General features: G+C 41.2%; 1 protein-coding gene across 1 annotated transcript; it reads left to right on the forward strand.

Annotated features, from left to right (window-relative positions):
* The first annotated feature begins 45,126 nt into the window (after positions 1-45,126).
* On the forward strand, positions 45,127-116,963 carry SMAD1 (SMAD family member 1). Its single transcript, XM_036423704.2, has 7 exons — positions 45,127-45,383; positions 75,125-75,710; positions 99,196-99,453; positions 102,369-102,485; positions 105,881-106,102; positions 111,948-112,204; positions 115,527-116,963. The coding sequence occupies exons 2-7, from the start codon at positions 75,311-75,313 to the stop codon at positions 115,668-115,670; spliced, it is 1,398 nt and encodes a 465-aa protein (XP_036279597.1). The 5' UTR covers positions 45,127-45,383; positions 75,125-75,310; the 3' UTR covers positions 115,671-116,963.
* The last annotated feature ends 27,216 nt before the right edge of the window (positions 116,964-144,179 follow it).

The following is a 144,179-nucleotide window of genomic DNA, read 5'->3' on the forward strand; positions in this document are numbered from 1 at the left end:
ATATATATAAAGCATTTAGAATAGACACTTAGTAAAAATTCAATAAATATTGGCTCACTATTACAACATGAGACACATCTAAAACCAGATAATTTAGAAAGGTTGAAAATAACAAGATGGTTAAAGTCATATCAATGAAGTACCAACACAAAGAAAGCAGTGTTTGGAATTTAGCACCGGAAAAAAATTGAAGGCAAACAAAAGTACATTGCAATGACAATGAGTGCAGCATTAATATTCCTAAAGTAAAAAGAACAGGAAATACAAGGAGAAATTGAGTGAACCAACAGGGGTAGAAACACCAACCAGGTCATGATGGTTTCAATGCCATTTCAACTGTTCCAGAGCAAGGGAAAGAAAGGTTTTAAAACCAAAATAAGTTCCAGATGAATCAAAGATCACAGTGTTCTAAAAGAAAAAAATGTAAGAAATAAAGGGGGGGAAGTAGGACTAAATCCAGAATCCCTTAAAACAAGATTGATCATTTCAACTTCATAAATATATTTTTAAAATGTTTACATAACAAAAGTCAATAAAACATGTGAAAAGATCAATGATTTATTGGGGGAAATACTTCCAATACTTATTATAGATAAAGGAACTAATTTCTTGCTAAGTAAAGTACTTCTACCAGTCATAAAGAAGATGAAATACATTTGTAAAAAGCTGACAGTTGTACAAAGAATATGGAAAGATAATTCCAGGGAAGAAAACACAAATGGCTGTTTGTTAATATATGAAATGGTGCCTGCCAACAGCTGTCTTTGACCCTAAACTTTCATATGCAAAAATGATATATTTATAACAATATACTTGTTCTATCACTGTTTTTAAAAATTAAAAAATAGAAATAATGTGTCAATCAATAGGGCCTATAATTGGCCAAATAATGCCCCTCACCTCCTGCCAAGATGTCCAGAGATCCTAATCCCCAGAGACTTTGAATATGTTACATGGCAAAAGGGAATTCAGGTTGTAGATGGAATTCAAGTTGTTAATTAGCTGATTTGAGATGGAGAGAGTATCCTGACTTATCCAGGTGGCCCCATGTCATACAAGGGCCCTTAAAAGTGGAGAAGGGCTGTAGGAGAGTCAGGGTTAGAATGAGAGCAGGAGAAAGACTCTATTGCTGGCTTTGCAGATGGCAGGGGGTATGATCCAAGGGATACCGGCAGCTCCTAGGAGGTGAAAGAGACAAGAAAACTGATTTCCTTGTAGAGCCTCAAGAAAAGAACAAGGTGTCCCATGACACCTCGATTTTAGCTTAGTGAGGCCCATGTCAGACTTCTGACCTCCAAAACTGTACTACTTCTGACCTCCAAAACGGTAATATTATAAATCTGTTGTTTTCAGCCACTAAATGTGTGGAAACTTGTTCCAGCACCAATAGGAAACGAATACCCAAGCTAATTAAAAATTGTAGTAATCCATACACTGGGATACCATGCAGCCTTTACAGGAGAGTGAGAAAATTATCATAGAACAGTCTCTGGAATATAATAGCAAAGAATGAAACAATACACACAAGGAATTAGGAAGACTAGTTACTTTTAGGCAGAGAGTGTAGGAGGCAGGGACAAAGGTGACAGGCAGGAAAACATTTTTCCACTACATATCCTTTTATAACTCTTCAATATATAATGTTTTATTTAAAAACTAGAGGCCCGGTGCACAGATTCATGGACCAGTGGGGTCTCTCGGCCTGGCCTGCAAGATTAGGCCGAAAATGGCTTTCCAACATCCCCCAAGGGATCCTAGATTGCAAGAGTGTGCAGGCCAGTCTAAGGGACCCCATCGGTGCACAATCTAGTGGGTGAAGGATGCAAAAGGTTGGCCAGCTGGGGAGCGATTGTGGGAGGGCTCTAGGGCATGTCTAGCCCATCTCGCTTAGACTCCAGCAGCAAACTAATCTACCGGTTGGAGTGTCTATCCCCTGGTGGTCAATGGACACCATAGAAAGCGGTTGAGTGGCTTTAGCATATCATTAGCATATTACTCTTTGATTGGTTGAATGGGTGACCGAACAACCAAGCACTTGAAAAAGCAAAAGCTACAATAAAAAATATTAATATGATTCAGAGATATAGAGATGTCTAGCTGTATAGATAACTATTCTCATATTAAATGCTATGAAATCACAGCTACATCTAGTCTTCTAGCTTTCTTTATCTAGAGAAAAAAGTTTCAACTATTTTTCAGCTCATGGTGTTAAGATCCCTGGACAGTGTTCACAGATTGAAGCCATTTAACACAGGGTTTGCCTTTTTACAGCTGTCTGCAGTTTCAGCTGTCAGTGGAGAGGCTGTAATTCACAGGCATTCCCCTTTTGCTCTCTGCCTCACTGTGTCTCTTACAACTTCTGCTTGTTGCTGCAACACTCGGCTTCTTTCCTTTCCTTTTTTTTTTTTTTTTTTTTTTTCATGTCCAGAACATAGAAGCTGAGAGAGGAAAAGGGAGAGATTACTGTCCTGTAGGCCTGGTAACCTCGTGACTGCCTACAGTCAGGAAAATTGTACCACATTAACCATTGTTTAGAGAGAATGCTGTTTGTTCATCATTTTTGTTTTCCTCCCGGGGCATCCAGCTAGGCTATCTTTCCTATTCTGCTTTGCTGTTAGGTGGAGCCAAGAACTGAGTTCTGGCCAATGAGACATGGGTCAGTCGTGTCTAGTGGCTGGATGCAGAGACCTTGTGAACTCCAGGCCCTTGGAGGATGGCAAAGCCACTAAATTGGAAGCACGCCTGGGTTCCCATTGGGGCTGCCATGTGCAAGAAGGCTCCCTGGGAGATCCATCCAACCATAGACACTGGAGTTCTTTTAGTTGTTTTTGTCTTTGTTACTCCTCACCTAAGGATATTTTTCTCACTGATTTTTAGAGAGTGAAAGGGAGAGAGAGAGAGAGATAAAGAAAGAGAAGAGAGAGAGACAGAGAGAGAGAGGTAGAGAGAGAGCGTGGGAGAGAGAGAGAGAGAGAGAGAGAGAGAGAGAGAGAGAGAGAGAAAGAGAGAGACAGAGAAGGGGAGAGAGAAGAATCAATGTGAGAGAGACATATCAATTGGTGGCCTCCCCCTTGTGCTCCCCCTGAGGCCCCAGGATTGAACCTACAACCCAGGTACAATGTGCTCTTGCCCAGGAATCAAACTTGGGACCCCCCCTAGGGCCAACATGCTAACCACTGAGCAGTGCCGGCCAGGGCTAACCAGGGATACTTGTGTTGGACAATTTCATGTCAAAACTATTTTTTAAAGTATCATTTTGAACTATCTAAAAGTTGGTTCAGAAACTGGCTCCTTGAAGTGGGGTGCTGCCAGAGAAGACACCTAAAATAAGATACAGTATTCCATTGTATGGATATACCATGATTTAACTAATCCTCTACTGTTGGACATTAGGGTTAATTTTATGGGTCAACTTGATTGAGCCATGGGATTCCCAGGTTAAACAGTATTTCTAGGTGTTGTCTCTGAGTGTTTCCAGATGAAATTAGCATTTGAATTGGTAACTCAGTAATGTACTAGTAGATTGCCCTTCCTCATGTGGATGGGAGGCATTCAATCTGCTGATGGCATGAAGAGAACAAAAGGTAGAGGAAGGAGAAATTTGTCCCCCCCCTTTTTTTTTGTCTGTCTGTCTGCTTGGACTGGGATTTATCTACTGCCCTTGGACTAGGATTTATACCATCGGCTCTCTGGTTCTCAGACCTTTGGACTAAATTGTATCACCAGCTTTCCTGGTCTCTCTCTCTCTCTCTCTCTCTCTCTCTCTCTCTCTATTCTCTCTCTCTCTCTCTCTCTCTCTCTCTATATATATATATATATATATATATATATATATATATATATTAGTATATATGTGGCAGAATATAATAATTTTTATATATTCTATTGTCCTACTGGTTCTGTTTCTATGGAGAAACCCTGGCTACTAGAGTTTTTGTTGCTCTTGCTGTTGATGCTGCTATTTTAGACAAATTGTCTAGTACATATATTTCTTCCCACCTTATCTGATTGTCTCCTTTAGATGATTTCTTAACTCAAGGGGCAGGAATGTTTGTGAGTTTTTGCTTAATATTGTTTAATCAACTTCGAGACATAAAAAAAAAATAAAAGAACTCTTAAGAAAAGATATATCAAAGTGACATCTACATTTTTGGCCAATGTTTCTCAGCCTGTCACATTCAATTGTTTGGTTTACTTGAAAATGTGATTTCTTAGGATTGGCATCTTGCCCAGCCAGGTGGAAAGCTAGGGGTTCATTAGGGAAAAGTTCTCCTGTCATTCCTCCAGCTTTCTGACAGGAGCAGCCCCTACATAAATAGTGCCCAGCTTCTCACTAATATCCCCAGGGCACTCAGTATTCCCAGCTCTGTTTTGATTAGTCAGCTATTTCCTTGAAATGGTATGAAGTCAAAGCAGGGCTACCAGGCTGCCAGCAGAGTGACAATAAGTGAAATCACCAAAGCTTAGACTGTAGAGCTGAAAGAGAATCCAAGAAACCATTTGGCCCAATGCTCTGGTTTCAGGCAGATAAGAGATTCCATTAGCAGAATCTAGTCTGCTTTTGGCAGGCAATGGTGTCTCTCTAGTCCTTGTGTTAAGATAAAACAGAAAAAAACACAACAAGGAAAACAAATGGCACTAAAATTAAAGTGTTATGCGTGTGAAGGAATAACGTAGAGTAATAACCACATCCATACAAAACTTTGCCCTGTTTTTAGTTTGCACCATAGCCCCCCCCCCCCCCCCCCCCCCCCCCCCCCCCCCCCGCCCCCAACTGGAATAGTGATTGCCATCAATTCACTTAGCATAGAGCATCCTGTCAATTACCAGGGTGTTAAAACTGTTGTTTTTAATTTAATTTTCTCTACAAAGAATGTTTAAAAACAAGAGAAAACTACCATTGTAACAAATATCCTATCATTTTGAAACAACCACTTTTATCATCTTGGTGCATTTTGTTTTTGTTTTTTTTAGAGTATATTACAAAAAAAAATTGGGTTTTAATCATTATATACCTATACAGTAGTTTAGGTTGTTTTCCCCATTAATATTGTTTCATAACAATTTTCAAGTGATTAGTAATCTATAAAATTGTTCTTTTTAATGACTGTAGAATACCATTATTTGCCCAACCATACCATAATTTGTCCAACTTTTCTCAATTTTTAATTATAAATAATGTAGTGGTAAAGATTCTCATGCATGGAACATTTGCCATATTTTGGATTGTTTTTACAAAGAAAAATAAGAGCTCGACCAGTGTGACTAAGTGGTTGAACATTGACCTATGAACCAGGAGGTCATGGTTAGATTTCTGTTTAGGACACATGCCCCAGTTGAGGCTTGATCCCCAATGTGAGGTGTGCAGGAGGCAGCCAATCAATGATTCTCTCTCATTATTGATGTTTCTATTTCTCTCCCCCTCTCCCTTCCACTCTGAAAATCAATAAAAATATATTTTCAAAAGATAAATTACTAGAAATTAAAAGTCTTGTTCAGTGTACATGAATGGTTAAATAGTATACAATGAGGATACCATTTCACCCCAAAATTGGGATTTTTTCCAAATGATTTTGTTTTAGAACATCAAAGAGTAGAAGTGGACTGGATTGTGAAATTGTAAAAACAGAGAAATGGACAAACTTTCTGAATGGTATCTCTTATTTTTAAGTAGGTGTAGTCATAAATTCTTCTTAATTTATTGTAGCCTCAGGAGCTGACTTAGTCCCTCTCCAACACTTTCAGTTGGTGGGAGGTAGATTTGGGCAGGAAGCACCACTATTCCTTCTTAATAATTTTCCCCTCAAGATTATGTGACATACAATACCATGCTGGTACTTAGTGAGTGACCAATAAGGCTCTGTTAAATGGATGAATGAAAAAATGTGTATGGGCTTTGAACTTGAGGAAAGAAAGGTTCAAATCCTATTTTTGCCACTTACTAGCTGTTGTGCTTGTTAAACAAATAAATTGCTGTAGGACACAATAAAAGTTCTGGGTAAATTCTGCAAGCCGGGGCCAAGCCCTTTTGTAGTTTTCGTCTGTGAAACCTTACATTAAATTCTTAAGTAGGAAGAGCAATGCCCCAAACATAAAATCAAGGCAAAGTTTTGTACGGATGTGGTTATTACTCAACATGAAATCTAAAGGCTATGATGTGATACAATGAGAGATTCTTTACGGTAGGAAACCACTGCTTGCTAGGACAATTTTTGAGAATCAGCTTTTATTTCCTTTAATTGTTGGCAACTCTTGCAACTGCTTAACCTTTAAATGCCAAATCACTTAATGACCTCATCTACCGAGAAAGGCAGTAGGGAGTGTGGAATGGACACCATGCTTGGTTTTTGATAAGATGAATTGCCTTGGCTGGGCAAATAACTGCTGACCTGTGGCATTTCTTTCTTTCTAAAATTTCTATAGTGTCAGCACTTTCAGGCACCTAACAGGTGTAGCAAACAAAGGCAACGGCTTTGATCCAACTCCATTTCAATAAGGTGAGTCTTTAATAGGGTGTGTTGTAGTGAGCAAGCATAGGAAACCACAAATGACACGTTATTTCTGGGTTCTAAGGTTATTATTAATGGCCCAGTGAAATGGAGCTCTGAGGACTAGTTCACCTGCTACAAGGAAGATTTTCAAAAGGAAGAAACTTTATAGACTTTTCTTGGCCTTCAACCAGGAAAACTTCAGCTTTGTTTTAAAAAATTAGTGTTAGAAACAAATAGGGGAGTGGTGTTAGATGGAGAATAAAGCAGAAAGACTGTACACCTGAGGGTTTCAAACAGTGAAGTGCAGCCTAATGGTCCGCTAGTGGACTGCTCACCCCTTCCTACCTCGCATGGTTCTGTGGGCAGAGGATGCAGGGAAGGGGGCTTTAGAAGTCTGGGCAGAGTATGGGAACAGCACAGAAGTCAGGATCACATGGCATCTCTAGAGCCTGATGGAAGTGAAAGGAGTCTATTTACCATCCAACCTAAGAATCCCTGTTGCTTTATGGGAGCAGGAATCTTGCATCCCTGCTTTCTTCCTCTAAGGCAGAAGCATATGTCCATGGATCTGCCATTCTCCCTCATGAGCATCATGCTCTTCTTTCCCCACCCCCCCTTCTCCCACTTCCCTGCTATTAAGACCGGAAGAGAGAAGTTTATAAGATGCTGTAACAGTCTGGGTTCTCCAGAGAAACAGAACCAGATATGAGAAATATATATATATATATATATATATATATATATATATATATATATTCAATGAATGCATTAAATATATATACATGTAAATATCTATCTATCTACAAATAAAGGTTTATTTAAAGGAATTGGCAAGTCTGAAATTTGCAGGGCAGGCAAGCAGGAATGAATTGATGCTGCAGTCTTACAGCAGAAATTCTATTTTTTTTTTTTTTTTTTCCCCCCAGGAAAACCTGTTTTGCTCTTTAGGTCTTTCAACTGATTGGATATGGCCCACCCTGATTATCAAAGATAATCTCCTTAAAGTCAACTGAGTTAGCCATATCTATAAAACATCCTCACAACAGCACCTAGATTAGTCATTACTAAGTAACCAGGTACTGTGACTTTGCCAGAGTGACATATAAAACTGGCCATCATGGACAGTTTCAGGAATATACATTTTTAATTGAGCTATGAGAGACATACTAAATGGCCTAATAATACTCTTTTTTTTATTCCATTATATTATCTAAAGAAGATAAAGTTAATAAGATTAATTCCTACCAAAACGCAGTTGACTGATACCTCCTCCTGGAATCTACCAGGGAAAATTACAAATTAAAAGAGTTAAGCTTATTTAATCACATGAATATTTGATTATTGAAGAATTTTTAAGAGGTGTGACTAACTGGAGGATTTCATCCGTGTCACCCACTGGCTCTTCCTATATAACGGGACGTTGGGAATCTTCAAAGCATCTTAATTCTATAAATATTGAATGCATTCATTTAATTTCTTGAACCCAAATCAGTTTCTTCAGGGTACTTCTTAGTGGACTTTCCCCCAGACTTCAGAATGCCAAAAAATGCCCTTGAAAAATGTTAAACTTGTTGATTTCAGCCCCTGCCCTCACCCCCATTCCTTTCTAGCAATTCAGCGTTGGCAAACTTGAGTATGTCTAAGAATATATTTTTTAACAGAAATCCACCCTAGTTGACTCATCCTTTGAGAAACACTGTTCTAGGGCAAGATACAGATACTCCCTAGAGGCCCAACTAAAGGAAAGATATCCCCAGTCCCAGCTCCACTGTGAACCTCCCTGAGGAGCTACGGTGAGATCAAAGAAGCAGCTACCAATTACCCCTCCCTCCAGGTATGTCAGGTATGAAGTTGATAGACAATAGGTAAAAACTACATGCATAGTCTAATATTAAAAAAAATGTTTTCTTTATTGATTAAGAAATTACATATGTGTCCGTATCCACCCATTGCCCCCCTTCCCATAGCTCCCCACTCATGCCCTCAACCCCCTGGTGTCCCTGTCAGTCTATGGTATGTATGGTTTATCACTTCTCGGCCTTTTGGCTAAGGTCAAGTGTACGGTATGTATGGTTTAAGCAGCAGTGCTGTCTAAAATGTAGCCAGAGGTTATTGGGCCTTCCTAATAGGAAACAGGGATGTATGTATCTCATTTCTGCATGCCGTTCCGGCACTACCATTGATTCCAACCTTCCCTGTGGATTACATTAGGGAACTTTTTCATTCAAATATCTGACTTGTTAGACACTTGACTTCTCTGTTTGGGGGATAGAAACCTTTTTAAGAATATGAACTGTCTCTTCTTTACTCTTTTATCCCCAGTGCCCAACACAGTGCCAGGCATAGAATAGGAGCTCAAAAATACCAATATCTTCACAGTTAGAAGAGGAAGATAACGAAGGAGCATTTGCTTGCTGCCAAGGTAACATCTGGAGAGACCTCTGATGCAAACGGCAGATGTTGATGGGAACCAGTCATGACCTCACACTTCATGGTATAAATCAGGAGAAAGAAATTGGCTGCCTTTTTGCTCTTCCCAGAAATACAAGAATTGGGTTTAATTATTCTTGATTAATCCTAATATGTTGAAAAGCAGCGTTTATTCAAACTTTAAAATGCCCGAGGAGACTGACCTTGGAAAAAAATATACAGGCATTATTTTCAATTCTATCCATGAAGAATGATACCGCAGACTTGTGCCTTCCTATTTGCTTTTAATGATGCCAGTGCCTCAACTTTAAGTCACAAAGGTAAAATTTTCACACGGAGGACTCTGGGTATAAAGACATTTATTTTGCCAGCATTTCCCCATGTTGGTATTTGAAGGAAGAGAACAAATTCTGTAGCTGTGAGAAATGGGGCACTTTTGTATGTAGGAAGGCATTGCCTAAGCAAGTTCTACAATCCCCAACATGTCCATTTTTAGCTGGGAAGGATAATCAGATGGAATATTTGAATTCTTTGATGACAAGGTGACAGGCCACATTTAGCGAGTTTCCTCGGTAACAAAAGGGGCTCCCAGGACACACAGCTGCTCAAGACAGCGTATGTTTAGCAAACAGTGAGGACATTATTCTTAATAATAAAAAGTTTCTTCCTTTCTCAGGTGCCAAGAAATAGTCAAATGTTTTGGGCCAATTCCAACTCTTTTTGGTCAGCCCTCTCTCACCCTGGTGGATGTTTAGCAGCAATGCAAAACAAAACAAAAAAAAAGCATGTGGGCTGGGAGATGCGCCCTCCAAGGAGAAGAGGGAGTGAACATACCAACAGTTCCTCGGTTAGGTGTGGAGGCAGCTGCTGAGCCTCAGATACATAAATAAAGGCAAATTTCAAGATCAAGAACACAGATAGCAATGTATCATGTTCCCCCAACTGCCTTCAGTGTCTCTTGTCTTATTCAACATCATTTCACTGTTGTTTCTTAGAATAAATGTAAAATGGCCTTGAACTTCACATGACTGTTCTAGAGTAGGTCCCAGTTGCTGTCTTTAGGATTAATAGAGGAAATCCTTTTATTTTCCTTCCAATCTTCAAGCATAAAACTTGGGTCTCTAAAATCCCCAGGAGTGAAAGCTTTGATCACCAAAACAAAGTTAGGCAAAGTTTATTTTATGAAGTGATACATCATCATTATTTTACACATGTATTTTTGCGTATTGACAATTACATAATGCCGAAAAATGTCTTAATAATAAAGTATATTTTGAGATAAAGAAAAGAATTATGAATTTTTCACAAATAGTGTGATGTCTTCTGGAAATGTGGACAGGAGAGAGCACTACTCCCATTTTTAAAATGGGAGCGGGGGGAGCTTTTGTAATAGAAGGAGATCCAAACCAATCCCTGAGGGATATCACAGGTGAAATTCCATGCTTAGCCATGTTGTCAAGGGACTCAGGACCCCTGGTGGAGACAGGACCAGACCATACAGAAAGAGAACTAGTGGCCACATACCTGATGTAGTGATCTGAGGGGCCCTGAAGGACTGTCTCATTGACGGTTAACAAAATTCTTGTAGTTCCACTTTCAAAGTCAAACCATGGCCTCCAGAAAGATAATGTGCAAGTTTTTACTTGGGAGAGGTGTTACGTGACTTATTAATTCCACACTTGGCACGAATAAGAGGAGCAAATTGTACTGTACCTTGAGAAATGGCTCAATGTAAAAGGAGTTTTTGAAGATTAGCAGGGGCTCCTGCTTGAGTTGGGGTAGGGGCAAGAGAGTGGCAAGTCCAGGGCCAAGTGTGAAGCGCCTGAACCATAGCGGGTAGAAGTTAAGAGACAGGAAGGGATCCTGGCACAGTACCCTCTAGGTCATTTGATGCTAAGTTCTACCTAGTGAGGATAGAGGGTTTTAGAATTTGGAAACTAGGAAGACATCTCACCATCTGGTTGGGGGAGGCTGAGACAAAAAATTCACCTTAGGGTGCAGTAATGGTGTTCTTTATGAGAAGGGCAAGGGGCAGTTCGAGGGGGGTGCATTTCAATTCTCTCTGTTTACAAGTCAAGAACAATGTTTCCCAGATGGTGAATTATTATGCATTCTGGAATAGGATGGACATTTTGTTTTTAATAATTATATTTGTTTAATAACTATTAGGAAAATGTAAACATATCAAATGTATGACTTCATGAATTTTGCAACTTAGGAAGAACCTGAAATAAAAAGAAACAGCAAATTTAAAGGAAAACATTAGCAGGTAAGAAAAAAAAATCACAAAGACATATGAACAAAGTGTGTAAAACACTGTTTTAGAAATATTTAGAAATATGGTCTCCTTAAGAATTATGCAACTGAGGGAGCCATTTATCTCTAATGTAAGTGACTGGGAGGAAATGAAAATGGATCTTTAAATGATAGCATCCTGATTTCCACACCATTTTTTTGGAAATAATCAGTAGGCAGCACTTCAGAGGCAGTATGTAGTCAGGGTCCAATTTGGACTTAACTAATTACTAGAAGTGTGACCTTGGATAAGACACTGCATCTCTCTGATTCTCAGTTTGCTGACCTTAAAATGGAAATAATATCTCCTCAGGATTATTGTAAGGGTTAAATGAGATGATGAATGTGAAGTATTTTGCATACTTGAAAAACAGTAAGATCTCAAAAATGTCTAACATGGTTGTTTGATAGTCTTATCTCTTTCTTGCTTGCCCTTCCCTTTTTTCATTTTTCTTTTTTAAGTACCTTTAACTGTCCTCTATCACATCTTTATAGACATGTTATCTCCTACTGCATACTTTGGTTTTAAATGTTATCATATTACTGAAAAGCAGAGGTTACTTCTAAAGGAACTCCTGATTATCCCCCTGGGTAATGTAAGCTTGACTATTCTTGCTTTTTTGCATCTTTAACTGGTTTGTTCTACTTGCAGAGGATCCCACATAATCTACCTCCTTCTACTGCCAAAATTCCAGGAAGGCTTCATGGGGATCCTTTCCCCACTTGATACTTCCATAACAGCGAATCGACCTTGTAACTATGTGACACATTCTTTAATTTGTGGCTCATCCACCTCTTTTGGAAAGACATGTGAAACAGAGTCCTCTGTTTCTTTATCTAGATAAAGTGTGCCGATGGCTGGGGCCACCTAATACCAGGAGACAGTCAAAGGAGACATTCCTAAAACAATTCTTTCTAGTGCCAGATTGCCTGGCCTTAGCTTTCTAAGCAGAATCATAGCACTCATTGTTTAATGTATTAGTCTAACCAAACAGTAGCCTGGATTACTAGATAACGAAGGCAAGGCTGTAATATGATATTTTGAAACAGCCTTAAAAAACCACTTTACAATATACAGGTATTTTCAATACCAAAGACATACATCATCATCATCATCATCATCATCATCATCATCACCATCATGCTGACCACCACTGTAATGGTTTGGTCTGCAGAGTGCTGTTTTTGTTGACAGCATGCTCATTGTGTGACCTTACCCTGTTTCTCAGTTTCCCCAGCTATAAAACGGAAGCACACTTACCCTGTTTCACTTACCCTGTTTCTCCGTTTCCCTAGCTGTAAAACAAAAAGCGCATGTGAAATGCTTGGTTGGGTGTCTGGGTGGTGGCCATCCCACAGAAATGGCATGGACTCCCAGGCAAAATTGAATACAAGCTCTGAGACTGATGATGCTACACACATACCCAGAAGGGATGAAAAGCCTTGCTATAAGGAGGTTTTTGGGGGAGAGCATGGCAGGCCTCCCAAGCTGGTCCAAAAATGTCTTGAGAGAACTGAAGAGTAGTGGGGCAGGCTGAAATCTTCCACTGGTACTAAAGTAGGGAGCACCAGCTTTCTTATCACCTTGCTCAAAAGGAGGACTAAGGCTTAAATGCTGTCAGCAGTAAAACATCAAGAAATGTCGTCAGAACCTGTGGCAGAGCAGGTGGTCAATGATGTCCATGAATCCCTAAAGGTTTCCTAAGCATAAAGGAGTTTCGTGGCAATTTTGATCTAATAACGAGACAAACCATTTAGACTTAGCTGCTAAGTCTTAGCATATAGATTTGCTCTATAATGAACATTTCTTTCACTTAACCTCACACGGCTACACGACAGATTTTGTGGTCCCTGGGCACTGTTTATTGTCGTATAGAGCATAACACTACATGTATTCATGTTGCCCCCAAAAGACCAATTCAGTATGCCTGTATGAGCACTTCATTAACAACAGAAAAAACCAATGAGCACCCAGGGCCACTAAAGCTGGAAGAGATGAGGAAGGATTCTTTCTAGAGACTTCAGAGGGAGCACAGACCTATGGGCACCTGGGGTTTGGATGTCTGGCCTCCAGAACTGTGAGATAATATATTTCTCTGTGTGTGTTTTTTAAAGCCACCTAATTAGAGGTAACTTTTATGGCAGTCCTAAGAAATGAATATAGTACTATTATTCTTATTTTGTAGATAGTAAAACTGGGTGACAGAATGGTCAAGTAACTTTCAAGGTTCCAGAGTCTTCCATCAGACTCTATTGAAAACACACACACACCTAAACCTGTTGTGGTTAATCATTATTCCATATCCCAACTGATACATGCTATGAATTATGGGAATCTCAGAAGAAGACACTAGTCTCCTTCCTCATGACTCTTAGAATCTTTTAAACATCATTTCTAAAAATATAGAATTGGGTGGATTCCTTCATGTGGTTTCCTTCATGTTTTCTGCTAGGGTTTGTTGAGCTTCTTAGATCATTAAATTTAGAAAATTGTGACTATTTTTTTTCAAACAACATTTCTACTCTCTTCCTTGACCTACTTTTTCTGGGAAAGCCAATTACAAATACAGAAGACTGCTTGACCTTGTTCTTCAGCTTATTGATGCCTCTTACTGGTATTCATATTTTTTTTTAGTCCATTCCCCCTTCTGTTTTATTTATTTTTATTATTTTTATTTATTTAAAAAATATATATTTTATTGATTTTTTACAGAGAGGAGGAGAAAGGGATAGAGAACTAGAAACGTCAATGAGAGAGAACTACCAGGGATGTGCCCGCAACCGATGTACATGCCCTTGACCAGAATCGAACCTGGGACCTTTCAGTCTGCAGACCAACGCTCTATCCACTGAGCCAAACAGGTTTTGACCTTCTGTTTTATTTTAATAGTTTCTATTGCTAGATCTTCAAGTTCACCATTTATTTCTTCTGCAGTATTTAATCTGCTATTAATTTCATACAATATGGTGTTTTTGTTGTTGTTGCCTCAGCTATTATGTATTTCATCTCTAAAAATTATACTTTGGTTTTTTTTTCTCTTCCATTTCTCTCCTCTTCACATTTATGCTTTTGCCTACCTTTTTGAATATATGTAGTATTGTCATAGACGATTAAATGTCCTTTTCTACAAACTCTGTCATCTATATAATTATATTTTACTAGAGGCCCATTGCATGATATTCATACATGAATAGGCCTTTCTTCCTCTTGCTTTACTTCCAGCTGCCTGGGAGCCAGCAAGTCCTTGCTCCCCAGCCACCTGGGAGCTGGCAAGTCCTTGCTTCGGTCTGGAATACTACTCCAGTAGCTCCCTCTGCCACCCCACTTCCCCTCAGAGCAAGCTTCACTCCGCTCCAAGCCTGCATATGCAAATTAACTTCCATCTTTGTTGGGATAATTTGCATATTTGTTCTGATTGGCTGTGGATGTAGCAGAGTGATGGTTAATTTGCATGCTTCTCTTTTATTAGGTAAGATAATTATATTTTATCTAGTTTTGTATTTGTTTATGGTGGGAAAGTAAATCTGATTCTTGTTATTCTATTATGCTTACAAGCTGAAGTCCAACATTGTTGGGACAACTGTTGAAGAGAGCTATTTGCCTTATATCACTAGAGTTTAGGCACTAATTAACCAACTATGGAAATATTAAAACTTATCATTGAGTTTATTCCAATTTGGTAAAAACTGATGTTGCATGTAATTGGGCAAAAGCTATGATTACAGCCCTACCTGGTTTGGGACAGTGGATAAAGCATTGGCTTGAGGACAGAAGGGTCCCAAGTTTGATTCCCAGTCAAGGGCACATCCTAGGTTGTAGGCTCGATCGGCAGTAATAGGTGTGCAGGAGACAGCCAATCAGTGATTCCCTCTCATAATTAATGTTTTTTTTTTCTCTCTTTCTCCTGCTCCCTTCTTTCCTGAACTCAATAAATATATTTTAAAAATAAATAAAAGTGTTCTTAAAAAAAAAAAAGCAATGATTATACCATTAGAACACAGACATTGATTATGTTGTGACGGTAATAAATTTTTGTTTTAAATACTATAAAACATCTAATATCACTTTATTTTCTCACTTTACATACCATGATAGTTACTAAATTCTCGTAAGGTTGATGGCATTTCCTATACTTTAATTCCTGAATGCCTCAGAGATATGCCTCTACTATTGGAAGAAGTTTTAGTATTAGCTCCTAGGTGTTCACATTTTCATTTGCAAATGCCTAGCATAGTTCCCTACTAAATCCCACAGATTGAGTTTCCTAACTCTGGTTAGTATCTAGCAAATGCTCATACACCTCTAGGCATATTCCTAAATTGATAAATGAGAAAGGAGCTGAGAAATCTTCCCCTTTTGCATAAAGCTCTATTACTTGTCTATTTGAGATGAAAGTACTTGCTTATTGTTTGCTGTATGGTGACTTCTTTGGGGAAAGGAGTGTGTCTTGTGCATAATGTATCCACAGAGACTATGCTGGGTACATAGTAAGTGCTGCAAATATTAGTATAAATAAGCGAATAGATGGCTGTTTATGCTTAAAAAAATGTCAAGAAGTTCTTTGGTTAATTTGCCAATATCTCTCAGAATATGCAAACCTGGTAATACATTTTCAGCTGAGTAGCCAAAAATTTGAAAGGCAATAAAAGTGATAAAGTACAATCTCAGATGTTAAAGGTTAGATAGTTAAAATGTGTGCATTGGGGCCCATCTGCAGTAGCCTGTTAAAGTCTAGATGCAAAATCTAAAAAGTCTCAGTTGCTAGCATCAGACTGAATTCCCAGAAGTGAATTCTTATCTTTAAAGATAAAACATGATTCTAGTAACATCTATTTTCACAGTAGCATACAAATTTAGCATATCTTAATTAAGATTATATTTTGCAACAAAGACTCTTTCTGATATTTTGTGTGATATATATATATATATATATGTATATATATATATATATATATCACCATTAAATGTTACTGAGGAAGAGGAAGTACACATTTTGGCAGACTTAAAATATTTGCTGAACTTTGCTTGTCAGCAGCTGGTTGTTGCTGTGTACTTTGTGTCCTGTTAACCAAGCCCAAACTTGAAAGAAAATAACAGATGTTCAGTTAATTATTTTTCCGTGTGTGTGTGTGTGTGTGTGTGTGTGTGTGTGTGGTCTGGCTACCTTCCGAAGACGTCAAACATAGGCATTGCTAATTGAGGGTCATTTTGTTTGCTTCCAGATTAATCAACTGGCAAAAATGGAATGAATCTTACTTACATGGGACATTTGGAAAATAGTTTACTGGAAAAAATTTGAATAGCAATGATGATCAGGAACTAGACCATGTTTTGTTTGTGTTAAAGGTTGGGTATAAGCAATGAAGCTATGTAGCTATGTGAATCTTAAGTGATTAACATTAACAGGAAGTTGGCCAATTGGTCATTCACTTTTGAAAGTTTGGTCCCAGTAGGTATTCTAGGTAAGAGGTGTAAATGAACAGAATGATTTTTGTATTCAATTTATTACAAATTGTCTGTTATGAGTATGACTAAGTTCTACATAGAAAACTTTATTTTTTACAAAGTTGTATGTTTTACTTAAGATATATAGCTTCTTGGCAAATGTTGGAGCTATCCATGCAAATCTTCTAATTATATCCTTTTTGACACCATGCACTTGATTAATGCCAGAATAACCCCCTCCCCCCACCCCACACACACACATACACATACTTATTTCAAATACTGGGTAATGAAGAGCCCTTGCCATAAAAAATTTAATTGCTATTTCATAGCTCATTGAAAATTAAGTTTAAAACAAACAAACAAAAAAGCTGTTTTAAAAAGCACTGAAGTGCTGCCATCAACAAGAAATGTTATATATCACTTTTTAAAATGGGAGACAGATCAGAGGGAAATGCTACTTGTCTATAGTCACACAGCAGCTCTAGCTGGAACTAAAACCAGGCTTCTTGACACAGCCTCTTTCTTGTCTCATAGCAATAGATCTGGGAAATGCTCTAATAATTAACTTTATTTATGAACTCAGCTAAATTTTAATTAGTTAGAACAACTATATAATAGTTATTTCTTCTGTTTCAACGCTAGAGAGTTGCATTAGTGAAAAATCTATAATAGTCAAACAAGCATAGAGAGTACATTAACTACGTCACAAAATTTTATTTCAAATTAGTATTCAGAGACAACTAACCAGCTAATCCTCAACAACACACTCAACTATAATATTTATACAAGCAAACCTACTTGAAAAGAAGCTTAAATGTTTTGCCACCCTCGAATCACAGCTTAATACAGAGCAAATTGAGGTTAAATAAGCTAAAGACTGGTATAATGAGATCTTATTAAATTAGTGTTTGTCACTTTAAAGTAGGCACCATAAAATATTACGCACTTATTTCAATTGATTCCACCATTGTTTGGTGAATTTTGGGCCCTTCTCTTTGGAAGTTGTCTTTGAAAATTACAAAACAAACAAAACAGGATCAATATTACATCTCACTTTTACCCCAAATATATAATTATTACCTAGATTAGTCACTCACACTCGTGTATATAATGTATTTGTCTTAATCATATTCATCTTAAAATCTTGCCATCATTGAGCACATTAAAAAAGACTGAATTTTAGACACAAAAAAAGAATGAGCTACATATTCAAAATAAATTTTTATTTTAAAAATTTGAGCATTGACAGCATAACTGTCTTCTATAGAGAACACCCCCCCCCCCAACACACACACACTTTGGATATTTATGTTATAGTATTTTTAAAGACATATATTTTATACCAAGCAATTAGCAAATATTTATTAACTAGGCTAGAAAAATAATATGACTTAGCGAAAAGATGTTGGTCTTTTGACACAGATTAATCTGCTTTGCTACCAATTACATTATCTTGAGAAATTATTTAACCTTTGAGTTTCAGTTTCTTTTTTTTCACATATGCTAGCATCCTGGTATAGTTAACAACCGAGTTGGCATGAACCAGCCCCAGAATGCCAACCAGCTATGGGCTGCTGTTCTTCCAGCAGTGTAACACTTGCCTAGGTATAAGGCAACCTAGGCAGCTGCCTACAGCTGGGGTGAGTTTCAGTTTCTTAATTTGCAAACTGGGGATGATAATAATGCCTAATTTACAAGGCATATAAAGATTAATAGAGATGAGTTATCCCCAAACATCTAGAACTCAAAATGTATCATAGCGCAGTTGCTTTAAGAAGACCTTTCAATTTTGGCTGGAAAACAACCTTTCTAGCTCAGAACTATCAACTCCATTTTGCAGACAAAGAACATGGATGTCAGAAAGATTAAGTAGCTTGTTCCAGTTCCCACAGCCACTGACCAAACAATCTGTTGTATTTAATCACTGCACTATACTCCACCTGATGTCTGCTAGGTCTGTGGGCAGCCCAGAAAAGTAAAAGACAATGGTTTTCCTTATGATGCTTTAAGTCTATGCCCAGCCAGCCCACTTGATTCAGTTGTTGATCGCTGACCCATGAACTAAGAGGTCACTGGTTTGATTCCTGGTAAGAGCACATGCCCAGGTTGCAGGCTTGGTCCCCGTAAAGGGTATGCAGGAGGCAGCCAATTGATGTTTCTCTCTCATCCATATTTCTTTCTCTCTATCCCTCTCCCTTCCTCTCTCTCTAAAATCAATAAAAACATATTTTTAAAAAATTAGCATGTTATTCAGTTTCGATTTGTGAATGCTGGATTTCAGTCTTTCTGGGAAAGGTTAGATGGAATCAGAATCCAATTATGTCATTTAATTTGCCTGTAAACATGATACGTCTATGTTTTATCTGAGTCCTAAGAAATAAGGAGGGAGAAGAAGGATTCTACCTCTTTGCCTGTAAATACTATCTCTTTAAGAAACCCAGAAACTATTTTGCTCCCTTCATCAGGCCTGACTCACCTGTGTTGAGAAACACCTGTATGCCTTCAGGGTAGTCTCTTTTGAACACTTGTATAAATTAAAATTTGCCTTTAGGGATTCCAAAGTCGCTTTAAAGCAGAGAGTCTCCACAAATCAGCTCTAGTTGTTCCCAAATGGCAGAGGCCTACGAAAGGGTTTTTAAAACAGCCCTCCTATTTTATCTGGGTGAGCCGTTCACCAATGTTTATTGATTACCCACTTTGGGCATAACACCATCCGTGTGTCTTTGGGGATCATCAAGGAAGTGGACACACGATCCCTATTCTCGAAAAGCCAGCTATCGATCTAGCTGGGGTGGCAGGTAAGATGGATTTATCAGTTTTATATTGAGCATGCTCTTGGAGATGGACACCAGGATGTTAAAGCCACAAATTCCAGTTTGACATTCAGTTCAGCAAACTTGTATTTTATGGTTTATCACCATATCATTCATTGCACCTGTCAGTGAGGGTTAAAATATGAATGCCATGGTGTTCCTCCTCATGGGGCTGTTGCCAGTACATAGAGTGACTTTTTTTTTTCTTTCCTATTTTGTTATAGTTTATTTTATTTTAATTTTCTAAAATTTTATTTTATTGTTTAAAGTTTTACAAATAGTAGAACATATGTTTCCTTTTTCCCTCTGTTGACCTTCCCCCAGCCTCCTCTACTCTGGCATATGCCCTCATCCTCTTCCGCACCACTCCTCCCCTCTCCCCCTCCCCATGTCTGTGTCCATTCGTTGTGCTTATCTGCATGCATACAAGTCCTTCGGTTGATCTCTTTCCCCACCTCCTCAACACTCCCCAGCCTTCCCACTGTAATTTGACAGTCTGTTTAAATGCTTCATAGAGTGTCTTTTAACAGAGGATACAGAATCCCATCCAAATCCCTTAGAGTGGGGTTTACAAAAGTGTGTCCCCGTTTGGCCAATTAGAAAAAGCAGTTCTAATTCTTTGATTTAGGTAAATAGGATTGCTCTCATGCATTGGAACTGTGCTGTCTCAGGTTGTTGATGTGACTTTTGTTAACCTCTTGGACTTCCTTCAGATTCCCCAGTCCCAGTGCTATGCTTATTATTTCAAGGGAAAAAGGTATCTCTGTGTTTTCCACATCTTGTGAGATATGATGGCAGAAGATCTGAAGGATTTGTCATAAGAAGCTCTGGGCAGTTGGAGGAGTTTTTGCCAATTTGTGCATTTCAGTGCTATGACTTATGGGCAAAGACAAGAGGGTTAGAGTACCTTAGAGCAAACACACAATTCTCCAGTGACCCCTCTGGCAATACATCAAAGGTTCAGCAATATAGCCCCGGGCAACAGATTGAGGCCAGCCAGAGCTGATGGGGGAGCCTCTGCTATGCTCAGCTTTTAAAAATACCTGCTCTCCAGTGTGTGGCGACTGGCTTCTGCTGAAGTGCATATGCTGACTCTAAACTGGGCCCCATTGGTATTCAGCCCGGACCTGTCCTGAGGAGTGCCTTTGGGGAGATCGCTATGATTGGCAAAGCTTTCTTTTGAGTCAGGGTGTAACACTGACCTCAAATAAATGGAAGCTTAGTGCTAAGAATCTTCAGCCTTTTTACAAACCTTGTTACAAATGTTTGTTGCGACTACCAATTTCACTAAATTTGTATCTTGAAAATAATCTTTGTTTTGTAGTGTTATCACGTTTGGTTAGAAAAATAATTGGATTTCTAGCCCTCTTTTAAAACTAGGATCCAATAGCTATGTGGAGCGCATGAGATTTGACCCTTTTTTGTGTGCACAGTCATGCGGCGCCATGAATGACAGGGATATGTTCTGGAAAATGTGATATTAGGCGATTACATCATTGTGTGAACATCACAGAATGCACTTACTAGTATACAACTTATATGGCATAGCCTACTACACACCTAGGCTCTTATTGTCTAGCCTACAAGCCTATATAGCATGTTATTATACTAAATACTGTAGGCAATTATAACACAATAGTATTTAATATGTATCTAGATATATCTAACTATAGAAAAGGTAGAGTAAAAGATAATTTATGGTATAGCTATGTAGGACATTTACCAGGAATGGAGCTTTCAGGACTGGAAGTTTCTCTGGGTGAGTGAGTCAGTGAGTGAGTGGTGACTGAATGTGAAGGCCTAGGTCATCACTGTACACTACTGTAGACTTTATAAACACTACACTTAGGTTACTCTAAATTTATAAGACAACATGAGATTAAATCAAGTACAGAAAATGATGCAAATAAGAGTTATGATAAACATGAGATGGATGAGGCTGCTGCTGAGGTAACAGTGTACTATTGTGCAAGAAACATTTTTTTTTATATAAGTAGAAAGAACATGCTCTAAAATAATGATCAAAAGTATAGTATAATAGATACATAAACCTGAAGCATAGCATTTTATTATCATTACCAAGTGTTATGTACTGTACGTGCTGCACTTTTATAGAACCGGCCCAGTAGGTTTGTTAACACCAGCATCACAACAAACATGTGAGTGAAGTGTTCTGCTGTGACGTTAGGATGGCTATGATGTCACTCAGCGAAAGGAATTGTTCAGCTTTGTTATAATCCTATGGGACCACTGTTAGAAATGCAGCTTGTCGTTGACTGAAATGCCGTTACGCAACACATGATTATACTTGTTTATTTGAACCATCCTTCACTAAGTAAATAATAATCTCATCAAGTGAGAAGGATAATTTAGGCTCTCAAAAGAGAATAAGGTTGTTTGTTGTAGCAGTGTTTGTAGTAGTGGGGAAATGGGAGGAAACCTGAGGATCTACTGCCAGGGAGTGAATTCACACTGAGGAACACTGTGCCTAGGAGAGAAATAACGACGTAAATGTACACTTAACAACACAGATGGACCTAAAATTTGCAGTGCTTCATGGGAAAAGTGAGAAGCTATATATGTATTAAAACATTAAAATGGTCGCCTATGAGGGAAGGAGAAGTAAGGGAATGGAGTATGAAAATGAGAGAGGATAGCCGAAACTGGTTTGGCTCAGTGGATAGAGCGTCGGCCTGCGGAATGAAAGGTTCCAGGTTCGATTCTGGTCAAGGGCATGCACATTGGTTGTGGGCACATCCCCTGTAGGTGGTGTTTAGGAGGCAGCTGATTGATGTTTCTCTCTCATCGATGTTTCTAGCTCTCTATCGCTCTCCCTTCCTCTCTGTAAAAAATCAATAAAATATATTAAAAAAAAGAGAAGAAAATGAGAGAGGATAAATAGCATAAGAGCAGGACTTGCATAAATCAGAGATTAGATGCACCTTCTATTCCTAAGGATCTACAGCAACCATGAAAACACAATGAGATGTCTTCTTTTCTCCTCTGGAAAGTTTCAGAGGATATGAAGAAAGCACTGGGAAGCTGTATTGAACAAGCACTGTCATTAAAGTCTTCTGATCAGCAAAGCTGGAGAAGCATTGCTTTAAGGTCTAGAGCAATTATTAGAGCATCTGATGACAACCTCTTTTGAAAGTGAAAATGCTGTGGGGGACAGGGACACAAATGAGGTAATATCTGGTTGCTGCCTTCGATGAGCTAAGATCAGCACACGAAGAATAGAATGTAGAATGAGTGTGTAGAAAGAAGCTCATTCTCACTGGAGGGGCGATTTGGAGATGGGAAATATTGGAGCACATGGAACATTTGGGGAAAGCCTCAACCAGTTCCTGGGAAGTCTAATATTCTTTGTAGGATGGGTAATATGAATAGTCAAAAGGAGGGCATTTTGATATTCCAGGAAAAAGAATGTTGAACCAAGTTTCAGCCGTGGGAGCCAGCACAGTGGAGGCAGGATGCAATCAGATACTCAACATGCAACACGAAGGATGTGTTTTGGGTTGGCATGAGAAATGCAAAGAGAAAGGCTGAGGAAAGATTGTGAAGGATTTTAAAGCCCAGGTGTGGGGGATGGTTTAGACTGGGCCCAGAAGAACAATACTTAGAGATCATGTAGAAGAAAGAAAACCAAGGAGGGAATTTGAGGAAGTGTAGCCAGAGAGAAATGAAACTTATTCAGAATAGACTTCAGGTGATTTCATTTCAAATCACTGATGATTTTAGAACTGGAACAACTCACAGAGGTCATCTTATCTATTTCCTTTGTTTATAAACACAAGAGGAGGGAATTTAGAGGAGGGAATTTCCAGAAGGTGGGTCGACTCTTTGGAGTGCTGCTGAAATGTCAAGTAGGAATAAAGAGTTCACCTGGATTACACAGAAATCAATCAAGATTGATGGATGAGCAATCTCCAGTTTTACTTTAAAGTAAAAAGATTAGTTGTGGTTATTTAATTTTAAGTAAAAAAAATTTGTCTTTCAGAGGTCACAATGCAGTGTAGCGTACTTTGAACAACAAAAATTTCACGGACTGCTGAAACCGGTTTGGCTCAGTGGTAGAGTGTCAGTCGGCGGACTGAAAGGTCCCGGGTTCGATTCTGGTCAAGGGCATGTACCTTGGTTGCGGGCACATCCCCAGCAAGAGGCAGCTGGTCGATATTTCTCTCTCATCGACGTTTCTGGCTCTCTATCTCTCTCCCTTTCTCTCTGGAAAATATCAATAAAATATATTTTTTTAAAAATTTCACGGACAACATCAAACCAGTTGCTGAATTTGATCCCCCCCTCCCACCTCCTTGGGCACATGGAAGTGTGTCAAAATAAAACACATGCAATGTGACTTATTTATTCAAAATATTTTATGAGAAGTCAATTTTTTAAATGTGGGGAAATGTACAAAATGAAACAGTGAATTCAACAAATTTACCAGACAACAGATATTATTCCATTCTGTGGATGCCACACCAGATGTGACAAATATTAATCAGATGGTAATTATTGTGTGACACAGTTATGATGGGAAACCCGAAGAGCTATTTTAACTTCTTTGCTAACTGAAAACCATCTTCCTGTTATTTAATTCAGCACAGTGAAGTTCTGGACAATTATAATCTGTTGCTGAACTACAGCCATTGTCATCCTCAGGACAACACTCCTGCTGTGAAACTGAAGACAAAGGAGTACAAGCCCAACTTAAAACATTAATATACATGCATATGTGTATGGCTCATTCCTTTCTTCTCATTTGTTTTGCACAGTTATACGTATGTCTTTCCAGTATGCCTCAAAGATGGGCCATTTTATTTTATTTTATTTTTTTAATTTATTTAAATATATTTTATTGATTTTTCACAGAGAGGAAGAGAGAGGGATAGAGAGCTAGAAACATCTATGAGAGAGAAACATCAACCAGCTGCCTCTTGTACACCCCCTACTGGGGATGTGCCCGAAACCAGGGTACATGCCCTTGACCGGAATCAAACCTGGGACCTTTCAGTCCGCAGGCCGACGCTCTATCCACTGAGCCAAACCAGTTTTGGCAAAGATGGGCCATTTTAAATATGTAGAATGTCATGGGCCCCCTAAAAGTCATACATTGAAGGTCCTAACCCTCACTACCTCAGAATGGGCTGTATTTACAGATAGGGCCTTTTTGGGAGTGATTAAGTTAAAATGAGGCTGTTAGGGTAGGTCCTAATCCAATTTGACTAGTGTCCTTATAATAAAAGGAGACAGACACAGAGGGAGGGTCTTGTGAAGACACAGGGAAGAGACATCCATCTACAAACCAAGTAGAGAGTTCTCCTCAGAAATCAACCCTGCCCATACATTGATCTTGGATTCCAGAATGGTGAGAAAATAAATTTCTGTTGTTTAAGCTACTTAGTTTATAGTACAAGGTGGGGCGAAAATAGGTTTACAATTGTGAGTATGTGAAAAAGTTTATTCTTGTATTATCATTCATTAATTATTGTATTATTTTCCATATGAACAACTGTAAGCATACTTTTGCTCCACCCTGTATTTTGCTATGGTAACCCTAGCAAACTAAGGTAGATGTGAACTTAGATTTTTCCTTAAAGAAGCTAAATGTATCCAGATGGTCTTCCTCCTCTATGCCTGTTCAAGTCTTTCACTTTAAGAATAATCTATGTTTTCAAATATTTGGAAGAGAAATTCAAATTCATTTTCCTTTTTGAAAACTGTTTATCCAAAAACTTGATACAGCCAATTATGTCATTTTATCTGAAATTTTGTACAGGCATTTGAAGTATTAAAGATGCCTATAAACAAAGTTAGATCCCTCCTGTATTTGTCTGTAAGGGTTGTCATTAAAAGTACCACAGAATGGGTGGCTTAAGCAACAGAATTAATTTTCCCACAGCTCTGGAGGCTGAAGTCCAAGGTCAAGGTGTCAGCAGGGTTGGCTTCTGATGAGACCTCCTCCTCAGCTTGCATTCGGTGCTTTCCCTCTGCGCCCTCACATGGCGGTTTCTTGGTGTGTGCATGCTCCGCTTGCATCTCTTCATCTCCTAAGGACATCAGTCCTATGGGATTGGGGCCCCACCCTTATGTCCTCATTTAACCTTAATTCCTCTTGAAAGGCCCCATGTACAAATACAGGTCAGCGCCCTTAATATATTCATCTGGAAGGGGACACAATTCAGTGTTACTTTTCTTTTAAACATAAAATCTATTCCAGAGCGATGGAGGACTTTAATGTGAAAGACAAAACTTTAAAACTCACTGAAAGTGAACATAGATACAAAGCAACAGTTTTCAGACGTTGGGCAGCACAGGTCAGCAATCCCTGAGAGAATGGAAACTAACGAAGTAAGCCCTGGAATTACCCCAATGTAGTGCTTTAAGAAAGTTTCCAGGCTGCAGCGCAGGGAGGAGGAACGCAAACAGAGTCTGGTGGCTCCCACAGTTAAGGAGACAGAGTTAGGAAGTCGGGGGCTTGGTGCGGGGGTACGGGGGGTGGGGGTGGGGGGCGAGGCAGCTGAGATTGCAGGGCAGAGGACCAGAAACATTGCTGCAAACAGCAGAGCCCTGGAGGTGCGCAGAGGTTTCCCCTCCAATCTTCAGCTGGTGCTGCAGCTTGATCAGCCCAGGCCCGTGCTGAGAGCCAGGGAAAGGCGCATCAGAAAGGAGCAGTTGGAATAACCTCCAGAGATCACCCAGGGCTAGTGCAGCCAGCATGGAAAAACCTCGTCCTGCACAGGGCAACAGAACTCACTCAGAAAGGCATTGCTTCAGAACGGGGCCAAATCAACCTTAGGCGAAAGGCTGCTCTGGTCCCACCTAAACAAGCCTGAAAGCAAGCTTTGAGGAGATCAAACTGTTTCCAAGTAGCTTAACTGCATCCCAGAGCAAAGTTCAAGAATCCTTAAAGAAATAAAGAGATAGCCAGTGTGCACAGTGTGAAAACTCATAATGTCTGGCATCCAATCAAAACTTCCAGGCATGCAAAGAAGAAGGAAAATATGACCTACAATGAGGAGAAAAATCAATCAATAAAAACAGACCCCAGTGAAAAAAATTACAGAATTAGTGGATAAGGATGTTAAAACAGCTATCATAAATATACTCCAGATGTCTCAGAAAGTAGAGGAAAGCATGCACATGTTAAGAGTCTTGAAAGAGAAAAATAAAAATAAATAAATAAATAAATAAATTAAAAAGACCCAGGTAAAACTACTAGAGATAAAAAAATATATATATTTGAAATGATGGGATTAACAGAGAGTCGAGACAGTTTTAAGAAAAAATTAGTAATTTTGAAGACATCAATAGGAACTATCCAAAATGAAACAGAGAAAGGGGAGGAGGATAGAGAACAGAGACTTGTGATCATTTTGCAATGTATATAAATATTGAATCATGTTGTACATCTGAAATGTATACAATGTTACATGTCAATTTTAAAAAAATCAACAAAAGTTCCAGTGGGTTCTTTTTTGAAACCCTTCAAGTCAATCACTAGAAACTGCAAATACAGAGGATCTGATTTTATGAAAAGACAGCGATTTGTATTTAAGAGAGAGAGAGAGAGACAGAGAGAGAGATAGAGAGAGAGAGAGTGAGGAAAACAAAAGATTAGAAGTGGCACATGTTTCCTACTTATTTAGAATAGACTCCAGATGATTTAATTTCAAATCCCTGATGATTTTAGAACTGGAACAACTCACAGAGGTCATCTTATCTATTTCCTTTGTTTATAAATATAAGAACTGAGAACCAAAAAGTTAACCAAGTTAACCAACTTGTGGAGGATGGGCTAAAATGCTCGTTACAAATTGTCACTAGCACCTAAGTTCCTTGATTTCTAGACTAGAGAGCTTTCCAACAAATCAGAGGAGGGGAAAAAAATCTCTTTTCTTCCCCATACATCCCTGTACCTGAGGGCAGTGGTCGGCAAACTGCGGTTTGTGAGCCACACGCGGCTCTTTGGCCCCTTGAGTGTGGTTTTTCCACAAAATACCATGGCCTGGGCGAGTCTGTTTTGAAGAAATGGCACTAGAAGAAGTTTAAGTTTAAAAAATTTGGCTCCCCAAAGAAATTTCAATTGTTGTACTGTTGATATTTGGCTCTCTTGGCTAATGAGTTTGCCGACCATTGCCCCAAAAAACAAAATTATTTACCAAAATACTTATCTCAGAGAAGAGCCATGAAAATGTAAATGGGCTGAGGGGGATAAAGAAGTGTCTGGGTTAACTGGTGTGTGAGGTTTGGTTGAGGAACTGAGAGAGCAGGGTCTTAATGCATGATCTGGGGACCTGGGGCCCTTTCAAAGAGTATGGGCCTAGCTCTTGACTCTTGATCCTCATTCATATGGAGACGTCATTTGCCTTTTCACACTCCTTTTCTCCAAGTACATGATGGAACTTTCAAGAGGCTACAAGACCTGTGAAATCACAACAGATTGAATGCAGTGCAGATAGGCGAATACTGCTATCTTCCATTTAAGCCAGATATTCAAGAGATTTAAAAAATGAAACAATGCCATTCTCCTCACTAATTTTCAGTTTTAGAAAATAGGTGAGCTTCCCCTCCCCATAAAATGTGTTGTTTATGCCAACATCTAATGGGTTTGTTATTTTTAAATATATGAATAAATATTTTAAAAAATTATTCTGTTATAACCTCTAATATAGTAAATAGTAATAGATACATGAAAAAGTCTTTGGGGGTGAATAACTTTTAAGAGGGAAAAGGAAAATGCAAATGTCTGAGAGTCGCTGTTATAGAGGGTTTCTGAAACCATGTTGAAGAATGTGGCACTCACAGGCAGCGGCTTGTCACTGCAGAGTTTTGAGCGAGGAGGTGCGAGATTAGAGGCAGGTTTTTGGGAGAGTTATCTGGCAATTTGTGGGTCTATAGACAATGAAGGGGGTGTGAAGATACAAGAGTCAGGCTGTAAGAGTACAGGAAGAGCAGTGAGATGTTGCGGCCAGATAGGAGAAGCAAGCAAAGGGTAGAGCAGTAGAAGTCATGAGGCAGACAGTGGGACTCCCAGGCACTGGAGAGAAACATGACCAGTGTGTTCCCTACTTGACCAAAAGAGTGGTCAGGCCATTAACAGAAATAAGGAAGATGTCAGGACAAGGGCATGTTATTTATTTATTTTTATTTTTAAAAATATATTTTATTGATTTTTCACAGAGAGAAAGGTAGAGGGATAGAGAGCTAGAAACAATGATGAGAGAGAGTCATCGACCAGCTGCCTCCTGCACACTCCCCACTGGGGATGTGCCCGCAACCAATGCATATGCCCTTGACCAGAATTGAACCTGGGACCCTTCAGTCCGCAGGCCGACGCTCCACTGAGCCAAACCGATTTCGGCAAGGGCATGTTCTTAGGTGCTGTGACTTTAAGCTTTGACATGTTCACCTCGAGATGAAATAGTGAATTTGACCAGCAGACAGTTGGAAAAGTGAGCTTGGCATTTGCGAGAGGCCTGTTCTTGCTGGGCTCATGGAGGTGAGTGAAGTTTTGAGATTGTGGGAGGCGTAGACATTCCCCAAGGAGGTGCTGGGAGAGACAGAGAGTGGGAAGGCACAGTAGGGAAGGAGGCGCCAGTCGTAAAGATGAGGGAGAACTCAGAGTTGGCAGTGTCTCAGAAGCCAGAAGGGCTGCATCTGAAGGAAAGGAGAGTGGGTGGCACCCAGAGCTCTTGTGCTTGGAGGCTGAGGGAATCTCAGTGATTTAGGGATGAATCAGGAACCTTCCGTGCAAGTGGTGACTGTGAGTCAGGTCACAAGGGGCTGAGGAATGAGTATGGGCTGAAAAGGTATAAAGAGAAGTTTGGCAGCAAGAGAATAGATAGAGTAAGAGAAGGTGGAGACCTGCCTGGAGAATGGGTCAACTCTCCCGGGATGAAGACATTTCAGAGAAAGGACAGACATCCCAGATAAACTCGCTGTTTGAAGTCAAAAGAAAGAAGCTTGGAAAAGAAGAAAGGATTGTTTAGTGTCTAGAAAATGGAAGTGGCTAGAATGTAAGAAAATAAAAGAATGTGTAACTGTCAAGGACAGCAGAAGTGAGGGACACTTGGACGAGGGAGATCAGATCACAGTGTACGCCAGGATTCTATTCCTGTCCCTGCCCCCCAAAACACACACACACACACACACACACACACACACACACACAGCTTATATGTATAAAAAGCTTTTACAACAGTAAACAGATTCTAAGAGCAATTTCCTCTGAAAAGTAGAACTTATGGAGAGTTTATTGTTGCATATTTCTCTATATTATTGGAAAGTTTTTTATTTTTAATCATGAGGCTCTAATTTTTATAGTTAAAAATATTCATCCTTCACCAGCAGGTGAGGGGATCCTAAGGTAGGAGCTGGACATGGAGGCCATGGGGGCATAGGATACCAAGAAGACAGAACTGAACCTCACATCACCTGCTTGGCCCCATAGGATGGTGGGTTAGCCAGTGATGGGTAAGATTCCTCAGGGAAGGAACAACCCAAGACAGACACAGCCCAAGAGACAACTGAGGTGGGGCACAGAACCTCACCCCCTCAACTTTGCAGGGGCCTGAAACCTCACCCTTCCTGAAGGAGTTATGGAAAGTGGTTAGGGCTTGGCTAGTGTTGCACAGTGGTTGAGTATAGACCTATGAACCAGGAGGTCATGGTTCAACTCCATGGTTCAACTCCATGGTTCAACTCCATGGTTCACCTTCCTCTCTGAAACCAATAAATATATATATATATATTTAAAAATATATATTTCATTGATTTTTTTACAGAGAGGAAGGGAGAGGGATAGAGAGCTAGAAAGATCGATGAGAGAGGAACATCGACCAGCTGCTTCCTGCACACCTCATACTGGGGATGTGCCCACAACCAATGTACATGCCCTTGACCGGAATCGAACCTGGGACCTCTCAGTCCGCAGGCCGATGCTCTATCCACTGATCCAAACCAGTTTCAGCAATAAAAATATATTACTTAACCTTAAATGAGGGTAACCATGGTATTTCCACTCATGGTCTCATGAGAATTATAAACATTTACTAGTATGCCTGGCATATGGTCTGCACTTCATAAATATTAGTGTGTATATTACTCATCAGATTACATTTATATCTATTCTATTTTAAAATATAAATGTAGTAACCTACTCTGTATTGTGTATGCTAATGGTATAATAACATATCATGAATATATAAGTTCATTACCACTAAACACTTACTGAGAACACAGTGCTTGCACATGTGCCAGAAAATGAATATTATCCTTCCCTTAAATGCTAGTTGGCAAACAAAATATAGAAAGATACATGACAATGCAGGTCAGACTATGCCACATTCCAAAAACATGATCTGGACCAAAATGGTTCTGGAATTTGAAGGTTAGGGAAGTCACTGAGGACAGAAACAATTAGGAAAGACATTGCAGAGATAAGACTTGAATGGACTTGAAGAATAGGTAAGACTTACATTATTAAGTGGTTAGGAGAGGAAGAGGCATCCTGGGGAGGAAGGTGCATGGTTTAAATGTAGCCTGATGTCTGGTGTGTCTCCTGGACCAGCCAAAGGACATTAGGAGTTAAAACTGGTGTTTAGTTAACAGTAGTATGTTGTTCTTGTTTCTTCTTAAGTTTGACCATGTGCCATGATAATGAAAGAGGTTAACATTAGGAGAAACTAGGTGAGGGGTCTATAGGAACTCTGTACTATGCTTCCCAGATTTTCTGTGAATCTAGAATGATTCCAAATCAAAGTTTACCTTAAAAAATCTAAACAAATATAACCGATGCTCAGAATGTGGTTAGGAAGATAGTGGTAACTTAAGGGGAACAGGGGGTAAGGCCTAGGCTGAAGAAGACTTGGAGTGCCTGCATACGAGTGCTCTGTCCCCAGAGCGTCTCCGATGTTACCATCAGCCTTGGTTTGTCTTTGCTCAACACCACACTGCCTGGAAAGCATCACAAACAACACACTAACATTTCCCCTCTGACACTCTCCTCAGTTCTTAAAATACGAATGCTCGGGAAAGCGACAACTATTAGGAGAGGAGACACAAATGAACTAATGAACCCTCTCTTCCTCTCCCCAGCCAAAGAGCATTCAGGTCCTGAATAATGATTATCACTTGGCCTCGCTCAAAAGAATAGCCTCGGAAGCAGACCTTTCTTTTTGAAAAGTTTGTGCTGGAACGGGGCGCCACTGCCACTGTGCAGCCAGGAACAGTCCCTTGGAGGATGTTTCTTGTTGGCAGCGAAGCATTTAAAACGCCCTCCACGTTAGGAACATTTCAAGGCCTTCGGGCAATCCTTGCCTGTGAAAGTTCGTGTGCAGATTTAGGCGACGTTGCACGAAATAGGTGGGTGTGTGTTTGTTGCTTAGCAACATCTGCCGTATCCCCTTTTGTGCAACAGGAAGAGCCCTTGTTGGGATGCCGATGGGATCCGAAGGCAGGGAGGATGCCAGGTGCATGGAACCAGGCTTCCTGGGGGAGACTTCCTCCAGTGTGGTGGGAGGCTGGGTTCTTCCTTAACTGCAGCCTGCGGGGCACTGCTCTAAGCATTAGGACAGATGGCTGAGCTTGGGAGTGTGAGCTAAAAGAGTTGTGGCCTCACAGCTGGGGGGGGGGGGGCGCGGGGGAGGGCTCTGCTGGGCTGATGGGAAGAAAAGAGCTGAAGCAATAGGAGTATCGTGGCAACCACAAACAAAAGTCCTGACATCAGAATGCGTAGGACCCACCTGTAAGCTCCCGTGGCAGAGATCCAAGCCACAGCGTTAGCGCCCTGGTCACACTTCCTGGCTTTCTCTCGTGCGCTCTCTCTGGCTTTTTGCAGCAGGACCAGTCTCTTGAATGGAATAAGTCCCCGGCGTTCCTGTCCGAGTAGGGGGTCTAGGGGAGGCCTGGGGAAGTAAGTTGTATAAGTAAAAGTGAGGTGATTGTGTTTGTGCTCCAAGCTGGTCAAATAGGTCATTCCAAATACACTATTGACCTGAATGTCTACAACGTGAGTCATTTCCCTTACGGCATTTCTTAAATTTTCTTAAATGTTTTCCCCACAACACCTGCAGTCAGCCCCATGTTTCTGGGACGATGAGAAGCCAAGCACACCACCTATCTATGAGAAAAATGGACTGTCTTTGCCTGTCATACAATCAGAGCTGTGAGAACAGGAAATCCGCGTGCGCTAATCTGATTCTTGATACTTCTTGTTCCTGACGAACGGGCAGGCCACTGTCCGAAGTCATCCTGCAGGACGTTTGCAGGGGTGACTGGGTTGGCCTTGCCATGAAAGCAAGAGTCTTACTTTGCTTCCTGACTTGTCAGGGGGCCTGGTAGGAGCTCAGCAAATATTTATTGAATAAACACATGAATCTAGTGCGAGAAGGGACATGACGGTATCCAAACACTCCGGTGTGGGAGTGAAGATTGATGAGGGCTCATTTCTGTCCATTGAAAACACAATTAGGGCGGGAGGCGTTTCCGGGGAGAGGCCTGCGGAGAGGAAGGAACACATTAATACCAATGCACTGGGGAGACACTGGTGTGATGGAGAGCTTCGCTCAAAGGCCCTGCAAGCTACACTGAGCCAAAGACCATTTGCTGACTGAGGGGGATCCCTGCCTAGAGGAAACAGAGCACTTGAAAGAAAGGAAAGGAAGTCTCGATTTTCTGGGCCTGGTGCTAGGTATTCCAGCATATTGACAGTGACAGGCATAGGGGACAATGTTTTTTCCCCTTTTTATTGAATTTCTTGGGGTGACGTTGGTTAATAAAATGGCATAGGTTTCAGGCGCACAATTCTATGCTACATCATCTGTCTGTTGTGTTGTGTGTTCACCACCCCAAGTCAAGCCTCTTTCCAAGGGAGCCATCATCATAAGACCTATTGCAGATGGTACCTTTTCCTCCCTGGTGGGTCAGTTGACTTTGTGTAGTGCATGTCCAGGAAGTACAGCAGGTCCTCAAATAACATATTTTTGTCTGTGAGGAGTGTGCACACCCTCCCCAGTCGGCGTGGGTTTTCTCTGGGGACTCTGGTTTCCTCCCGCATCCCAGAGGTGTGCAGCTCAGGGGAACTGGTGTGTCGGCATCATTCCAGTCCATGTGAGCGTGGGTGTGGGTGCGCCTGTCCAGATTGAAGGCTGCCTGCCTTGCTCCCGCCACCTAGACCCTGAACTGGAAGAAATAGCCTGCAAAAGAATTATCTCACTTGTTTCTAGGCATCTTTCTTAAATGTATGGATAGGTCACACATTTTTCAATGTTTAATATTAGAAGTGTTTGGTGGTCTTTATTTAGAAGTTCGCCGATGTTTTTGTGAACAGAAGTATGCTGTGGAAACTTAATTCTTCATATCAATTACCCGTAGCCTGAGGTAAAATTGGTTTTGTTATGTGTCACTTAAAGTCACAGTTTCCAAGAACCTTTCGAAGACTTTAAGGAAAGGAGTTTTCTGCTTTTCTCTCTATAATTTTAGAGGCTACACAGTCAGGAAGGCTTGAGGTCTCTGGACTAAGTGAGCAGAGACTACAGAAAACCTGCAAAGATGGTACAGATACCCCTCACCTAGTTCCTCCTTATGTTAATCTCTTTCATTGTCATGGCACCTTTGTCATCAGTAAATTGGTTCCTGAGTTTTCTGAAATATTCCAGTAGCATGTGCATTGATCTTTCTCATCAACATTATAACAAAATGACAAGTTGATCCACAGTAATCCTAGGCATTGGTTGCTCCAGATCAGGCTTCTGTTATTTCTCCAAAAGGCCTGGTTTCTTTTCACGGGAAATGGTATTTACAGACCACAATCTGGATGCTGAAGGTGTTCCTTAGTAATTGTTTCTGGCCACCCTAAAACAGAACCTTGCCAGTTCCCCAGGGTCATGGTCTACCACAGGGCCATTTTATTGCCCTCACAGCTTAAATGATCACATCTAAATGTGTTGTGCGTTCCTTTGTTTATTGCTTGTCTCCCCAGTTAAAATATATGCCCATTGAAAGTGAAAGTAGTACCCCCAGTGCCTTCAACTATATGCAGCATCCAGTATACATTTGCTGACAGGATTAATATTATTTTTTGACTTTTGCCAGGATCTTCTGTAGTAATTGCACTATGTGTGTGTGTGTATGTATGTATGTATATATATATATATATATATATATATATATATATTTTTTATTTTTTTTCCTTCTTTGATTTTACATGAAGCATGGCTTTGGGGGTTAATACAATGGCAGAAACTTTGAAATGGGCAACATTTGAGTTTGAGCTCCTTAAAAACAGAATGCAAACTTTAGGGAGCTTTATTTAGGCAAAGTGGGGTATGCCTGGGTTAACTGGAAAAAAAACCTGATCACCTTGTCTCAAGTGGAAAAGTGCAACCTTAGCCTTTCTTCTGAAAGATGAGCTAACGCGAGGTATGTGCTGGTGTGGAGAGGAGAATCCTTTGGGAAGCCAGAAGAAGGGCATTCTCTGAGAGGGAATGACCCACGAAAAAGGAAATTGCAGCCGGTGGCTGTCCCACTGTGCTGGTGCCTGAGAATTTCTAATTCGGAGGTAAAATATCGACAAGCCAATTTGGTCACAGGTCTGAAGGCTAAATATCCCAACCCACTTTATATTATCATAAAGATCATATTTTTGAGTTCCATCTCTCTGATTTCTGGGTTTGGTTCTTTCTCTCCATACTCAGGAGAGGCAGCAGATGTCAATTATGGACCACCCTCCAAAAACTCCTGAACAGAGGCAGTGCTCAAATGGGGTGGCTTCTGTAGGATACCCAAACCTTATATTATAGATTGATCGCTATTTGATCATTGTTGGTTTTCAAATAAAATTGCTCATCACAGCTGCTACATAGGCTAATGTATGTCATACAAAGAAAGATTCTTAAAAAATCTTATAGACAAAAAGATAGATTTACTATTTTTATTTATACAATGGGCTTCAAAGGTGACAAAAAAAACAACAACAACAACAACATCCTGTCATGCAAGATATCATCAAAAGAAATAAAAGGAAAGTTTAATGCAAAATTTCAAAGCTTCATTTTGTCAGTCTTGTCTGTTAACCACAAAAGAAAAAGAAAAACCCAAATTTACATGAGACTTTGTTTCTGGTGCTCAGTTCTAAGCGCCCTAAGCTCTATTTTAGAGGCAAAACTTCTTAGGTGGGGTCATATTCACAAGCCCTTGAGATTTACTTCTTGGTTTCTGGATCAGCTCCTGAAATCATTCTTCTTCTTTTTAGAGGGGTGAGGGTAGAAGAAATCAAACCGTGTTTATTGAATGTGCACTGTGACAGATGTCCCCTTTGCCTACCTTCTTATTGCCTCCCTTCAAACCAAAGGAAAGCCATTCTTTGTCCCCATCAGTACTGTGTTTTTAAGTACCTGTTTGTGTTCAAAATAAAACCTAAAAATACTTACCTAAGGCGTGTCCTCCTTATGAATGAAAACCTATTGATTCTTCCTTTATAACTAGGAAGGGGGGTGGGGGGGGGGAGGAATGTTCTACTTTCCTCTTTTTCCGGGAATAAATGTTGGAAGAAGAACTTATTGTACAGGATTTTTTGTACCTCAGGAAAGTTCTACCGTAACTTAGAAGAGCTGTTCTGTCTTGGCAGCAGCTTAGTGTCACAGTTAAGATGACAGCCTCAGACAAAATTCGGAGGCTGTCTCTGCATGCCAGAATCGCACCAGGACAGAAATATTTTCACGTGGAACTTTTTTCCTGAACAAAACTTTACAGTAGTTTTGTGACATTCCTAACTGAATGCCCCCAAAACAGTTTGTAATGAGAAAGAACTCATGGGCATGAATGACTTATGTTGATTGCGGGGGGGGGGGGCAGGGGAGACAGTGGAGGTAGAAGGGGCATAGGGGGAGTAAATGGTGATGGGAAAAATAAAATAAAGAAGAACAAAATAAAAAAAAAATGACTTTTATATTCTCTGGGGAAATACTAAAACCTAATATTCATACTAAGACCTAACATCTTTATGGAATAAAGAGAGGGGGATTATTAATATGCCAAGTACTTCAAAAGATTACTTCCCTCAGTTCCTAAGTCTTAAGCATTCCAGTCAAAGATAAATGACAGATATAAGGAGGAAAACAAAAACCTTCTGTGGCAGGGACTCAGTAACCTATCCAGTACTCAGCGGTGTGCTGGTGCTTAACTGGCAAAAAAAAAAAAAAAAAAAAGAAAAAAAGAAAGAAAGAAAGAAAGAAAGAAAGAAAGAAAGAAAGAAAGAAAAGCCTTAACTTGTGGTGTTTGCCATTTTTTTGTGGTGTATACACTCCCACTGTGACCAATTTCAGACTATCGATATGTTTAACAACCACCTTGTAAAAAACCTAAAAAATGTAACTGTCAGCTCTCACAAACCAGAGCGAGCCATTTGGAGCACATCGCTGCATTCATCCTCCCCTTCTCATCATTAGCAGGAATCCCACTCTGTTGCATTGGCAATCTTCTAAGATTAATAACAAAAACCATGACAGTTCCCATCTACTCTTGCAAACAGAACAGGCCATAAGACAGTGTTTAATGCTGTGCTGGCAGAAGGCATAGATGTCATGGTGATGGTGATGGCCTGCCACACGTGGTGGTGGAAGTGGTGTGTTCCTGAAAGGGGCTTCAGACTCGATTCATGCCTTAGTCCTTATCCCTCCCACCCCCTGCCTTTTTTCCTTTTTTCCTTTCTTCCTTTCTTCCTTCCTTCCTTCCTTCCTTCCTTCCTTCCTTCCTTCCTTCCTTCCTTCCTTTCTTTCTTTCTTTCTTTCTTTCTTTCTTCCTTCCTTCTTCCTTCTTCCTCTTCTTCTTCCTTCTTCTTCCTTTCTTTCTTTCTTTCTTTCTTTTTTCTTTCTTTCTTTTTTTTCTGGCCTTGAAAGGCAGATGTGATGACTGGAGCTACAGCAACCATTTTGTAATCAACTACGAGGGAGAGACCAAGGAAATCACAGAGATCCTGGCCTTGACATCTTTGAGTTGCCTCACCATTCCTGGAATTCCTGTTTTTTATCTCTTTTTTTTTCCAAGAGATGAAATAAATTCCTATTTTGCTTAAGCCACGTTCATTTAGGTTTGGTGTTAAAAGCAGACAAAGCCAGTCTTTCAACTTGGGCAAGCTTACCCATGGGTGCAGGTCTAGTGAAGAGGAATTGCTACCACAAGCAAAATTGTTTAAGAATATTTTTAAAAATTGATTTTAGAGAGAGGAAGAGAGAGAGAGAGAGAGAGAGAGAGAGAGAGAGAGAGAGAGAGAGAGAGAAGAGGAGAGAGAGAGAGAGAGAGAGAGAGAGAGAGAGAGAGAGAGAGAGAAGAGGAGAGAGAGAGAAGAGGAGAGAGACTTGCTATTCCACATGTATATTTGTTGGTTAATTCTTGTATGTGTCCTGAGTAGGGATCAAACCCGCAACTTTGGCCTATCTGGACTATGTTACCGGGCAAGACTAATAATTTTTTCCTGGAACTTATATATAGTCATTAAAACTTTTAATGACTGAACAATCCGCTAAATATTTTGTCAGTGTGAGTCTACCTAAATACTTGACTCTGGAGGCAGAAATTATATGCTCAGCACAGCACTATGAGCTTTCAATGAAAAGAATTTTGGGGCAAATTTATTGAACATATGCAATGTACCAGAGGCCATGATAAGCTCTTTAGAGGAATCAGCCTACTCGCTGTGTGATCTCGGGAAAGCTACTACACATCTTGGTGCTTCCGTTTCCTCATTTATAAAATGGAGATAACACAACTATTTTAGAGGGCTGTTTGGAAGGATAAAGTAGTACTCAACACAATGCCTGGCAAATAGTACTCACTGAATACATGTTAGCTAGTATCCTCCTCATCATTATTCTCATTATTATGCCCCACAAACCCTGTTCGATAGGCAGTGACATTACTAGCAGGTGAGGGCAATGGCACCGATCTCATAGGGAGACTCTGAGGCCAGAAGGAGAAGTTGCCTCTCAAGTGTTTGGCATTGCACCAGGTAAATGTGCAGTGAACCCCAGCTCTTGTGAGCTTGATATGTATTATTGTGAGCTTCATCAATGCAGCACTCCAATGAGGTTTTTTTAGAGGCATTTGTGTCAAAATATTGCATGGGTGAAGAGAAAAAAACCCCAGCTTTTTGTGGGAAGAAAGGCTAGTCATTATTCATCCATCTTTGTAAATTAGCTTATAGGGTTTGATAATATAGGGTGTACCCCCAAAATGTATACACACACTTTGAATGATTATAAAGGCAGTGTTTATTAAAATACATTTCATTTTCAAAATGGGGCTGTCAGCTGTTAAAGTTTGTACACATTTTGGGGGACACCCTGTGCATAATCAATGGGTCAAGCGGTGAGTGCTATGTGACATGTCATAGGTACAAACGCGGTGTACAGGGCACAGCAAGGGAAAGGGAGCTGAGAGGGCCTCAGGGTGAAGCTTTAGGATAGAGAAGAGATAACTCTGGATTCGGAGATTTGGAATTGGAGCTGATTCCGCCACTTAGCAGTTTTTTGACCTTGGGCAAATTAAGTAACTTTTCTAGACCTTATCTCCCTCATTTTTTAAAAAGAGAATTTTGAGCTTGACAAACCCATACATCCCAGCTTTAAAACATATTTTTGTTTGTTTGTTTTCTATCTGGAAGATGATGCTGGTTGGGCCATAAAGAACAGATAGGACTTTGAAAACTGGAGATGGCAGGATCCTATACCAATGTGAACAAAGGCTACAATATTGAAATGCTTTGGAGGGATATTATTGCAATTTTGCCAGTATTTGTGTGAAAGTATGAAGGAGACCAGGAGAAGATGTGGGTCGCATTTTACTTGAGGGACCTTGGGTACCAGGAACTTGTCTTCTCCCCATCTTAGCCATCCAGCTTTCTCTGGTCACACCACTAGATCTTGGCATGATCCCAAACTGTCCCAGCTCCATAATTTCAATTTCAAGCATGCTATTCTCAGTCTGTTCCCCAGCTTTTGGGAGTGGTTCCCAACTCCAGCAATTATATATATATATAAAATTGTTGGTGTGTATATATATATAAATTGTTGATATATATATGTTGTTGGTTTATATATATATATATATAAATAAATTGTTGATATATATATAAATTGTTGATATATATATGTTGTTGATATATATATATATAAATTGTATGTGCTCTGATTTCAGAGAGGAAGGGAGAAGGAGAGAGAGATGGAAACATCAATGATGAGAGAGAATCATTGTTCGACTGCCTCCTATACAACCCCTACTGGGGATTGAGCCTACAATCTGGGCATGTGCCTTTGACCGTAATCAAACCCAGGCCCCTTCAATCTACAGGCTGACACCCTATCCACTGGCCAACCCAGCTAGGGTTTTGGACCTTCAGCCCATTGATCCCATCACCTTTCCATCGTCCTCCATTCCTTTCTGTTCTCACCTCCTTTTTTTATCACAGTCCCCCACAAACACTCCCTTGATTACATCCTCTGCTTTGTACCACTCTTTCTTGATGATGCCCTCCTGCCAAAACCCAGTCCTGGTTAAACCCAGCCTTACCCCCTCTGGCTGAGGAGTCTGGAGAAAAATCCACAACTAGGCTGGCTGGTCTTGCTTTACATTCATGACCACTAACCTCAAATAGACATTTAAAAGCATTGCCTGGCAGGCTGACCATGCTTCCAAGGTTCATATGCTCTCAAACTCTCCCAGAAGAAGACTGTTTAATATCTGCTCCTCTCTTCCAGCTTCCAATATCTCTCCCACCCTCACCATTCTCAGGGGGTCTATGGCTAAGTCACCAAGACAAGAGAAGCAGAGAGAGGGGAACGGCCCTGTGTTTCCAGCTCTGCAGCCACCAATCTGTGTGCACCCGGGCCCACATACTCTTGGGGGAGCGGGGGCTGGATCCTCCTGGCTCTCCTGTGAAGGGATGAAGGAGAGCCAGCTCCAGGGTCTTCACCTTTGCTCTCCCTCTGCTCCAGAGATTGGCAAACCCCCTCCCAGGTCACGTGGCACTCTCCCTGTCTTTCTTCGGGATCTCTGGCCAGGGAGGCTTCCCCTGCCCCTATAGAAATATCAACCTACCCCATCCAGGCCCCTCTCACCCTGCCACTTCGATCATGTGTACCACCACATAGCATATTTGTGTATAGTCACGTATCCCTTAAGGATGGGGATACTTTCTGGGAAATGCATCCGTAGGCGATTTTGTCATTGTGCAAACACCACAGAGCACAGGTACACACACCTAGTTGGTGTAACCTTCTGCACAACTAGGCTATATGATCTAGACTATTGCCCTAAGGCTCCAAGCCTGTACAGCACGTTACTATACAGCATGAGGTTAAATCAAGCACAAGAGAAAATGGTGCAATCAAGAGACACAATAAACATGAGATGCTTTACAGCAAACTTTTTATTTATTATTTTTAAGAAAGAGTACACTCTAAAATAATGACAGAAAGTATATCATAGTAAATACATACCTCAGTAATAGAGTTTATTATTATCAAGTATTATGGACTGTAGACGATTGTAAGTGCTATCTATAATAATAAAAGCATAATATGCTAATGAGACCGGACAGCTTAATGACCTTCTGGACATCATTCTGCACGTCCTTCTGGACAAAGCCACAGTGGCGAGACCAAGGTAGGTTAGGAGCGATCTGGCAGGCAGGCAAGCAGTTAGGCAGGCAGTGTGGTTAGGGGCATCAGGCAGGCAGAGGGGTTAGGGGTGATCAGGCAGGCAGGCAGGTGAGCAGTTAGGAATCAGTGGTCCTGAATTGTGAGAGGGATGTACGACTGCATGACTGCCAGAAGTCGTATATCCCCAGTGGGGTTCCAGATTTCAAGAGGTGCAGGCTGGGCTGAGCCCCTCCCCCTTCTATCCCTCTGCCATGCATGAATTTCATGCACCAGATCTCTAGTACTTTTATCTGACCAAAGTGTAGCAGATTTGTTTACACCAACGTCACACATTGTGCTAAGACATTATTAGGCAATTAAAGGCCCGATGCAGGACATTTGTGCAAGTGTAGGCCTTCGTGGCCTCGGCTGCCTCGTGGTCCTGTGGCCCAGCCCCCACTCACTAGTCTTTCTGGAAGGTCTTTCTGGAAGGTCATTCTATCATCTAGTCTAACTAGCATATTAGCTCTTTATTATATAGGATAGGAATTTTTTGGTTCCATTATAATCTTTATTTTAATTTAATACTTATCTTCACTCAAGGATATGTGAATTTTAGAGAGTGAGGAAGGTAAAAGAGAGAAACATCAATGTGAGAGAAACATTGATTGGTTGCTTCCCATACGTGCTCTAATTAAGGATCAAACCGGAAACCGAGGTATGTACCCTGAATGGGTATTGAACCTGCAACCTCTTGGTGTATAGGTTGATGCTTCAACCAACTGAGCCACACAGCCAGGACTCGGTTCCATTATAATCTTATGGGACCACCTGTTGTATATACAGTTTCTTGTTGACAGAAATGTCCTTATGTGGTTCATGGCTGTATTTATTCATTATTTGTCTTCCTTGATGAAAGCAGGGATTTTTATCTGTTTTGATGGCCACCATATCCCGTATGTCTTAAACAGTGCTTGATTCATTCAGCCAGCAGGTGTTTGATCAGCTCTTATTGGTGGCAGATACTGCTCTAGGCACTGAGATATGATAATGAATAGGACAGATCCAGAATTCTGTTCTTTTGGCTAAGTAGTTGGGTAGTGATACGTGAAACATCCATGCTGAGCAGGGAAAAAGGATATGAAGTATAAATGTTTTTGAGGGGTATGTGGTGTGTGTGTGTGTGTGTGTGTGTGTGTTAAATTTTAGATACAGTGACTAGCAAAGTGCTCATAGAGAGAGGAGCGTATGAGTGAAAACCTGAGAGAGGAAAGGCACAGAGGTCGTGTGAGCATCCGTGGGAAAGGCTTGCAGGGGGAAAGCAGTGTGCACAGGCTGTGAAGAGGCCAGGGTGACGTGTGGAAGTGAGCAAGGGAGACAGTTGGAGGCCAGGGCAGAGTGGGAAAGAATGAAAGGTCATGTAGGGCCCTAATGCATTATAAGAACTTATATTTTGAGTGAAATGGGGAGCTGGGGGAAGATTTTATTGTTTTGATATGTAATATACAACCCACTTTCCAGTTTTCACAATTGTCCCAATAATGTCCTTTTTTTTTTTTTTTTTTTAAGTTTTCTATTACTATTTAGCCCCTCCAGCATGGCAGTGGTGGAGCGTCAGCCTATGAACCAGGAGGTCACGGTTCAATTCCCATTCAGGGCACATGCCCAGGTTGTGGACTCGATTCCCAGTGTGGGGAGTGCAGGAAGCATATGATCAATAATTCTCTATCATCATTGATGTTTCTATCTCTCTCTCCCTCTCCTTTCCTCTCTGAAATCAGTAAAAATATACTTATTTTAAAAAAGAAATAAGTTGCACAAGGGGCAAGATCAAATTTCATAGCATTTGGAATGTTACTAGGATTGCACTGAAAAAGATCATCTATTGGTTTAAAAATTAACAGTTTTATAATGTCATTTTATAGTTTCCCCCCTCAATTCATGATCCACTCAAGGATCATACAGTGCATTTAGATGTCACGCCTTATTTATTTGTTTGTTTTTTTAAATATATATTTTATTGATTTTGTACAGAGAGGAAGGGAGAGAGATAGAGAGTTAGAAACATCGATGAGAGAGTCATCGATCAGCTGCCTCCTGCACTCCCCCTACTGGGGATATGCCTGCAACCAACGTACATGCCCTTGACCAGAATTGAACCCGGGACCCTTCAGTCCCCAAGCCGACGCTCTATCCATTGAGCCAAACCAGTCTCGGCTGTTTTTAAATATTTTTATTGATTTCAGAAAGGAAAGGAGAGGGAGAGATAGAAACATCAATGATGAGAAAGAATCATTGATCATCTGCCTCCTGCACACTGGGGATCCAACACGCAGCTTGTGCTTATGCCCTGACTGGGAATTGAACCGTCACCTTTTGGTTCATAGGTAGACGCTCAACCACTGAGCCATGCTGGCCAAGCTGGCATGCCTTTTTAAAAAAATATCTTTATTGAACTAAAATTCACATATCATATAATTCACCCATATAAAGTGTATAACTCAATGGTTTTCAGTATATCCACAGGATGATGCAACCATCATCACAAACTAATTTTAGGACATTTTTGTTACCCCCAAAAGAAACCTTATAGCCGTTAGCTATCTTCTCCCATTCTCCCAAACACAGGCAACCACCGTTCTTTTTGTCTCTATAGACTTGCCTGTTCTAGATTTTGTATACGTAGCAAGTGAAAGCATACAATTTCTGGCATCTTTCAAGTCGCATAATCTTTTTAAGGTACCATGTGTCAGTACCTCATTCTTTTTTATGACTGAATAGCGTTCCACTGCATGGAGATAGCACCTTCTGTTTATCAAGGGAGTGTTTTGAGCAGAGGCGTGACCTGATCCAAGTGGCATTTAACAAGGTTCACTCCAGCTGTTGTGGGAGGAGCAGCGTGAACTGTGTTAAATGTTGCTTTTAGGAAAAATAAGAGGAGGCCTCAGAGTTGACTAGTAAGCGCTCATGCCACTTAACAAAGGAATTAGCAGAAATATTCTGATCTATAATTTATAAGCAGTATTTGTGTTTTATGGGGTTTGTTGCATTTTCTTTCGATAATTAAACACGGAAAAAAGAAATAACAAAGTAGAAAATAAATAAGAATTTCAAATGTAATGTGGATATGGAAACATATATGAACAACTGGAGAGTACCATTCATTTGCAGATGTCTGATATTTTCTTTGTTTGCGTGGTAATGATTCCTGTGGTTCATGTAAAATTTATTTCTCAGAATAATACTTCGTCTCTAAACATAACTCAACATTATGGTAACTATCCAAGATTTCATGCCAGCTTCCAGAGAGCTGGCCAAGAGAGAAATCAAGTCTTAACAAAAAGGTATTTTCAGTGTCTATGCTCATCAGGTAGATGAGAGTTTGTTTTTAACCAGAAGGAGGAAGGTATCATCCAAAAGTCTGTAGAAATCGGATCAAAAATTTAGAGTGCTCTTATGGCATCTGTCATTCATTGAAGCAACGAGGTTACCTACTGGAATCATTAGATCCCCCCCCCCCCCCCCCCCCGAAATGGCACAGAACAAATGTATGGACTCAGGGCTCGGTATAAGCACATGCAATCATTACTAGGATTATGTGCAACTTCTGGGACTTGCAAGTCATCGGGGAATAGGCGAGGGCAATGACAACGAGACAGAAAAAGGCGACCCTGGAAAGATCATTGCCATGCTTGCGCCTCCCGTTTACAGGAGGTTCCGCTGGGCGCGGTGGACCTGTGGATGCGCATTTCAGAAAATAAACACTGACAAAGAACTTGGCTGGCAGATAATGCGCCAGAGCCCGCTCGCGGGGACTGAAGGAGGCAGCGGGAGGGAAGTCAGGACGCACCCAACAGCGTTTAATCCCCGGGCTCCGCGGGGCGGGGGCCGCTCCCCCCGCGCCGGGTCCGCGCTCGGGCCGGCGCGGCCGGGAATTTGGAGAGGATCCCTGGTGGCGGCGGCGCGCGGGTGCGCGTGTGAGCGGCGGGCGGGCGGGTGCGCAGGGTATTGGCAGCCGCGGAGTGGAGGCTGGGCGGCTCCGACTCCCTGACGCCAGCGCGACCAGATCAATCCAGGCTCCGGGAGCGAGCGGGCGGGCCGGCGGGAGGAGGAAGGAGCAGCCGCGCGGCTCAGCCCGGGCCGCGGCGCGGGGACGGACCCTGCGAGCTCCGCGCGGGGCAGCTCCCGGCCGCCCGGACCGGGGGCCCCGGGACCCCGCTCGCTCGGCCTCCTGTGCGCCCGCGAGGACGGGCGCGCCGCCAACCCGGTAAAACGAAACAGACCCGAACCCAACTTTCTCCTCGGTCGCGTCTCCGCCCTCTCCCTGCAGCGCCCCGGACTTCCAGCGCCGCCGCCGGGCCGCGGGGCTCCCGCTGTCCCCGGGGCCGGGCGCGGGCCGCGGCCGGCGGGGAGGGGGCTTTTCCCCGCGTGGGGCCGGATCGGGATCCCCCCCTCCCTCTCCCTCTTCCCTCTCCTTCCGTGATGGCGCCTCCGGGCCGCTCCGAGGAGCGAACCTGCCACCTTCTCTCCCCTTTTCGCCCCAACCAGCCGGCGGGGCTCCGCTGGGGCTCCCCTCGCGTCTTTGTTGGGTCGGTTGGTGGGGAAGCCGCCGCGATCCACGGCCACAGCCTCGCCCCTGGCCCTGCTCGCGGCGGGACCTCCCGGCCAGCCTTCCCGTCCGCCCGATCCCCGTTTCTCTTTCCCTTTCTGCAGCCCGGCGGAGGCCGGCCCGTCCGCGCGGCCCGCTGGCCCATTGTGTCCGCGCCGGCCCGCGCCCCCCTTTTGGGGAACTGGGGGGCGGCCGCCGGCGCTGCCCTTTGCGCGCTCGGAGCCGGTCTCGCCCGGGGGCAAGAGGGGGGGGGAGCGGGAAGACCCCGGTGCCCTGGGTCCCTCGGCGTCCCAGATCGGTCCCCTTCTCTGCCCCAGCGAGCCTTTTTTTGGGGGGAGGGTGGGGGTGGAGGTCGAGGTCAAGGAAAGTTCGTTCCGAAATTCCCTCTTAATGTATTCCAAGGTTTGGCGTCGGCGGCGCGTAATTTCCCCCCCCCCCCCCCCCTCTCTTCCGCCTACACCCCGTGCGCCTCCAAGTGTCGTCTCATTCCTTTCCCTTGACCGGATCCGATGGCCTCGCTGCCAGTGTGTGTGTGTGAGTTCGCCGTGGAACCACCACTCCTCTGCTCCGCGCCCCGGCTTTGGGGGGCTCCTCGGGGTTGTTTCTGTAGAAGGAGGGGGTGTTGGTGGGGACAGACCAGGGGAGATGGATGTGGGCTTGTGTTTCTAGTTGCTGAATAAGTAGGAAGGCTGAAGGGAGAGAGCGTTTCCTGGAGGTCCTTGGGCAGGGAGGAGGGACAGATGCCGGCCGGATCTCCCCACTGCAGTAGCTGCGGCTTTTGTTTATTTGGAGGCGCAGACGGATTTTTTTTTTTTTTTTTTTTAATATACTGCGCGAGGCTGGCGGCCGGGAAGGCGCTTCCCTTCTTGCTGGAAACGTCTCCCGAAAAAGGGCATCGCTCTCGCTGCGTGCTGTGGCCACCAGCCTTCCCAGCGTATGGGAACTTGCAGAGTAGGTGGAATGATTCAGAGGTTGCACGGTGTCTGTGTGTGTCTTTCCTGCTGCGGACGAAGGGCAGCAATGCCTTGATGTCAGAACCACTGCTCGCTCTAGCTGCCTGCTTGTCGTGTGCATAACATGCCTGCCTACTACGTTCGGGAACACAAGGAGGGAGAACTGTTCTCTGCCCAGGTTGATTTTTCCCCCCACCTCGCTGCTAATTACTATGGGAGGTAGGTGAGCTGTGGTGCAGCCGCCGCCACTGGGAAAGCATCGAGGCGGAAGCAGCGTTCCCTGCCCCAGTGTTTGCAGGTAGTGTGCCGTCAATACTGCGCATCCGTGTTGCTGCCCTGTAGGTAGGTGCCAGGCCTCAATAGGTTGTTCTGATTCAAGTGTCTGTCCGCCCCGCGCCCCCTCCCTCGTTCGCATTCGCAGTTATTTGATATTACCGTGCAGGGGGTGTACGTTCGTGGAATAGTGCAATTCTTGGGAAACTGTAACCAGGGTTTAGGGAGATGATTTTTCTAAGAGGTGGGTGATGCCAGAGCCTAGGGGATCCAAGCTAGATCGAGTTTCTCCTGAAGGTGGAGATTTGTCCTTGCTTTAGTTTTGACCCCTCCAACCATAGGTATGTAACCAAATCCACTTTTCTTTCTTCCTTTCTTTCTTTTTTTTTTTTTTTTTTTTGCGGTATCCTTTGGTTTTATGCCCTTGAAACACTGATGACCTTTTGCCTTAGGGAAATGACAGTTTTAAGCAATTAAAAATGTTAACCTCTAACACCTCTTGAAACTTAGTTTTGTTCTGGTAAGTTCATTAAAGCATTTTAGGAAGAAGTAAGTCTCATTTCCCCCCAAATACACTTAATAGTTAAAAAAGTAAATTTCAGGTTGTAATTTTGATTTCTGGTCATTCTGGGTTAAAGATAAAAATAACTTGGTTGGATTGGGGAAGGAATGAACTTGAATGTAATTAGACCAATATATTTAAGCTGCAGTCGCCTCCATAATCAGGGCCAAGTTGTGTGTGTGTGGTGTGTGTGTGTGTGTGTGTGTATAAAAGATCTCATTTGTGTAGCCTTACAAGGCTAATGGAGGCATCATTGAGGCTTTATAAATAATGTAAGTTGTGTATAATGTAGAGTCCCCAGAGGCAGCAGAGAAAGCATCATTACCAGCCTTTTCAACCTGCTTGAGATCTTAAATTGATTTACAGCACTGAACTGGTGCAAAATGATACATCAGGATGACATGGGGTCAGCCTGTAAAAGTCTATGATGTCAGCCTATTAGTTCAGTCATCATAATTAAACCATATTACAGGGGCAGCTAAGCAGGAGTCTGGTGTTATGCTTCAGATATGGGTGGTACATGGATTTTTGTTTATAGTGGAAAGGCTGAACCAGCCAGGAATGCTGGTGTTTTTTGAAAGAGGGGAAGGCTTACAGAGCTCTGAATTTCTGAAGAAATTGAAGACAAATGCAGGGTGTTTAGTCTGCATCGTGTAAGTAGCTTTTCGTTCGCTTAGTGGGGAAGCAAATGCCTTGGAGGTGCTGATGTTAGGACCTTGGCAGCTCTGATCCTTCTCCTGAATCATGCTTCGTGTGTGCTTGAATTTAACTTGGCCTTGGGGACCTTCTAAAATATCAGAGGACCACATACTTACTGAGTCGCTCTGTATTGATGTATCAGCTGACATGTTATTTCTTTAACTAGTCATAGTGACGAGGTCTCCACTGAAAACAAAAGATATTTGAATTGAGCATATGAATAAATCAGGAAAAGACCCTAGTCTTTTTTCTTAGATTCTTGGCAGTCCTTATTCAGTTTATGGGTCATCTAGGTCTGTGCTGCCCAATAAGGTAGCCTTAGCCACATGTGGGTATTTAAATGGAAATTAATTAAAATTAAATAAAAGTAAATATTTATCTTCTCAGTAGCACTTTATTTCACATGCTCAGTAGCCCCATGTGGCCAGTGGCTACCATATTGAATACCTATATGGAACATTTCCATCGTGGCAGAAGGTCCCATTGGATAGTGCTGGTCTGGGACTTTACTTCTCTTCTTCCTCCTCCTCTATTCATCTTTCAGTTAATTCTGCACTTGTCACTTCTGATGAGGTTGTGGGGTCAAAAAGAGAAAGAGACATGTCCATATTTGCTACTTGTTTGGCTGTGCTAGTGGCAGCTACTGGATAAAATGATGTAGACTTTTCTGTGGATTACATTTATCATTGATTCTTCTTCGATTTATCCTGGATTCTTCTTTGATTTAGAGCATTGGGTGGGAGAAATAATTATAGCTATTTTTTCCTGAGTTTTTATTGTTTCCTTGTTTTTAAAACTCCTATCTCATTTAAGTTACAAAACTTGACTAAATACTGATGTGAAGAAAAGAAAAACTGAGTTCAAAATGATTCACTGTCCTGCCTCAGGCTCCATAGCTCGTGATTATGATGTGAACAAGGCAAGTCTGACTCTAGGGCCTCCCAAATAACCACGGTTCTGCTGGACTTTATTACTCCAGTATAGATGGGACTTTGCTTTTATTTTTAGGCCTTTAGACAAATTTTGTGCTTTTCTTGACCATCTCCTTTTTAGTGTTAGGAAGAAGGGAAACAGTGTTAATCCACATGGAAGCAGATCGTCATTGGAAGAGTAAATCTGATGTAAAAACCAAATTCGTTTTATTTCTGCTTTTCTACATCATTCCTGACACTTTCCCCTTGTGTGTTTTCTTGTATAATCACAAGCTGATGGTACTGAAGAAGAAACTTCTAATAGTTCAGTTTATCTCATCAATATTTTCCTTCTCTTAGCTGGTAAACACTGCACTTTGAGATACAAATAGTTCATTGCAAACTCCTTTGGGAGGGGATTTTTTTTTTTTTAAATATGTAATATCTACTTTTGTGTAGTTTTACATTTCAGTTCTTAACTATTTTTTGGGGGGAGAGGTTTAAGGCTGTTTAAGAATCTGATGAAATCAGGGTGGTTTTTTTTTTATACCTTTTCACTCCCGTTCTCCAATCCAAAAATGCTCATATGCTCTGGTAAGCTTGCGTGTACACTTAAGTACAAATTGCATGACATTTCAGGTGAAGGACATCATGGGACTGCCATGCCAAGTGCATTTATAAACATTCAGATTTGTGATTTCCTTTACAGAGAATAGAGCTATTTAATGTTAAAATGTTGCTTTGAGGATTTTCTAATTCACTTGGTTCATATCAAGTTGAGCCACGTAGGCTCAGAGAAGATAGCTGACTTACCTAGACGTCACCCAACTAGTGATCAGAAGAAGGGAGAACCAGGACCTGGATCACTCTTTTGTTAAATTCTTATTTGTCTATTTGTTCCTTCTTTTCCTTCCTTTCTTTCTTTTAAATATATATATATATATATATATATATATATATATATATATATATATATATATATATATTTTTTTTTCATTTTTTTTTCATTTTTTTTTTTCCATTGACTTCAGAGAGGAAGGGAGAGGGAGAGAAAGAAAAATCAATGATGAGAATCATTATTCCGCTGCCTCCTGCACGCCCCCAACCTGGGCAAGCCTGCAACCTGGGCATGTGTCCTTGGCTGGAATTGAACCCGGGACCCTTTAGTCTGCAGGGAGAGGCCCCATGCACTGAGCCAAGCCGGCGAGGGCTATTGGTTTTTTCTTACTGCACTCGCAGTGCTCCTGCAGCTTTGTTCTGAGCATATCCAGCGTACCGCAATCTGGGGAGGGGAGAAAGAATTTTTTGGTACGTTGTTGACTTTTTGTACATAGCATTGTTTGAGCTGAGTAGGAATCAAGTCTGACAACCTCAGAGAGGTGTTTTGTTTTGTTTTTTTCCATTTTGGAAATGGAAAAGAAAAGTCCTGCATCTGATTATCTGATTTAATCAGCAGGGCCTTACCAGAAGATGGGTGATTCCAGATTTGTACAAAATTCCTATTAAGTCAGGCAGTTTCTATACATCTCCTATCATCGCTAAAACACAAATCACATTCTTAACCAAAAGCTAAAAGTTTTGGATATTTAGGGTACTAGAGAGAGAATTGCAAAGATCTGAGGAGAAAAAGGATAATGTAAATACAAAAAGGTAGAGAAGTTTGATATTAAATTATAAAATGACATTGAGGCTGATGAAGTGTTCTCTGTAATTGTACTTCTACATATGGTTTTTCTTTAAAAAAACAAACTTACTGTTACCGATTTACAATAGTGGGCAACCACTCAGGAAGAGCCAGGTGGGAGAAATGCGGAGGCAAGGTCTGGAGGAAGGGGTGCAGAGCTCCTGTGCCCTCTCCGGCTACGCCACTGTCACCGCACCTGCAAGTGGCCAACAACCAGGAAGATCTGGTTTTACATTCTGCTCCCAAGATTAGCAAGAATGCTTTGATAACAGATGAAGGCATTTTGCCCCACACTGAAACCTCTTGACTCTTTTTTCTTAAAATATATTTTTATTGATTTCAGAGAGGAAGAAAGATGAGCGAGACTCACCGATTGGCTGCCTCCTGCAAGCCCCACACGAGATCAAACCCATAGCCCAGGCCTGTGCCCTGATCGGGAATCGAACCCTGACCTCCTGGTTCATAGGTCAGTGTTCAACCACTGAGCCACCCTGGCCGGACTCTTTTGACTGTTTATATTTCTTTTCTATGATTACCTGGTAGGGAAACTTTCAGTCTGATCTGGTGATCTGTCATCGGATTTGCCACAAAAACGCCTGAAATATTTTTAATACTTATTCTGGAGCAACTTCCTTAAAAAAGAAAATAGCTAAGCTAGTTAGCATGAATGTACTTAAAATCTAAATGTAAGTCTTCATTTTAGTGTACATTATTAAGATGGTATTTAGCTAGTCTTATAGTAAAAAAATACAGCATTTACAGCTAGCTGCTGCTTGCTGACTTGCAAAAATCAGCAGGTTCTGTGGGAGAGTCATTTACATAAGGGAAGCTAACTTTCAGATGGGAAAACCCAAAATGTTCATAAATAGTGACTCCAGTGACTACATCAGCTTGATAGGAAAGTACTTAAAAACTGCATTATAATAACAGTTTAACGTCTTTGTAATAGTTGTTCTAAGCTAAAATCAGAACTTAGGGATGATTCCCTCTTTAAAAGAAAGCATCAAACCCTCTACGATTCATGGGAATCCCTACCTGGCGATTCTCTTCTCTGCTTAGTTTCTCATGTTCAGATATAGAGACTTATTCCCTCTAAGAATCCAGGTCTGTGGTGTGGTAGGTTGGTTTCTTAAACTAACTTTCTTGACAGTAAGCTTAAATTTAAGGGAACACATGCATATCCAACAGCTAATTATGCATCTGTATGCGTTTGAGTTCAAAATGCAAATAAATACAATGTCATGTTTGGGAAGAAGATAGAGGAGTCTAATTTTTGGATTAAAAACGTATTTATATACATAATTTTTAGTGCTTATTTGTAGTTTCCCCTTTATTTTAGGGCGGTTGTTTTATAGACTTGTTTCCCCCCCTGCAATCTCAGATAGTTAGGGTATAGTTGAAACTATTGATTCATTTTCCTGTCGCCTATCTTTTGTGGTTACTTTGCAGTGTTCTTTTGCAAAGTGGAAGTATTTCAGACCTTTATAGCTTTTTTTCTTTCAGTTTCAAACACCACAAGAGAAAAGGGAACTAATTATCTCTTAAGTGTTATCATTAGGCATTATAAAATCAAATCTTTATTTAGTTAGCTAAATGTGAGATCTTTTGTTTAATTAGAACGTGTCATTTTAATGGGAGAGGGATTTCAAAATATGCTCTTATTCAGTAATTTTGATGCAGTATTTCATAAGTATATGCTTCGTTATTCAATGAATATTAGTTCTGAGTGGCTCAGTCATTGGTGAGAAGATACATAAAATGGAAAAATCAAATGCAACAACATTGCAAGAGTTGTGGCCAGGTAATATAGAAGTAAGTTGTACAGACAATTCAAGTGAGGATCACAGCTACTAGCCACACGGGGCTGTTGAGCACTTAAAATGTGGCTAGTGCAACAGAGAACTGCATTTTAAATGTCCATTAACTTTTGTTTAAATAGCCACCTGTGACTATCCTATTGGACAGCACAGATCTCGAGGCTGGTGACCAGCAGCTCTGCCTGACCACTGTAGGCATTCCTGATGGGGCCCAGTGCGGTGTGGTGGGAGAGAGATTCAGAAAAGTTAAATTGGGGTGAGACTTTTCGGTCCTTAGAGTGCCAGGACAAGGGCACGTTGGAAATCGCTGAAGGCAGTTTGGATTGGAGGGGTTATAGAGCCCATAATGCCAGGAGATGAAGAAGAAAGCTATTGGAGCTATCCGTCTGATGAGGTGGGTTTGTGACTAAAAATGCAGTTGGTGGTTATCTGGCTCTAGAGTCATGGGAGGGAGAGGAGGCAGAGGTTATTCTTAAGTTTCCACCCGGAGTGACTGTAAAATGAATAAAGCCCCTTACTTAAGGATAGGGAAGGACTCCTTGTAGAAGGGGTACAGTTTGTGTGGGTGATACATTAGAATTGACGGGTTGAACCTAAGGTGGGATATCCAGGTATTCTACAGGCAGGTTGGAGATACAAACTAAGCTGGAGTTTAAGGAAGGGCTCAGGACATGAAGTACAGATGGTTGGAAATGACGGTTGCACTTCCCAGGTGTTTTGAGAGAATCATGAACAGAAACAAAGAACTGGCAGGCTGACTCTCCCATTGAAACCCACAGTTGGGAATTAGGAGAAAGGGATGGTATGTTTGAAGTAGAAGAAAGAAAAAACTGGAAGAAAGTTCAGAGGTCAGAGAAAGCTGGGGGAAGAGGGATCCCAGAACTCGGGTCAGAGGGGAAGTGTCTCATGGTTCGTGGTGAAGGAGAAAAGGTCGGGTAATCACGTGAATGCAGTTGAGGAGAATAGACAGTATTCTAGGAAATGAGAACTAGATTCTGAAAATTCTCTTGAGTGACTTAGATTTCCAAAAAGATGGGACCTCTTGATACTTGAAGGTTGAGGGAAAGATGTCAATGGATGGAAAACAAAGATTGGTGGAGTTAGTGATCTAGAGCAACAGGGGACAAAATATTAGCCGTGGTAAGGAGGGAGAGTTGTCTGAGAAAGAAGCAGAATGGGGGCTCAGTTGAGAGGAAAGCAGATGGCGGAGCTCATGACAGTTTGTGCTGCTTTTCCCAGCAGCGTGGAAGGCAAGTCCCCTCGTTAGGACAATGAGGTGGGGGACTCAGCAGGTGGCATTGGAAACTCAGAGTAATGGAGATGTTTTGGAAGAACCTTGTGAGTGGTATACCAGGAGGTCTGTGGAGAACTCCAAGTCTAAGCAGCAGGGGGAAACCTGGGAAAAGCTTGCTGTGGCTGTAGAGAAGACCAGGTAATTGTTGCTTCTACAGTAACTTGGTGGCTCCATAGTAAGATCCGAGGGAAATGTTGGTAGAGTTGATTCTGGCCTAGGGGTAGCAAATCGGTTAAGAAATGAGGCTCTAGGATCTGGAAATTTGGGTTTAAGTCCAAGCCCCAACACTTCCTTGCTTTTTTTTTTTTTGTAATTTTGGGAAAGCTACTTAAATCAGTGTTTGTGCCTCACTTTTCCTCATTGGGAAAAGAGTGGTGATAGCACCAGCCTCAGGACTGATTGCGAGTGAAATGAGTTATACTTTCATATTTCACTCAATCTAAGATGCCGCCAATTGTAAGACATTATTTCATGTGCTCCTGAGGAAAAAAGTGTCCATTAGACATGATGTACCATTGATGATCACTTTCCTGGTTTTGGAAGTTCATCTCAGTCGCTGAGATACAGACTACACAATGGGACGTGGCAAGTAATAAACACTCAGAAAATGTTAGCTCTTTCTAAAAATCACTGTGATTTTAGAGTCTAGAATGTTAATGAGAACCATATTGAATCCAGTCTAGATCAGCAGGTCACAGGTTATACGGAGTCCAGTGGACTACACTAGTTGGGAAAGGTGAAGCAACGGGCATGCACGTAATGAAATTGTGAAATACCAAGTTTGGGAATTTGTAGATGGAACATTTCCCTGACAATCGTAGGTAAAGAGAAGTGTAGACATTGAATGACTGCCTGTTAATGATTTTTAAGTTATTTAAATTGCCGAGAGAAGTATTCTGAACTTACCAATGGCTTTTCTTACAGCATTCATTAGTGTTAAAAAAAAAAAAATTTTTTTTTCATTAAAGTAATGTATGGTCAGTGCAGAAAGATTCTGGCATGGATTTTGTCATAGTGTCAGAAGGAAAGAGGGATTGGTTTGTGCCATTTCCAGAGGTGGGGAGGTATTATCGATAGTAATAGCCGGTGGCAGAGCCCTTCTCAACGTGGCTCCCGGGGCAGAAACGATAGAGGAAAAACTTAGGCATTTGACAGCGTTTATGTGACCACAGATGACAAAGTGCACAGTCACAAACATAGTCTTTCAGGTAGCAAATTTGCAGCAAGTTGCTGTCCTTGGTAAGAAACTTTTTCAATCAACAGGAAACACCACTCTTAGAGAAAAACTGGTAAAGGACATGGACAGGCGATTCACAAACAAACAAAGTGCAAGCTGCTAATAACCATAAAATGTGCTGCTGTGTCCTGCATCGGACCCGCCAGTGGATTCCTCTCTGTGGACCAGGAAGTCGCAGCCTGGGAACACGGGGCTATTGGTTATATGCGGTTTCTTAGTCAGCTTGCACGAACGGTGGACCTGGGAGACACCAGAGCTTCAGGGAGCACATGGAAACGGGCCTCCATCTCCTACCTGAGGGGCAGTGCTGGAGTTTCTTTATAGGGAAATCTCCTCGTTCATAGGAGACACAGTGTTGGTCTTGGAATATGGATTTGATGATTGAGATGGATTCGTTTTTAAGGTATTAAAATAAAGTGAGACAAGTTCCCCCATGTAGTAAAACCACTTATGAAGGGGTTGTGGGGAGTAGAAAGGCATTGCATATGCTGCCATAAACCAGTGGTTGATGGTGGGACCCTTACCCAAGTTAAGTACACTCAGTCTTCCCTCCGCACCGAGTTCTTGCCTAGCTAGCCACTAGACCCGGCAAAACTGCAGCTCACGAGCCACATGCGGCTCTTTGGCCCCTTGAGTGTGGCTCTCCCACAAAATACCGCGGCCTGGGAGAGTCTATTTTGAAGAAGTGGCATTAGAAGAAGTTTAAGTTTAAAACATTTGGCTGTCAAAAGAAATCTCAGTCGTTGTACTGTTGATATTTGGCTCTGTTGACGAATGAGTTTGCCAACCGCTGCACAGATTTGAATTTGTCGGCATCTTCTGCCTCACCATCTTATTTCTTGTAAATGATCTGCAAATATCTCAAAGTTGGGGGGTGGGAAGGACTTTTAAATCTTATCGACAGGCTCAGCACTTGGCCTGTTACCATGCCCTCTGGCCCCCCATTCTTAAGTCCTCTCTGAAGGATTGACTGGTGTAGGGCCCCTATACAGGGTTGCATTCATTGGTGAAAGCTGTTCCTCAAACGCTTTGAGTTGAGTTGGAGAGAGAGGATGAGCGTCGGGGGAAAATTGGTTCTAGTTTGACCTGAGAGAGTGGTTTTCCCTGCAGGGGAGTGAGAGCAGCGCAGGGAGTGTTGCCGGGGAAAGTAGACCTTTAGCCCTGTGGGAGCGCAGGACGGTTGATTGTGCAGAGCTTGCCAGCTCATCCAGTGCCGCTTCCTGTTTTGCTTATTGTCCGTTGCTGGCGTTGCAGTCTGGCCTAATTAATAACAACCTCTTCTTTATTTCCCCGTCGCTCATGTTTGTGTGCTCAGGACTTCTATTAAAGTCTGTGCAAGCTTGAGGGAATGTTTGATTGGTTTTAAATGTTTTTCTGTTCACTGTGAACCAAATTAACTTATTTAAACGACCGGCACCCCACACTGTATTTATTTACACCAGAGTCTTGTCACGTTGCACAGGTTGGGACAGAGAGCCTCCTTCCAAAACGGTGCATCCCCACCGTGGGGGCTCTGCCTTGCTTTGAGCTGCTGGGAATCCCGTTCAGCAGGTGTTTCGTGCCTTCCTCCTGTGCGCCCAGCACCGGGCTCTGTTTGGGGAGGGACAGAGAAGTGTGTGCCAATTTCCATCCTGAAGAAGCACTCTTACTCCTAAGGGGAGACTGCCATGATATGAAAAGTTAAATGACAAGCCATTGTTATTAATGTTATGTCATCCCAGCTGGAGGGTATTTTTCTTACAATGGGGATAGTCTTTCAAAATCAAGGGATGGGGAAAGAAGCCTGATGTGGTTGGCGGAGCTCTTGCTTCCTGCCCATTTCTACCTCCGTTAATTCTTTCAGTACGTTTTTGAGTGTGTTTATAATTATACTTCTGTTCATAGTGTATCTCTCCTACAGCTTGATAAAGTTGGGATCAGGAGCCATAAGTGTGGGACTTGCACTGAGGATCTTGTACCTTTGAGGGACAATGCAAACCTGCTTGTCTCGTCCAGCGTCAGTTTGAATGGCTTTTATTACACTTTCCTTATTCATTCTTTGGACTGAGTTCCATGAAGGCATATGGACAGTGTGTTTATGATCTTCGTGTTAGCACAGTGGTTCTCACCTGTTGGCACATTGAAGAACATGAACAGCCACCTCAGAAATGACTGCGCCTGTCTGTAGGGGACATTATACAAGGGTTATAGTGGAGAGCTTATTTCTTTTCTCTTTCTCTCTCTCTCTCTCTCTCTCTCTCTCTCTCTCTCTCTCTCTTTTTTTCTTCTAATGGAGATCTTTTAAAAAAGTACCAAGGTAAGTCTCATGTATAGCAGTATTATGAATATTGCCATACCAATATATATGTGTATATATATATATATATATATATATATAGTGCTGACACACAGTAGGTACTTGATGAATAAACTTTTTTCATTTTGATGGTTTTTAAAACATGCCAGGGAGAGTGGTATGTTGCAAGTTCACCATGATTATGCATTGTGTCTTTTATACCCAGACATACTAGTGATATTAGGGTTAGCTGTTTTGCCCCTCCCCCTCCTTTTTTTTTTTTCCTTAGTGGAGAAAAGGGATAGGAAGAACAGGTTTGTTGTTTGACATGTTTTCCTTTTTGTAGAAATCACCAATTCCTTGTGTCCTGGAGTCTAGAAGTGGAGTTAGGCCCGAGGCACTTAGATGACAAGGAAAAGGAGAGGGGAAGCAGGGAAGAATAGAGCAGTGGTCCATCAGGCGATATGAAATTAGGAGAGGAGTTACTCAGGCGTTAGTGGGGAGAGGCCAGGGCGAGACTGAGGTTGAGAAAGCCTGGAATAGAGGTGGCAAGGGGGTCTGGAGGCAGATAGGACAGAGAAGTGGCAGCGTCACTGACTTGTTTCTGCCACACCAGGACACCCACATCTCTCAAATTGAGAGTACTATTTTTTTTTGCCATTATTTGTAGATAGCATGAAGGTTGCCAGCTATATTGAAGCCATTAAAGTGAATATTTAAATATATTGTAATAACCATGATACTTGAAGGAGTTCTTTAACTTTTTTTTCTATCTCTATATTTGCTTCAAAAAATATAAATAAACGAGGTAATAATTTTTGTTTCATTTTGTTTATGTTTCCATAAGGAATCCTAAGAATAATTGGTGGGAATGTAAGGAAAGTGGATTTCTTAAAAGGAGCTTAATTTTAAGGTTCAATGACTCATCATAAGAAAGAATATTATGAGCTGTTGTTGTAAAGCAATGATGTCATTTTCCATATATCTTGTTGAGGTATAGTTTAAAACTTCTTATCTGTAGTCTAGGTTCTTTAGATTAAAACGAACCTAATTGTGTCATTGCTGCTCTGAAAAAACTCTTGGTTGTTTTTTTTTTTTTTATGTTCTAGAAAAGTGTGAGTAAATTAAGAAGGGAAACAACAATGAAAAATAAGTAAATTTGGGAGGGAAGGAATTGGGTGGATTAAAATAAAACCATAAACTGTGATTCAGTAGCTCAGTGGGTTAGAGCATCCTCCTGCTATATAAAGGTTGTGGGTTTGATCCCCGGTCACAGCATTTACAAGAATCAACCAATTAACGCATGAGTAAGAGGAACAACAAATCGATGTTTCTCTCTCTCTCTCTCTCTCTCTCTCTCTCTCTCTCTCTCTCTCACACACACACACACACACAACTTAAAAAAATCAATAACTAAAAACTTAAAAAGAAATAAAACCATAAACAAATCCTTGCTTGTTACCCCCCTGCTCTACGCATGAGACAAAGGAGGAGGTTATTTAGGGGAAACTGGGTGGTCGAGGGGTTGCCTTGGCAAGCTCCTTAACCTTTCTGTACCCCAATTTCATCATCTCTGAGACAGTCTTCACCACCTAGGATTCTTGTGAGGATTAGGAGAGTTAGCAGGTATAAAGTGCTCAGAACAGCCTGGTGCTTCGTGGTGGTGGTGGTGGTGACATGCGAATGGCACATGATTCTCTCTGAACACTGGAGTTGTCTGAAAATCGATGGAGACCGCGGGTGATCTCCCATAGAGAGGTCTCCCCTAGAACCACCTGCATGACAACGCTCTCCCGTTGAAGTTGGCGATGATGGTGATGAGAGTTTGTTGGGTCTTCAAACGGATGTTTCAGGTGTTCTGTAAAGGCTCATTTGCATTTAGTCTGAATTTCCAGGGGAAGATAGAGTGACTTATATGATAAAATATGTTTGTAAGTTTTCATAATAAAATAATTACTTTTAACTGTCACCCACTAAAAGATTTTCCACAGAAATATATTTGAGTCTTAAACAGGTGTTTGTTTGTTTTTTAAAGATTTATTGTGTTCTCAGGCATATAATAGTTTTATTATTAGTGTTAGCAAAATGCGATAAGGAATTGAAAGTTTTCTCTGACAAAGCAAGATATATTCCAAAAGCAATGGCTAATTTTTCTTAAGGCTGCTCTGGATTACCCATTCCCTAGTTCACACCCATCGATGCCACTGGTCGGTAGTTGAGCTCGTTGGGATTTCCATGGCACAGCAGGTACCTCAGACCCCAGGATGCAGGGGAGAGGTCGCTGTGGCAAAGAAAATGGCACGGGCTGTTGCCACTCTCCCTGCACGTGCCTTCTTCCTTAAACTTGTCCTGCGGCTCCTATCCGCCCGCTTTATCGTATAGCTCTCCCGTCCCTCCCCCACACCCTGTACAGCTGTGACCTCGGTGGTGGTGGGAACTAGATCGTCCTCCTTTTCTTCCCGCTGCACCTTTCTGTTGGTGGTAAGCACTGTAACAACTGTTCCGTTACATCGTGAAGTAGCGGAGACGAAAGCTGTCTTAGTAGCTGAGCGTGTAATGGAGGCCTGGGCTTCTGAAGTGTCCTAAGAGCACTCTGCTAGGGTTTTCCCTTCCGATCGGTAAGCAAGCCCCTGAGGAGCGGTGCATGGCCAGCCAGGGGCTGAGCAAGTGATGGGAGGCAGCCAAGGTCTGGAGTTAGGATTCTGCAGGTGACGCTCGCTTGTGCCCGCAGCATTAGCTGCCTAACCCGGGAAGGAGGTCTCCTTGGCTGCTGCTGGCTCTCTCTCGCTGTGGGGAGCTCCGCCGGCTCTGCAGGAGGCTGCCACTCGCCCTGCAGTTCTGCTCTGAGGTGGCCAAGGGGACGTAGGGAAGGCCAGTCCGCTCCGCAGGTTGAAAACAGGATGCCATTGATTGTCATGTGGAGGAGAGTGAAACCTGGCTGATCCCCGTGTTTGTTTCAGGGATTATGTAAACTTTGGTTTTCAGGCGTTATTTTATTTTTCTAAGCAACAGATTTCTGCATTGGGATAAGGGACCGGGCCAAACTGCTCTTGAGATATTTGACTAGCGCAGAACATTTTCTTGGGTAAGGTTCATGCACTGAAAAATTGGAAGGATGTTTGAATTGTTAATGGAAATTTACTTTTTTGTTATGTCATGGCATTTTGTAAAATCGAATTTTATTATCCTGTGCCTGAATTGCTTAATAAAAAAGTACATTTTCAGCCATATCATATTCACTCAGAATTAGGTCATATATTCCAACCCTGTCTACATAAATAAATTATTCCATTCTGTACAGAAACTATTTCAGTTATTTTTTTTATTTATAAAATGGTATGTCTTTATAAAATGGTATGTCTTTTGGAGCCCTGTAGACTAAATCTCTTACCTCTGTTTAGTTTTTATTTCTTGTTATTATTGGGGTTTTAACATTGAAAACGGTAATTGATTATTTAAAAAACCAGTCGGCTCTCTTACACTCCCCTCCTATCTCACTTCTAAAGGTAACTGCACATTCAGTTTTGTTAATTTCCTTCCAGGCTTTTAAAGATGCACATATATTGTACGTGTGCAGGTTTTTTTCTATTTGTAAAATGAGATCATATGATATATGATGTTCTGCAATTAAAAAACACTGAACAAAAAGCCCTGGCTGGTTTGGCTCAGTGAATAGAGCGTTAGGCTGTGGACTGAAGGGTCCTGGGTTCCATTATGTCAAGGGAACATGCCTAGGTTGCAAGCTCAGGGGGGCGCGGGGACGGGGCACGCAGAGGCAGCCAATCAATGGTTCTCTCTCATCATTGATGTTTCTCTCTCTCTATCCCTCTCCCTTCCTCTCTGAAATCAATTAAAACATACAAACACACACACACACAAAACCACTGAACAATTATGGTATGGTTTTCTTTCCATGTTAGAAATGAAAGTATGTCTTCTTTTTTCTTTTGTTTTAAACAGTTACATCATGGTCGATGTACCATCCTTGGTTAGACATCTGGGTTATCTGGGACGTGCGTAATCTTGAGCATCGATGAAGCTGATCTGAGGATGCTGCTTCCCTTGTAGCTCTGGTAGATCCCACCTGTCTAATTCCCACCTCTTGCTGTGGGCTTGGAGGTGTGGGGATCCTCCTCACTGTCACCCCAACCCTCCTCCCACCAGCCTCCATGAAAACACCCAGCTTTGAATATCCGTCAGCTTATACCACTCCCTTCCCTTCATGTACTACCTCACTCCCCCATCATTCACCCTCATTCCTAGGAGATTTTAGCTTCTGTTGTGACTCCCTCCGTGCTGTTCCTCTGATCACTCTTGGTCTACCCCTCCCGTGACCTTGGATCCCACCTCAAGATACTCAGTCCCATAGTTCTTCTAACAATTACACGGATTTCTCCAAGTTTATGGCATTAATTCTTTTGTTTATTTACGTAAGCAGGAAAGTGTATGCGTTCGTGGCTCTGCCTGCAGACTATCTCCAGCATCTGACCCCTTCTGCGGTCACCATCCAAACGCTGATCATCTCCAACTGCAACAATGGCCGCAGCTTCCTAACGGGTCTCCCTGCTGCTTCCTACTTCCCTCCTTTCCGTCCCTTCTCCGCCCGGCGAGCCCCGCCGTCCTGTTAAACTGTCAGGCAGAGCGTGACTTGCCTCTCTCCTCCCATCTCCCAGCGGCTTTCCGCTCCGTGTAGAGGGAAAGCTAACCAGTCCCTGCGGGCTCCTGTGTCTGCTCCCCTCTCCTCTGCGGCCTCATCTCCCAGGCCCTCCTCCCTGTGCGGCTGTCCCTTCGGGCTCCTCGCTGTTTGAGCAGTTCAGCCACACGACTGCCGCCGCCGGCCCTTTGCACGGCCGTGTGCTTCCGCGGAGACCCGCATGGCTCTCCCTCACCCTCCAGGCCTCGATGGGGAGGCCTCCCACCCCCCCTGGAATGTGGGTCTCCTGAAGGCACGGCCTTTCCAAAAAGGACTGCTTTTGTCTCTCTCGTTCCGTGCTCTGCCCCAGTGCTTAGCTTAGTGCTGGCACAAGATTGGTGTCTGTCAAATGCATTGAATGACTGTAGTGCTTATCGGTTTTCCTTTTTATCACTTAAAAAAATAAAAATAAAGTTAGAATAACTGAACAGATAAAAACTAAGAAACTTTTTCTTGTGGGGTATTTTTTGTTGTTATTGTATATGCAAGATGTTAACATTAGCTTTCCTATTTGTGCAACTGCTTTCAATAAAATGTCACATTTTTCAGCATGTTATAATTTCCAAGCCAGTTTCTCACACACACACACACACACACACACACACACACACACACACACATATATTTAACCTCCCCAGGGGGGGGGGGGGGGGGGGGGGTAGGTAGTGGAATCAACGTTTTGTGGGCTCAGAGAAGAGTGTTGCTCCCAGCAGAGCAGCTTACTTGGAAAGTTGCCCTTGGGACCTGCTCCCGATTCCGAGGGAAGGACTCTTGTTTTCTCATTTAGGGACATCTTAAAACGACAGGAACATGGTAGGGGTTTTATTTTGAAAGCCTGGAGAAAGGTGCCCTGATTTCTTGCTCCGGATTTAGCCTGCCTTTTGTTCCCATGTTGGAAGTACATAAAATAAATGGTTAACTTTAACATTCCTGACAATGACAGATCAACAAGTTTTATTTCTCTCACCTGTGGAGGAAGTGGCCTCCACCCAGTTTTACTGAATTAGGAGGGAAGTGATTTTTTCAAGTGATAAAAAAGAAATAAAATTCCATGCTCTTCCCAGAGGAGGAGTTCAACAATTGGGAGGATGGTGTGAGACCATATGTTGGTTTGTAAAAGGATATAACTTGTAAAGATGTTTCCTTTGATGCCTGTGATGAATATGGATGTGTTTCCCTTCTAGAGGGTCCAGGTTAAATTATTCAATTAGCTCCGCGCTGAAGGATCTAAATATAGGGAGAGGGTTCAGGCTGTCCTGCCTCGTGAATGTCCGCTCGCCCCTACAGATGTGCAAGTCTGTTGTCATAAACAGCACCTGTGAGTTCAGTGGAACAAGAGACAAATGTTCCAAAAAAATGAAACAGGAGGATTTTTTATTTATTTTTTTTAAACAACGGCTAGTTTTTTCCCCGCCCATTCCATTTTCCCTGTGAATTTGGCATGCACATTAAACACACACACACACACACACACACACACACACACAAACCCTGAGTAATAGGCATTCGTATCTGTTCTGGTTTAAAATGTACATCAACCACTTGCTAAGACATGGGTCTTGAGAAAGTTCCTTAACCTCTGGACTCAGGATTATTAGTAAAGCTGAGATAACGACACAGACCTTAGAGAACTCCTGTAAGGAGTCAGGAAGATGTTTGTAAAAACAATCAGTAATATGCTTGTGTAAGTAATAGCGCAGTTAAACTAACTTCACTCCCTTGCTAAGGATGCACCATTCATAACTGGCCACTCAGTGGAAATTTACCACGTTTAGCATGCTTCGCCCTCTGTAGAATTGCTATGCTATGATAACAGTGACTCAAAGAGAAGTCTTTTTTCTTAGAGACAGCTACTGTAGACTGCTCCGCTCTTGTAGCCAATGCAATTAAATCCTAAAATGCCTCTGGTCTTCCATGTCCTGTGTTGGAGGAGTGAGCTCTTGCGGGGCAGTGACTCAGCAGTGTGTGAGGTGAATGAGAAGTCTGTCAGGGTGAGGCACTTGGGGGCTGGCTCTCGCGAAGGCCACCCTGTGCTAAGGGACAGTTGTCCCACACACGACAAGGCTGAATTTGAGAAAGGGGGTTCAGGGGGACCAAGGAATGTCCCACAACTTTTGGAAGAAGTGGCAAGGAGCTGTAGAAAGAAGCCAAGTTTGTTAGGTGACCTTGAGGACAGGAAGAGAACGTTTAAGCGCCTTCAGTCTCCTTAAGTAAACAGCTAGTTCTGCAATGAAACAGAACAGAACTGACACTTGCTATTCTACATGGAATCTCTCTGGCTAAGAAAAATTGACCAGTTGCCCTACACGCAGCCCAGTTTTACGAGGATGGACGGACAGACTTGTGTGTGCAGAGGGGGACCCGAAAGCATTGTTGTCGTAAAGAATTGTCTAACAATGAGGATGTATTGAATAAGCATCTTTGGCACACCTCAACTAGAAGCCTACACTATAAGCCACACGCAGATCTGACCTTGGAGACTCCTGTGATTGCGGCATCCCTTGCTTGGTTTCCACCAAGAGGGCGCCGCTTTTGAGATCGTTTGACTGGAATGTCACAGCTGGTGATGAACGGACAAGCGGACAAGAAGTAGGGAAGCTAGAATTCAGGGTCCACGTGGCTCTCCCTTGCTTTTCGATTCCTGGGATCCCCATTTACTTAACACTCTCTTGAGAGACCACATGGCAGCTCTGGCTAGCATGGCACTCAGTCACCCCTGGGAGGCTGGCAGCTGTGTTGTGAAGGCAGCAGTACCTGCCTAATTGCATCACTAAAAAGGCTTTCAAAAGGCTTGTCCTCTCTCCCACCTTCAACCCCCCGTTTCTCTAGATTTGGGAAATTACTCTCTGAAAAAAACAAAACAAAAAAACACGTGCGTGAGAACACGGCAAACTAGTTCTTGTGCCATCAATCACATGTTTAGAAAGTTGGGAAATGTTTGGCAGGAACCAAAACAAGGCTCACTAGTAAGGGGTTCCGTGAGGTGATATTTGGCCCTCGGTGCTGTTGCCAGCAGAGCCTCGCTGATGCTTTGATGGGAAACCGGGCGGGGTTCTGCGATCCGCAGTGGATCTTCATGCTGCCTTCTCGCATAGGAAACTTGTGTAAGTACGTTTTCTCTTTCTGAGGACTCTATCAAAGTAGTTCCTTTTAGCCCAATGCCAAGCCATGAAGTGGGTTGTTTGAAAAGTACTTTGGAATCTGTAAAAGAGATGGAGAGCGATTTTATCCATCCTCATTTCCCCCCCTTGTTCTAAGTCCTCCACCCCTCATTTTGGTTGGTGATGGGCTACCTTTGGTTATTTTGGGGTTCGTGTCACCGGATTGAAATGGAGAAATGTCAAATGTCAAGACCCATCTCTGATTTTGTGTTCATTGTCTTGGCAAATTGTGTAGCAAATTTTAATTTTTTTTTTTTTCATGTCTGCTGTGTCAATATGTATCATTTTCCTTAAGGATCTGTAAAATGAGTAATCTTTCTTGCTTTTATTAGGAACTGTTTCGCGTTGGCACCATTTTTAGTTGTACTCTTCTTGTTCCAGAGTATCGTGGGTACCTGTCTTCATTATAGTGGTCCCGTAGTCCCCACCTATTCGAGGGGGATACATTCTAAGACCCACACACCCACTGCATCATGGATGCCTGGAACCTTAGGTAGTACCAAACCCTGTATATACTATGCTTTTCCCCCTGTACATGCATGCCTGTGATAAAGTTTAATATATAATTTGGCACATTAAGAGAAATTAAGTAAGTTCAGTGGTCCATTTTAGCTGAAACCGGTTTGGCTCAGTGGATGGAGTGTCAGCCCTGTGGGCTGAAAGGTCCCAGGTTCGATTCCTGTCAAGGGCATGTACCTTGGTTGCAGGCACATCTCCAGTAGGAGGTGTGCAGGAGGCAGCTGATTGATGTCTCTCCGTCATCGATATTTCTAACTCTCTACCCCTCTCCCTTCTTCTTTGTAAAAAAAAAATCAATAAAACATATTTAAAAAATAGTCCATTTTGGAATAATGAAAAATTACGTTACAGATCTTCTGTCATGTTCATTTTTTTCTACCCTTGTTGATGTTTAATTTAGCTATGCATGCTTATTGGGCCTTGAATCCTCTCCAAACTTGGATGTTAGGGTAGATGACACATACGGTACCTTTTCATTATACTACAATAGTTAATATTGCCACCAGTCACTTTATGCAACACGTCTTTTCCATCTTCTTAGTATTCCCTGTGGTGATGTGTTGTAGATATAAAAATGCTAAACTACAAAAATCACATGGTTTGCTTATGATTTCTCTGAAGCCCTGCTGTAGCTCTTCTTTGGAAACTCAAATCTTACTTTTTCTGTTTATTCATAAGATTATCTGTTTAACCCCAAGCCGGTTTTGCTCAGTGGATAGAGCGTCAGCCTGTGGACTGAAGGGTCCTGAATTCAATTCTGATTCCGGTCGAGGGCATGCATCTCAGTTGCAGGCTGCTCTCCCGGTCTGGGCCCTGGCCGGGCGAGTGCAGGAGGCAACCCATCAACGTGTCTCTCTCACGTTGATATTTCTCTCTGTCTTTCCCTCTCTGTAAAAATCAATGGAAAAAATACCCTTGGGCAAAGATTTAAAAAAAAAAAATCATCTATTTAAGAAGAAAGCTAGTGGCATGAGTCAGGAAATGTGCACACGATTTATTTACTTACATGGAAATACTCGTCTCCCCCAAAATGGATCAGATATTTTTATAGAAAGATAATTTTTATAAAATTGTCTTTTTTTTCTTCAACAACTCATCCAATTGTTAACCATTTTCAAAGTAAAGTTAATCAATACCCTGTGATTTTAGTTTCTTGGTTCTTTTGATCTTTATGCTTTGATGTTTCACCGTTAGAGTTAAGATAGAGTAATGAACCAAAGAACAAGAATTTTAAAAAGTGAATTGGTTGTGTCATTGGAAATAGATCATTTATCTTCTGTTTTCAGGGTAGTAGGATTCTGATTTTTCCCCCCACCCCAGTCACATGTTGGAGCCTATATTTTATGTTTATTTTTATTGACTAACCTAATTATTCTCTCAGTATTTAATGGGATCACTAATTTTGTCTAGCTCACTGAATCCCATGCCCATGCAAGATGGGTAAAGTGGTACTGGTCTGAAGCTACAGAGGACATTGGGTCATTGTCTGGCTTCTCTCCTTCTCATCCTTTTATTAAAGATACTTGGCTTGTTAACACTTGGTGGCTACTTTCCCCTCCCCTCCCCCCTCACCTTCTTAAAAAATATATCTTCAGATACAGATCAAAGTAATTTCCTTTTAATAGTCTCTGTGGGAAATTGGGATCTGAGCGATAAGAAGTGGCAGAGGGTGTGTTTTGTTGCTATTCACACAGTCGGATAATTACGGGTGTCTTCCCTGGAAGAGGATGAGATGAAGTGCCCACTGTGGTCCAGTTGGCTACTTAGATTTCCTTTAAATATAAAGCGAGTTGCACAACAGTTAAAGGCTTGTTCCTTTTTTGTTGTTGTTGTTGCTTTTTTTCCCTTTTAACATTAAGGAGCACTACATAAGTTGCAAAATTAAATATCCAAGTCAAAAGGCTTATTTTTCTCATTGGGCTTCTGGCAGGGCTCAGAGAAGCCCTTCTCAGGAATAGGACCCCACAGGGCAGGGCTCTGAACTGAGGATCCCGTTTTAAACTCCATTTTCATTACTTCTGAAACCAGATCGCACTACAGGTCCAGCCTGACATGCTAGTAGAGAGTGTGTGTGGCTTGAGCTCCTGAGATGGAGTTTTGTTGTTTTGTAATTAGCAAATCACACATAGAGGCTTTAAACATTTATTTTAAAGCTATAGTTTTTCATTAGAGAGTGTTTGGAAAGCTTAGAAAAGTAAGAGAGAGAGAATACTAACCTTCCAAACCAGCCACTGTTCATATTTTTGTGTTTCTGCGTAGTTGCTTATGTTACAGATATCACTTTGCGTTCTGCGTAAGGGTTTTCCCCCCAGTTATTACGTAGTTTTTATAAGCATAATTTTAAAGGGTTGTGTAACAGTCTATTGAATGAATTGTACTGTAGCTTACATAACCATTTTTTCAATTATTAGATACTTCTTTTCCCCCCCATAATAAATAATGCTCTGATGAAAATCTTTGTGCAAAAACTTTTTACCTTTTCTAGTTCAGAATATTTCAGACTAAGTTTCTAAAAGTGAAACAAAGATCTCAATAATTTTAAGGCTAGGGGGTTCTTTGCTGGATTAATGTTTTGTTTTTTTTTGTCAGTGTGAAATGTTTGTATTTAGAGATTCGGGAAGGAAATATCTGTTTGCTGACTCATGTTTTTATTTTGCACTTTAAACTGATAAGGCCACTTAACTTTTGACATAAACTAAAGCAGGAAGTACAAAAAGGGGCAGAAAAAATGCGTTGTCTTGCCAAGGATAGAGTATCATGGACTCATTTGAATTCCTAATGGGGGGTAGATGACCTGTTTGAATTGTATATCTGAGAAAAATGCTTACCTCAAAAACGCACAAATTAGTGATCAGCCTGCATTTTGGGTCATTTGTGCATTTATATGCAAAGGGTTGTGGTCTTGGTCCTTTAATTTGTGAGTGACATCAAGACATTCACCGCCCAACTGGCCCCTGCAGAATTTTGAGGCGGTATGTTTGTTTCTGTTTTTGTTTTGTTTCTGTATAGAGAAGACTTCCTGTATTGAGGATATCACCGTAGCTGTCTCTAAAGCGTAGATCTAGTCATGTCGATGCTCTCATTTAAAACCGTGCGCTAGTCCACAGAATGAGATGTATCACCAGCCCTTGACAGCCTTGCCCCTGCCCTTCTTATCAGTCTTGTATTGTCTCCCACCACCTTGAACCCTAGCATTTCTATTATGTGTCTGTTAAAACTAGTAATTTAGAAATGTGGTTAGCCCTAGCCAGTTTGGCTCAGTGGTTAGAGTATCAGCCTGCAGGCGGAAGGGTCCCGGGTTTGATTTTGGTCAAGGGCACGTACCTGGGTTGGAGGAGGCAACCAATCAGTGTGTTTCTCTCACATCCATGTTTCTCTCTGTCTTTTCCTCTCTCTTCCACACTCCCTAAAAACTAATGGAAAAATATCCTCGGGCGAGGATTAACAACAACAAGAATGTGGTTAAAAGAAATTGAGGCTGCCTAGCCAGATAGCACGGATTCAAACTCTGACTCTGCCGTACAGCTGTGTACATAAACAACCTCGGGCAAGTCATACAACTTTCTACTTTCCTTAGCTGTAAAATGAGTGTTCACTTTGGGGGTTTATTGCAGAGGTTAAACGAGTTAATAGATGTGAAGTGCCTGGAACAGATCCTGTCAGGTAATGATTGCTCAAAACGTTAGCTCTGTTGTTTCAGACAATTCTACCCATCCTTTAAGGCCTGTCTGATCCCTCCTCATTGACGAACTTCCTGAAATCCTGGAATTAATTGTTCTCTCTCTTTCTGCTTTTCTACATTGTTGATGCCTGTTTTAGAGCATTCACTGCATAGCATCATAGTCAGGCTGAGCTCCCTCAGTATGTACAACAGACATTTGTATCTCTGCCCTCGGAGAAGCACAGCGCTCAGTACAGCGTTGTTGGATGAATGTCAGTTTGAATAGTTAAAACATGGGTGTGAGCCCTACCCGGTTTGGCTCAGTGGATAGAGCATCGGCCTGCAGACTGAAGGGTCCCAGGTTTGATTCTGGCCAAAGGCACATGCCAGGGTTGTGGGCTCGATCCCCAATAGGGGGCAGGAGGCAGCCGATCAATGATTCTCTTTCATCATTGATGTTTCTACTTCTTCCTTCCCTCCCTTCCTCTCTGAAATCAATAAAGAAAGAAAAAAAAAATCACACTATTTAAAAAAAATAGAAAATAAAATAAAACATGGTCTGAAATGGTGGTTCTTAATCCCCTGCCACCCCCAACACATGTATTAGTGTAACAAACCCTTCAGGGATAGAGCTTCAAGTAACCTCAAGTAAGTTTTCAATAACTCACCCCCTCTACTTGAAAATCATTGGCTAAACTATAAAGAAGCAGTTTTTGGAATAGGAGAAAATGACATCTAGAACAAGAAGAGTTATATCCCCTTCATAAATTGTGACTTGAGGACTAGATAGAAGTTGTCTTTCTTGTTCTTTTGCAAAACTAACTTTTAGTAAATGATCATGCCAATAGGTACACTCTGACCAAGCGTGACTTTTGATAATAGCATCGTTTTGTTTCCTGTTTCCTTTCCTGTTAAAAAAAAAATAATACCACCGTGAAAAGAACTGGTAAATTTGGGTAAAACTCTTTACTTTAAAAAAGGAAACTACCGACTGCTGTAACCTATTAAATAATGTTTATATTGGGTAATATTTATTCATATTAAATATTGAATAAAGTCGAAGCCCCACACTTGGCCTTCTGATTTCTCCAGGGAGCTAAACATTGGTTGAGAATCTGCTCTGTGCCAGGCATTGTGCTGCACTCCAAAGATAGGAAGACAGAAGATTGAATTCCTTATTTTATTATGATGAGAACGATGTGTAAATGATCACAGTGTAGCTATGGGCATGCACAGTTGGCTATGAAAACTGTTCATAATCATTATCTTTTTTAATTTTTTGAGGGTCAGTAATGATTTTCCCCTTTTATTTGTTATTGATAATAAGTGCCTTCTCTTTTATTAACCATTTTTTCTATAGGTTTGCTCAACTTTATTAGTCTTTTCAAAGAACTAACTTTGATTTTATAGGTTTTCTCTATTATTTATTTATTTATTTATTTTTAAATAACTACTGTCATTTCCTTCTACTTTCTTTGGATTTAATTTTATGTTGTTTTTTCTTGTGGTGGATATAGAGAATGTTGGTTTTCAACTTTATTTATCTTTTCCAATATATGCATTTAAGATTATACATTTCTTTTTAAGCATGGCTTGATCCATATCCTACAGGTTTTGGTTTGTCATATTTTCATAATCATTAGGTCAAAAAGGGTTTCTAATTTCCATTGTGGTTTCTTTTTGACCCATGGATTTTTAAAAAGTATAATTGTTTTCAATAACAACATTTTGTTACTGATTTCTTAGTTATGCTATGATCAAAGGATATATTCTGTTTGGTTTTACTCTGTATGGAGATTTGTTTTACGGCTCATTATATGGTCATTTTTGGTAAAAATTCATGTGTATTTGAAGGTATTTTGCACTCTACAGTTCTTGGATACAATGATATGTGTGTGTGTGTGTGTGTGTGTGTGAGTGTGTGTATTGGATCAAGTTTTAAACTTATTGTTAATCTTCTGTATCTATTGATTTTTATTTGTGTTATCAGTTACTGTGTTAATCTTTCACTAGAGTGTGGGTTCTCTCTTTATCATTTTCATTCTGTCAGTTTCTGCTTTATATATTTTGAGGTTTATTAGGTGCATAAAAGTTTGATATATTCATGGTGGGGATTATGATATATTCATGGTAGATTAAGTCTTTTAACATTATGAAATGTCCCTTTTTATCTCTGATAATGCTTCTATTTTGAAGTCTATTTTGCCAGCATTTTGGTAAGACTAACCCCATCCTTCCTATCAATCTTTTTCCATCCTTATATTTAATCTGTGTTTCTGATAAGTACACTGTGGTTTAGAGGAACTCCCTGTTATCACCCCTGTCTTTTACTTACCTATTTAATCTGTTTATATTTAAGTGATTACTGATACTTTGGGGATTAGATCTAAATTGTATTGTTATTGTTCCCATCCATTATTTGTTTTTTCCCCCCCTTTTTTATATTCTTTGTATTAGCCATATTTTAAAAAATAATTACATATTTTAAAGCTACTATTACCTTTTTATAGTTTTTAAATTATTCTTTCAATGGTTGCTTTCTAAGAAATCATGCAAACAGTAACATACTACTTTTTATTTTTTATGTATTTATTTTTAAATATATTTATATTGATTTCAGAGGAAGGGAGAGTGGAGGGAGGGAGGGAGGGAGGGAGGGAGGGAGGGAGGGAGGGAGGGAGAGAGAGAGAGAGAGAGAGAGAGAGAGAGAGAGAGAGAGAGAGAGAGAGAGACTGACTCTTCAAAACTCACATCAATAACAATCTAATTCTTTACCGTAGCTGGGGTAATATAGGGAGCTTAGAACACCAGCTTCATTTAGCCCTTTCTGCTTTGTTGGGTTATGTATCTTAACTGTATGTTTTAAATAGCAAAGTGATTCCTATTATTGTTTTGTGACATCAGTATTAATTTAGACTTACCCTTATTTACCCTTCTGGAACTCTTCATTCCTTCTCGCAGCTCCTTGTTTCTTTCTAGGAACTTTTTCCTTCTGCCTGACGAGTTCCTGCTGGAAGCCAGTTTTCTCAGATTTTGTTTGTTGGAAAACATTTTTATTTCACAATAATTTCTTTGCATGTTTTTTTTCTACTAAGTATAGAATTCTGTGTTATCAGCTCTTTATGTACATTTGGCATGCTAAGGATGTTATTTCATTGTATTTATCCTTCTGGGGATTTATAGGGCTTCATGAATCTGTGGCTAGATATCTATTATCAGTTTTGGAAAAGCCTTGGCCATTATCTACAAATACTGCCTCTGTCAGTCTTCTCTTTTCTCATCACCTTGATCCATTTTAGTATTAAGATGATTCTAAGTTGTGTTTTACTATAAAAACTGGTCCATGTCAATTTTGCTCTTATGGGTCTGAACTAAAAGCCTAGTGTATTCACCAGGCCTCCTTCTTATTCTTAGCAGGCTTTCAACGCCAATTTTTTATTTTTATTTTTTGTCTCTACCACGAGACTACTGAAATCTCTGCTTGGGTTTTTAGCCTCTTTTAGTATAGCTAGTAGGCCTCTTGCTACTTATAGCATAGACTTTGCAAATGCCTTGGAAAAAAAAAGCAATGAAGAATGTTGGGCCCACTTCATTGTTTTTTTCTTTTTCTCTAATATCTTGGTCACTCTGGTCCTGAGTATCTTGGTTGCTTTTTTAAAAAATATCCTAGGCCTGATGCATGAAGATTCGAGCAAGAATGGGCCTTTCTTCCCTTGGTTGCTGGCACCACCTTCACTCTGGCTGGAGCCACCTTTCCGCCTTCCCACCTGCCCAGAGGCTAGGAGCAGTTGGGATGGTACAGCATGCCTATGTCATTGCTATGCGACAATGCAAGCATCCCGCCCCACCCCCAACTGCTCGGGGCCTGTGTATGCAAATTAACCTGCCATCTTTGTTGGGTTAATTTGCATACTTCTGATTGGATGGTGGGCATCGTGAAGGTAGGTCAGTTTGCATATTTCTCTTTTATTAGTGTAGATATTTTCATTGATTTCAGAGAGGAAGGGAGAGGGTAAAAGTAACATCAATGATGAGTGAGAATCATGAATTGGCTGCCTCCTGCATGCCCCCCATTGGGGAATCTAGCTGGAAACCCCAGCATGTGCCACCACCAAAATCAAACTATGACCTCCTGGTTCATAGGTCAACACTTAACCATTGAGCCATACTGGCTGGGCAAATTGGTTGCTTTTTTGATACATGCTATTGCATCTTAGCCAGAGTTTGTGTGAAGTTATCCTTTTTAATCTTTCTCACCTTTTGTGCTTACATCTGCTTAAGGGTAACTAGAAGGTTTAAATGAGACAACTTCACTAAAGAATTTTTTAAAGTGTATGTTCATGTGCATCATTCTGTTCATGCCCATAGAAAGCAAATTTGGAAAAATGTGAAATAAATTTCTTACCTTATATATCCTGTGGCCAATAGACATAGGCTTATTCATTGAATAAGTACCCTAGATTGTTGCTACATTTATGTGGTAAAAATAGAACTATCTCTTCTTTTAACATAAAAAAATACTTGGGGAACAAATGAAAACCTTTGTTTTTGTTGATTTAGGTGTGTCTTAAAATACACTTTTAGTGCTACAAATGAATCTAAATATAAAACATTACAACATCTGGTGAGAACTTGAACTGTTTTGTACTAAGGTGTTTATTGCTTCTATCTCAGAAATCATGTAAACAGTAACATACTACTTTACATATTTTGTATGTGTGTATTTTTAAATGTATTTTTATTTATTTCCGGGAGAAAGGGAGAGGGAGAGAAAGAAAGAAACATCAATGATGAGAGAGAATCATCGATTGGCTGCCTCCTGCACGCCCCCCATTGCGGTTCGAGCCCACAGACCCCAGCATGTGCCCTGACTGGGAATCCAACTGTGGCCTGGTTCATAGGTCAGTGCTCAACAACTGAGCCACGCAGGCCACAGTTTTTAAGCTGTGTCTCAGTTTATTCATCTGTAAGATGACAGTGCTTTTATTACCCAGCTGAAAGGGTTGTTTAAAGGATTAAATGCTGTGTATTAGTCTGCTTGGGCTGCCATAACAAAGTGCAGCAGGTCCTGGGACGACATCATTTTGTTCAGTGTTTTGCTGTAACGTTGATGACATGCCATACACACTCTTGTTTGTGTCAGTTAGCCTATGGTAAAAATCGGATTCCTTATACATTGCTTTGCTTGAAGTCGCAGAACCTAATCGAGTGACGTTACCTGAGGCCTTACTGTCCTACAGATGAGTGGTTTAAACAACAGAAATTTATTTGTCACAGTTCTGGAAGCTGGGAAGTCCAAGATCAAGGTCCGAGCCAGTTTGGTTTCTGGTTTTCTCTTCTGGGCTTGCAGGTGGCTGCCTTCCCTCTGTGTCCTCACATGGCCTTCCCTCAGGGCATGGGGGAGAGAGAGGGATACTCTCCCTTCTTCTTGTAAAGCCTCCATTCCAGTCAGATGTGACCCCGCCCTCATCATCTCCCTTAACCTTCATTATTTCCTCTCCAAATATAGAGATGTTGGGGGTTAGGGTTTTTATATGAGTATTACATAGGTAATACATAAAAGCACCTAACATCGTACCTGGCCCATAGTAATTCTTTAATAACTTGTGGCTTGTGGTAGAGATGATTTTAAACTTCCTCTTTTCTTTTTTCTGTTCTAGGTACTGGGACTCTGGCTTACCTTTGGAGACCCTAGGAATGGTCCTGTCTACTTTTCAGCACCTCAAGACCGAGAAGCTAAGGAGAGTCCTATGTAAATAAAGGGAAATCCCTCTTCTGGGCCTCTTGCATTTGGAAGCTCCCGCATTTTACCATACACAAGGAGCGTCTTCACCGGTGCCATCACCATGAACGTGACAAGCTTGTTTTCCTTCACAAGTCCAGCCGTGAAGAGACTTCTTGGGTGGAAGCAGGGCGACGAGGAAGAAAAATGGGCGGAGAAAGCTGTGGACGCTTTGGTGAAAAAGCTGAAGAAAAAGAAAGGGGCCATGGAGGAACTGGAGAAGGCCCTGAGCTGCCCGGGGCAGCCCAGTAACTGTGTCACCATTCCCCGCTCTCTGGACGGCAGGCTGCAGGTCTCCCACCGCAAGGGACTGCCCCACGTCATCTACTGCCGCGTGTGGCGCTGGCCCGACCTCCAGAGCCACCACGAACTGAAACCACTGGAATGCTGCGAGTTCCCTTTCGGCTCCAAGCAGAAGGAGGTGTGCATCAACCCCTACCACTACAAGAGAGTGGAAAGCCCCGGTGAGTGAGTCTTTTCCAGTTGATGCGTTCCGCAGATTCGTGTTGTTTAAGGCGTCAAAATACCGTATTTTTCGGACCATAAGACGCTCCGGACCATAAGACGCACCAGTTTTTAGAGAAGGGAAATGAAGAAAAAAAGATTCCGAAGCAAATAGTGTCCTAAAATATTTTATGTGCATTAAAACCCAACATCACAGTCATAAACACATGTAATCAACCCTGTAAAGTAAACAGCAGCATTTAGAACCATTTTAGAGCCGGGCAAGCACACAGAGACCACACAGAGCCGGGCAAGTAAAAACACTTTTTTTTTAAAGTATATGTGTAGGCTATATTTGGACCATAAGACGCAGGGACTTTTCCCCCCCACTTCTGGGGGGAAAAAAGTGCGTCTTATGGTCCGAAAAATACGGTAATTCCTCTTCAGTAGAATTTTGCTATGGCATATTCCCTTAGAGTAGGGGTGTCGAACTCAATCAGAGAAGGGGCCAAAATCTAAAATCCAGCCTAAATCGCAGGCCGAATGGTTTACTGAACAGTCATAAACTGTCATTGTGATGGAAACGCAGCGGGGTGCAGTGATGACAGCGAGGTGCGGGCCACATTGCAAGGCCTGGCGGGACGGATTTGGCCCGCGGGCCTTGTGTTTGACACATGTGCCTTAGAGGATGTGTATGAATTATGTTCTGCTATGGAATCATTTGATGTGATTACTTTATAAGATATTTCTAATTTTTTATGTGTTTTACCTTTTAAGAGGGTGGGGTGTCTATAGTAAAGGATGCACTACTTTAAAATGTGTACGGTTTTGCTCTCAAATTAGAGGCCACATTGTAGACATCTGCTTCAATTGGAAAGTGATTAGGCAATCGTGAGCACGTAAGTATCTCATCGTCAGATTGGAACCGAATTTATTGATGGATTAATGGTTAGCAAGAATTCCAAAATGAGTCTGTGCATTAGAGTCACATGACCTCCCTCCCAGAAATTCCGATTCTTGTATAGCCTAGTAATCCATGTTTTTAACTAGATGGTGCTGATGTAGTGTATTAGATTGTGTTTGCTAGGTCATGTCATAACATGGTTCTCAAATAAAAGTCATTCTTTTTTTTTTTTTTTATGGAGTATTTAAGAAATACAAACAGAGTTTACAGACTGGGGAATAATATAATAAACATCTCTGTATCCATCACCCAGTTTAAGAAATAAGAGATTACAAATAAAACTGAAATTATAGTTTATACCCCTCTGATCCCATTCCCTTCAGTAACTACTATTTTGAATTTGATAGAATTTTATGGTTATCACTAGAGGCCTGATGCATGAAATTCTTGCAAGGGGGCGCACCCCTTGCATCCGCACAGCTGCCCTGGCTTTGTCTGGAAGGTTGCCCAGAAGGTCATTTGGACCGTCATTTCGCTGTTCTGCTGTCACAGTCTAATAAGCATATTATACTTTTATTATTATAGATTCCTAGGCATGCTTTTTAAGTATAAGTAACAGTATTAGTACATATGAATCCATGTCGGTATCTATTTTGTATACTTAAGATTATCTATAATAATAAAAGCATATTATGCAAATTAGACCGGACAGCCAAACGACCTTCCAGACGAAGCCAGGGCTATGGGGCCGAGGCAGCCGGGCCTGTGAAGGCCTACTCTTGTGTGAATTTCATGCATAGGGCCTCTAGTTATATAAAGATATTGGAGGATCCTTCTATAATTTGTTATATTCATTTACCATTAGGTTTTTATGACTTCTATTTTATACACTGTGGGGTTACTCTTTTGAGTTCTGTGAAAAATCCCCTGGAGATTTTATTGGAATTTCATTGATTTCATTTGGGGCAGGACTAACAGAGCCACAACCTGTGCATAATCTTTTCTAAAGTTATGTAGGACATTAAAAATTTTTTTTTTCCATAAAGTTATTGTACATCTTTTCTTAGGTTTATTTCTAATCACTCTTTGGGTTCTAGTGTATCCTTTTATAAGTTATATTTTGTTCTAGTTGCTGTTGTTAGGACTGCACTTGCTTTTTGCCAACAACCTTACTGGAATTCCCCTTATTCTAACATAAACACACTACTTACTGCTTTTTATACCTGCTGTGATGTTCATTTTAAAAAATACCATACACAAAACTCAACTCAAAGAAACATGGTCTTCTTTTAGCTAGAAATTGAGATGGAGTGAGGAGTTTTGGAGAGTAAAAAATAGTGTAATAAGGAGTACAGTCACGTGCCGCATAACGATGTTTTGGTCGACAACAGACCACCTATATGACAGTGGTCTCAAAAGATTTTAATGGAGCAGAAAAATTCCTGCCACCTAATGAGAACTCCACTGTCATTTCACTATCAAAATGGTGTATTTCCCTCCAAACATCACTCTTTGGCCCAGTCATTGTAGCGAGGAGTTACAGAAGCTTTCAAGGCCTGCGACCTGAGGAGGACCTTTGTCCGGGCTGTTGCTAAAACTGAAGGAGACACTGAGAAGACACTGATGCAATTCTGGGAAGATTACATCTGTGATGTTCAGGGTTTGCTTAAGAACCTTGCTTGGGTTCAGGGTGATGTCACCAAGGAGTCTTGAATGGCATTTGGAAGAAAGACACTCAAGAGGTTCATTCATGACTTCAAAGGATTTGCCCAGGATGATGTAGTTGCAGGAATCAACAAGGCTGTGGTTGAGAGGGTAAACAAACAGCCTGAACATGGGTGCGGATGAGGGTGACATTGAGGAGCTTCTGGAGGAATTGGCTAATAAGGAGTTGTTGGAAGCGAAACAGGAATGCATAGTTGAAGAAGAAGCAAGAAAAGAGAAAACTGCAGGAGAAAAAAGAAGAACCTCCAAGAAAATTCACAGTGAAGGGTTTAGCAGATGCATTTGCAGACCTCAGCAGGTGCCATAAAAGATTTGTACTCAAACACCAAAAGGTTTGGTGGTGCATTATCTGGTTACAAGGGGGAAAAAAATTAACTCTAAAAATAAAGCTTATAGAATAAAGACATAAATCAAGAAAGTATTTTTGAACAGCTGTATAATGTGTTCTCTTTTAAGCTAAACATTGTTTCAAGGGTTGAAAAGTTAAAAAAATTAAAATGTTTATAAAGTAAAAAAGTTACAGTAAGCTATGTTTCATTTATTGAAAAAAGGAACATTTTAAAAATTAATTTAGTGTAGCCTTAGTGTACAGTATTTAAAAAGTCTTCAGTTAGGGTAGTGGTCAGCAAACCGCGGCTCGAGAGCCACATGCGGCTCTTTGGCGCCTTGAGTGTGGCTCTGCTACAAAATAGCACGGCCTGGGTGAGTCTATTTTGAAGAAGTGGCATTAGAAGAAGTTTAAGTTTAAAACATTTGGCTCTCAAAAGAAATATCAATCGTTGTGCTATTGATATTTGACTCTGTTGACTAATGAGTTTGCTGAACACTGGGTTAGGCCACATAGCCTAGATGTGCAGTGGGCTGTCCCATCTGGGTCAGTGTGAGTGCACTCTGTGATGTTCACACAATGACAGGATCTCCCAACCATGCGTTTCTCGGGATGTAGACCCGCCATGAAGTGAGACATAACTGTATGTACAAATAAGATTATTTAAGCCCGTGATGTTAAGAGTTTCTCTTTCTGCAAGTGCTTGGACAGTTATAGGAAAGAGAAAGTTCATGCAGCTTCTGAAGACGTTGGCCCTGCTGCTGATGTAACAGGTGACTCTTTCCTTGGACGCTGAGTAGTTGTAGAATCAAGGCTGCTCATTAGTGGTCGGGGTAAGTGTGGGTTTTCTTTTTTTTTTTTTTTTACCAAAGGAAATGCTGACAGCGGTTAAGGAAGTCATCTGACTGTGGTTGTGAGGAGACCATTCAGCTGCTATCTGCTGCTATTAAAATGGCTTCACAGAGACTTCCTGTCATTTGGCTTTCTTTTTCTTTTCTTTTCTTATGTGTTTCACATGGTTCTTGAAAATTATCTTCTGTACTTTGAACTTCATTAACTTGAAAGGCCACATTGAACCTGAGCTTGAAATTCTGAGATTTCCATGTTGATCTTTAAAGGAACACCCTGCAGTTAGCTTCCAGGAGCTTTCATTTTCAGCACAATGGCTCCCAGCTGTTGGGGAAATGAAATGCACCTAAAATCCTCCTCACCTGTTGCCGGAATGTGGGTTTCTGACTCCGGCTGCTTCAGTAACTGTGTCACTTGTCACTCGGTGAATTTTACCTTGAAAAGGAAGTCTTTACATTACAGGGATGGAAGAGGAATTGGTGGTTGCCAGGGGCTGAGGCGGGGGCTGTGGGGTGTGTGGGGGGCTGGGGGTGGGTGGGGGTGGGTATCAAGGGCACCAGGAGAGATCCCTCGGTTGCTGGAAATTCTCTGTGTCTTGACTGTCATCAGTGTCAGTATTCTGCCTGATGCTGTTCTGTAGTTTTGCAAGGGGTTGCCATTGGCAGAGGCTGGGCAAAGGGTAGGCCGGATTTCTCTGTATTATGTCTTACAGCTGCATGTGAATCCACAATTATCTCAACTTAACAAGTAGTGGTTCGGGAAGAAGCAGGTAGTTCAGCTCACGACTCCAGCAGTCACACCCCTGCTTTTCCTCTGGACAGCACTGTGCTTGGACACGCAGCAGAGGAGCTCTGTGCATGCTTCTGATTTCCACGCGGATTAAAAAGGCATTGTGTGCTCAAGGACCGAGATGTAGTGCAGTTAGTATTTTTTTTTTTTTAAACAAAAGTCAATATCTTTTCTAAAGCATGTGTTTCTTTATATCGGGAGTGGTTTTACCTGAACCACTGGTGACAGAAAAGTCTATTTTATTCAAGTGATTGGGGTTTTCTCTTTTCTTTTCTGTGTTGTTGTGTAAGTCTTGTGTTAGTATGTCCATTTGGAGAACTATTACAATAGTTTATGTGAGTGGCGCTATCTAGGAGCCTGATAACTGAAGTTGTAATTCAGATACCAAGATAGGATCACTACAAGTGCTTTGAAGATTTGGGGTTAGTTAGCAACAATTTTAACTATAAAAATTAAAGTAAAACATTATAATATGTGTATTCGGGGTTCTCCAGAGAAACAGAATCAGTAGGATACAGATACAAATACAGATACAGGTAGATAGATCGATCAGATGAGCTTTATTCTAGGCTTTGGCTCACATGAGCATGGAGGCTGAGGCAGCTCACGATCTGCTGTCTGCAGGCTGGAGAGCCAGGAAAGCTGGTCGTGTCACTCCCAGTCCTAGTCCAAGGCCTGAGACCCAGGAGCACCCATGTCCCAGGGCAGAAGAAGGTGGATATCTCAGCTCAGGCAAAAAGAAAAAGCAAATTTGCCCTTTCTTTGCTTTTGCCTTTGTGATCTTTTCAGCTGCTCAGAGATTGCATGATGCCCAACTGCATTAGTGAGGGCAGCCTCTCTACTCAGTCTGCAATCCAAAGACCCTTCACAGACACACCCAGAAACAGCACTTACCATCTCTCTAGGCATCCCTTAGCCCCGGCAAGGCGACACACTCAGTTAACCATCACTCTGTGCTCATCTGCATCGAAATGTCTCTTCACACATTTATGGCACCTCTACTGAGTCTGCCCAAGAACGCCTGGCATGTAACTACAGCCCAGTGTGCCACGTTGTGTCATAGAAGCGTGGACAGGGGATGTGGTTAACTGTTATAAGCCTGAGAGTGGCCGCAAAGAAAGCTCACTCAGCTCACACATCTGGGCACTGTGTTCCAGTCTGTGTGGTGGTGCAGACATGCATGTATGTTTCATTGTACAGAGGGTTTAAATCGGTTTCTAAGAAAATATACAATAAAGTAGAAAGTAGTACCAATAAAGTAGACCAGGGAAAACAAATTAAAATGGAAAGTCAAGGCTAAGAGGAAAATGAGCACATGTGTGTTGCGTAAGTTACTGTGGTGCAGATATACTGCTGTGGGTAGTTACAGTAGGTTCCCAGTCCCTCCTGGCTGGTTCTCTAAGACTGTTGGTGAGGGAGGTGTGCATGACATTGAGATGAAGGAAGGATGTTTTAAAAGCTCCTAAGAGGTACGGACCCAGGCATGGTGCCTGCAGGGAGGGTGGAGGGGAGGAGCCACGGAGGCTGTTTGCAGCGGCTTCCTCCGGAGGGATGCCTGAGCGAGGAGAATGTCCCGCCAGAGCACTGACTCCTGAGCACTGACTCCTGCACAGCCATCAGCGCTCCAGCCTACGTCCAGGTGGAAGTTCCGTTTCCACAAAGCGTTTAGTAACTACTTATGTCTCTTAACCAAGCTCAACACACAGCCAAGTGGACGTGGAGCTTATTTACTTATTTTTAAAATATATTTTATTGTTTTTTTTTTTTTTTTTTTTACAGAGAGGAAGGGAGAGGATTAGAGAGTCAGAAACATCGATGAGAGAGAAACATTGATCAGCTGCCTCCTGCACACCCCCTACTGGGGATGTGCTCGAAACCAAGGTACATGCCTTTGACCAGAATCGAACTTGGGACCTTTCAGTCCACAGGCCCACGTTCTATTCACTGAGCCAAACCGTTTAGGGCATGGACGTGGAGTTTAGATGGTGAATTGTTCTCCTAGATACTATCATTGGTGTTTGGCTTGTGTTTGATAATTTCATCATTGTCTCTTACAATAATACTAGAACAGATGAGATAATATAATCATGAGTAGGATTTTTTGTTGTTTCTTTAACATGAGTTGTTTGTTTGTTTGTTTTAACATTTTCTTGATTTCAGAGAGGGACAGAGAGATAGAAACATCAATGATGAAGGAGATCATTGATCGGCTGCCTTCCACATGCCTCACACTGGGGATCAAGCCCACAACCCAGGCATGTGCCCTGACCGGGGATGGAACCATGACCTCTCGATTTATAGGTCAACAATAACCACTGAGCTATACCCAGATTTTTTTTTTTTTTAGTGGATTTCATATTTTAAACCTAAGGCAGAATATGAAGTTTATTCTAATTTTTTAGTATATTATTTGGGGCATTGATTTTGTGTGTTTTATTAATTGATGAACATATGGAAAGTTTTAGCAGTTACTAATTGTTACTTTTACATAAATTACATACATAGAAGTGGACATCTAGACAGTTATGTGATTTGTTTCTGGGTTGAAATTTTCTGTTGTTATATCAACTCCATTTTAAAATTTTAAGACTGTTTGCTACAGATTATGCTAAGCATCTTTCTTCTACTTTTGCTTTCCTGACCTTTATCCTCTGCTTCATTCTTTTTTCTGTCTCTGCAACATTACGTGGACAAGAGAGCTATTTTCAGATTTTGCTGGTTTATTTAAAGTTCATCACTCTTCCATCCACCACTGTTGGTGTATAGTGCCAAAGGAACCACAGCCCGTGTCAGAAGCAGAACACACAAACACACACACACACACACACACACACACGCGATGAAAAGGAACAGTTTTGAAAACCATAGAAAAGTATTTGTCATGATAAATGAAAGAAGTGGTGTATACCCTGATTGCACTTACGTGAAAATAAAGGAAAAGCCTGGCTGATACCTCCAAGTCTACCTTTGGGTGAGATACTGTTGAGACCTATGGGTTGTGCTTTGGGGCTTATTTTGCCCACAGGTGGATCATCCTCAGACGGTGATTTCTGATGGGCCGGGAATGTCTCATGTGGCTGGAGTGAAAGAGTCACAGGTGACTTGCCCCGTGCTGACAGCGCCCATGGTCTTGATGGACACTTGGGAAAGTGAGAGAAAGGGAAAGCAAGGCGGGCTTATGCGGGATCTCAGGCTGAGGATCCCGGTTTTCCGCCCAGCCTCTTTGTACTAGATATTAAAGGGCTCACAGAAAAGACTGGAGAGGGCTTTCTCTGAAAGGTATGTCCACCTCTTGTCTTTTTTCCATTTCAGAATGCATATGTTCCCGTGAAAGACTCAGCATCAGGCCTCTTGCTCTGATATTTGGGGAAATCAGATTCCTTTGGGGAGGGAACAGGGAAGAAAAGAGAGGACACTGATTGCAAAGAGCGGAGCTCACGGACTGTGGGCCGCTGTAAGGTCCTCTGAGCACTGTGTTAATAGTCTCCAAGGACCTGAAGAATGCTCTGGAGAGTTAAAAAGCCCAAATGGTGTTAATTTGCCAGCGTGGCTGTGGGCTAGCGTAGTTCTTAGGTGCTGGTTTTGGGGTTAGTTTGAGAAGCTGCAGACTCCCGTTTCCCTGCCATAGGTCTGGGCCTCCACAATGTCAGCAGCAGTCTTTCTGGTGTGTGGGAGATGGGAGAGCAGCACGTACCTGCGTCTCGCCCCTTCCCCTTTCATCAGCGGGACTTCTCCATCCCCGTGACCGCCAGCTCTGAAGCCTGCAGTGCCCCTCGGCGCAGGTCTGCCTTTCCCAACACTGCGCGGGCTTACACGGGTTAGGCAACCAGAAGTAAGCACCTTCCCTGGTAAGAGATCCGGAGTCTGGAAGCACAGACTGTGTTTAAACACAGAGATCTAAGTCAACAAAGGGCTGTCAAGCAATTTTCCCCCTCCAGTTCTTCGAAGGGTCATTTTTATGCTCCGGAATCTTAGCACACCTAAAGAATGGAAGATCCGGTTTGCGTACCACATTACTGCCTCGTCTGTAAAACAGCTCTCCGAGGCATGCTGCTGTTCTCCGTTCTTCACTCTTTTGCACGAAAAAGCCATTTCTTGTCTAAAGGAGTAAGTGGTCTGGCTCATGTAGCCACATCACTATCGCCTGACCATCTGCCTGCTTGGCTGTCAGGAATCTTCCATCACAATAAGGCAGGAGAGCCTATGCTTCTTATAAGTGACTAGAGGCCCGGTGCATGAAATTTGTGCATGGGGTGGGGGGCAGGGAGGGTCCTCTTAGGCCAGCCTGCACCCTCTCCAATCAGGAACTCTCAAGAGATGTCCTACTAACCGGCAGTTAATTGAACATCCCTCTCACAATCCTGGACGGCTGGCTCCTAACCACTCATCTGCCTGATCACTCCTAACTGCCCACCCTGCCAGCCTGGTTGCCCCCAACTCTCCCCCCCACCCCAGCTAACCTGATCACCCTTCACTGTCCCCTCTGTCGGCCTGATCACCCCACACAGCCTGCTGTTCAGTTGCTTGGTCATCCCTCACTAACCCCCCCTGCTGGTTTGGTCACCCCACGCAGCCTGTTCGATTATCAATCCAGTTGTTTTGGTCATGATGGCCCCTGGCCTTTTATATGGATATTTGGGCAACTTCTTGTAAACTAAAAGTAAACATATATAAGACAATAAAGTGAAATTGTCTTGTATGTTTTTTTCCTTTATGTTTCCCTGTAATTTCCCTAAATCACATCAAACTAGCTCTGTAGCAGATTCAGCAGTATTTTTTCCTGTGACTGTATCTTTCTTTGAGCTTCTATAAAGTTCACCCAAGGTCTAGTGGTGTGCCAGACAGGTATTTATGTAAAGATCAAGTTAGGAAGCAGTTGTGGGCAAATGCTGTTGAAATATGTAATCTGTAGCTTTTAATTAGGAAAAAAAGAACAACTAATTTAAAAATGGTGCTGGAAGCCAAGGGAAGGAAGGCCTACTGCACGAATCTCTTCGTGCAACGGGCCTCTAGTTGTTATAATATAAATAATAGTAAGGATAACAATTATAATTGCAAGTTTTTCTGCTTACCACATGCCAGGCACTGTGCTTATCACTTTCCAGGTATTCTCATTGAATCCTATCCTGAACGAGGTAGAGGTACCCACAGGACCACTGAGATGCAGCTAAGTTGTCACACAACTTGTCACTGGAGATCCAGAATTCAAGTTCAAGTCTAACTTCAAAATCCATGCTCTAATCCCACACAGTGCTACTTCCCTTTAACCCAATTTTTTTCTCTTTCCCAAAGGGGCAGGGTACCTATAGTTTTTAGTAGGGGAGCATGTGATCTGAAAATGCACGAATTTGGGGTTGATCATGGTAAACGGAGAGTGTCCACACCTGTGCTTCAAGTTTTCATGGAGCCTTTATTTATTTCCCATTGGTCAAACTTTATCATTGACAACTAGTGTCTATTTCACAGAATATATTTAACAGAGTCCAGTTTGAATTGCAAATGGGAACTAATTACATTCAACTGCAATTAGAAGTTAAGCCACGCTGCCAGGTCTGACTCCTGGGGATGGTTATTTCCATATCAGTCGTTTTAGTATAATAGTAACTATCCCTCTGTGCTTATCAGGGCCAAGGAACTTGTTAAAACATACCTGTGTGACATTGGGAGAGACTGCATAGCACAGTTAAAGCACCTAGGCTCTGAAGCCAGACTGCCCGTTGAATCCTGTCTCCAGTGGTTACATATACATAGGCCAGTCACGTCACCTCTATACCTCAGCATCCACTTTTATAAAATGGAGGTAATGAGAGTACCTTCGTCACCATTGTTAGGAGGATTAAAGGGGGGTAATATCTGCAACAGCACTAGGCATATATAAGCACTATATAAATGTTAAATTAAAAAAATCTGAGAAAATGCTATTCCATTTTACTAGTGAGAGATGAGGTTTAAAGAATAAATTGGGAATGTGCCCAAGCGAGCAAAGGATACGGAGTATGACACTAGCAGATGGAAGCTGCAAGAGGCTTGGGAAGGCTGGGCGAAGAGTGGGTGAGGTTGCGGCAAGAATCTGGGTGGGGTTGTGAGGCCGTAGAGGATAGCCTGTGGGTGCATAGCTCACAGACAAGAGCTGTTTTGAGGAAACCTTCCATGGGGTACACAAAGGAGGAATCGGACCTGGAATGATCTAGGAAGTCGGGCTCTCAGAAGTTGAATTGGCTTTCTTAAAACCTCAAGAAGCTGTTGTTACTGAATACAATTTATCTGCTTATGTTCAAATTGTGCTCACACGTTTGTCTTCTATTCATGTATTTGCGCTGAAGAGTAATGGATGGTTGCCTAGGAAAAAAAATACTACCAAGTTGCTACATTTAGGCAAAACTATGTAAATTTTTAAAAGATGCCCTCCACCCAAAGAAAACCCAACCCAAAAACTGGAAGAGAACTTTACAAACAACTTCCACAATCTCTTCCCCGTTTTGTAGCACTGAGTAATGCAGTCTGGTGGTTATGACCTTGCTTCAAACTTGGCTCTCAGGGTAGCAGCTGTATAACTGTGGCTGTGCTACCGTGTTTCCCCGAAAATAAGACATCCTCCGAAAATAAGACCTAGCTCATGGAAAGATAATACATCCCCTGAAAATAAGACCTAGCGCAACTTTGGGAGAAAAATTTAATATAAGACACTGTCTTATTTTCGGGGAAACGGTACTGAGCTGGGCAGAGTCAGCTTCCTCCTGGGTTGAGAGGGTTCAGCCATCTCTTGGAAACTCTACCGTCCCCTGCACAGCGCCTCGCCTGCACTCCATGTTCTGTGGGTGTATGTGTCATGCTCAGTGAACTTTATCTAATACTAGAGGCTCAGTGCACAAAATTCATGCACTTGGTGGGGTGGGAGTGGGGGGTGGTTCCCTCAACCTGGCCTATGCCCTCTCTTAGTCCGGGAGCCCTCAGGGGATGTCATTCAGACATCCTTAGCGCTGCCATGGAGGTGGAAGAGGCTCGTGCCACCACCTCTGTGCTTGCCAGCTATGAGCCTGGCTTCTGGCAAAGCAGTGTCGTGTGTCCCCCCCCCCCCCCCCACCCCGTGGGAGTGCACTGACCACCATGAGGCAGCTCCTGCGTTGAGCAGGATTGGGCTTAAACTGGCTCTCTGACATCCCCCAAGAGGTCCCAGATTATGAGAGGGCACAGGCCAGACTAAGGGACCCCACCAGTGCATGATCGGGGTCAGGAGGGACTCGAGAGGTTGTCCAGCCGGGATTGACTGCAGGAGGGCTTCAGGGGCATGTCTGGCCCTTCTTGCTCAGTCCCAATCAACTGGACCCCAGCAGCAAGCTAACCTACTGATCAGAGTGTCTGTCCCCTGGTGGTCAGTGCACATCATAGCAAGTGATTGAGCCGCCTTAGCATATCATTAGCATATTACACTTTGATTGGTTGAACGAATGACTGGATGACCAGACATTTAACATATTAGGCTTTTATTATATAAGATTATTTCAGATCTCCCCTGCTGTTGCCTCACCACCAATAAGCAAACAAAAAGATCAAGTGATACCACTCAGATATATATTTTTAATTTAACCTTTAATTTAATTTAAAGGTTCTGAGAATCTTGGTGTAAAATTTTTCTGATATATCCTGAGTCAGATTTTACTTCCTACATATGCTACCTGTGTTGCTGTTAACATCTAAGTGGTCTTGTCCTCTCGCCCACTTCCTACTTGAAATGTTTCTGTGCCTGTCACTGGACACAGGCTGTTTGGGACCATCTGTCTGGTATCGATATTACACTGGGCACCGCTGCTTTGCCCGCTTGGTGCCTTTCCCCCTTCAACCTGTCTTCAGATGAGAACGGCTGCAGCTGGACTGGCTGTCGGGCCGTTCTGGATTAGCCCCGGGCCACCTTCCACTCTTAGGTGACCTCCGGGGTGTGTCGTGAGGCCCAGCTGAGACCCAGTGGGCACTGAACTCCGTATGCAGAATGGAGCTGCCGATGCAGGCGGGGCAGCAGCATCATCAGCGGGGACACTTGTACAGCTGGGCAGGAAGGGCCCTGGAGTTCAAGCCCCTTGCTTTTGTGTGTGAGGAAGTTGAGACTCTGAGAAGTGAAGCGATTTGCTCAAAGTCACAAAAGTGATTATTACCATAGCCAGGACCAGAACGCGGGTGTCTTGACTCCTTACCTAAATGCTTTTTTCTGAGTCTTCAGAACCAAAAGGTGTTCATGTGCCCCTGGGTAGCAGACAGCTCTTTTCCATTATGTCTGGCAACGTTGCTACAGAACTCTCTCCCGTGTTCAAAAGAAGTGTGTCCGTAAACATTTGGTGGGTCACTTGTGGGCCTTAGTCTGGTTACTGGACAGCTTTACCAGTGGCAGCATGGTGACCCCATGTCAGACAGGTCTTCCCAATCTCCAGAAAGCTCCCCAGGCTCGGTGTCCGGGATGCCCTCCAGGACCCAGAGGGTGTGTGGATGCGCTCCAGAGCTCAGCCCCTCTTTCCAGTTTTAGCTGTTTCTTTCTCATTCCTCCTCCTTGTGCCTTGGCAACGTGGAAAAGCCGAGTCCGACAGTAGAATCACAAATGTCTCCTGAAACTCGCTTCCTGCAACGAAAATATCTCCTGAAACTTTCTTCGTTTTACCACCCCCCCCCCAACCCAAAAGGGGTTTTGTTTTCTTTTAACCCACATGTGTCAAACACAAGGCCCGCGGGCCAAATCCGTCCCGCCAGGCCTTGCAATGTGGCCCGCACCGCGCTGTCATCACTGCACTCCGCTGCGTTTCCATCACAATGACAGTTTATGACTGTTCAGTAAACCATTCGGCCCGCGATTTAGGCTGGATTTTAGATTTTGGCCCCTTCTCTGATTGAGTTCGACACCCCTATTTTAACCGAAAGAGATGCATCAACACTTTGAAAAGCAGTGGTGCCTTCCCGAGGAAAGGCAGAGCTCTGATTTCCCCCTCCTGAGAGGCCAGGGAAAGAAAGGAAGAACGTTTTCCTCCTTGTAAAGGCACAGCAGCAATTGGAGGTTTTCAAGGGACTGAGGGAGGAGCGGTGAAACCCCCCGAGCAGGAGCCTTTTCCAGAATACCGCTGCGGAGGGGGCGTGGAACTAGCTTAGGGTTTTATCAGGATTCGAGCTCCCAAAAATATAAGAGCCACACACACAGTCTGATTTTAAAATGATTCAAATACAAATAATAAATAAAAGAAAGTACGAGTGTAAAGAAAGTGTTTTAATATTGGCCTCTTCTTTCAAAGGAGATGCTTTGCATTCAGATGAGCTGCACACCTCGGTCCTTCTCTGACGCTGCCAGGCAGAGTGGCCCTGCTCAGGGCTCTGGAGACAAGGGCCTCAGGAGACTCCCCGCTCCCAGATTTCTGTTTCCATAAAATAGAAATAACCTGACGCACGGAAAGAAAAGAGTAAGAGGAAGGCATTCCTCACCCTGTCTTCCTGTTTCTGATCTGAGTCAGGCCTGGAGTTTGCAGATCCTCCTTCTATTATTTAAAAATAGTTATTACACTATTATTAACCGTATTCTCTCTGTGCTGTACTGTGCCAGGCCCTTGCTGTATTCATCGACACAGACCTAATGGAAAATAGCCAGCTGCTACCCCGTGGTACCTAAATCCTCATTCTTTGAGTAGGATCGTCACACCCTACCCCCACCCCCATACCCCACTCTTCTTCCCCAAGAAATAAGAATCCCACGTAGGTGTGTCTAAACGTGGATGATAAGTCTGGATGCTCACTCTTTCCTTGTCCACCAGTAGAAAACAGATGCCTTAATGATCTCTCCCCTGAAGTATTGCTGAAGGGAAAGGAACAAGCGCTGGGTGGGGTGAAGAGAAATGTCTAAGAGAGCAGCTGCATTGTCCTGTAGGTGCCGCACAGGTGAGAGGAGTCTGGGTTTGATATTGTAGAGCAGCTTGTGTGTGTGTCTGTGTGTGTGTGTGTGTGTGTGTGTGTGTGTGTGTGTGTGGAGGAGGCCTTACCTCTGCCTCACCAGCTTCTGGGTACCTCTTCCACAGTAATGCTGCTTTCTAGGGCTGGCAGCTGCGCCAGACCCCAGGCCCATCTCATCCCTCTTTGGAAATGACTTCGTTATTGTTTGTAGTTTGAATAGCCATAGAATTTATTGCTCAAACAAGGACACGTTTGAGCGTGACAAGGGTCACCTGTGAGTCATTCCGTCAGACAACAGGTACAGGTTGGGACTGTCCCAGGCAAACCAGAACACAGAGACACCCTACTTAGAGAAGTTGTCAAATGGCCCAGATCAGGTTTGATAATGATTCATGTATTACCCATCATCAGAGAGTTAGTTAGATACTTCTCAGAACTGAGCTTCTTAAGTCAGAGTTTTCCTCCTTTAAATGGAGTGACCTTAACTTTAATTTGTCCAGAGACATTCTGGAAATTTGTTCCGGTCATCCATCCTCATAAGCAGGCTCCATAGAACAGAGGGCAGCATTCCTAGACACCTCGAGTCTTTGAGGCTGTAGGACATCATGGTTGAGAGCACGCATTGCCTTCCCAACTCTTGAAACTTTCTATGTGACTTCAAGTGAGTACCCCTCGGCACTCTTATTTGCAGAGTGGTGTGATGTGTTAAGCATGGTTCCAGGCTTATAGCAAATAATGGTAATCGTGTGCATGTGAATTTTGTGTAATACAGTGATCCCCTGAAATCAACCTGATATGTTTCTCCTTGCTTCCACATAAATCCTCTTAGTTCTAGAGTTTAGTTTGATAGGTTATCTCTCTCCCTCCTTGCCATCACCAGCCACTTTTTACTGTGGTTTTCTGAGAACTGTGACACTGAGGAAATAGGAAATGCACACATCGCACCCAGGGTGTTACCACCCTTCCCAATGCAGTGTGCCATACTGCACGCCCAAAGCCATGGGTAACATGGACCGTCTTCCTGGAGTGCCAGTTTTACTGGATTGTAAGTTATGTAAAATATTTTTGCATTTGAGAAGTAAAGAAAAGTAGAGCATAAAATATGTGACTTTGGTGAGAAAGAACAAAATCTCAATGCTATTCCATAATTCCAGGGGAGCTGCTGGGACCCCTGATTGGGGTCCTCTCCTCTGTCACTGACATTTACTTTGGTGGAAAATGTTGAGAGATCCTTGGGGACGTGACTCTCAGAAAGACTGTGTATCTTTCTGTTCTGCTTACTAACTTTTAACACCCTGTATGTCTCCAGTGTTATCTCCAGTTTAACGTGAGGCTTTCTGCAGCTCTTCACCTTCAGTGTCTTCAGTTGGTTTTCACTGTAAGAGCTGGTGTATCTGTGCTCACAAACTGGAATTCCTTTCCTGGATGGTGATTCTGAGCTGGGAGACGTACATTTAGAGCCCCCAGAGAAGACTAGTAGGAAACCCTGTTTTAGTTGGGAGTGTACTATGGAGAGCTAGGAGGAATGGATCCCGAACCTTGAAGATGGGATTGGAAAAGGAATAGATAATAGGATATTTTAGCCATTAAAAAAAATGGTAAAGGACAATTTTAAATTGCCTCTTTACATTTATTTTTTGAACGTTTTATTGAGGAATGCTTGGCATAGAATAAAAAAACATGTTTAAAGCATCCATTGTGGAGAAGCCAATGCTGTCTGCTCTGCCCTGAGATTCTGCCCCATTCATGCTGAGCACAGAGGCTTTTACAAGTCTTATCTCATAAAGGTGTCTCCAGCACAGAAGTTCTCCCAGCATAGACACAGCTGATCCTCACAGCCAATTGGCCTGGAGGTCAATTCCTACCATTGATACTAACAACAATCAAGGCTTAACTACAACAAGGCTGTGCACACAGCCCATAAGGGGTGCACCAAGAGTGTCCACCTCAGGTAACTGGGGAGGCTTAGCCACTGGGCCCTATAGAACACCTAGCAAACAAAGTCACTTTATCAACTCAGGGAAGCAGCCAAAATGCATCCAGGGGTCCCCAAACTTTTTAAAGTGGGGGCCAGATCACGGTCCCTCAGAGAGCTGGAGGGCCGGACTATATGAACTACTAATTCCTACTGTAACACCTCGGCTGCGCTCACTGCCCAAAAAACCTGGCGGGCCGGATCAGACTCCTCTGCAGGCCGCATGTGGCCCGCGGGCCATAGTTTGAAGACGCCTGGATAGACAATGAAACATATCACAAATGAAAGAAATGGAGGAAAACAAATGCCTGGATATAGAGTTCAAAACCATGTTTATAAGGTTTTTCAAGAATTTTCTAGAAAAGGCCAATAAATTTAGCGAGTCTCTCTAGGATATGAAAAAGGACCAATTAGAAATTAAGCATACACTGACTGAAATAAAAAATATTATACAGAGATCTAACAGCAGATTAGAGGATCACAAGAATCAAGTCAAAGATTTGGAATACAAAGAGGCAAAGAACACTCCTCCAGAGAAGCAAGAAGAGAAGATAATGCAGAAAGTTGAAGATAGTGTAAGGAGCCTGTGGGACAACTTCAAGTGTACCAACATCAGAATTATGGGGGTGCCAGAAGAAGAGAGAGAGCAAGATACTGAAAACCTGTTTGAAGAAATAATGACAGAAAACTTCCCCCACGTGGTGAAAGAAATGGACTTACAAGTCCAGGAAGCACACAGAACCCCAAACAAAAGAAACCCAAAGAGGACCACACCAAGATACATCATAATTAAAATGCAAGAGCAAAAGTCAGAGAGAAAATATTAAAAGCAGCAAGAGAAAAACAGTTACCTACAAGAAAGCACCCATACAACTGTCAGCTGATTTCTCAACAGAAACTATGCAAGCCAGACGGGAGTGGCAAAAAATAGTCAAAGTGATGAATACCAAGAACCTACAACTAAGATTACTCTACCCAGCAAAGCTATCATTCAGAATTGAAGGTCAGATAAAGAGCTTCACAGATAAGAAAAAGTTAAAGGAGTTCACCACCACCAAACCAGTATTATATGAAATGCTGAAAGGTATTCTTTAAGAAGAGGAAGAAGAAGAAAAAAGTAAAGATAAAAATTATGAACAACAAATACATATCTATCTGCAAGTGAATCTAAAAATAAAGTGAATAAAAAAATCTGATGAACAGAATAAACTAGTGAATATAATAGAATCAGGGGCATAGAAAGGGAGTAGACTGACAGTTCTCAGAGGGAAAGGCGTGTGGGGGGTGCAGGAAGAGACTGGACAAAAATCATACACATATGGATGAGGACAGTGGGGTGGGGGTAAGGATTGAGGATGGGGTGGGAACCTGGTGGAGGGGAGCTATGGGGGAATAAAGAGGAGCAAATGTAATAATATGAACAATAAAGATTTATTAAATTAAAAAAAAATAAAACATCCAGTGTGGTTAGTATTGGTGTCTACCTCTGAAAACATCACCACAATCTGGATCATGGACTTATTCATCACCCACACAAGTTCACTTCTGCACCTTTGCAATCTCTCTCTCCAGCCCTATACGTATATTGTATTGTGTGTTCATCACCCCAAGTCAAGTCTCCTTCATGATCATTTACCTGGAGAGCTCTCTAATGATTCAATGGTAAAACTAACTCGGACAACAAAGAAGTCATCAAGGTAGTAGGATATAAAAAGGTAACAGAAATATCATAAAGATCAATAACCATATATGTCATTACCAATTAGAAGATATAATTGAAGAGAAAACCCCATTTAAAAGAATAAATTTAACAAGAAATTTAAAACCTATAGTCAGTGTTATAGATTGAATTGTGACAACCGCCCTTCCCCAATTTATATATTGAAGCTCCAATCATAAGTACCTCAGAGTGTGACTGTATTTGGAGATAGGGCCTTTAAAAAGTTAAAATCAGGCCATTGGAGTGAGTTCTAATCCAAGCTGCCTGGTGTTCTTATAAGAAGAGAAGATTAGGACACACAGAGAGACACGGGGGGAAAGCTATGTGAGGACACAGCTAGAAAGTGCTCATCTGCAAGCCAAGGGGAGAGGCCTCTGAAGAAACCTTGACGCTAGAATTCCAGCCTCCAGAACTTTGAGTAAATAAATTTCTGTTGTTTAAGCACTCAGTCTGTGGTACTTTGTTACGGCAGCCCCTCACAAACTCTTACAGACCAGAACTATGGAACACTCCCGAAACACACAAAAGTAGACTTGAGCAGACCTTCCTAGTTCTTGACTAGAACACTTCAACATAATCAAGACACTCATTCTTAGTAAGTTAATGTATAAATATAGTATGTTCCCAATTAAAGTACCAATAATACCTTTTTCCCCCTGAAAGTAGACAAAGTGATAAGTAAAGTTCATGTGCAAAAGTAAGCATGCAGCATTGAAAAGGAAGAACTGTGAGAGGGGACTAGCCCTGTCTATATTAAAACATACTATGAAGCCTCTATAATTAAAACAGAGCGGTACTGGGGCACAGACTAGAATAGAATGGAATGGAATGCCTAAAAATAGATCCTAACATGTATGGAACTTTATGAGAAAAGAGGTATCTCCAGTCACTGGGACAAAGATGGACTTTTTAATGGTGTTGGGGCAACTGGCTAACCATTTGGAAAAAGATGAAATTAGATCTGTTCCTCCTACTATAAATAAAACTGAACTCCAAATGGATCATAGCTCTAAGTAAAATAAGAAACTTTATATGCACTCCAAGAATACGTGGATGAATTCCTCCTTACGATCTGGGTGTAGGAGCGAGCTTTCTATGAATCAAAATCCACGTACAGTAAAATAAATTATTGATAAATTTGCAGCCAAAAAATAAACGCGTACGGGAGCAAAATCAAACCAGATTGTGATAAAATATTTGTAACATATAAATATATCATGGGTTGACATCTCTAGTACATATTTTTAAATGAAAAATGACCCCAAAATGGGCAAAAGACACAAGCAGACAATGTACACACACATACACACACACACACACACACACACACGATATTAAAATGTCCTCTGAATATCAGCTTTCACCATATTAAGAGAAATGTAAATTAAAATTGCATTAAGATACCATTTGTCACCCATCAGAGTATCCAAAAAAATCAAAAGCTTGACAACATAGTCTGTCCTAGAAGCTTCGGGGAAAGAGTCACCCTCATATGTTGCCAGTGGCAATGCAAAATGCTGCAACCCTAATAAGGGGATTCGACAATAACCTGCATTTACCCTTTCACCCAGTGTTTCCATGTCTGGGAATTTATCCTGGAGGCACACCTTGAACAATATATATGTGCTGGTTTATTCATTGCAGTATTATGTCTGATGGTAAAATATTGTAATCTAGATAAAGGCCCAGCCGTGGGAGATTGGTTGAATAAACGGTGTTATTAGCTGTAAAGACAAACGAGGAAGATCTTTATAAACTAGAGTGTATGATAGTTAATTCTAGGATATAGTGGAGAAAAGCATAGTAGGAATAAAAACTTTTTTAGGAATAAAAACAAAGAGAACATATATTTATCCTAGCTGGTGTTGTTCAGTGGTTGGAGTGTTGGCCTGCACACCAAAGGGTCTTTGGTTTGATTACCGGTCAGGGGCACACACCCGGACTGTAGGTTTGATCCATGGCCCCAATTTGGGGGGGGCGGGGGAGGGTTATGCATGAGGAAGCCAATTTATGTGTTCGTTTCACATTGATGTTTCTCTCTCTCTCTTTCTCTCTCTCTCTTTTCCTCTCTCTCTCTCTCTCTCTCTCTCTCTCTCTCTCTCTCTCTCTCTCTCTCTCTCTCTCTCTTTCTCTCCCCCTCCCTTCCCTTCCACTCTCTAAAAATCAATGGGGGGAAAAATGGCCTTGGGTGAGGATTAACAACAAACAAAGAAAAGTGAAAGAAAGAAGGAAAGCATATATTTTTGTGTTTTATTTTTTTAAAAGGAAGGATAAATCAGAAAAAAATGAAATTGATTATCCTCTGAGGAGGTTAGGTAGAGGAACTGAGTAAATAATTGTAATATATATGTGCTAGTATAATAAAATGCTATACACACCATGGGTGGGTTTTACAGACCTAATGCTAAACCAAAGAAGCTAGATACACGAGTCTATGTGATTCCATTTATATGAAGATTTGTGTGTTTAAGTATAGATGTGTGATACATCAGTACACTTTTTAAGTTTATTAAAAGATACCTGTACCTATGTCAGCAGTGGCAAAATCATCCTAACAGTCAGAGGAGAGGAAAAACATTACTTTTCTTGTCAAGTTCATCTTCAGGATGCTGATTTGTTGTAGCTGGTGGCTCACTTCTCCCAGATCTTTAGTAAAAGCTTGTCCGTCTCACCTGTAATGTCCACTAAGGATAGCACTATGCCGAGAGCCAGAACTCGGCACACCACACATCAGAGTTACCGGAACACTGTGCAGAGTTTCAGCTCGGGGTGCAGGTGTGTGTGTGTGTGTGTGTGTGTGTGTGTGTGTGTGTGTGTGTGTGTGTATGTGTGTTGGGGGTTAGAGATCCTTTGAGGAGAATTGATTCATATTGTTATCTGGTACTACCTTCATAGGGAGGTGTACAGAGGCCAATATTTGCCCCCTTTTGAAGGTGTACCAATCAGAAATGAGGCAATAGCTAGATGACCAAACAAGGCAACTTGTAAAGTGGTAACTTAGGCTGCAGCAGCTAAAAGAAAAAGAGAATGTTTGATTGCATAAGGCAGTACACTATTTCGTAGCGTGAGCTTATTTTGGAATATAGATTTCCTTTGGTGTAGGGGGAGCCTTTAAGAGTATGGAAATTATTTGTTTTTCAACAAAACAAAAGTAGATGACACTTCAGGTGGCTATTGAAAGGTAGAAGGAGGAATTTTTTTTTTAATGACTTGGTTTGGGCAGATTCCATCCCTGTGATTAAAAGAAAATACATGTATTATATTAACAAGGTTTGTTTCTAAGGGGAATCACATTGCTACAGGATGATGTAAAATTTAAGATGCAGCGTATGAGAAACTTTTAACATTTTTCAGCTCATGAATAAGTGATGATCCAAGTGTTAAGAGCACTTTTTTTTTTCCTCCCCACCCTGTACAAATGTTAGAAATTATGGATAAATTCCCTGGAAAGCCCTCAAAAATATACTTAATTCCTAAAGCCTCTAAGTATTGTTTCATTGGGAAAATAAATTCTGAATCCTAACTCCCAGCAACAATAACAGATTTTAAATGTCTTCCTCTCCCCTCCCATGCAGTTTACCAAATGGGTTGTTTTTGTCTTCCTAGCCAAGGCCACGGAGCAGCAGGGATTCCAAGGGCCTTTGTTACTGGGAAGAGCCATCTGGTGACCCTGGCAGGAAGCTAGGCTCTAACCCTGGTGAGGGCTCTGCTCGCCAGCCCTTCCCCTGGACTCTCCTTGCACTGTACAGGCTCTGCTGCTAATTATTAACTCCTTAGTCTCCTCTTACGCAGAGCCTTGAGGCATGGCTTGTTTTCTTTCCTTCTCTACTGGCATAAACAGTTTTGGCCTTAAGTATTCACCTAGCAAAATGTGGATTGTATAAAGTGTCTTTCTTTTTTTTAACCTACCAGGTAGTGAATAGGAAAACTGATAAATGGGTAAATACATGAAGATCCTTAGAGAAAAGATGTTCCTAAGGTACAAGTCATGTATCATAGAACACATTTGGTCAACAACAGATCACGCATATCCTATATACCCTGTTTCCCCGAAAATAAGACAGTGTCTAATATTAATTTTTTCTCCCAAAGTTGCGCTAGGTCTTATTTTCAGGGGATGTTTTATCTTTCCATGCGCTAGGTCTTATTTTCGGGGAAACACGGTAATAAAAGGCTAATAGGCAAATCAGCCAAATGGTGGAACAACTGGTCGTTATGATGCACACTGACTACCAGGGGGCAAACACTCAACACAGGAGCTGCTCCCTAGTGGTCAGTACGGTCCCACAGCAGGGAGCACCGCTCAGCTGGGCTCATGGCTAGTGAGCACAACAGCGGTGTTGGGAGCCTTTACCGCCCCCTGCAGCAGTGCTAAGGATGTCCAACATCCCCCAAGGGCTCCTGGACTGCGAGAGGGCACAGGCTGGCTGAGGGACGCCCTCCCACCCCCACTGAGTGCACTAATTTTGTGCACCAGGCCTCTAGTGTAAGATTATAATGGAGATGAAAACTTCCTGTCATCTAGTGACATCACAGTGGTCGTGATGTGGTAGCAAAATGCATTCCTCACATGTTTGTAATGGCACTGATGTCAACAAACCTACTGGGCTGCCAGTCATATTAATGCACATGCCATTACAGTGTTTCCTGTTATTAAGCGGCATGTGACTATGTGACTAGGAGGACACAACATAAAGTTTGTCCCACAAAATATCCTGTTTTGTCCAATTAACTGTCCACATTGGCATTTGGGTTTATACTGTTCACTGTGTTTATCCTCTCACCTTTATCCACTTTCTTTTGGTTTAAAGTGAGTTGGGCCCATTTAAAACATGTATGGTGAATAATTCATATCATTAATAGGTATTATTAACTCTTAAATGTCAAATCTCATCAGCCAGGGCTATAAAGTGGACTCGTCAGTGATGACATGTGTGTGCTCATAATTGTGCTTTGGTGTTTAGTAAATGAAACAATTGAGAATAGAAGAGCCATAACTTGTTAACCTACGTGGACATATTTTGCAGACTTTCCCTGGGCAATCTGTCACTGCCGCTCATCTTCAGCATGAGTCTCCAGTGATTCTAAAGGGACGGAATTTTATTTATTTTATTTTTTTTACCCGATTTGTTCCCGAGTGAAAAATGGCTTTTCATTTGGATGCTGCTTTTGAGTTGGCAGCAGGGCAGGGTTCAGATAATTTGTTGCGTACAGGTTATGCTGCGACTTTATTGCAATGTTGTTACAGATTTCCATCGTTCTCATTCTTGTCTTTTTCTTCTTTTTTTTCCCCCCAGTTCTTCCTCCGGTGCTGGTCCCAAGACACAGCGAATATAACCCTCAGCACAGCCTCTTAGCTCAGTTCCGCAACTTGGGACAGAATGAGCCTCACATGCCACTCAACGCCACTTTCCCGGATTCTTTCCAGCAACCCAACAGCCACCCGTTCCCTCACTCCCCCAACAGCAGCTACCCCAACTCCCCCGGAAGCAGCAGTAGCACCTACCCTCACTCTCCCACCAGCTCGGACCCAGGAAGCCCTTTCCAGATGCCAGGTAGGTTGGACCGCTGGGGGCTGTTCTGCGGTTAGTTCCCAAGGTGTTACCACGGTGTGGGGAGAAGCTGGGGTGCCTAGAGGGAGAGTGTGTCCGCTCTGGTATGCGGACCTGTGCTCCAGGGCTCAGGACTGGATCGGTTGGAAGAAGACCTTGTAGCTAAGCAATAGGCACATGTCTTGTTTTATTCGCCAAACACAGATGTTTTAATTCTGAAGGGCTTTGAAACAGCTGCATCTTTCTGGGTGTGGCATTGTTGTTAACAGTCTTTGATAAAAGAAAGAGAAAATAGTGTGTTGCACACATTTGCTTTGGGAGAAACACAGCCTTGTTTCATACGTGGAATAAAAACCCCTGCTACAAGTGCAACCTCAGAAAAGATATTTCCTGAGGGATCGCAGTCCCCTTCTTAATTAAATTCATTTAACGGGTGATGTAATCCCAAGAAACATATACTTTAACAACAAAGGAATTGCAACAGATGTACTGGAAACCATCTGCTTGTTTAACCTAGCAAAGACAGAAAGCAATTATCCTCCTTTTTTCAGACTTAACTGATGGTGTAATATTTATCAGAATAAATGATTAATTAGGACATTTTGTTTGTCAAGTTAATAGGTTAATAAGCCAGCACCTCAGAGAACAAAAATGATTACTAACAAATTTCATGCCAGTAGACCTCAAGAAACACGGTCTAAATAAAGATATACTCGGTGTCTGTTTACTTGGCCTCTGTGAACGAGTGGGCAAGCATGTTCATCGGGCCACTGAAATTTTTTTAAAAGTAAATTTGAAATCGACATCAGTGCGGGTATGTCCTCAAAAACTGAAAAGTGTCCACTCTTGATATTGCTCTCTTTAGTTTATGTATCTGTTGCACCCTTTTATTGATATTTTAAGCCTGGTTGCTTGTTTTTCAATCCAAAAATGTTTCAGATGAGGGTGGGAGATTGACTCGTTTAAAAATCAAGCCAGTATTCTCCAGTGGACTTCCTGTCCACTCCCTTTCAGACCCTTTGTGTGTGATGAACCGGATAACGGGGAGGAGATAACTTCGGAAGGCTTTTGAGCAGCGGCAAACCGGGGTGGGCCCAAGGGTGAAAAGCCTGAAGGTGATGACTTGAATGTACACTTCTTTCCCGGCGGCCAGGGGACTAAGGCTCAGGCCCGGGAGGGGAAACATGACGGAGAGGAGGTGGGAGGAGGGACTTGTGGGAATGGTGGGCACCACCGGTGGTATCTGGTCCCTCTCGGTGGTGCTGATGTCATGAGTTGCCCATGGCATTTTCACCTGTGAATGTGAAGAAATGTGTTGTCTTTGGTCTCAGAGGAGGCTCTTTGTCTTCCTTCCTGAGTGGAAGTAAAGCCAAGCCTGTGTTCCAGGTGCAGGGAAGAAGCCGGATTAAAAGAAGCCGGAGAAGGGTGAAAAAGGCAGCCGGATAAGGTCCCCACAGCCCTGTCTTTGTGCTTCGAGCCCTTGCTCGTTAACAGCTGGCCCGGGGGAAGTCACTAGATGCTGTGATTCAATCTTGAACAGTCACTCTTGGAAATCGCTACAGAACTGTGGTGGAGCCCAATTAGTACTTGCGTTTGATGGTTGCCTGAGTGGTCAAGGGGACTTACCTAAGTTAGCGTGCTTCTGTAGGGTGAGACTTCGTTCCTGCTCTGCCCTGCGTGCCCCATGGGCTCATGCAAGACAGGGAGCAACTTGTTTTTTGGGGAAACCATGCTCTTTATTTTATTTAAGAATACAGAACACCTGTGTCAGGGTCTTTGTTTCTGAAGTCAACATTGTTTGCTGCCTCTTATTTGCCAGTTGGCTTTGATTTTCCAGAGGAAACATGTGTGTAAATTCTGAAATAAAAGATAGCTGTGATAAACTGATTTGTTTCCTCTTCCACTATTAGGGATCTTAAAATTAGTGATTATTGAAGAGGGTGGGGAGAAGGTAGTCCTGACAGGTCACCTAAAGTCTTGAGAAAGTAAGTTTAAGTCTGGAAGTTGAGTAATGGAACTCAGTGGTGATTCCTAAGAGCCCACAGGTTTCCTGCAGGAGACCTCGAAGCCCCTTTTGTTGAGAAGTCGTCTGGAGCTTTGAGAGGTTGTCCATCCACTGGTGCGAGGGGAATGCGGCGGTCCTCTCAGCTGGCGTTGTACAATGCTCATCAGATTGTATTACAGTGGCACCATCCCGGGCCGGCAGGCCACTTCTGGAACTGGCACTTAGTGCTTTTCCTCCCCTGGAGTTTTGACTAAACTTGTGTAAGATCACGAGATGGTACCCTGTTTCCCCGAAAATAAGACAGTGTCTTATATTAAATTTTGCTCCCAAAGATGCGCTAGGTCTTATTTTCAGGGGATGTCTTTTTTTTCCATGAAGAAGAATATGGTACACATTTATTGTTAAATGAAAATAAAGGAAATTTAATACCTGTATACGGTACGGTAGTACGGTAGTTGTCAACACAAACCAGACAAATTGTGAATCCTACAGTATCAAGAATTTACTCATTTATTCAATGACAATCATGTCATCATCTCTGGAACATTATTATAACAATCCAATTCCTGAATTTTCTGCTGAATTTCTTGTGACTCCCATTTCTTTCAGAATCAGTGGACCAAATCTCTCATGTTTAGCCTAGGGGGGGCCTTATTTTTGGGGGGATGCCTTATATTTCACTCAGAAGTAGGTCTTATTTTTGGGGAAACATGGGTAGTAATCTTCAGAAAGTGCACAGCAGTCCAGTGTCTGGAGCCTCCAATCTTTGGAAAGGGAGGTGGAAACAGCAACTTAATCTCTCACGCATTTTAGGACAGAAGAGGATATATATATATTTTAAGTGTGTTTATTAAGGATTTAAAATTCGTGTTTTTTGGTTTCTTTTTTTGTTTGTTTGTTTTTTACTTTGTAGCTGATACGCCCCCACCTGCTTACCTGCCTCCTGAAGACCCTATGACCCAGGATGGCTCTCAGCCAATGGACACAAACATGATGGCGCCTTCACTGCCCCCTGAAATCCACAGAGGAGGTAAATGAATTGCCACTGATTCCCTTGTGAGGGTCTCAGGTTTATCTGCCCAAACGTGGCTTTCTCTCACAAAATATAGCTATTTGCCCTAACTGGCTTGGTTCAGTGGATAGAGCGTTGGCCTGTGGACGCAAGGATACCAAGTTTGATTCCAGGCAAGGGCATGGACCTTGGTTGTGGGCACATCCTCAGGAGGAGGTATGCAGGAAGCAGTTTCTCTCTCATTGATGTTTCTAATTCTCTATTCCTCTCCCTTCCTCTCTGTAAAAAATCAATAAAATATATATTTTTTAAAAAGCTATTTGAGGAAGATAAAGCACAATAAGAAGCTCTGTAGAAACAATTCCTTGGGTTACAGATAAGTATTTTCCGTGAAGAACAAACACACTGATTTAACTAATGAAGGCTTACATGTAATTGAGCAATCATCTGTTTAGAGCTTCCATACTTAGTAATTTTGAATTGGTGAAAAAAAAAAGAATATTTTAAAGCAAAGGACAAAGGGGCATTGAGAAATGATGACCATAACAGTACCAAAGTGGAGTTTCCACGGGTGATTTCCAGAGTTGTAAGTTCATGTCACAAGGCTCTGGCGAAGAAGGTTCTTTTGTAGCTAGGGTAGATAGTGATCAACCGCATCTATTTCCCAACCCTCCTCCATGCACAGGGGCAGCTGGCACAAACCGCGCGCTTGTTTCTGGCTTGCTGTTTGCGTCTGTTTCTAACCTCGCTGCTCAGAGGAGTTGAGGCACATGTCTTTCCTGTCCTCGCCCGGAAGAGCTCTGAGCAGAACGAGCGTTCTTTCCCTCTCTGGTAGAGGGCGGGTCTGTGTGCAGCTCTGAGTACTCCTTGGCCATGACGGAGGGGAGGCCATCCTTCCTCTGGGGCTGCAGTGCCAAGTCGAGTGGCTTAAGGGAGCGGGGAGCCCAGGTCAAGGAGTGCTGGGAGAATCTCCGAGCATCAGTAAGTCGTCACAGCCACGCTGTTGAGTCAAGCCGCTTCCACAACTTCTCATGGAGGACACTGCTGCAAGGTGCACTCGGCACATGGCCTGGGCCGTCGAATTTGTGCAGACTTTACACAAATTAAAGTGGAAATGCAGTTCGATGACTAGATTAATTTCTTAGGTCATTCTCATCAACTTTTTTTTAATTAAACTTGAGGACAGCTCACACTTTGTCAGACTTGTTTGTATTTTTTGAAGTTCTTAAAATTTGATGATGAACTCAACCTTTCTTAGATATGCAGTGTGATAAGCTGGAATGTACACCTTTTTTTGTTGGCTCTGATGATCTCCAGAACATCCTCACAGACATATGATGATGGGCCAACAAAGGTTCTGGTTGGAGAAAAAAACTTTTGTCTCACACATCCTTGGGGTTTTTATTTGGGGAACAGGATTGCAGGAAAGGGTGGCATATACAGTTAGGAGCATGCTGACCTGTAAATGTTATTGTTAAGTCTAAAATGTCTGATTTCAGGAAACTGGCCTTTAAGTTGTTTTAAAAGTTTTCCTTTAAATAGCTTTAAACATTTTCCCCATTAGAATAAGTTTATAGTTAATATTTTCATGAGGAAGGAACGTTGGCCTTTTTGTTGTTGTTGTTTAATTTGGGGTGGCTTTCCTAGAGCAGCACACTGCATTCTACAGGTTAATTCAGACTCTTCCTGTTTCATAAATAAAGTTTTATTAGGACACATTGTCTCCATTCATTTCATATTATCTGTTGCCGCTGTTGCACTACTAGGGTACTGTTGAGTAGTTGCCATGGAAATCACCTGGCTACAAAACTTTTCTGGCCTTTTATAGGGAAAAAAAAAATCATCAACCTCCAACCTAGATGAATGTATTTTGAACAACACTGATAGTTGATAAAGCCTTCTGTTAATGATATTGCAGCCCTGTTTAAGATTTAACACTTATAAATCACTAGAATTTTGCTCTTTGAAATATAGCAAATTGACAAGGGATAGTTGCTTAGCAAACAGGGAAGACGGTATATGTTTTTGGCTCACCTGCTTCAGTGTATAAAGCAGTTAATGTTTGTGTGGTTTTCTTTTTTACTAAATTTATTGGGGTGACATTGGTTAATAAAATTATATAGATTTCAAGTATACTGTTGTCTGTCTATGAGTTTTTGTTTGTTTGTTCATTTGCTTATAGTTTTATATTGCACAAGAATGAAGTCATATGGTTCTTAACATTTTTGTCTGATTTATTTTGCTTTAGCATGATATTCTCAAGGTGTATCCATGTTGTCACAGATGGCAGTATTTCTTTTCTGTGGCTGAGTGGTTTCTTAATGATCATTTTCCTTGTTTTCTATACCGAATTCCAAAGTAAAGTGCATTTTAATATTATGGAGGTTGATGTTAAGAACACCGAAGTGCTTGCCTCCAATTCGGATTTTCTTTCCTTTTTTTTTTTTTTTTAAATGATTATATATTCAAGACCATAAACCTCAGAGCATTACGTACTGGCATGCTGGCTATCTATGGTTTGTATTCCTGGAATCTGTAGCGCAGTGGTATAAGAGGTTTTACTACAGAAGGAATTTATCTTTAGAACCTTCTAGTTGCAAATATTTAGAAGCATGTTCTGTTTGGAGATTTGTTAGTCTTAAGAGATTTGACTTAACAAGCTGCATCCTGTCAGTAAAGTTGGGTAATTTCCATTGTTGGCCCATTCTGGGAATGGAGAGACAAAACACACCTGCTCTGCATGACTTAAAGCAAATATAAGGAAGTTAGCATGAAATCTGGATGAGAGAGATATGATTCATTCTGTGCTAGTTGGCCAGCTGGCACGGTTTCTTCCTGAGTTTGAGGACTGGAGCAGAGCTGTAGCTGTGATGATTATTGGCAACTTAACGTGAAGTAAAGGAACTTCTTATCAATAATTAGAAACTGATTTCCATTGCTCCGAAAAATCATCGGCATGCTAAGGCTTGGTTGAAAGTAATTCCTTTTCGTGCCAGCACTTTTGGCATATTTCCCATCCTCTATTGTTCTCTCCCCCCTGTTTTTTTTTCCAGCTCACTTACCACTTGTTGCCTTTCTTTAGATGGCGAGCCAGGGTCTGTAATGGGGGTAATTTCCATTTTGGCATATTACAGAGCATATTGTGAGTATTCCACGCACACTGTGGGTATGCCTGCCTAGCTGGCATTTTGGTTATCCAACAGCAATTAGAGAAAATTATTTTCCAGCGAAAGGACAAAGTTGGACTCAGTGAGGAATACTAAGACATCATAGATACAACCCATGCCCTAAAATTGCAGTTGCTCCTCCATATCTTCATTCCATGGTCCTGAGCCAATGTTACAACACAGTTTCAGTTTTTTGAGAGCCCGGGGCACTCACCTCGGTTGACTATGAGCTTTTCTTTCTCACAGATGTTCAGGCAGTTGCTTATGAGGAGCCAAAACACTGGTGCTCTATTGTCTACTATGAGCTCAATAACCGCGTGGGAGAAGCGTTCCATGCCTCCTCCACCAGTGTGCTGGTGGATGGTTTCACCGACCCTTCCAACAACAAGAACCGTTTCTGCCTTGGGCTGCTCTCCAACGTTAATCGGAATTCCACCATTGAAAACACGAGGCGGCACATTGGAAAAGGTGAGTGTCCACTTTAACCTCTTTTGTCTTTTGTGTTCCTGTCCCCCCAGAGCCGCGTAGTTTTTCCTGTGGCAAAACTAGTGTAGCAACGCCGGGTAATATGTACTTGCTTCGGTTTGTAAATATTTTCCCAGCGCACATTACCAGGAAGTCCACCTTCCAGTCAGCGGTTTCTGGGGCCGACCAACGCATGGTAATTAGTTGTCACTATCAGAAATGGTGATTTGCTGTTCGGGAGCACTGGTCTATCTTGTGTTTTGCTGCAGAATAGGATCGCTGTTAAAAAAAATTACTTACCACCTGAAACGAAATGCAAATTAAAAAGGGTAAACCTAATGTAATATTTCAGACGAATACCGTAACTCACTGAGGAAATGAAAAGAATGAAATAATCCTTAAAAACTTATGAATATGTAGTATCTAGCTATATGTCCTCAGTCTGGGCCAGGTAGGGTAGCGTGATTGTAAGAAAACTCTGAACTGTTTGTAGTAGACTTGATCATTTAGTAGCAGTATGAATAAAACAGTTCTGAAACTTTCAGATCCGATTATAAGATTAATACTGATTGTGTGATATTGAGAGCCTGGGTTTTCACTGGGAAATAAGAGACGTATACGTGTGGAGGATGGCAAAGAAATGGACCCTGTGGAAGTATCAGTGTGAAATCATGATTTTCGTTATGTGTGTATATATGTGTTCATGATGTTTATGATCTCATTTATGTATGTGTGAGTGTGTGCATCTGTACATGCAGATAGTTTTTAACCTGTCTGCTGAAAGTACCAAGAGGCAAAGATACCCAGGAGCAATAAACACATCTAGTGAGACACCTCTTACACCATTTCCTACTAGGAGGAACCAAGGCTCCTTGGAGAAAGGGCTGATTCCAAGGCTGGAACAGACAGGCACCAAGTGAGCCTGGAATATTTTGTTGTGTCAGAAAGTAAAGAAATGCTGATGAAGATGATGGGCGCATGTCACAGGAGCCAACTCTAGGAATAATTGGAGCATCAAAATAACAAGTATAGTAATGAGTTTTAATCCACTGAAAAGCAATAGTAATCCAGAAATCCATGCCAGTAATGAATCAATAAATGAATGGGGAAGGCTGACTGGTAAATGTAGACTGAGTGCTAAGAGTTGGACAGTCACCATTTGGTAGCCATCAGGTAACAATCATCCATAGAGAGAATTTTTAAAATGAAAATCAGGGTATATGTATGGTCTTAAAGTGTTTCCCCACAGACATTCGTTTCAAGGGAGAATAAAGATCAGTGATTACAGAGTGGAGGAATTGGACAACATCTTGACTGGGAAGATCAGAATGATCATCACCAGCCGAAACCGATTTGGCTCAGTGGTAGAGCATCGGTCTGCAGACTGAAAGGTCCCGGATTCGATTCCAGTCAAGGGCATGTATTTAGGTTGCGGGCACATCCCCGGTAGGGATTGTGCAAGAGGCAGCTGGTCGATGTTTCTCTCTCATCGACATTTCTAGCTCTCTCTCTCTCTCTCCCTTCCTCCTCTCTGTGAAATATCAATAAAATATATTTAAAAAAAAACCAAGAAATGATCATCACCAGTGAGAGACAGATGGGTGTCATATACCTCCAGATGTGATACCCTAAGAAGGAAACCTCACCTATGCAAAGTTCCAGCTGAGACTGCAAATCTGCTTCTAATAATCAGGAAATGTCAGACAAATCCCACATAAGGAACATCCTGTTAAAAGGGTGAGGAGGGTCTGTATTCTCCCAAAATATCAATGTCAAAAGACAAAGGTGTGAGAATGGTCCAAATTAAAAGAGGTTAAAGGGACGCACGATAGCTCAGTGTTATAACCTGACCCTGGATGTGATCCTGTACCATCCAGGGAAAACATATTATAAAGGACATTGTGGGGATCAGCAGACAAAATTAGAATATGAGTGGTAGATTAAAGTAGTGTATCAGTGTTAAATGTGCTGGCATTGCTAACGTAGTGTGCCTGTGTAGGAGAATATCCCTAGGCTGGGGAAATGCACACTTAGGTATTTAGGTGTAAAGGGCCATGATGAAATAAATGGCTCAGGAAGAAATTTTATTGACACACACATCTCTCTCTCTCTCTCTCTCTCCCCCCCGAGTTTTCTCTCCTCTATACACTCCCTCTCTCTCTCTCTCTCTCTCTCTCTCTCTCTCTCTCTCTCTCTCTCTCTCTCTCTCTCTCTCTCTCTCTCTTTTTCTCACACACACACACACACATACACACGATACAGCAAAAGTAGGTTTACCTTGGTAATACAATTAAATACAACAATAATTAAAAAAACAATAATATAAGAATAAACTTTTACTCATAACTGTAAACTTACTTTTTGCCTTACTCTGTGTATAAATATCGATCTAAAACAGTCCTATGCTAGAAAACATATATTTATGTATGTATATGTATGTATATATGCATGTATTTATGAGTAGGTATATAAAGAAGAATAGAATGGAGGGACATACAGATGATAAAGCATGTGGAGTAAATTGTCACAATAGATAAATCTGGATGATGACTATATGGCTGTTCTTTGATCTGTTTGTTGTTTTTTTTTAATTTTTTTTATTTTCGTACATTTGAAATTATTTCCAAAGTAAAAGTTTTTTTAAATGATCTATGAAATTTAGAACAGTGGATAAAACTAAAAGGTTATTTAATAGATGCTTAAAAGACATTTGAGATAAAGTTTAACATTCAGTCCAAAACAAAACAAAAAAAAAGGCAACAACTCTCAAAGCAGGAATTGATATGTAGTTCCTTAAGGGATAAGATACCCTAAGCTACACATGTAATGATGAAATGCTAGAACTTAGCATACAAATTCCTTTCTATGGTCTGTAAACCTCTAAGATTATAGATAAACACAAACACAATTTAGCATACATTTGTGTTAGAGGGACATAGTTTTCATTATGTTGTAAAGTTGGCCATTGCCCCAAAGTAGTAAAAAGCCATTGAACTCTGGGACATTCCTATTAAAAATTAGGAAGAAGATGAGAATTCTGGGAATGCTGTTATTTAAAATTGTTCCAGATGCCTTGACTATTGTGGAATTACAGATCATGGCAATAAGCCAAAATGATCATTATTTGCAGATGATATGATTAATTAATTGATTGCTGATATTCTTAGGATTTGGGGGGATAAATTCTTGAAGTAAATTAGGAGGTCATAAACTCGATATACTTTGCTAAATTACATTCCAGGAAGCTTTTATTAATATCCACTTGAACCATAAGTTAATGAGTGCCTTTCCTCCTTTGTCCGTACGTATGTCAGTATTACTTATGGTCATTGTGTCAATTCAAATGATATGATTGTTTATCTAGAAACTTCCAAGTTTCTAAGCATATAAAGCAAAATCTGTTTTTAGAAATTATATGTCAGTTTCCTTTAATCTGACAATAATTAGTTAAAAAATACATTAGAGGGTGAAATGACATTTCCAATAGCAACAGAAAACACACATTTTTTGGAATAATCTTAACCAGCAATATATGAGATTTATGTTAAGAAAATCAAATGTTATTGCAAGAGAAAGAAAATTTGAACAAATAAGTAGGCATTCTGTGTTCCTTAAAGAAAATGCCTAATATTATGAAAATATTTTGAGGATATTCATTCTTCCTAATTTAATTTATACTTTAAAACAATCTATGTCAGAATCACAATGTAATGTTTTTTGAAAGTTGGAAAATATTTTCTGAATATTATAAATATGTGAAAATAGATAATTTTCTTTTTTTAGTGGAAGAGTAAAGAAAATATACTTGATATTAGGGTTAATAAAACATTATGAAACTACAATTAAATCAGTATGTAGACAAAACAGTGGAATAAATTAAACTCAGACTACACAGTATTTTAAAATTTAATGTATGTTAAGTTCATCAGAGTATTCTTCTAATGGGCCTGCACTAACAATGCTAACTTTGGGGTGAGGCTGGAGGGAGAAACTCTGACCTCATTCCATATATGCAAATAGATTAATGCGCTGAACTTTTTTTTTTTTTTTTTTTTAAAGACAGACTATGAAAAAGTTAGGAGAAAATATATTTGATCAGAGAGAGAGAAATTTTCTAAGCATATAAAGCAACAGAAAAGACCACAAGAGGTTTGACTACTTAAAGACTTCAAACTTCCATGGGTTAAAAAATAAATAAACATAGACAAAATTAAAAGGCAAAGGACTAATGGGGAAACAATTAAGTTGTATGTGCAGTTCATAACAAATAAAAATACTAGAGCCCTGGCAGGATAAATAGATGAGAAATATGAACAGTAAATTCATAAGAGAAACACAAGTGGCTAATAAACATATGAAATCATCATATCAGCGTCACGTGTAAATTAAAACAATATTGTTTTTCAGTTCTTAATTAGGGAAGTTTTGTTTTTGTTTTAAACTCGGACATTCCTGCCACGGGTGAGACGAGAAAGGTCCCATACACTGCGGGTGAGCAAGGTGTAAATTGATGGAAGCATTCTGGAAACTCATTTGGCACAGTGAATCCAAAGTTTTCAATCAAATGATTTAACTTCTAGGATTCTCTCCTAAGGATATTATAAAAACGATCCAGAGACATTTATCATAGCATTCTTATAATAGCAGAAAATCAGTGTGAACACAATGGTCCAGTAATGGGAGAATCATGAAATGATTGTATCCCTACAGTCATCTAGATACTTCATGTCTGCAAAGGAAGTTTAATGAGCCTAAAACCCTCATACAGTGTGTCACACGATCCTTGTGTCTGGATCACTAAAGAAATGAAACTATTGTCTGCTTTATATTTTGTCTTTCTAAATTTTCTAAAATTAATATTTGTCACTTTTATAATTAAGGGGAAAAAAGAAAAGAAAAAACAACAACAAACCCACGGAAAACCCACTTAAATTTTTTCTGCATCAGACAGAAAAATGGGCTTTTGCTCCAGCCGCTATTGAATTGTTGCAAGAAGTCTTAGCCGTTGTGTGCACATGTACACACAACACACAATAATTTCCGTGAGATGGCAGTTTTAGCATTGACTAAACCATGCAAGAGTTACCTGCAAGGCAGCTAGATCACTTAAAACCACCTGGGATGGGACTCTGTTCTCTGGGTGGCCGGTCATCGTCTCCCTAACCCGTGTGGGGCTTCGTCAGATGATTTTCCCCCCCTTTCCTTTTTTTTCCGAGGCTGGGTAAGATCAATGTCCTACACTCCTGGCACTCTGGATCTCACAGGAAAAGGTTTGGAGCAGATGGTAATTCAGTGAGATCAGATTCCACACAGTTTGGATTGTTTTTCTAGTGTGTGTGTGTTTTTTTCCAGGATCTTACATCTTACAGCTCTCAGCCATACTTCCTCCACCTGTGGCTTCCTAGTTCTTTTATGTCTCCATCCTCCCTTCTCCTACCCTCAACATTTTCAAACCGTTCAGCTGCAAAACAAATGCTAACAAGCTGGTGTGGTGAATCTGTGCAGGATCCCATAATAAAGTCCAGCTTTATTGTGCTATATTTTTAAAGCAGGGTTGTGCTTTCAATCCATGGCCAAACAGGGCATTAAACACTAGAATGAAATCGCTGCACCCTGCTACTGAGTTTTAAGAGACTATGTTATATTATTTCTTAGAAACCTAGACGTTTGGCATGTTGGGCACTATATTGACTAATATAATTAACTAAGATTCTATCAGTTGTGCAAGACTTGGAGAATATCTATTTATCTCATTAGCCAAAGTTCGCACCCACCTGTATTCATATGTTGCATAAATTCACATGCTTTTCACCTATAACAATGGCCTCCGTGCTTTGTCTCCCCACAGGAGTCCACCTTTACTACGTTGGAGGGGAGGTATACGCCGAATGCCTCAGCGACAGCAGCATCTTTGTGCAAAGCCGGAACTGCAACTACCATCACGGGTTCCATCCCACGACTGTGTGCAAGATCCCGAGTGGGTGCAGTTTGAAGATTTTCAATAACCAGGAATTCGCTCAGCTACTGGCACAGTCTGTGAACCATGGCTTCGAGACCGTCTATGAGCTCACAAAAATGTGTACTATACGCATGAGCTTTGTGAAGGTGAGAGCTCTGATTGCACCTGTGCTGTGCTCTCCCCCAGTGTATCAGTCTGTCTCTTCTCCACGCATGTCCAAAGAGCCCAACTTGTTATCTAGGCATTTTTAGACTTACACAAGGGTGTCAGTTATTAGGAGAGTACAGCAGGTCCTCGAATAATGTCGTTTCATTCAACGTAATTTTGTTATGGTATTGACAAGACACCATAGAAACTTAACTCTTATTTATATCAATTAACCCTATGAAAAATTGGTCATTTCACTTAAAGTCACAGAACATTAAGAGAGGACTGCCGGTATCATTGGATTATAGGAGTGTGTGTGTGTGTGTGTGTGTGTGTGTGTGTTATATGTCAATAGTAACAGGCTTTAACACCTTTTTCTTATTTGAATAACACTATTTTACCTGTGCTAATACTGTTAGTATGTTATGTATTATACTTAATGTACATAGTTTAAATGCTTGGTATTCTTATAAGATCAGTTCAATCAACACACCTCCTTCTTTTACTTTTCATTCTATGTTTTTTATGATGGTAACACCTCTTGCTTTTGTTTTAACAATAAGCAAGCAGTGTTTCTGTAAAAGTAAAAGTTCATCACACTGGGATTTATTTTCAGTTGGTCAGTTTTTTTTAGTGGTTCCAGTGAACCCTGTGCATTTTCTTTTAATTCAAAAGTTAATAAGGCCTGTGCCCAAAGATAAATAGATGCCTTGGCTTTAAGACTGTATTGTAAGGTAGGAGGAGGGAGAAGGTTAGGACATTGCTCACAATAATTGATCTCTTTCTTGCTTCCTCTTTACCTCCGAGAAATAAGAAAAAATTCAGATGCCATTGAAATGTAAAACATTTATGTATCTGATTCAATTTCATGTGTCAGTAACTTATTCTGGTGACTGACTGCCTTGTTGTTGAATTCTCAAAGATAAATTTTTATCCTCTGTTACCCTGAGAAACAAAATTAATTATATATTTGGGTGAGGCAACCACCTTTCATGTCCTCTCTTCAGAAGCTCATCTAACTTGTTGTTAAACCTGTTCTGTAATGTGTTTATTACAGAGGGCAATTTGGGAACCTGACTGTGGTAATCATCCTGTGGATCACAGATAGCCTTCCCCAAATATCTCTTTTCCTACTTCTTTGAGTTATATTCACAGACTTTCAGTGTGTTCTCTTGGTGTGTTTTTTTTCCCCCCGAAACAATTCCACAGCACTTAATTGCTGAGTCTGGTGCCTTTTTAGTGTTAAAAGAGGTTGTTTGTTTGTTTTTTACCTTTTTAAACACTAACTGGAATAAAATCACTGCACCCTGCTACTGAGTTTTAAGAGACTTTGTTATATTATTTCTTAGAAAATGAATTTTGAAATGAGGGCAGTGCTTTTCGCTTGATGTTTTTGTTGACATGGAGGAAAGAATCCCGCTCGAGAGGAGACGATCCGCATTCTAGCTCCGTCTGCCACTTTAACGACGTGGTTCAGGCACAGGGATTTTTTTTTCTTCTGATCTTCATGGTCCTCATCTTTAAAATGGGTGCATGGAGTCGGGCATTGTGGCAGTCATTGCTGAGGTCCCTGGATGAGTCTGTTATTACTGAAGGACCACTCTTCAAGAATTTATGACTCTCTTGTTCAATTGACTTTTCCCCAAAACTCATTTCATGTTGATTACCCAATCAATTTTAATTATTTTACTTTTACATGTTTTTAATTATTTTTTTTACACATGTCAAAACAACCTTCACACTAATAAAAAGTGTTATAACACAGGATATGCCTTAAAAATACATTAGAATTTATTTATCTAGCAAATACTCTGAACACTTAACCTAGAGAATTAACACAGAGATGGAAAAGTACCTAAAATCTCTAGCTTCCAGATGCTTATGGCCTGGTGTCTGTTTAATTATAATGTGGTAAGTGCTGGAATGGAGAGTTATACAAGTATAATGGACATAATTGGGAATCTGGATTTGGAGAGTTAAGGATAAATAAATCTTGTTTTAGAACTCCTGCTGACATGATAAAGGGCAGCTGCTTATATATGAGCAACAACAACAACAAAAATGTTCACTACCTTTTTCTTGAGTATCATAAGGACAGTGTACTTTGCCCTCTCACACTTAGCATCTTAGGGGAATGAAATAGGCCATTTTGCTAATATCAGTAGCCAGTCTTGTACTATTTCTAAGGTGACCAGTTTTGTCTTGACACAAAACATGTTTTGTTTTGTTTTTATAAATTGTTTGCATAGTAAACTCCCCATATCTAAAAAATCCAAGTTCGCTCAGGTGAACAGGTGTTTCTCTAGAGCTTTTGCTTTGTGCCAATCACATGTGTCAAACACAAGGCCCGCGGGCCAAATCCGTCCCGCCAGGCCTTGCAATGTGGCCCGCACCGCGCTGTCATCACTGCACTCCGCTGCGTTTCCATCACAATGACAGTTTATGACTGTTCAGTAAACCATTCGGCCCACGATTTAGGCTGGATTTTAGATTTTGGCCCCTTCTCTGATTGAGTTCGACACCCCTACTCTAGAGCTTTTGCTTTGTGCCAATCACTTGATGGGTGTTTGACACAGAAGATAAGTAAGATCTGATCCCACCTTCAAAGACAGAACCCAGGCTCTTCTGCTATTCCTCAGGAAACCAGGGTTTATCAAAATGTCATATTCCGTTGGCCACCACACCGGTGAGTTACTCACCTCTGCAATAGCAAAATACTTTTCCCTTCTGCATAGTGACTTTCTTCTTTGCAGCCTTAGTGTCCTCGTGCAGTAATCCTGAAGATATCTGGCAAGATCCCTTCCTGTCCAATTGAAAATGAAAATCCATACATCCAAGGCAATGATTAGGTTTCAATAATAGCTTTTGGATACTTACGTGCTCCTGCCAGCGCCCTGTGTCGCTAGGAGGACCTCCAGTGGTTGAATAAGAAGGAACAGAATGTCAATCTGTCACATACTACCTCTTTCCTTAATTATTATTTTTTGGAGGGGGGGGGTGGCAATAAAGTGAGAATTTAATATCTATTACAATACTATTAGTAACATAATGGGCAATGAAAATGAAAGTTAAAACTAACTTATTAAAACAGCCTTATAATGTATTCTAAAACTTTTATTCCCCAAGACCACGATTTATTAATCCAGAATCTATGGATGGGTTATGGGGAGCTGGGAACACACCCATTCCCTGACAGTGCCTGCTAAGTTGTGTGTGTGTTTGTGTGCCCAAGCATTTGTCCTGTGGAAAGCACCCGTATTTTTATGTCCATTTAACCACTGAGTTAAGCAAGTTAAATGACCTCCCACATGTTGTTTCTAGGGTTGGGGAGCAGAATACCACCGCCAAGACGTTACTAGCACCCCCTGCTGGATTGAGATCCACCTGCACGGCCCCCTCCAGTGGCTGGATAAAGTTCTCACCCAGATGGGTTCACCTCACAATCCTATTTCATCTGTGTCTTAAACGGCCTCAGGCTTCTGCCTCTTTGAAAACTGTTGAGCCTTGCATGTACTTGAAGGATGGGTGAGTCAGACACGATTGACAACTGACAAAGGAGCCTCGATAATACTTGACCTCTATGACCAACTGTTGGATTCAGAAATTAAAACAACAACAACAACGACGACAACAACAACACAAAAACACCTTGGTAACATACTGTTGATATCAAGAATCTGTTTAGTTTACATTGTAACATTCTGTTGTAAAAATCACCTAAAATGCATACTTTTAGCAGGACTTTGTGTATAGTTAAAGGAGAGATGGCCAAGCCCGGGACAAATCAATTGGAAAACTGGTCCTAAGAGATTCTTTTGTGTTTGGCACTTTAAGGTCATCGTTCGGCAGAAGATTAGCATTAATAGTCTTTCTGAAGTGTGTTTTTATCAGGTTTAGAGCCCATGTGGAGTCTTCTTTTCATGGGTTTTCATAATATTTTAAAAATACTTGTTTAGTAATTTTTTTTAAAGTAATGGTTAATCTTGATGATATACATAGTAATCTTTCTAAAATTGTATGCTGACCATACTGCTGTCAGAATAATGTTAGGCATATGCTCTTTGCTAAATATATATGTACAGAATATTTGGAAGCTAAGAATTGATTAGACTAGTGGCTTTAGGAGTATTGGAGGGGGTGGGGGCGAGGGAAATGACAACTACAGATGTAGAATATACTATAAAAATTCAGTTTGTTGCTTTATAGAAACAAACTGATATCTGAATTTTGCTGTGTTTCAATTTTTTAGAGATTTTTATCCTTCTTTCTCTCTCTCTCTCTCTCTCTCTCTCTCTCTCTCTCTCTCTCTTTTTTTTTTTTTTTTTCATCTTCTAGTTAATTTGCTCCAAAAAACAGTTATGCAGCTGGTTAATTCATATAATTGTGAGAGCAAATGAATAATTCCTGCTATTCTGAAATTGACTGCAAAAATGTTTCAATACCAATTGTATGGAATGCTTGAATTTAATAAACAGTTTTTATGGAGTTTACAGTTCAAAAATAGGCTTTAATTCTCAAGTGAATTATTTGCCAAACCTAGTAACTCTGTTAACTATTTAGAAAATTTAAAGAATATCCCTGCTTAAATCCATGTTAGACTTTTAAAACTTTTTTGTACTAAGTTTGGTTTTATTTCCTTCTGCTAATCTTTTATATTCACTATGCTCTCGTACATTGAGTACTTTTATTCCAAAACTAGTGGGTTTTCTCTACTGGAAATTTTAAATAAACCTGTCATTATTGCTTACTTTGATTAAACATTTGTTGTTTCCTTTTTTCACACACTAGATTTTATGATCCATAAGATTCACTACTCTTTGGAGGGATTTTTTTCAAAGATTCTTTGTCAAACATAACAAACTAAATCACTGCCATGGAGACAGGGATATTGAATCATGAAGAGAACAGAGTTACTTTAAATCAGAAAAGAGAGGACCTGTGGAACTTTAAAAATTAAGAAAGACAAATGAGCAAAACCTGGAATTCCTAATCTAAATGTATAAACTTTTTTAGTGAGGACTTATAGCAGCATCAATTATGGGTGGATGCCATTCAGTCAACCAATAGTATCCCCAATTTTTAAACTTCAGGTGAAATGCAAAGGTGGCTGTGAAAGGACATAACACTGGGGAGGAATGAGGGCCAACACGGCCACAAATCAAAATGATCACAGTGGGTCCTCAGCGTCATTTTGTTCATGTCACTTTGTTATAATGTTGATGCAATGCTATAGGAACCTAACTTTTGTTTATGTCAATTAATCTCTGGTAAAATTGTGTTCATCGTGTGCCACTTTGCTTGACATCACAGGACTTATTGACATTAAGTGAGGACTTGTACTTTTGCAATCTACTTGCCCTGGGATCCTCTCTCTCCCATCCTCCACCTCACCCCCCTAAACAGAGTTTGCCTACAAAGGTTACAGATGTGAAGACTTCAATTATTCTTTGGCCATATAGATGAAACTTGTCGTCCTTGGCATTTTTATGTCTCTTTCCCAGAATTATAACTAGCCCCCCCTCCCTTTATTCCCTAAACTGTGACTCGGTAGAAATGTTCACTGCATCTTACTGTCTACGAAAACATCATGGTGCAAATGGAGAAAAGCCTGAATAGAAGACCTACATTATAACACATGCGTGTCTCTGCTGGGTCACTCAGTGCCCGTAAACCTCCATTTTCCTCATTTGTAAAATGGAGATGATGCTGTGTTCTTACCACAAAGTTGAGGTGAGGATCTGCTGGAAGGAACATATGTGTGGAAATAACTTGGAAATACAGTTGCATGTAAGTATAAGGGTCACTGTTTTCTTGAATCCTTCCCTGTACTCTTCCCACTTACCTGCTACAGGGGATCTGGTTCGATGGTGGTGATTAGTGAGATATAATAAAAGAAGAATCTATAAAATTAAGACTATTGGAATTAAGTGTAACTGGAAATTGTCTAAAAATAAAGAGCTCAGGTCAGGATTTCTCACCCTTTCCCTAGTGAACAGCTATTTCACCGACCTTGATGGGATAGTGATGCCAGTTAATTGCATGTGGCAATGCTGGTAGCTTGTAGATCTACCAGATAAACTCCAAGATCTTCCAGTAGATTGAAACATAATAGATTGAACCTTAGGAGCTTACAGCATGGCACATAAATCAGCCCTTTATGCTCAAAGGCAATTATTTGTATATGTGGTAAGATCTTAGTGAAGACTTTTGTCATCAGCTATAGGAGGCCATTAAGTCTGGAAATTTTCAATAAAAGAAATGAAAAAGTCAGAGCAACTTTTTGAGCGGGGGGAAAAAAAAAAAAAAAAAAAAGCTAGCTCAAACAAAACCAAGCACTGTGAACTGTTTCATAGCAGACGTATTATCAGCCACTAATAAATGACAGGATGATAAGAAGTGGAGAGTTCTAGAGTCACCCTGGCCTCACTTTGTCAGCTAGTAGTAGTTGACCTCGAACAACTTTCCTGACTTTTCTGCACCTGTTTCCTCATCTGTGAAACTAGAGGCAATAAAGCCTATCTTATGACATAACTCCATATAGATAATGTCTACAGATAATTTTCTTCTAATCAGAACAATACTCGCTTACTAAAGATTTTTAAAGTCCAGGAAAAACCAAAAGAAGAAATTAAAAGCCACCTGTACTAATCTTCTACGATCAGTTTATCCTTGAACCAGGTGATTATGACAACTTAGTGTAGATATTTGGTGTGCTGTAGGAAATTCGGGTCCAAAGATCAGCCTTGGTAGCTCCGTTGGTTAAGCAGTTGTTGGCACCAGTCCCTTGCCAGCCACTATGCAAGGTGATAAAAGTGAGAACTCCTCAGACCCACCCTCAAGGAGCCTGCGCTCTAATGAGACTAGACAGTGACACGCTGCTGTTTGTCCGCAAGGGCCCAGAAGGGAACTTAAACCAGACCAGAAGAGGAAGGGAAGACTTCAGGGCTAAGTGTTAGTGTGCTAACTAGGAATCTTACAGGCAAGGGATGGGAGGGGGAAGATGTGTACCAGGCAGAATGTGAAAGGTGAAGAGCTTCCTTCTCCCAGCCTCTGCCAAGCCCTGGGAGCTGCGGCGGTGGGGCCTCCGGCAGACGGGAGGAGGGAAGTGGGGGGCGCAGCGGGAGGGGCCGTGTGGTTAATTGGTTTCTTTGCTACAAATACATTTCTTGTTTGGGGAGAATTGGGGATGGTACAAATTATAGGCTGTTTGCTGAAAAGTCCGTTTTTTATTGGGTCTGGTGACTGTGTAGCGGGGTCAGTTGTATAACTGTCACCTGGTTCTTAAGGCAGCTGTCCCTCGGAGGGTACTGCTGGGAGACCTCAGGCCGGGTCCAAGCCCTGGAACGGAGAACCTTGGATGGATCTGAAAGCTCAGTGCCCGCGCCTGGGAGGCCCCAATATATTTGGGTCTGAATGTAGGACGATAAGTAAAAGCCAGGGCCCTATTGTAGTCACAGGCTTGGGAGGGACTTCTCTAAGAAACCCTTTGTAAAGATCGGGCGATTTGCAAATTCCTCCCCTTGATCCAAAAAGAAATAGAGTAACACAGCTCCCATTATCCATAAAGTTAGAGTAAGTTTTAAAAGGGAAAAATAGGAAAGGAAAAAATTGAGCCACTGTGACCCTTTATGTCTAGACACCAACCGTGGGAGCATGAGAGGAATGTTTCTTCTTTCCTTTGGCTGTGGGTCAGGTGGAGACTAGAATAGAGTCGTCTCCACTGCATTTTCATGCCGTGCTGGTGTGATAGTTAAAAGAGTCTGGGTACATGTCATCCAGACTTGTTTTTCACGCGGGCTCATCACTTTTTAGATGTGTCATCTGAGGCAAGTGAATTAATGTGTGAGCTTTAGTCTCATTACTTGCAAAGTGAGAAAATACAATCATGCTCTCCTAGGTGTGTGATGGTGTGCTGCGTTCGAAATCCTTGCCACAGAGCCAAGCACTTAATAGTGGCTTGGTTGCAATGATGATTACTAAGAGGGCTTAAGAAATACAGGTCTAGTGACCTTCCAATGAATGGAGGTGGAAGGATCCTCAGTAACGTTGGGTAGATATGGTAGATGATTCAAAACCCAGTAAGAATGTTTTAAACCCCTACAGCAATGATAGTCAATTCAGTAAAGAAAAATGTAGTGAGTTGGGCAAAAACAAATAAACAAATACACACACAAACAAGCAAAAAACAAACGAGCAGTGCTCAGAGTGCAGCCTAGCAAATGGTAATAAAACATAAGCCTTGTCCATTTCCTCAGATGCTTCCAACAAGAGTCCCCTCTGCAGCTCCTTGATGAAGAATCTTGGTTGGATTGTATTACAAGTTTTATCCTATTTATTAAGTACTTATGCTTTTAGGGGGGCTTATAAATATAGAGGTGGTTTTTTGTTTGTTTGTTTGTTTGTGGTTTGTTTGTTTTTCATTTACTCCCTAAGCCACCTCTAATTTATAGACTAGCTGCTCTTACCCTTGTGATTTCTGGTATTAAAATAATTCATTTATTCCTGTTTCCATCATGGGTTACTCTACCTTGGATGTTTGCCACACTTGATCCCAGACCCGGACCAGCTCCCAACACCAGTCTTAGAGTGTTATTAACCCCAAAGGATCCCAGCTATTTTTCAGTTCTTCCTTTCACACACATTTGACTTCATCTGGGGAAAGGACACCCCACTGGAAATTCTCACCCAGGGTATGCCTTCGCCACAACGTTAGCTGTTGTCTTTTTGTGTAAATCCACATTCCAAATTCTTGTTTATCTCTTTGTAGGCGAGGATTCACTGGGCAGCGTAGTTTTCTCTCCTCTGGTCAGGACTTGGACATACTAGTATATGATGTCTAACTAGGTGACCTGGCAGCCATTCTGCCCTGGGCGTCTGCCTAAAACACAGCAGAATCTACTATTACACAATCATGACATATTAATCACTCATTTGTATCTAGTAAAAGCCATTAATTCACATCCCTACCAATTTTCCTACTCCACCCCTGCATTTGCCTAAATATACTTAGGAACTTTAATTAGCATAGGTACTTTTGAGAGGAAGGAGACAAGAAAAGCCCACTTAATCTTTATAGGATATATAATTCTGCTTAAACATAAGGCATTAAATGTAACACCACTAAGAACTATTTCTGAGCTAATCCTCATAGGACAGTAAAATGCCTTAAAATTTGAACCATAGGGATTCCAATCCCTACTCGGCCATAAAAAAAAAAAAGGTGGACCTAGAGGGTATTATAGTAAGTGGGGCGGGGTGGGGGGGGGGGAGGGGAACCAGTCAGAGCAAAACAAATACCGCATGATTTCACTTATAGGAGGAATGTAAAGAACAATTTAAGTGGACAAACAGAAACATACTGATAGATACAGAGAACAGACTGATGGTTGCCAGATGGGATGTTGGGTTGGGGTGCTGGGTGAGAAAGGTTAAGGGATTGAGAAGTACAAATTGATAGTTACACAATAGTCACCGGGATGTAAAGTACAGCATAGGGAATATAGTCAATAATGCTGTAATAACTCTGCATGTTGCCAGGTGAGTACTGGAAACATCAGGGGGGTCACTTTGTAAAGTACCGTATTTTCCGGCGTATAAGACGACCTTTGAAACAAAAAAAAGTCAACCGAAAATTGGGGGCAAAAGACCAAAATTGCACAAAAATTACCTGCAGATCTTGACGGCAAAGTAAGTCTTTTCTTTGAAGTGGGGGGTAGTCTTATACAGCGAATTTAGGCCTAAACCTATGTTTTAACTGTAAAATTGGGGGGTCATCTTATATGCTGGAAAATATGGTATATGACTGTCTAACAAGTAAGCCTGACACCTGAAACTAATACAAAATAATATTGAATGTCAACTGTAATTGAAAAATAAAATAAAACTAAAAAACCCCAATCCCAGTGGGTTGTGACATTGCTCTACCTTTAAAATGGGGGGTGGGGGGGGGCGGGGAGGGGGGAGTGTTTATATACATTCCAGACCCTAGCTTCTGCCTTTCCGGAGACTGGGAGCGAGATGAAAGAAGGAAGACAGGAAGGCTCGGAGTCAGAGACCTGCGTCCATATTCCAGGCCCTGAACTCCCACCCACATGATCTCTGTGACTCCAGATCCCGCGAGACCAGATTTTCTCATGGTAGAATGGGAGACACGGTCTTCAGGCAGGATGTGAAGATGAGGAACCATTACATAAAGTGCCAGCTGTCACCTGAGTTGATGCCCAATACATAGTAGTTGCCATTATTATGTTTGGTCAAGCTGGCACGGTGATTTATTTTTTAATTAACACATGTCTATTTGAGAAGTCATCACAACTGCCTTCAAATTCAAAGACATTAAAGGTGCATGGTGTGAAAGTTATATCTCAATAAAACTAAATTTTATTTTTAATTTAGAAAAATGGAATCTATCGAATTCCCTTAGGAAAATATAAAAGTGGCTTTTTAAAACTGAAAAGCCTCAGTGCGTATTCTGAAGGTGACCGATAAATACTGATTAATGGACTTCGTCTGTGTTTTTTTTTTTGTTTTTTTTTTATGAGAACACTATGTGGCCTGTCCTTAATCCAAACATTAATTACTACTTTTATATCATTGTTATGATCATCATACACCCTGGGAAATAGTTTGAAATTCATGAAGTACATCCTCCTGCTTTAACAAATGAGTACAATTTGTTCCAAAAATTGGGTCCATAAGCCAAAACCAATGTCATCATCCATCATTAAGGAGCCCCATTCAAATGAATGTGAGACGTCAGTGTTCCTCTTGCTGGATAAGTACTAGCGCGCCTCGGCTACGGGTGTGGGAAGCCCCGGCTCCCTCCTGCTGCCCTCTCTCTTTCCAGGCTCCTACCCCCCAAGGCTCCCGCCTCCATTCTCCAATCCATGGGAAGAAAGAATGGATATGGTGAGGCCAGATAAAGCGTCTTGGTGCTAATATGTAAGTAACATTCCTAATGCGAGAGCATGTAAAACTGGCAATAGTTGCATTATGAAATCAAATATTTAGATATTTGAACCAATATGGGTGGCACCCATACTCACCATTTCAGAGACTGCAGATTAGTGCTGACCAAAAGTAACATTGACAATATTTGACAAGCTCTTCTTTTCCAATTAGGTGTGGTATTTTTAGTTAGAGTCTAAGGTTGGCATTTGGGGTGGCGGTTAACAGCTCAAATTGGGGCTAAAAAGAAACATCATAATAAAATATCAGATGACTCCCAGCAAACGTTGGTTACTAAAAAACAAATTATCAGCATCAAAAATTGGCATATAAACCCAGCCAGTGTGGCTCCGTGGTTGAGCATTGACCCATGAACCAGGAGGTCAGAGTTCAATTCCCAGTCAGGGCACATGCCCAGGTTGCAGGCTTGATCCCCAGTAGGAGGCAGCCAATCAATGGTTTTCTCTTATCATTGACTAGAGGCTCAGTGCACAAAATTCATGCATGGGTAGGGTCCCTAGGCCTGGCAGGCAATCAGGGCCCATCAGGTTCCCCTCAACCCCCCACCCCCTGCCTCCTCGCCCCCTCCTTCCCTAGCTCCCTCAGCACCCCACCACCACCACCACCACCACCTTTGGTCATCCACCATGTTCTGTGCTGCCCCCGGTGGCCAACAAAGATCATAGTGAGTGATCAAACTCCAGGTCTCCTGGTCGAACTCCTGAGGGGGCAGTTTGCACATTAGCCTTTTATATATATAGATGTTTCTGTCTCTCTCTCCCTCTCCCTCTCTCTGAAGTCAATTAAAAAAAAAAAACTTCAAAAAAAATGGCATAAAGCATAGAGCTTAGTAAACTTTTATCTAGAGAGTATATACTATATACTATGCTAGAATATATATCTATATACATATACATACACATATATATGTGTATTAGTATAGATAGGTTATATATACTAGTATGTACTAGATAAACTTTTATCTAGAGAGTATATACTAGTATATCATACAAAGAGAGATGTGTAAGGAGTGTTAATTAACCTGCCTCCCCCCTCTGTTCCCTCTAATGCACCCTACACCCTCTTTCTAAAATACCATCCTATTCCTCAACCCTGATGAAAACCCCTCAGTAAGTCCTTACCAGCATATGTGACATGGCTGCCTGTCTCCTAGTGTGTCCCTGCACAGGCCCCAACCTCCAGTCACACTGGAAAACCTGTCGTCCTTACCCAGCAACCACTGGGCCTCACACAGCCTTCTTCTGTGAGGCCCTTTTGCTGCGGCCTAGTAAATTCTAGCTTCATGAAATGTGTTTGCGGCATCACCTGTTCTGGGTAGCCTCCCGATGTCTGTCTCAGGCGGCTCGGGGTGTCCCCTTCATCATGCTTCCACAACACCCTCCACATACCCCCATGGTAAAGCCATAATCATTTCTAGTCTAGTTTTTCCCGTTCTTTGCCTCCATTCAAGCAGCAGCTGTTTGTTACAGGACTGAAACTCATTTATCTTAGGATCTGCTGTATCCCCGTGGGCTTGCAATGGAATAGGCACCCGGTAAAACGCTGGTCTGAGTGAACGAAGGAATGACTCTAAAGCTTCATAACTCTTCTTGCTGGGGTAAACTGATATCCCAGAAACTGCAATTTTAAGTATCACTTTTATCGTTTTAGAGCTGGACACGACTCACTTTTTCCACAGAGGAGGCTCACTCTGAGACCTGGACTTTCTTTCCTCGGATTCGTAGGTTCCACTTCTTCACGATATTGCTCAGTAAAAACACAGGTGATGCGTGATGGCAGGTGGATATTTACGTACGTTAAATTCAATGAGGTTTATGCAGGCTATGTGGGACATAAGGCTGCAATGGGGCTTCCGAGAGGGGAGGATGTGGCGGAGCAGACAGCTGTGGAGGAGAGAGCTGGAGGGACCAGCGGGAGCACGCAGCCCACAGGTCCTCGATGGTCTGTGCATGGGCTTTAGGGGCGGGGGGCTGAGCCCCTGTAATGGCACGGAACATGCTTTATCTATTGAGGTGTGTTTTCCCTGGAGGTGGATGGGCCCATAGCTTTCATTAAAGCCTGAAAACCACCTGAGAACAATAAAAGGTTAAGATGTAGCCCAGGATCAACCCTTGCTTTTACGAAGAACACTGAGGCCTGGGCGGTTGGGTGGCCTGTGTCTAGCACCCAGTTCCCAGGGATCTTTCCCCGGCATGGTCCAGTTGCCACCCATCAGAGAAGTCTGATGCTTCTGGCAGTTTCCTCAGAAAGGCTTCTTAAACTGATGGCAGCGTCCCATATGTCCTAAATTAAACAGCATATCAAAGGGTACCCTTTCAGAACCGGGGTGAGTAATATGCGTATTGCATTTGATCTCCGTTTTACACCAGATTACGTAACTGCTACAATGAAATGCTGTTTGATACTTTTCATTTTTTGCTTCACACACACTCCAAAACACCTTTGAATTTAGTTTAAATTTGTACTGCAGGTCAGAATGCACATTTTATAATAAAATTACTGAGCTGTGCTGGAGCTTTTAAAATTGCAGTTTTATAGGTTCTTCATTTCTAAAATGGTCATGACTTGCTTTATTTATACATTAGGGTCCCAGTGCACAAAATTCATGCTCAGGGGTGGGGGTTGGGGGAAGAGGTGTCCCTCTGTGCGGCCTGCACCCTCTCGCAATCCAGGACCTTTGGTTCCTAACTATTCATCTGCCTGTCTGCCTGATCAATTGCCCCTAACCACTCTGTCTGCCTGCCTGCCTGATGCCCCTAACTGCTTGCATGCTTGTCTGATTGCCTCTCCTCTGCCTGCTTACCCTCTGCCTGCCTGCCTGATCATCCCTAACCATCTCTGCCTCGGCCCCCTGCTGCTGCAGCTTTGTCCGGAAGGACATCTGGAATGACATCCAGAAGCCTATTTGGCTGTCTAGTCTAATTAGCATATTACACTTTTATTATTATGGATCAGCCAAGTTATTGAACTCCTTTAAAGGGACTATGTAATTTGTAACTTTGTTTTTTCTATTGGAAATGACTGAGTTCCTTGGAAAAATTCTTATTTTGACTCCATTTTTATGCTTCTCAGGCCCTTTGGTTGGAAGAGTGAGAAAGAGGGGCTGTTTCTGTTTCTGTTTCTTGTGGAACTCATTCCTCTTCAGTTCATGCCTTCATGCAATTGCTGACAAACGTGACAGGAACAGTCTCTCATCCAGGATTGTTTTCTTGGCTCTTAAAAAATACTGAAGGGGAGCAGGAGGTTTCCCAGGCCGCACAGCTGCCTAGGATGGTGGTGATTCTACGTAAAGCTTGGGGTTGTTGCTGAAAAAGCCTCATCTGGAGTGTTCAATGGCGGGGATGAGGGGAGGAAGCTCCCAGTTGCAGAAGAGCTCAGTGACATGTATCACTATCATTATGAGACTGCTGAGTTGGAGGTGGGGGGTAGGAAGTAGTGGATGGAGAGTTGAGACCTGTCCCTCTCTAGGATTTCCTAAAAAAGACTGGCTCATACAGAGGAAGAAAGGCCAGAAGGAAAATGCTAGGCACATGATATAAATACGGAGAACTAAAGCACTGGCATTGTGTACACAGTAGGGACAAATGCATGCACACGGTCAATGCAGAATAGAACCTAGGGAAGCAGGAGCGGGCTTGGAGGAGGCATGAAAGCCCAGACCAAGGGCAAAGCAACACAGGGCAGAGGAGGAGCAGGAGGGTTCAGAGCTGATGGCGAAAGAGGACCAGGAAGAATGGGAGGAGCAGCCAGCTTTCTGCTGTCTGCCCTCCGCTCCCCACTCTCCCACTGGACACTCCTCAGCTCATCCTGCACCTGCAAAGATAACCAAGGTACCCATTTGCTGCCCTGCGCCTCCAAGTTCCCCCTGGAAACGTATTCCTCTAGCTTCCAATCATTCATTCATGTATGACAGCATTTGTTCAGCTAACGTTCATTGAGAATGGCTTCTGGCAAGAGTCATGACTTCATCTATCTAGCCTTGGAGCAGGGCTGCCAGGAAATGGCGACGAGAAAGTGAAACCTGGGACCGTTCCAAGAGCCTTAATCACCTGCAGTGTGCAGTTCCATCCTAATAGAATTGGGGTCACTGGCCCCGTGGCCCCCTTTCCCCAGGCTCCTTCCCATGGTTGTCAAGCCGGCTATTTCATCTGAACAGACTAGACTGTATGTATGAGTGGACAATTGGATGCCAGGCAATTGGAGAAATGCCCTGTGATATTGATCAGGAGTTGGTCGTTACGTTAGTACATTATTCTTGACCCATTTTCCACCGTTCTTCCCCAGTCTCCAAGCCAGCTGTGTGTGCTACCTTGGGGCCTTCATTGAGAACACAGGCAGAAGTCTGGGTGGTAATCCTGCATTCTCATTGGAAACAACATGATTCCTACAGTGCTCTCTTTTGTCTGACTTTCATTTTTTACATATCTCCCAGGGTTCTTTGTTTTTATGATTTTTGCTTACAAATACAATTGTTTAACTTTTTTTTTTTTTTTTTACAAAGGCAACATGCACATGATTAATTAACAGTTAAAGAAAAGAGAAAATCATAAAATTACAAAGCAAAAATCCTGGACTCTATTAATTTTGCTGCCCTGAGGCAGCTATTGTTCCATCTGCTGTTATTGGGTTTGCTTTGGTGGCCACCTCCACAGCTCTAAATAACAAGCTTCTCCTTCTGTTTCTTGACTTGTCTATGTTAGGCCTCATATTGTTGATTCCCTCTTCTGACATCCCCTTCACGCCTCTACACAGGGATTCCTTCTTCCATCAGTTTGCCCTCAACTTCTCCCAACCTTGTGGCCTGAACCTCTGTTTGTATAATATTGAAGTTCCTGGCATTTACACTGTATTTCATAGAGACAAGTCTCCTGTGATGGGCCCACAGGTTGATTCTAAGTAGTCCACGTCAATATACTCCATTTATATGATCATAAATATGCATTTACAATGATGTCTGTCTAGAGCCAGGTGGTGAGCTCGGGTCACCCAGCCTCCTCTGTGGTGCACAATCACAGCTGTGTCCTTCAATGGAAGATGATTTGAGAGTAAAGTTTAAGTGGATTCTCCTGTTGTGGGTTCTACCATGTCATCAAAATTACATTTAACTTTAGTTTCCTTTCCAACTTCCTGACAATGGGATTTTTTTGTTTTTTCTTGTAGTTTCTGATTCCTCTTCTTTTGTCTGCATGCAGTGAGTTTTTGATATGTCAACTTGCTAGGGAGAGACCTGTTCCTAAACTCTAGTGTTGCTGTAAGAGGATTTTGAAGAGTTAAAGTTCCTAATCAGCTGATTCTAAATAAGGCTAATTAACTGGGTGGGCTGAAGTGTTCCTCAAAGAAAAAGGAAAAATTTGTCTTGTATATTACAGCTTGAGCCTGTGCCTGGGGGGTCTAGCGTGCCAACCTCTGATAACCTCGCCTATTGATCTTAGACTTGCAAGAGTCAGCCCCCATAGTCATGTGAACCAATTCCTTGTAACAAAGCAATCATCCTAGCTATTACCTATCTATCTATCTATCTATCTACTTATCTATCTTCTATCATCTCTAACTGGTTCTGATTTTCTCCTTCAACCCTTCTGTCCCTTTATTACATTTTCAACTTTTACCAATGTCTTCATCATACATTTTTTTTTTCTGGAGCCCCTCCCTCATGGAGCTGTTCCTCTTCCCTCCAATATACAGAAGTCACTCTCCAGGCCTGAACAGGCACTCTCCCAAGACTTTACCTTCTCTGCTCTCATAGAGCGAACTTATTCCTGGATTCTATATCATCCTCTTTGTTGGTTTAGGTCCTCATTTTGTCAGAGTGCAGCTAAAAGTTACTTCCTTTTAGAAGAAAAGAAGGTTAGTCCTAGCTGGTTTGGCTCAGTAGATGCAGCGTCGGCCCTCGGACTAAAGGCTCCCAGGTTTGATTCTGGGTTTAATTCTGGTCAAGGGAGTGTACCCTGGTTGCAGGCTTGATGCCCAGGCCTGGTTGGAGCACATATGGGAGGCAACTAATTGATGTGTCTCTCTCACATTAATGTTTCTCTCTCTCTGCTTCTCCCCCTCCCTTCCACTCTCTCTGAAAAAAAAATCAATGGAAAAATATCCTCAAAATAATTAATTAGTTAAAAAATGAAAGTTATCGTGGCTGGTGTGTCTCAGTGGTTGAACATCAACCTATGAACCAGGAAGTTGTGGTTTGTTTCTGGTCAGGGCACATGCTGGGGCTGTGGGATCCCCAATAGGGGTTGTGAGGAGGCAACCAATCAATGATTTTCTCTCATCATTGATGTTTCTATCTCTCCCTCTCCCTTCCTCTCTGAAATCAATAAAAAATATATTATTTAAAAAATGAAGGTTAACTTTGAAAAAATGCTTTACATTTTGCTGTCCCCCTTGAGGAATAGTTTGGGTACAGAATTCCAGGTTGAATATAATTTGTGCCAAAAACTTTGAAGGTACTGATAGTTATTTTTTTTGCTATGTAGGATTGCTGGTGAAAAACTGATGCCAACCTATAAGTTTTTTATGACCTGTTGTTGTTTTTTCCACTGAAAGCTTTTGGGATCTTTTATCAGGAAGACCCATTTTGGATTCCTGATTTCCAGAACTGTTAAGACAATCAATTTGTGTTGCTTTAAGACACTAAATTTGTGATAACTTGTTACAGTGGCAATAGGAAACCAATACAGATTATTTTTTTGTGTGAGATGTATTCATATTTATCATCCATTCCTTTAGTTGAACGCTTTATTTCAGATAGCATGCTTCAATTTCCAAGAACTATTGTTTCTTGAATGTATATCTTTTTATAGGATTCTATTCTTATTTTATGGTTATACTATCTTCTTTTAGCTAATATATCTCAGAGTGTATAGTTCATTTATTTTTAACAAAGCCCTCTTTTGGAAAAAACAGAAGGTCTGTTTTCTAAATCCATATAAATATCCTTAGAAATGGCCTGAGTGATTTGACAAATTGAAAGGGGAACCGTATATGTGATCACTAAACCAACATCAGTGTAAGAATTTTACCAGCTCTTTTTCTCAAAGTGTATCATCTTCAGTCCTTTGTTTTCCAGCTTGTGATGATTCTTGTACTTGATTAGAAATGGGTTTGGTTTGGCAACTGTCATACCTCTAAGTGAATCAATTGCCTATATATTTAAAAAATAAAAATATGGACTTACATCTCTTATTTTAGTTTATTTTCATAAGTATCCTTGATTATATTCATACTTTAAATTCCTCCTTTGTGAAATCAACTCTCCAGCCTTCAGGAGCTTTGCACCAGTGACCCACTGGGTCTTCAAATTTAAGGGAGTTTGTTATTTCACTAGAGGAGCAGTCCCTCTCATCATGGATAGGGTAAGAAATTAGGTGTTTAGCTAAACTCACAGGAAATGCTGCTCTACTTTGGATCATACCGAGGCAGTAAGGAGACATGACCAACAGGCTGGTGGGAGCCTCATTGGGGTCGGGGAGAAAGGCTTGAGGAGAAATGTCTCCATTTCACCAACACGTTCTTTCCTCCCGGAGGAACAGTGGTTCTGCCAGCAGGATGCAGCCCTCAATCCCTTTTGATCTCCAAGGGCCTTTGATATAGGAACCTCATTACAAATCAGGTTGTGGGAGGCACATGGAAATAATTAGGTCGCATCATCTGAGGAAAAGAGTGGTGTTCTCTACAGATTTCAATTAAAAGCCAAATTCCTTCCTTGGAAGAAGTTTTGTGCCTTCCCCATTTTCTATATTAAACTTTGCATTTCAGTTGGTAACCACCATTTATAGTCCAGAGCACACAATGAGATGATAGTCAATGAGTAAATAAGCCCAAGTGAGTGGCTAACAGCTGTCTAGAAATTATAGCAGTTTTTCGAGATTCGACTAGGAACTATATGTATTACAGGCAAACATGTGAACAACTCACATAGCCTTGGTCAGCTATGGCTACATCTAAAGACTCAAAATGCAGCTGTGGAGGGATTAGGAAAGGCTGACCAAATCCTTTTTGAAAAATTACATTAAAGTGCGACTCAGAAGAGATAAAATGAAGACATCGATGTATTTCCTGAACCTGCAGAGTCTATGCCAATAATTCAGGACTGCGTTTTAACATTATACATGCATATCTACAAATAAGGAATTTTTAGCTATTAAAAATTACACTATGAATGAATACTTATTTGGCATGAGAAGAAGATGGTGGTAGACAACTTAAAATTAGATTAAAAAAACAATGTGTGCTGAATGGTCTTTTTGTAGTGTATAATTTATAATAAGAAAAGAGCAGCCCAGCCGGCATGGCTCAGTGGTTGAGCGTTGATCTATGAACCTGGAGGTCATGGCTTGATTCCTGATCAGGGCACATGCCCGGGTTGTGGGTTCGATCCTCAGTGTGGGGCGTGCAGGAGGCAGCTGATCAATAATTCTCTCTCATCAATGATGTTTTTTTTCCCTCTCCCTTCCTGTCTGAAATCAATAAAAATATATTTTTTAAAATGAAAATAGGGAGCTAAATTGATATCTAGAAGTTATTAACAGTGATTATCCTAGACAGTAGGATGATCATGGGTGTTTTGTTTTACTCCTTTAGCTGACTGTATTTTCTAATAAGAAAAATAATAAATGTTACTTTAATATAACAAAAAGTGTTAAGGTCACTTGGCAGCAACTGAGCCACCACTAACCTTCACTGATCACATAAAACATGAGTAAGGAGAAAAAAAATAATAATATAAAGGGTTCCTTTCATTCTGATACCAGGTCCAATGTGTAGGGTTTCCCCCACCACTGAGCACTTCTCGGATACCAGCTGGCTGTCCTATAATTTAATTGCATTCTGATACTACCTGAGAAGGAGTCAGATCCCACAGGTTAAGAGCTCAGTCCTTCAAGAATGAACCCTGCCCTAACCTCTGTGGTAAATTCTATTTTACTCTCTGTCTCTATGAAGTTGAATATTCTAGGTAATTCATATAAGTGGAATCATACAATATTTGTCCTTTTGTGTCAGGCTTATTTCAGCTAGCATAATGCTTTCCAGGTTCATCCAAAATAGTTTTTCAATTAATAATAATTATTAATATGTCATATCTGTGAAAGAGATGATGCTGTTTGTAATCTTTCACCAAGGTTTCTGTAATTCCACGGGACAGACAGCTTGAGTTTCTTCTCTTGATTTCTGCTGAAACAGAAAGTCCTAATCATGATCATTGGTCAACAGGATTGGGAAAGTTGTTTAGGACTATGTCTAATAATTCTAAATATATGGCTCAAACATGTACCCAGTTCTCTCTCCACATTAAGTCAGGCACTAGGGTTAAAAAATAGGTACATATCACAATACGTGGAATGTTTCAATCTCAGAGATTATGTAAATGGGGTCCTACTCCATTTTTATTTAATTGGCTTTGGAAAGTGCTTCTCCAGTTTTGGGGACAGCATTTGCATTCATTTCTCTTATCTTTTGAGGCGGGGGGGGGGGGGGGGCGGGAGGGAGGAGGGAAACATGACATAGAAATATGTTCCATAATGTCTTGGGTTCCTACAATGAAGGAAAAAAAATCAAGTGTTAAAATCAACTTTGTTGATTCATATATTTAAACCATAGTTTGGTCTTAAGAAATTCTAATAGCCACAATATTTAAAATAACAAAATTTATACTTTGACATGATAGACAGAGGATACCAAAATACCGAATATATAATTGAAATATGCTATTTGAAAAAAACAACTTTTTTACAAATTTGGCTTTGCTAGTGTCATGAAGAAATGCTTTTATCTCATTCCCTAATTTTAAAAACTTGTTAACCACTTTCACCTCGATAAACAGTTTACTTCTGTGTGGACTAGAAGGCTTGTTTTTACTGCCAGTTTCTTCACAAAGCATGCTTCAAAGATAAACACTCGATTGTTGACCACAGTTTGAACTTATAAACTACTTTCACCAACAATGTTCTGGGGATGATGAGACCATGGGAGAAGGGACAGGATTTTTTTTCCAAATAAGTAAATACTCCTTCACTGCATGCATTACTGCTGCTGTCCGTCTTTGCAGCCTACCTCATGGCTCAGAAAATAATTGCTAACCACGGGGGAAATCTCCTTTAGAGTGGGGGTGGAGCTACACACTGACCAATAAGTCACTGAGCATTTCCTTATTGTCTATTCCTACACATGTCTGCCAAGTGTGGACTGATACTGTACACATCTGTGATTCTTTCCACATGTAAGCCAAATATCTGCTAGCATGCACTCATGATAGACATTGCCCTTCTGTGCTGTGTGCCATTAATATTATATGATGAACAACAGTCCACATTGATTATGAAACTCCTACTGGCTAAAGTTTCTTCCTGAGCATGGTAATTATTATTCATTAACCTTATAGCTGGATTTATAAACTTTTAGCAATAGGGTGACTTGTATAATATTTTGTGTGTCTGTGTGCGTGTGCATGCATGAAACACTTTGACTAGTGTTTCTTTAGTTTTGGTCTCTTCTCCACCTTCAAATGTCAACATTTATCAATTTCATATTAGGAAGCATTATTTTTTGCTTGTTCAGGAAAAACTCAATTGGCTTATCAGAAAGGTCACGGTCCTTTGAAAGCAATGCAAAAGCTTCGGTGGCTTCCTGCCATTCTTTAACAAAGTTTTGTAAGAGACAATGCAATAGAAACTAGAGGCAAATTGATTGCTGGTCTGATAAAATCCAATTTTCACATATTCATCAGGATTCTCTGGGTCTAGCACACAGCTTCACATGCAATATCTACACTGGACTCCTGTTCACGGTTTACATTTACAGTGTTGATCTATGATAGTCACATGACCATTTTACACTTTATTTAACTACCTGCAAGCACCTGATTTATTTCTCTGAGTTGGCTAGCCTAACACACAGTAAAAAAAAAAAAATGTCATATTAACAGATGTAAATAGCACTTCTATATATAAAACTCAAGAGTCAAGGCCAAGTGAACCATTTACTGAATGTTCACTGAGATAAACAACTTCTAAGGAACATAGTGATTATTAAATATGCAACTAGATTTCTATAAAATACAGTGAATTAATCTTAACTTTCCAATTTAAAAAAGGAACATGAACTTAAACTGTTTTCTTGCTCCTTCCTGTTACAGATAGCCTTGGTTACACCGATGATCCCAGGTTTGCCTGTGAGCAGCAAGCCCCATTGGGTGTGATTTTGGGGTGTCGGGATGACAGTTGCCTACTGTCCAATATAACTCATCATCCAACTAGCCTGATACCCAAAGTCCCCATGTCATTAGGTATTCCTTCTATGACTTCAAGGTAACTCTGGCTCATAAATTTCAAGGTGAGTTTCATTAAATATCCTGAAGCTCACAGCATACAGGTAGGCTGTAGGTATTGTCTGTATATAAAATAGACACAGCTGCCCCCTTGGAGCTCAGAATGCAGACCTTAAATAAATAAACTGCAAATTACCAGCTGTGAAAATGCTGAAGAAAAACAAAGATGAGAGGCATGATAAAGTGATGGGTGGAGGTGAGGACATCTAATTTAAACTGGTGGGTCAAAGGCCAGGGCTTTGTGAACAACTTCCTTTGATATCCTCAAAAAGGGGAATAATTCATGGGTTCTTAGCATATATTCTTTTTTCTAATAACATTTGTGTAGTGTAGGAAGGCCTTGAGACAACATCCATTTTTTTCTTTCATTCTATTATTGTTAGTGCTTACTATGTTACAGGCACTGTTCTAGGCTCTGCGTACCGTTGTGAATGAGACAGATAAGATTTCTGTTCTCAAGCAGCTATTGTTCTGCTGATGTTCCTCCAACCATGAGAGAGAAAAACAGATAAACCCTGGAGTAAACTATTTATAAGCTTATGCAGTGTAATTTCATCAGTGATGCAAGAGCAACATGAGGATAAGAAATACACCTTTGCCCAATAATACTTGACTATAATCTGATTGAATGTTTTATCCTATGTGAAAAAACAACTGGTATGAATCACAACTGGTAATCAGCAATGTAGAAGATATAAAAGCCTAAAATGGAGCTGGTGTGTCAGGTATTATAGATTGATCACACCAGCCATTAGTATCATCTTCTCTTCTGATTGATATTTTGGCCTTAAGACTTAAGTGGAAATTTACCTACACAGGAAATTATTGATAAGTATATATTTTTATAAACAACCAATAAATTGGTATCTGGTCACACATATTAGTCTCTAAGAGTGTGTTTAACATGAGTCTTTACCTGAGAGGTTATAAATCAAGCCTGCGTAGCTAAAGGTTGGCTCTGGATGGAGCGATCAGCCCCCAGAACTCCTGTCAGGGTGACCAGCAGGCATTCCCCTTAAAACTATCAGCTTTAGGGTAAATTCTCTTTCTAATCAGTAATTTGCATTGATTAATAATGATGAGGTATCTGGGAGGCACTTCATCAACTATTCCTAGAAATAAAACAATTTAGAATGTGAGGTAGAAAATGGTTATTTCAAGGTTTATAATAAACCATTTAAAAAAATTCACTGATATTCCAAAGAGCTGTCAAAATAGACTGGAAAAATGTAGGGGCAATTGAACTCACAACTTCTGATTCTATCAGTAGGGACACAGGCTAACACAGTCAATGAAGTTCTTCCACTTAAATAAACAGACATTTCTCATTCATCTTAAGAAGTAGAAATAATATGGAAGATCAAAGAACATCATTCAACTGTTCAGTCTTGTCTCCCTTTCTTATGAAGCTGAAAAGAAAGAAACATATTTGAATTTTATTTAAATAGACTAAGAATATTTATCATAAACAATTGACTATTGGTCATCTGAGCCCAAAGCTTTTTCCAAATTCAGCAGAAATACAGAATTTGACGAATATTGAATTATGCTTCAAGGCAACTGGTCATACTTTAATATCTGCCTTTTTCTCTAAAATTTCTTTCTTTCTATCCTATATAATAAAGAGATAATATGCAAATTGATCATCACACCATTGTACAGGATGGTTGCCCTCATGTCATTACAAGATGGCCAGCAGGGAGGGCAGTTGGGGGCAAACAGGCCAGCAGGGGAGGACAGTTGGGGGCGATTGGGGAGGCAGGGCAGCAGTTAGGCATAAATCAGCCGGTTAGAGGGTGATCAGGCTGACAGGCAGAAGCTGTTAGGGGCAATCAGGCATGCAGGCAGGTTGGGAGCCGGCAGTCCTGGATTGTGAGAGGGATGTCTGAAACCGGGAGTCAGACATTCCTTGAGGGGTCCCAGATTGGAGAGGGTGCAGGCTGAGTTGAAGGGACCCCTTCTCCCCCTGCAGTGTATGAAAACTGGGCCTCTAGTTTTGAAATAAAAGTCCATCACCAAATACAATCTAAGAAAATACATTGCATTGCTTTTCATTTCAGTTTAGAAAACAGCTTTTGCTTGCTTTTATGCCATCATCCTTAGCAAATTTTCTCTTTAATAAGAGGAAAGGAAGCATAACATTTCTGAAGAAATATAGCAAAACACAGGGTACCTCTAAAGAAATATGGTCATGGCAGATATATTGCACATATTACTGTCAAGGTAAGACAATGTGTTTAGAGACATCAGATTAGATTATGGTAATTACTTTGAAAATTATTTTTTTAATTTTATGGAGCTCTGTATAAGCTGGAGAATATTTAAATACCTGAAAATGTTGATATTTTCCCCTAAACTTTGACCTCACATTTTAATCACTGGTTGGGACAGTGGTGGACAGTAGAGAGAGAGGGAAGGGTCAATTTAAAAAATATTGATGTCTTGCCCTAGCTAGTTTGGCTCAGTGGATAGAGCATTGGCCTGTAGACTGAAGGGTCCCAGGTTCGATTCCAGCCAAGGGCTCGATCCAGTGGGGGCCATGCAGGAGGCAGCCAATCGGTGATTCTCTCTCATCATTGATGTTTCTATCTCTCTCTCTTTCTCCTTACCTCTCTAAAATCAATAAAAATATATTTTATAAAAAATATTGATGCCTGGTACCCACCTGAGATTCTAGCTTCCTAGTTGATTATAATCTGCCAACAAAGTTAAGAACTAGTGTCCTAAAAACAAATTATGGTAATGTAATCATCAAAATCCTAGACATTGCAATGTTAATTGTTTGGTTAGGTTGGCAGACAAAACAGTGGCTACTTAAATTTGAGTTTCATATAAACAAATACATTTTTTAATAGGAGTAAAGTAGCTCCTCATGGAAAATTTGAAAACACATCATCTGCATTATAAAGAAACTAGACGCCTGGTGCAGGAAATTCATGCATGGGGGGGGGGAGGGCGGTGCATGGGGGCTGCAAGGGCTGTCCCTCAGCCCAGTTTGCACCCTTTCCAATCTGGATGTCTGACTGCCTGTTTAGGCCTGATCCCACACCAGGGACCTGCCTGATTGCCCCTAACCACTTCTGCCTGCAGGCTGATTACCTCCTAACTGCTCCCCTGCCAGCCCGATTGCCCCTAACTGCCCTCCCCTGCAGGCCTGGTCATCCCCAACTGCCCTCCCCTGATGGCCTGGTCACCCTTAACTTCCCTCCCTTGCCAGCCTGGTCGCCCCTAACTGCCCTCCCCTGCCAGCCATCTTGTAGTGGCCATCTTGTGTCCACATGGGGGTGGCCATCTTGAATGTTGGAGTGATGGTCAATTTGCATATTACCTCTTTATTATATGGGATAGGAAAAAAAGGTTGCTCTAATTTCATAACTCCAAGCAATTGCTATTAACCAGTTTTGCTTGTTTCCTTCTATTTTTTTTCTAGAATTTTGTTTCTGAAAAATGATGCCTTTTCCTTTCATAGTAGTTTATGCCTTTGCTATTGCAGGGTAAAGAAACAGTAATGCTTATCCTGGTTTGAAAGGAAGCAATGATGTCTACTAAAATGTTCTCTACAATCTTTTAGTAACTGGCTTGGGCTAACCTATTTGTACTTACTGGGGAATCTTACTGAAACACTTACCCTGATATCCATTTGACCCTGGAACTACATCTCTACACAGCTGGTCTCACTTTCTCTCTCTTGCTCTTTTCTTTCTTTCTTCCTTTCTTTCTTTTCTTTTTATACATCACCTGCTCTCATTTAATTCATTTCATTTGGTGCTTTCCTTCCTGTGGGAAGTCTCTGACATCTGTCCCACATACTTCTTTATGAACACAAAGTCTCATCTTTTATCTTTTATTTTTAACTTTTATTAGTCAATTAATCTTCCCCTTTTTGTAGTTGTGATCTTTTCATTCTATATGTTTTTAAAGAAAGACCCTCTAGATTGTAATTCTTTATGGCTGCTTAAAAAAAAAAAACATTTTATTTTTTAACACTTCTAATTACATTCTGTTGACATTTATATTTAGGTTTGAGGCCAATGTCAAATACTAGAAGCACAGGGCTTCTCACCTCATTGGCACCATCATGTGGTAAAATTGTGTATCACATTGAAAAATGGCTGCATATTTAAGGCAGGCTGCCATGATATCACATTTTATACTATCATGTTTCCCAAACTTTTGACATATGTGTACCCCTTCTATAATTGAGTATCCCTTATATTCATGAGAACGTAGAATTAGGTGTAGCTAAGCACAGTGCAGTGCATATTCCCACCAAACTCCGGTGCAATACATACCCCCACCAAACTCTTCCCATACCTCTGATTAAAAATGAAATTGGAGAGGTCATACAAAGTTGGGGAATCTGAAATAATCCGACTACTTTGGTAACTGCACAGCGAAATGGGGGCTAGTAAACACCAGTGATTAAATACGTGGACACTGGTGTTTGGTTACATGAATGAACTCAAACCATGGCTCTCCCACTTATTTATATAACTTGGGCACATTGGTAAATATCCTTGAGCCCAGTTTCCTCATAAATACAAGGATACCAGGAAAATCTATCTCCCAGGCATGTTGAGAGGAACGATTAATTGCATGATCATAGCACAATGGCCATCAAATAGTTCCATAATATCAGCTATGATTAACTGTTAACAAACCATCATATTTGGTTTTCCTTTTATGTTCAAATCCAGAGTAGAAAGACTATCAGAGCAGACATCCCCTGTGGATTTATAAAATTATACCAAAATGATAAATTGTTTTCAGAATGATCAGAAGCAGCATGTAGCTAAAAAAGAACCTGCCAAAAGTAAACTTTGAAAAAACACTTAAAATGCTAATTGTTTTGTTTTTCTGTTGTTGTTTTGTTTTTAGAAAAAAGGAAGAAAAATTCTGGAAAGAATGGTTTTCTAAACTACTTACAAAATGAAATTTGAAAATCTCTGGCTAAATTAACCACAATTGACAGGCAAATAAGTAATTATGGGAGATGATAATTTATAATCTTTTTTGAGGGTGGAATAAACTTTTTAATATTAAAAATATTGATAGTGCCAAAACCGGTTTGGCTTAGTGGTAGAGCATCTGTCTTCGGACTGAAAGGTCCCAGGTTCGATTCCAGTCAAGGGCTTTGTACATTGGTTGCGGGCACATCCCCGGTAGGGAGTGTGCAAGAGGCAGCTGGTTGATGTTTCTCTTTCATTGACGTTTCTAACTCTCTCTTCCTCTCTGTAAAAATCAATAAAATATATATTTTTTTAAAATGTTGATAGTGCCAAATTCTTTCAAAGGTCTATTAAAGAGCAAAGTACTTTTATAAATCCTTGAAAGAGCTGTAGGTTGGACAAATCTGGTAGAAATTTTTCTATTTGAAAATGAATTTTAATGATTTTCTTAGAGAAATAGAATGAGAAGGTATTTAAAATCAGTGAAAATAAAGCATGTGGGGTTATTTATCCCCTCTAAAACCATGCATCTTCATTAGATGGAATGGGTAATCTTGCCAGAACCAGAATCTTACATTCAGTTTCCAAACTGTATTTTCCCAGACAGTTAGCATCGTTCAATGAATTTTTGTTATGCCATTATGCAAATGTAGTCTATGCTCATTATCTTTCTACTTATTAAATTCATCAAAAGCTTTCCAGGAACAGATTTTCTGTTTTGTCAACTATACCCAGTCTTGTTCCCAGATTTTTTTGTCAGTATTTTCAGAATGTGATGGGGGGAAAAGAAGAGGAGGGGGCATGATTTAATGAATTTCAAACATGCTATAACTGTTTCAGTGCAATACTCAACTACATAACAGCCATCTGTGATTGCTCGCAGCATACCCCAATCTTGTGCAATGCTAGGTTAGTGCAGTTGGTTAGGATGTGGCGTTAACATGTCCATAATCAATTCCTATGTGAGTCAACTGGCTCTGCAGAGAAGAAAAATGTCTTCGGTGTCAACCTGAACTTCTCAGGCCAGCAGTCTAAACAATCTATACCCTTAATTATTGATATTTGGGGATTTTTCAGACATCCCTTATGGATTTCTATTTTTATTTCATTGTGGTCAGAGAATATATTTTGTATAGAGACTTGTTTTCTAGCCCAGTGTGGTCTTTCTTGGTATATGTTCTATGTACATGAATGTGGTATATCTCTCCATTTACTTAATTTTTCATTCCAGCAATGCTTTGGAGTTTTCAGTATAGCTCCTTCATCCCTTTCATTAAACTTATTCCTAAATATTTATAATATCCAATACTATTGTAGATATATTTTAAAATTTCATTTCCTAATTGCTACTTGCTAATACTATAAAATATTGATTCTTATATACTGATCTTTCATCCTATGAACTCACTAATTTCAAGGATTAATTCTAGTAAATTTAAATTTTTTTCTACATGGACAATTTATTCATCAAAAGGCAATTAAAAGTTTTTTTTTTTAAACTTTGTATATAGACAACTGTGAGTACACAGCTTTACTCTTCCTTTCCAATATTTACACCTTTTACTTTAATTTTTGCCTACTGCACTATTTACAACCTCTGATGCAAAGTTAAATAGAAGAGTAGGCATTCTCACTTTCTAGGATTGAATATTTCACCACAAAGCTGCCGGGGCTGCGAGGACCAAGCCTCTTGCATGAATTTCGTGAATCAGGCCTCTAGTGCTGTTACAAAATTAGTTGTATAATATTCTCTCCTCCTCAGTTTTCTCAGTTTCTATAAAATTGACATTATGTGTTCTTTAAATGTTGATAGAAGTCACCAGTGAAGTCCTGGACTTTTCTTTGTAAAATGTTGTGTTTTATTTTTTATTATAAATTCAAATTCTGTAATATATGTACAACTTAGATTTTATATTTCTTCTTTACTCATTTTTGGTAGGTTTTGTTTTTCAAAGAATTTGTTCATTTCTTTAAAGTTGTCAAATCTTATTGACCTAAATTTAACATTTTCTTTTTATGGTTTTTAAAAATATATATTTCATTGATTTTTTACAGAGAGGAAAGGAGAGGAATAGAGAGTTAGAAACATCGGTGAGAGAGAAACATCGATCAGCTGTCTCCTGCACACTCCTTACTGGGTATGTGCCCGCAACCTTTGTCCTTGACCAGAATCAAACCTGGGACCCTTGAGTCCATAGGCTTATGCTCTATGCACTGATCCAAACCGGTTAGGACTCTTTTTATGGTTTTAATTAGAATCTTTCAACCTCAGAAAACTGCTGTGGGGGACTGTGTGCACTGTAGAATAGCAGCGTCCCGGCCTCTTCCCACTAGATGCTGATAGCAGCCTCCCCAATCCTAACGACTAAAAATGTCTTTAGACATTGCCAAATGTTCCTTGGGGACATAACGCCTCCGGTTGAGAACCACTGTTTTAATGTCTGTGGAATCGGTAGTGAGCTTTCATTCCAGATACTGGTACGTCATCTGTTTATTTTTAAATTAGTTTTGTTAAGAGCTTTGTAGAGTAAACAAAAGCAGGCTATGCCCCATATGTGGCCCATGGATCATCTTGCTAACTTTGACTAAGATCATTGATTATTCTTTAAAAAAAAAAAATCTTTATTGATTTCAGAGAGGAAGGAAAAGGCATAGAGAGATAGAAACATCAATGATGAGAGAGAATCACTGATTGTCTGCCTCCTGGGGATTGAGCCCACAACCCAGGCATGTGCCCTGACAAAGAACTGAACCATGATCTCCAGGTTCTTGGGTCTATGCTCAACCACTGATAGACACCAGCCTGGCAACTCTTCTTTTCTAACAAAGGAATGAAAAAGCTATAAATTCTCCTCTAAGAATACTCTATCTGTATCCCATAAATTTTGAAATGCTGTGTGTTAATGGATATTAACCAAAGAATGGCTATAAAGAGTATTGTTTGTTTATCTACGGAGATAACAAGTGAGCATTTTTTTCTTAACCAACAGAATTTCTTACAAATGGATTTTTGGTTCTGTGAGAGGCAAGCAATGAAGAACAATATTAATAAAACTATGTAACAAAATTTAGTCACATAAATACACTCTCCCAACTAGTTGATAAGTTGATATACATTCCTACATGCTGGCAGCAGTATTCTTTTTGCTCTTCTAGCTAAGGAAAGCCACAATCTATAACCTGCAGAACATTTACCAGGACACAAAAAAATTACAAGTTCACTGCACCTTATGGAGTATTGGTTTGCTGCCACCTGCTGGGAGGCAGAAATGGGTTTCTAGCCTCCTTAAAGGGCAGGAATGATGACCTTGGAAGTTGTAAAACTTTGCCCATCCCATGAAACAAAACATAATATAGGTACCTTTGGGCCTGGAAGAAATCAATATTAAATATGTGTTAATTGATTGTTTGTGTTACCAGTGAGGCTTCTGGTCAACAGTGGACTATTAGCAGTTGGGTTTTGGGGGAGTCAAAAGTTACTCTGGGGTTTTTTGACTATGCAGGGGCCTTGTTCAAGAGTCAACAGTATTGTTCACACAGAACCACAATTAAAATAGCACCATATTTTCTCTCTACATACACTTTTTTTTTTTACTACCTGAAAGCTGTCTGCAAGTATCATGACTTCACCCCTGAACACTTGAGCATACATTTCCTAAGAACAAAAGCATTCTTCTAATATAACCACAATATCATCATTATATCTGAGAAATGTAAGTCATCGATATATCTATTATGCTTTTATGTTCAAATTTTCCCAATTGTCCACAGATTGTCCTGCAGAATTCATAATCCTATACAGCTCACAGTTGCCTTAATGGAGATGAGTCCTATCTTTTTTTGTTGTCTTCCATGATATTGACATTATTGAAAAGTCCAAACAAATCACATTCTAAGTTTATCTGAGTGCCCTGGCCTCATTTGGTTGGGTGTGGTCCCGCACACCCAAACGGTTGCTGGTTTAATTGCCGATCAAGGCAAATGACCAGGTTGTGGTCTTGATCTCCAGTGGGGGATATGCAAGCTGATAAATATTTTGCTCCACACTTTTTTTTCCTCTTTCCTTTACTCTCTTTCTAAACTCAATTTTAAAAAATTATCTGAGTGTTTCCTTACAGATTCAGACTAAACGTTTTTGGCAAGAATGCTACATAGGTGTACTTCCAATAAACTCACAGCAACAGGTTTGTGTTTTCCCCATTTTTGGGGAAAAATTTCCCATGAAACACTTAATAACATTTTTCAAAGGACTACTGTTCTGTGGAACATAGTTAAGGGAACACCTGTACAAGAAAAAAAAGGTAAATGCACTGAAGTGTTTAAGAGTTTGTAGACTAAAAAGCAAGTAATGATTAATCAAACCGAGCTTCCACAAAACTTACACACACACACACACACACACACACACACACGCACAAACCAACAACAATCCAATTGTACAGATAAGCAATCCCAACTTAGGGAAATTAACTTTTCCCAAATTCTATCCTTTTTATATTTTCTGTGTGCAGGAGCTGAGATTTGGAAGCATGTCTGATTGCTTCCATGTTCTTGCCATTAGGCTCTCTGCTTCATTTGGACTTAATTTTTTTATAATTGACTATTTTTAAATGTTTTTATTGATTTTCAAAGAGAGGGAGAGGGAAAGATAGAAATATCAATGAGGCTGCCTCCTGCATGCCCACACTGGGGAGGGGCCCACAACTGGACTTTGGCCTGACTGGAATCCAA

This window comes from Pipistrellus kuhlii, unplaced genomic scaffold (assembly GCF_014108245.1).
Source record: "Pipistrellus kuhlii isolate mPipKuh1 unplaced genomic scaffold, mPipKuh1.p scaffold_m20_p_8, whole genome shotgun sequence".
Lineage (NCBI taxonomy): Eukaryota > Metazoa > Chordata > Mammalia > Chiroptera > Vespertilionidae > Pipistrellus > Pipistrellus kuhlii.

Coding starts and splice junctions, on each gene's coding strand:
- SMAD1 (XM_036423704.2), top strand. CDS start 75,311: ATGAACGTGACAAGCTTGTTTTCCTTCACAAGTCCAGCCGTGAAGAGA. Junction 99,454..102,368: donor AAGCCCTTTCCAGATGCCAG/GTAGGTTGGACC, acceptor TTTACTTTGTAG/CTGATACGCCCCCACCTGCT. Junction 106,103..111,947: donor GAGGCGGCACATTGGAAAAG/GTGAGTGTCCAC, acceptor GTCTCCCCACAG/GAGTCCACCTTTACTACGTT.